This window comes from Ursus americanus, chromosome 33, assembly GCF_024610735.1.
Source record: "Ursus americanus isolate L20-20 chromosome 33, mUrsAme1.1.p, whole genome shotgun sequence".
NCBI lineage: Eukaryota > Metazoa > Chordata > Mammalia > Carnivora > Ursidae > Ursus > Ursus americanus.
In genome coordinates this window covers 13,365,299-13,503,719 of record NC_142159.1, presented here as the reverse complement: position 1 = coordinate 13,503,719, position 138,421 = coordinate 13,365,299, and the positions used below count along the sequence as shown (strand labels likewise).

General features: G+C 48.9%; 7 protein-coding genes and 1 pseudogene across 10 annotated transcripts; 6 read left to right on the top strand and 2 right to left on the bottom strand.

Annotated features, from left to right (window-relative positions):
- Positions 1–20,749: 20,749 nt before the first annotated feature.
- On the top strand, positions 20,750–31,761 carry LOC123782237 (elongation factor 1-alpha, somatic form-like). Its single transcript, XM_045782300.2, has 7 exons — positions 20,750–20,892; positions 23,881–24,060; positions 24,159–24,455; positions 28,398–28,548; positions 28,635–28,891; positions 29,792–30,026; positions 31,640–31,761. The coding sequence occupies exons 3-7, from the start codon at positions 24,297–24,299 to the stop codon at positions 31,759–31,761; spliced, it is 924 nt and encodes a 307-aa protein (XP_045638256.2). The 5' UTR covers positions 20,750–20,892; positions 23,881–24,060; positions 24,159–24,296.
- Positions 31,762–33,873: 2,112 nt separating this feature from the next.
- On the top strand, positions 33,874–38,411 carry RPL11 (ribosomal protein L11). Its single transcript, XM_045782438.2, has 6 exons — positions 33,874–33,944; positions 34,723–34,873; positions 36,094–36,200; positions 36,595–36,726; positions 37,785–37,895; positions 38,333–38,411. The coding sequence occupies exons 1-6, from the start codon at positions 33,939–33,941 to the stop codon at positions 38,360–38,362; spliced, it is 537 nt and encodes a 178-aa protein (XP_045638394.1). The 5' UTR covers positions 33,874–33,938; the 3' UTR covers positions 38,363–38,411.
- A 34,504-nt stretch (positions 38,412–72,915) lies between these two features.
- Positions 72,916–87,202, top strand: ELOA (elongin A). The gene is made up of 11 exons (XM_045782691.2): positions 72,916–73,083; positions 77,785–77,841; positions 78,682–78,788; positions 80,192–81,380; positions 81,747–81,861; positions 82,601–82,756; positions 82,862–82,959; positions 84,159–84,339; positions 84,655–84,766; positions 85,444–85,616; positions 86,804–87,202. The coding sequence occupies exons 1-11, from the start codon at positions 72,931–72,933 to the stop codon at positions 86,863–86,865; spliced, it is 2,403 nt and encodes an 800-aa protein (XP_045638647.1). The 5' UTR covers positions 72,916–72,930; the 3' UTR covers positions 86,866–87,202.
- LOC148107225 (U4 spliceosomal RNA) lies at positions 78,153–78,224 on the top strand (annotated as a pseudogene).
- An 11,675-nt stretch (positions 87,203–98,877) lies between the features above and the next one.
- Positions 98,878–105,499, top strand: PITHD1 (PITH domain containing 1). Of its 2 annotated transcripts, XM_045782697.2 has the most exons (6): positions 98,882–99,186; positions 99,889–99,932; positions 100,290–100,367; positions 103,115–103,219; positions 103,906–104,014; positions 104,561–105,499. In XM_045782697.2, exons 1-6 carry the CDS (start codon positions 98,989–98,991, stop codon positions 104,660–104,662), a joined length of 636 nt encoding a protein of 211 aa, XP_045638653.1. In that variant the 5' UTR covers positions 98,882–98,988; the 3' UTR covers positions 104,663–105,499. The 2 variants fall into 2 exon arrangements, with proteins under 2 accessions (XP_045638654.1, XP_045638653.1); XM_045782698.2 differs by lacking the exon at positions 100,290–100,367 and having other exon boundaries at positions 98,878–99,186.
- Positions 105,500–105,890: 391 nt separating this feature from the next.
- Positions 105,891–112,091, top strand: LYPLA2 (lysophospholipase 2). 3 transcript variants are annotated; one of them, XM_087858498.1, is made up of 10 exons: positions 105,891–107,725; positions 109,186–109,273; positions 109,552–109,583; positions 109,715–109,780; positions 110,253–110,300; positions 110,399–110,469; positions 110,598–110,671; positions 110,748–110,849; positions 110,953–111,126; positions 111,214–112,091. In XM_087858498.1, the coding sequence occupies exons 1-10, from the start codon at positions 107,568–107,570 to the stop codon at positions 111,262–111,264; spliced, it is 864 nt and encodes a 287-aa protein (XP_087714624.1). In that variant the 5' UTR covers positions 105,891–107,567; the 3' UTR covers positions 111,265–112,091. The 3 variants fall into 3 exon arrangements, with proteins under 3 accessions (XP_087714624.1, XP_045638651.1, XP_045638652.1); XM_045782695.2 differs by having other exon boundaries at positions 106,471–107,691; positions 109,171–109,273; positions 110,935–111,126; XM_045782696.2 differs by having other exon boundaries at positions 106,479–107,691; positions 109,171–109,273.
- Positions 112,092–112,142: 51 nt separating this feature from the next.
- Positions 112,143–117,405, bottom strand: GALE (UDP-galactose-4-epimerase). Its single transcript, XM_045782693.2, has 11 exons — positions 116,519–117,405; positions 114,766–114,891; positions 114,508–114,623; positions 114,314–114,427; positions 113,931–114,107; positions 113,520–113,633; positions 113,357–113,423; positions 113,185–113,270; positions 113,006–113,083; positions 112,676–112,790; positions 112,143–112,516 (listed from the first exon to the last, which is right to left on the bottom strand). Exons 1-11 carry the CDS (start codon positions 116,691–116,693, stop codon positions 112,458–112,460), a joined length of 1,227 nt encoding a protein of 408 aa, XP_045638649.2. The 5' UTR covers positions 116,694–117,405; the 3' UTR covers positions 112,143–112,457.
- An 87-nt stretch (positions 117,406–117,492) lies between these two features.
- On the bottom strand, positions 117,493–132,041 carry HMGCL (3-hydroxy-3-methylglutaryl-CoA lyase). The gene is made up of 9 exons (XM_045782694.2): positions 131,886–132,041; positions 128,281–128,364; positions 126,343–126,450; positions 125,562–125,657; positions 124,344–124,492; positions 122,081–122,144; positions 120,517–120,705; positions 119,048–119,173; positions 117,493–118,144 (listed from the first exon to the last, which is right to left on the bottom strand). The coding sequence occupies exons 1-9, from the start codon at positions 131,943–131,945 to the stop codon at positions 118,043–118,045; spliced, it is 978 nt and encodes a 325-aa protein (XP_045638650.1). The 5' UTR covers positions 131,946–132,041; the 3' UTR covers positions 117,493–118,042.
- Positions 132,042–138,421: the final 6,380 nt, after the last annotated feature.

Sequence of the window (138,421 nt, the reverse complement as noted above, 5' to 3'; positions counted from 1 at the left end):
GTCAGCACACAGTCACGCTGTCATCGTCCCGGTCTCAACACGCACGCGCACATGCACAGCTACCCTCTTACAGCGAAAGTTCTCCAAGAGTTTTCCGATTGACAGTCTTAATCGCTTTTTCCCCTTCCTTTCTTCAGCGCATTCTAGTTAGGCTTTCATCCCCTCTGGGCCACTGGAAGCGCTGTTGTCAAGGTCATTGATGACCTCACGCTGCCCAATGCACTGGTCAGTGCCTGGTCCTCATCCTCAGCATCTGACCAGGTGACTGAGCCCCCCTACTTGAACACGTCCTCCCGAATCTTCCTGCACCTTACTCTCTCAGTTCCCCTCGCACCTCATGGGACCCCTTTCCAGTCTCCTTCTCCTTCGTCTTCCCAATGTCCACAGGCTGGAGTTCCCTGGAAGTCGGCCCTTGGACCTCTCCACTTGCCCAGCTCACTCCGGGTGCTCCCCTCTCGTCCCTTTATATACACTCTGCACGCCGATACTGTGGATTTGTTTCTCCAGCCCAGACCTTCCCACTCAACTCTAGAATCATACATCCCTGCTCAGCTATTTAACAAAAACCCAAACTCAACACAGCCACAGCTGAAGTCTTACTTTTACCCCCAAACCTGATCCTGCCTTGGTCTTCCCATCTCAGCGAATGGCAACTCCATCCTCCCCATTGCTGGGGGAGGGTCATCTCTGACTCCTGTCTCTCACACTCACACCTGACCCAGCACAAATACGTCCAGCCCTACCTTTAAAAGATGTCCAGAATCTGACCCTCACCACACCGATGCTACTACTCGCACCGAGACACCATCTTCTCTTGCCCGGATCTGTGTAAAAGCCTCCTGGTGGGGCTCCCTTCTGCCCTTGCTCTTACCTTCACCTTCTATTCTCTATACAGTAGCCAGCAGGATCCTTTAAAAACATAAGCCAAATCACTTCCATCCTCTTTTCAAAAGCTCCAATGGCTCCGGTGTCACCTGAAGAACACCTTTCCATGACCTAGAAGGTCCTACCTGAGCTATGCATGCCCCTCCTCACCTACTCTCCACTTGCTCCCCCCCCCCTTCAGCTACTCTGCCATCCCTGCTGATCTTGGAGCAGCCAAGCACAGTCACACCTCAGGGCTTTTGCACTTGCTCTTCCCTCTGCCTGAAGAAAGCTACTCTGGATCCATCCACAGAGTTCCCTTCTGCTCATCAGTAAGGAGGCTTTCCCTGGCCACTCCACATACAGAAACACCCCACCCTCCCTCCCTCAGCCCTGCCACTTTCTAGCCCCTCTCCTGCTTTACTTTTCTTCCGGGCATTCATCACCATCAAAGGGACATTCTGAGCATTCTGTTTATTTGCTTATCGTATGTCTCCCCACTAGAATGTCAGCTCCACAAAAGAAGAGACTTGGTTTCATCCTCTGCTGTATTAAGCAGAACAGTTCCTGGGTCACAGGAGGTGCTGAGGAAATAGACACGAAATGCATGCAAGGGTTTGAATAACTGAGAAGTTGTTTGTTGGTATTCACGGTGGCATCTTCCCTAAAGGATTTTCAAGCATTGGCTAATTCAACAAACATTTTATGGGTTATTTTAGTTATGGGCCGACTTTAAAACCTACGTGCCCCGCTAAGATGCATTTCCACTGTATTCTCTCTGCCATGCCCCTCCCTAGGCTTAGCTGTGAGATGGAGCCCTCACACATGGAACATTCATTCGTTGAGCATCTATTATGTGCCAACTATTGTGCTGGGGTCTAAAATTCAAAAAGGAGCCATCAAAATAAGATCGTCTCTGGAGAGATGAAAATAAAGAACTTAAATACACAATTGCCCTAAGAGTAAAAGTATTGAGTGAGGATGTGGTAATTGGAGAGTCTCGTGCATTATCAGCAGAAGGGGTCAATGGGCACAACCTTTGTGGACGGCATGTCCTTTGCTCCTGAATCTCCAGTCTAGGAATTTACCTTCAGGAAATTACCACCCGAAGGCACAAAGACACAGGGATCCTCGTTGAATTTTCTTTCCCATGACAGTGAAAAATTAGAAACACCAATGCCCAACCATAGGAGCTGGGTTATGAAAAGTCTGAAAGGTTCATCCAGCTGATACGAAGGGACCATCAAACATGATTCTGTGCAGGAATATTTAGTGTAACTTGAAAAGATATTTGCAATATATTGTTATTACAAGTAAAAAACTTTTAAAAACCAGATCGCAGAACATGTAAGGCGTGATGTCATTCTTACATGTACACATTTATATCTGTTAGATCAGAAAGACGTTCAGAAATAAGGCCCCACATGTTTACAATGTGGTGGTTTCAATGGCTGAATCGGGGTGATGGGTGTACGGGGGTTTACTGTGCTTCTCTTTCAACCATTCTGTATGTTTGAAAAAAATCTTACAATATAAAGTTGAAAGAAAATGCGGTTATTTTTGAGTAGGGTAATTTGGGGAGGTTTTTTTTTCTTCTTTGTACTTTATGTATTTAACTTAATTTTCTATAATGAGCCTTTACCACTTTTTTTTTTTTTTTTGTAGGCTCCATGCCCAGCACGGAGCCCAGTGTGGGGTTTGAACCCACAACCCTGAGATCAAGACCTGAGCTGAGATCAAGAGTCAGATGCCTTAACTGACTGAGCCAGGCGCCCCAACTGCCGCTTTTACAAAAATAATTAAGTGGGGGCGCCTGGGTGGCACAGCGGTTAAGCGTCTGCCTTTGGCTCAGGGCGTGATCCCGGCGTTGTGGGATCGAGCCCCACGTCAGGCTCCTCTACTATGAGCCTGCTTCTTCCTCTCCCACTCCCCCTGCTTGTGTTCCCTCTCTCACTGGCTGTCTCTATCTCTGTTGAATAAATAAATAAAATCTTTAAAAAAAATAATAATTAAGTGATTTCAAAATAAAATAGAGCTCTTGTTACGCAAAATGTTTAAATCAGTTTTGTTTTGTTTTAGTAAGCTCGACCCTCAACTTGGGGCTTGAACTTACAACCGTGATGTCAAGAGTCACAGACTCTTCAGACTGAGCTAGCCAGGCACCCCTAAATAAGTTTCTTAAAAAAAAAAAAAGAATAGTTGTCCCCTTTAAAAAAGAGGGGGTGCCTGGGTGGCTCAGTCGGTTAAGCGTCTGCCTTTGGCTCAGGTCATGATCTAAGGTCCTGGGATCAAGCCTGACGTTGGGCTCCCTGTTCAGCTGGGAGTCTGCTTCTCCCTCTCCCCCCTGCTCCTGCTCCCTTGCTTTTGTGCTCTCTCAAATAAAATAAATTAAAAAAAAAAAAAAAAGGATAGTTGCCCTGATAGATTGGAAAAAAAAAAAAAAAAAGGCAGGGGGAGACAATGCAGACACCTGGGGATAGAGAATTGGGTAGATTAATTGTGGTAGTCATACAAATACTGTGTTACTGTTTAAAAAGGTGTTATAGAAAAGATATTTGTAGTGCTTTGATAGGTAAAAAAACAGCCCATAAAACAGTTTGTACAGTATTAACCCGTTTTGGAAAAAAAACAAAGCGTAACGCCCGCCCCTAGAAAAAACTGGAAACATCCATGCCAAAAGGTCAGGAGTGGTTTTCTTTGGGAAACGGCATTGCAGGTGGCTTCCCCCTTCCTTTTTGCTTATTTGTATGTCATAAATCAGTTTTGTCCCATAGAACATTCTGGGGCGATGGAAATGTTCCGTATCTGCTGTGTCCAGTAGGGCAGCCCCGGGCCACGTGTGGCTCCCGAGCACTTTCAATGGGGCTGGTGAGACTGAGGAGTGGAATTTTACATTTTACTTCATTGTATTTAATATAAAGTAGAATGGCCATGTGTGCAAAGTAACTACTTACTTCATTGAGCAGTGTGGTTCCGAATTGTTTACAGAGAACACACACTGGCTTTGCAAAGAGGGGAAAAAAGAGCTTTTCTTTCTTTTTTCTTGTTTGTTTATTTGTTCTGCTCCTTGCAGAGCTCCTTGGAGATCTCAGTAAGAGGCGCTGAGTGTCAGGGCTTTGCAAACTGTGAAGTGCTGTACTCAGGAGGGTTCTGCGGTCTGCGAGCTTCCTCCTCTTATCCAGGCTCTTTTCGCCCTTCCCTCCTGCGCTCTGAAAGAGAGGCCTGGCTAGAGACAACGTCTCCAGGTGGTCTCTGCAAGCGGGGAGGGTGTCCTGGGGTCTGGCCCCCCGCAGCTAAGGAAGAATTCATTCGCTCATTCATTCATCCAACGGTCATTGCGAGCCCTCCCCGTCCTGGCCAGGCACTGCACAAGCACAGGGGACCTCGGGACAATGACCTGTGTACCTTCCCCTCCGTGGAGACGGGGTGGGGACAGGCTGGGGAGTTCCGGAGTGGAAAGTCACAGCGCTGGGACATGGAGGCCTGACTGGGTTTGAGCCCCAGCTCAGCCTCCTCTGGGGACACCACTTAATCTCCCCAAACCTTCACTTTCTCTTCTGTAAAAGCCAGGAAAGAGTGACACTGCCCTGCGGAATCTCAGGGTTGACCGGACCTGGGAAAGTGCATTACAAAGACTTGCAGAGATGTTCTTGGTCAGAGAATGCGCCCCCTAGGGGAATAATTGGGTAGTGACAGCCGGTCCGATGACTACCGCAGGCATTATTCTTCATATTTTATCACGATGCCTCACGGATTCTTCAAGCATAGTTAAGATATCATCCTGAGGGGACGCCTGGGTGGCTCATTTGGTTAAGCGGCTGTCTTGGGCTCAAGTCGTGATCCCAGAGTCCTGGGATGGAGCCCCTCATGGGGTGGGGGGGCGTCCTGGCTCAGCAGGGAGCCTGCTTCTCCCTCTGCGTCCCACTCTCTGCTCGTGCTCTCTCTCTCTGACAAACAAATAAAATCTTAAACAAAACAAAACAAAACAAAACAAAACGACATCAACCTTAGGAAGACCAGAAGAAGATGTAGTCATCCACCCATGAGAGGTTTGTCGATCCCCTGTGATGTTCCAGGCCAAGGGGAAATAGGGGTTCTGTCTGGAAATACAGACCTGGATTACGGTCCTCCCCTCGGGGTCCTGACAAGGCAGCAGAGAGGACACATAAGGAAACAGGCAAACTCCATTCAGCTGTCCCATTGGTATACGCGGGGCCACTAGGGACACAATGGAACAAGACAGCCTCTGCTCTCAGGAAGCTTCCAAAGGAAGTGGGGAGGCAGGTGTTCATCAAATAGCCACTCAAATGTATAATTACGAACTGTGATAAGGGTTAAGAGGAGGAAGCAGAGTGCTCTGAAGACATGTCATGGGAGATCTTGATTGAATGGGAGTGGGAGGGTGAGAGAGGATTGATGTCTCTGAGGAGAGCAGGATCTGAAGGGGCTTAATCAGGGGTGATGGGGTGGGGACAGAGGGCCCAGGTGGGAGGGAGACAAGTGCTCCTGAGGCCAGTGTGGCTGGAACCAGGAGGCAGAAGGGATGGGGTCTGCTACGGGGCTGGGGAAGGGGCAGAGCCCCTTGGGTGAGCCGGACCATGCTCAGGAGCCAATGAACTGCGGCAGGGGAGGGGCAGTGAGAACTGCTGTTCATGCTGGGATGAACGCTGAGGGGCGGGATGGAAGTAGGGTGGGCACAGTGTGGGGGATGTAAGGGGGTGGCCGCGGGATGCAGAGATGGGGAGAGATTGGGGAGCTGTTTGGAGACTTGGCATTGGATTTGCCCTGGGAGAGGTGGCAGGAGGGGTCCTAGTGTGGTAAGGTCTGTGAAGGAGGAAGGTCTGATTGAAGCTGACTTGAGGGGCTTTGGGGCAGGTCTCCCAGACGGAGCCCATGTCCCCTCACCTGCGGAAGAGGTTGCAGCACCCCCGGTGGAGACAAAGTGGAAGGACAGTCTCCACAGTCAGTCTCCACAATGACAGTCTTCCCTATGCTTGGGGAGCTCGGGGAGAAATGCAACTAAGGTTTGTTGAGTCCTGGCCGTGTGCCAGGCCCTATTCCAAGTGCTTTACCTTCATCGCCTGATTTAGTCTCCAAAACTATCCTAGGACATTGGTGCTATTACAACTCCCATTTTACAGAGGAGGAAACTGAGGGTCAAGGAGGCATTGATGCTGGGATGTGAACTCCGCCTTTTCGCCATGGTGTCTTATTGCTCTTGTGGTTTGTGGTGACGAGAGCCTGGAGGAGTCGGAGAAGGGGGAGGGGCTAGATGGAGGGGGAAGCCTGGAGGGATGGGCTCCCCAAACACTGAAGGGTTGCGCGTGTCACGTTAGGGGGTCTGGACTTGGCTGTGGTGGAATGGGAGGCATGTTCTTAGGGTGGAGGTGATGAGGTCAGATGTGCTTTTTTGGAGAAGTCACTGTGGGACCAGATGGGGGAACAGACGCGGGGGGAGGATTCCAGAGGGGGGAGAGACTGAGGCAGGGGGCACCCAGGGAAGAGGCCACCACAACAGTTAGGGGCAGGCTGTGAGGCCGGAGCAGCAGGGCTCTAGGCAGCAGGGGTGGACTCCAGGCAGATAGTTCCAAGATAGAATCCACAGGGTGGCTGGCTGGTGCGACGTGAGGGGGGAGGATTTGAACTTGGGTCACCCGAGGATGCTGTTTATTTTATTCACACAGAGAGCAAACTTTTACCGAGCACCTACTAAGTGCCACGTTCTGAGCAAAGTGCTGAGAACACAGAGAAAAAAGATGAAATTGGTAGGAAGCCAAGAAGGGAGGTTGGAAATGCAGGAAGAGAAGAAGGGAGGGGGGAGACAATGATGAGTTTGGTTGGGGATGTATTGAGTTGAAGGGATGGGGGACAGCTATGTGACAATGTCCAAGGGGCATTGGATAAAGGGTCTGGGACTCAGGAGAGAGGCACATTTGAGATACAGGATTGAGAAAATCAAGTCTTGAGCACAACTTGGTAAATTTACTGAACATCAGTGAATTGTACACTTAAAAGGAGTTAATTTTTATGACATGAAATACATCTCAATAAAGTTCAAAAATGCAATTAGGAAAATAACCACAACGAGTCTCAAAAAGTCATGAAAACAGGGAGGGGGCAAACACTCCAGAGGAAAGGCAGAGGGCAGGAGTGAAGGCCTGGAGGCAGGACTGGAGGGGGTGGGGTGGGGGTGTAACATGGTGCGGCTGAATCTGGGCGGCTGAGAAGGAACAGAAGGATGGGCCTCGCTCGCAGGTTACTGAGCGCCAGCCCCCTGCAGGTGCTGCGGGAGCCTTTTCTTCCTAGACTGAATCAATCCTCCTGACAACCCCAGAGATGGGATGCCGTCCTCATTTTACAGTTGGGGAAACTGCGGTTCAGAGAGGTTAAACAAGTTACCCAAAGTCACATTGCCTTTAGTAAAGGAGTAGAATCAGTTCAGTCCGGGTCTGTTGGTTCCAAAGTCTGGGCTTTTAATGAACACTCTGGACCAAGTTTTGCCACATGTAACAAATGCCCCAGCGGAGACGAGGCAGGCAGTGGGGCTGGAACCCGGGGAGACCACAGCCCGACCTGGGGCCAAGACACTGGCGCTACAAGGGCGCCATCTGCTGGCCCAGATGTGGAGCTTAGCGGGCGATGGGCAGGCGCTCATTCCCCAACTTGACCCGGTTCTCTTTTTCTTCCCCTCTCCTAAACATTGCTTCCTCCCACACCAGCCCTAAGAAACAGTAGACAGGGATTACTGTCTGGCCTCAATTGACCAACGAGGAGACCAAGGTTTAGAGAGGAGAGGATGACTAGAGGAGTAGAGGAGGACCCAGTGTTCAAGTCCACATCCATGAGATGCTCTCCGCATCCTGTCTGCCTCCAGCGTGGATTTGATCCCCACAGTGTCCCCGAGGGCATCCAGGGGCATCTAGGTCAAGTCCCTCCCTTTCTGCTTTACTGATGGGAAAACAGTTTCAGGCAGTGGCCTGACCTACCAAGGTGTGTCTTAGTGGGGGGCGGGGTTGGCTTGCAGAGCTTACTTCAGGCTCAACAGGGGGTATGCTGGGTTCTCAGGCTGGCAGAAGCGCCATCCCCTCTCTCCACTAGGGAACCTAAGCCGGGCAGCATTGTTCTTTGGAGAAATGACTGCCCTTTCTCCTTCCCTAACCCCTCAGGTATTGTGAGTCTCGGGTTCAGGAAGGAGGGAGGGGAGAAAAAAAAAAAAAAAAGGAGACCTGGGTAGAAGGGAGGAACTGGGAGAGGGAGAGGCAGGACCTCTGCGGGGCGGGGTGGGGGGGGCGTGGGCAGAGCAAGGCCAAGATGGATGAGAAGCACAGCCAAGATCTTATCTGAGCGACCACTACGGAGGGATAGGCCCTGAGGCAGGTACTTTACGGGTATATGACCCTTAACCCTCTCAATGACCCCGACAGACAAGAAGGATTACTACTGGCGTTTACAGTTGAGGAGCAATACGAGGGAGTTTGAATAATGTGCAAGTAGATATGAAGCTGGCATCTAAACCCAGGAAGCAAGACTCCCAGGAGAGAGGGAACGATGGAAAGCAGAGAGGAAGGGGCAACAAATTATTGGAACAGAGATCAGGCTGGGTGTGGGGACGGAGAAAAGGGGTCCTGCTGCTGGCGGGGGTCTTGTCATCCAGGGTATGAATACATATGTGTCACAGGGATGGTGTCTGAGAGTCTTTTGTCATGTCTTGGTAACAGCCATGGCCCGAGTTGTTGGGCTGTGGCTGAGCAGGCCGGGGCTGGTGAGGGGTCTGACAGTTTCTTGTCCCCATGTTTCTGGGTTGACTCCTAGTCACCCTTCCCGCCTCCGCTGAGAAGTCACGTCCCCTGGGAAGCTGACCCTGGAGAGGCTGGTTAAGGCCTGCCTCTCCGTCCCCCTGCTGGTCTGGCTCAGCCAGGAATCAGGTCAGTTTGGCTCTCTGACCCCTTCTCCTGGTTGTCCTGGGAGGGGGGCACTGAGGCCAGACCCAGGGGACAGGAAGGAAGGAGGACAAGGCTGAAGAAGACAGGCAGCGTGTCCCCCACCCTCCCCAACCACTGTCCCAGCTGGCTGGGCTCCTCTTTTCCCACCCCCTCCTTCTCCAGGAACCCAGGGGGCTAAGGAAACCATCCCGGGACAGCCAGGCCAGAGCACCCCACCAGGCACCTGGCTAGGTACTGCCACTGGACACCCCCCTCCACACTGTCACCCTCAGCATCCCCGGGGACAGGGGTAACAGAAATAGGACACTCCCCCGCTGCCCCTCTACCCCCATTTGCAGGCCTCATCCAGAAGCACAGCTTGGAAATAGTGACGTGGGAGAGCCGTGGATGGACCCCGCTCCTTATCCGGCAGAGGCATGTGAGCCTCAGCCTCCTCTCACGGAAAGGGGGGAATACCAGCACCTACTCCAGGGTTTGCCACGAAGATTACGTAAGGTTCTGGAACATAGTTAGGCGTCCAGTAAATGGTAGCTGCCACCACTTCTGATATTAAATAGTGAAGAGTCCTCCTTCATATTTCATCCCTCACTAACGTGAATCCCTCACATTTACTGAGCACTTACTATATGCCAGATACCATCCTTCGCCCTTTTCCTGCACCAAGCCCTTCCGTCCCTACTGCGCCGCCATGGTGCCTGTTTTAGAACAAAGATCGGGGGTCTCAGGCATGGCAAGGTGCACAGCGGGTAAGGGGCGGAGCTGGGGTTTGAACCAGACAGGCTGGCTCCAGAGTGGGGATTCCTAGCCACTCCGCCGCGTACTTGCGCTGTCACGCTGTCAGCAGTTCTCATGTGACTCTGTCATTGGGAATGATTGTCACTTTTACCTCCCTGCTGTTTCTTCAGCTCAGCATTTTCGGATCACTCATTGGTGCCAGGCCCTGTGCTGGGACAGAAAAAGAGGCAACAGAGAGCTCCCTGTCTGGTTCTGGTTGGGGAGAGACACTTTAAGAAAACCCACACTGGCAAGTGACGGGTTCCACAGTAGGGCCTCTACGAGGCACAGAGGAGGGAGAGAGAAACCTTAGAACACATGACCAAAAAGCAGAATGATCTGCTGAAAGAGAATGAATGTTTGCAAGCTGAGCAGCGTCCTGAGAGATGAATAGGAGTTTGACAGGCAAAGAAGGAGGGAAGGACATTCCAGAGAGAGGGAATAGCAGGTGCAAAGGCGAGGGGGCATGAAACCCCACGGTAGGTTCAGGGAAACAGTCATTTGGTAAAACTGGAGGATAAGGGGCGCCTGGGTGGCACAGCGGTTAAGCGCCTGCCTTCAGCTTAGGGCGTGATCCCAGCGTAATGGGATCGAGCCCCACATCAGGCTCCTCTGCTATAAGCCTGCTTCTTCCTCTCCCACTCCCCCTGCTTGTGTTCCCTCTCTCGCTGGCTGTCTCTATCTCTGTCAAATAAATAAATAAAATCTTAAAAAAAAAAAAAAACCTGGAGGATAAAGAGGAGGAGGTGGGTGGATGTTTCCAGGTATTAGGGCTTTTTTTACCATGTGGCTAAAGGGGGCCCTACAAGGCAAAGGTTTTTTTGTTTTTGTTATTGTGATTATGATTGTTTCTCCGACTGGTGACTTTTATTTTCTTGTTTCACATTTCTGGATTTCCCCAAGTCTTGTCTTATTTCTTTAGTCATAAAAATATATATCGATGTGATTTTTACTTTTTAAAATTATGTTTTTGTTGAAGTATAGTCGACACACAATGTTATATTAGTTTCACGGGTACAGCACAATGACTCCACAAGTCGATGCCTGAGCCTGTGCTCGCCACCAGTGTGGCTCCCATGCGTCACCATCCGACATCATGACAACACCATTGACTGGATTCCCCGTGCTGTACCTCTCATCCCCGTGACTTACTCATTCTACAGGGCAGTGTTTTAAAAGCTGGCTGTGTGGACTTAGGTAAGTAAGTTCCTTACCCTCTCTGAGCCTCTACTTTCTTTTCTGTAAATTGGAATACAATACAAACTACCCCAAAGGACTCTAATGAGGGTTAAATGAAATAATATCTGTTAAGTGCCTGAAACAAAGTGCTTGCTAAATGCTAGCTGTGGTCACTGTTACTGTGACAAATTACTATGACTATGTAGTTACTTAAAAAATATGCAGTTACTTAAACAAACAAACAAAAAAAGCAACAAGCAAATTTCCTTTTTTCAGATGAATTCCCAGAAGTGGACAGGAATTTAAGAGATCAGACGGCACATGCGGAATTAATGAAGTTGAATTATTTACACAGAATCTCTCTCCCTCAAACTTAAAGGCAAATTCACAGTTTTACATTAACCCCCAGGAGCATCCAGAAGAAGGAAACATGGGAAGAAACGCAGTGTCTCCAATAACCCTGGGGTTTTGTTTCAAAGTGTTTCAAAGCACTTACTATAATGTACGGTTATATATCCATGCAGTTTATCTTTTTAACTTTTTCTTGAAATTCAACACACACACAAATCCTGTGTCCAGCTCAGTTCATTGTCACAAAGGGAACACGTGGGCGTAACCTGACCAAGAAATAAACATGACCAGTCCCCAGAAAGTCCCCTTCTCTGCCCCCCCCATCACCTCTTCTCCCAGAGATAGCTGCCATTTGAGAATTTCTTTATTATCGATGTAGACAGTGTCTGTATCCCCCCTATGTAGTATTTTCTCTGGGCTACTGTAACAAATTGTGACTAATTTGGTGCCTTAAGACAAGGGAAAGTTACATTCTCACAGTCCTGGAGGCCAGAAGTCCAAATCGAAATGCTGGCAGGCTTGGTTCCTTCTGAAGGCTCAGGGGAGAATCCAACCCATGCCTTTCTCCTAGCTTCTGGTGGCTCCCGGCAAACTCGTCGGCGTTCTTGGAATGTGACAGCCCTCCAGTCCCTGCTTCTGTCTCCACAAGGCCTTCCCCTCAGTGTCCCTCTGTGTCCTATCTGTCTCCCATAAGGACGTTCTCATTGGATTTAGGGTCCACTGTCATCCAGGATGATCTCATCTCCATCCTTAACTACATCTGCAGAGACTCAAATGAGGTCATATTCTGAGTTGATATGAATGTTAGGGGGATGCTCTTCAACCCACCACACCCTACAAGCCTGCAACCCCAGAGGGGCCAGTGGTGCCACTCATCTTTGGCTCCCCAGAACCTAGCCCCGGGGCCTGGCGTATGTGAGCTGCTCACGAAACGTTGGCTGAATAGATGAGTAGCCGTGCGCCTGGCACACAGTGGGTGACAGTGATCGACTGGTGAGTGAGCGAGATTCAGGCATGGGTTGAGGGTGAAGGCAGAGGGTAGGAATGATAATGGGTGCTGTCCCTTCAGCACCTGCCTTCTGTGTATGGTTCTATTTAATCCCGTGTTATGGATAAGTAGGGGGACCGTGTGTCCTGATTTACCTAGGCTGATGTTAGTTTGCACCCATTGTCCCAGGATGATGAGTATGTATTTTGTGCCCACTCTGCCCTTTCATTCTCAGAAGTGTCAATAAAGTGTGTGGTCACTCCACCGGTAAGGCAGCGAGGCCTTAAAAAGTCCTGAAGCAAATTCATTCAGCACCTGATTTGTACCCACCTGAGGTTCTAAAGCCCTTGTCCTCACCTGCTAGTAGGGTGGTGAATTAGGAGACAGGGATAAATAAGCTGGTGTCATCCAACTATCTCAAGAGAGAGGGTAGAGGGTGGGCCTTCTCCTCCTGGGACTGCCAGAGGCCAGCTCCCTCACTGCTCCGGTCCAGTGATTTGTGGAGGAGAAGAGGTGGCTCATGAGAAGGAAGGAACCCCCTGGAGGATCCCAGTTTGGAGGAGAACAACAAGACCTCAGAGATAGAGGATGAAAAGAGGGGCCCCCTCCTGGCTAGGCAACCCCTTAGGAGAAAGATCTCAAGGGAGAAAGCCCCCCCAGGGGACGTTGTCCCCTTTCCCTGCTGCCCAAGAAAAAGAGGCCTGCAGAAAATACTGGAAAGTTTCTGAACATTGACATGACAAGGGGCTCACTCTGAACTCTGCATCCTCCTCCTCAAACCTCCTCCTTTTTCAGATTCCCCATCTTGGTCCATGAACTCCCAACCATACCGATTAGTTACACAATCCACGGGGCCCAGTGCAAAATGAAAATGCAGGGCTCCCTTCTTAAAAAGTTATTCATAACTTCAGGACAGTGACAGCAGGGCATTAATGAGGCACTGAGCCCTTCTGAGTGTGGGATGGTGCAGGTCACATGCCCATGAAGCTGGCCCTACAACCACCCATTACCCACACTGGAAACCTGACCGCCATCTTTTGCCTCTCCCTCTCCCCACCCCATACATCTAGTCCTGTGGATTCAAGCTCATTAAATGGCTGCCCTTCCTCTGCCCCAAATGCCATGCCTCCGATCCAGGCAGCATTTCTCACCCCTGGACAACAACAATCATTCAAACAGCTTCCAGGCTTGCCTGCTGTGGCCCATCCTCCCCTCTGCAGCCAGAGAGAGCACTCCTTAGAGGCCAACCCGACCCTAGCACCTCCCAGCCACCTCCCAATGGCACCTGCGGGAGATCGAATTGTGTTCCCCCCAAATTCTCGTGGTAAAGTCCTAAGCTCCAATGTGACTGTATTTGGAAGTAGGGCCTTGAAGAGGTAATTGAGATTAAGTGAGGTCACAGGGTGGGGCCCTGATCTGATTGGACTGGTGTCCTTACAGGAAGAGACAGCAGCAAGCTGGCCCCCACCCTCTGCCCAGCACAAGCACAGAGGAAACAATGCCAGGAGAGGACCCAGGAAAAAGGTGGCCATCTACAAGCCAGGAAGAGACCATGACCAGAAACTCAATCGGTTGCCACCTTGATCGTGGACTTCTGGCCTCCAGTACTATAAGAAAATTAACTTCTGTTCTTTAAGCTATGGAGCCTGTGGTATTTTGTTACGGTAGCCTGAGCTGACTAATCCGGTTCCCCACTGCCTAAGCTCGGTTCCTGGTCCTTTTGGCCCTGAGTGGTTGGGCCCTACCTCTCCAGCTCTTGCCAGAACATCTTTCCTGTCTCTGGGGGCCCCACATGCTCTCTCTTCCCTGGCTCTTCCACATGCCCTTCCTCTGCCTGGGGACTGTCCTCTCCACAACCTCAGCTGGCCAACTCTTGTTCCATTTTCAGTCCCCAGCTTGGGAATGAAGCATCCCTGACACCCCTGCCCCCCACCCCTGCACAGTCAAGGTGGGGCTTCTCTTCCCTGCCCCTGCAGCCTCTCCAGGCTCCCTCTCTTGTCCGTTGCACTTGTTACCCATGTCACTGCGTATTTTGGGCTTCTCTTGCCTGTTGTTCAGGAGCTCCTTGAGGACAGGGACCGTAGTCCCCAGCATCTGCTGCTCCCATGGCTTCTTGTCCCTGGCAGCCCTTCTAGAAAGCTTGAGGCCAAAGAGCAGGGCCAAAGGAGCAGGGCTGAGGGTGCAAGGAGAGAGTTCAGTTAACTGTGCACTCACCCTTCTCCCAGGGAGAATTTCAACTATGTCTTTTTTGGAATGGGTCATTCATTTACTCGATCAACAAACATCCATTGCTCTCCCAGGTAGGGCAGGGCCCTGGGACCGGTGCTGGATGCTGTGGAGAAGGTGCCTGGGTCCCCCCCGGGAGACACACAGACACCAGACATCACACTGTAGTGAAAGAGGGCCTCCCTGGCAAATCGTGGGAAAGAGAGGACTCAGATCAGCAAGTCTGGATTTGCATCCGGGCTTCGCTCTTCCTTAGTTGGTGATCCTGGCCATCCACATGCCCCATCTTTTTTACCTTGAAAATGACCCTGACATCCACCTGTTTGGATTAGCAGTTCTCAAACTTTTTGAGAACCCTGTACACTCTTAAGCATGATTGAAGACCCTACAGATCTTTTGCTTATGTGGGTTATTTCTTTCAGTATTTACCATATTGGAAATTAAAACTAAGACATGCTAACAACCCGAGAACACACATACACTCCACTCCCATCAGAGTAATGACATAATCTTGCCCCAGGACCTGTACTCAACCGGCAGAGTGAGGAACAAAACCCCAGCTCCCAGCTCTAACTTTATGGAGAAGCAGAAACGACCTTTAAAAATTTTTTAGGGGGGTGCCTGGGTGGCTGTCATTTGAGTGTCCAACTCTTGATTTTGGCTTAGGTCATGGTGGGGTCCTGAGATGGAGCCCCGAGTCGGGCTCTGTGCTCAGCACGGAGTCTGCTTCTCCCTCTCCCTCGGCCTGCCGCTCCCCCTGCTTGTGCTCTCTCTCTCAAATAAATAAATAAAGAGAAAGAGACCCTGGGATCATGACCTGAGCCAAACGCAGACGCTTCATGACTGAGCCACCCAGGAGCCCCATAAATAAAATCTTTTAAGAAAATTGTTTTAGGGGTACCTGGCTGGTTCAGTCAGTAGAGCCTGTGTCTCTCTTTTTTTAAATTTTATTTTACTTAAATTAATTTTACTTACATGTAAATTTTATTTTACTTAAATTAATCAACATACAGTATATTATTAGTTTCAGAGGTAGAGTTCAGTGCATCATCATTTGTATATAACACCCAGTGCTTATTACCTCCCGTGCCCTCCTTAATGCACATCACCCAGCTACCTCATCCCCCCACCCCTCTCCCCTCCGGCAACCCTCGAGCCTGTGACTTTTGACCTTGGGGTTATGATTTGAGCCCCACGGTGGGCATAGCAGTTACTTTAAAAACTAATTTTTAGTTATTAAAACCAGCATTACAGGTAGGCGGTTTGGTGGCACAACTGATAAACTGTGGAAGTATTTCTCCTTCAGTTGGTAAAAAGCAGCTGCCGTAAACCCTGTGAGTGTCCCCAGCATCCTGGCAACCTCAGCCCACCCCAGAGACCCTCCCACTGTTATAAATAATTCTAGAAATAATACCCCCATAATTGTACCTCCTTTAGATAAATACCTAGACTCAAATTGAGTAAAAAGGATGCATGCTTAAGGATTTAGATTCAGATTTCCAAAATGCCCTGTAGAAAGTATACATGGACTGAAACTCCCACCAATGAAGTATGAAAGTGGGGGCGCCTGGGTGGCACAGCGGTTAGGCATCTGCCCTCGGCTCAGGGCGTGATCCCGGCGTTCCGGGATCGAGCCCCACATCAGGCTCCTCCGCTATGAGCCTGCTTCTTCCTCTCCCACTCCCGCTGCTTGTGTTCCCTCTCTCGCTGGCTGTCTCTATCTCTGTCAAATAAATAAATAAAATCTTTTTTAAAAAAAATGAAGTATGAAAGTGCCTATTTTTTCATATCTTCTCCAACAATGTTTTTTATAGTGTTTTTTTCTTGAAAACCTGAAAGGTAAAAAATTGTGCATTGCTTTCAATTTGCTTTTCTTTCATTCCTCAAAATGTTGAATATTCTTTCTTGGTTTATTGGCTATTTGCCTATTTGTGTGTTGGTAGGGCCTCTTTTCACTGTTTTCTAACAGCTCTTTGTTTATGAAGGTGATGGAACTGCAAAGTAAACATCTGGATTCCAGAACGGATTTGGGGACCACTTTTCCCTCCCTTATCCCCTCTAACGTTTTCCACAGAGTTAAGAGAGGAATAATTTTTACTTATTCTGGGGAGGCTTCTTACAAGAGAAATCTTAAGAAGATGGAAAACAGGAGATACCAAGATTACAAGTGCTTTTTATTTTAGAGGATTTTCCTTTTCAATCTACCCTTCCACACTTCGAACTGTAGAAAGGTTGCTGTGTTCTTTATAGCCAGAAAAACTGAGTCATACCTCATGTGATCTTTCTGGCTTGCTTTACCCTCTGGGCCAAGTGGGTCCCCACCCAGGAAACCTCCTCACTCACAAGCTGTGCTTATGCAAATATGACCCCACTTGTCATCTCACCAAGCCCTGATGCACCATGTCTCTGCCACTCACCAGCTGTGTGTCCTTGCAGGAGTCCCTTAACCTCTCTGTGCCTCATTTCCCTCTGAAATGGGGAAAGCATTACCCTGAAAGGGTTTTTGTGAAGATTAGATAAAGTCATCTATATAAGGCACTGGACACAGTGTAGGAGCTCAAGAAACGTCTGTCAAACTAATAACTGAGTATTGTTTTTCTTTCAGTTTGTTCTTGGTGTGTATGTGTGGGAGGTATGCTTGTTTAGCTTTCTCTTTCTTTCAGCTGAAAACTTGCTCAACTTTTCGTAACAACAATAAACCAAGCCCCTTTGCCTTAACTCACAGGGGTTAGGAGCCCTTGGTGACAAGCAATAGAAATTAACTGGAGCTTAATGGAAAAGAAGGAAGTGGGGAGAATTTATTACAAAGACTCAGTGGTGTCACAAAGATTCCAAGAGCTCGAAATGGGGATTCTTCTCCCTGTTTCTCCCTGAAGGTCTGCTGTGTTTCCCGCTCCCCGTCTCCCTGTCTCCCTCTAGACTGGCTTTTTCCACCATGTAGCCACCACCAACTGCTTCTCTCAGTAACAGTCTCTACCCCACGTAGAGACTCACTAACTGACCCTAAATCCCCAAACCGGGATCTGGTTAGAGAGATTTTGATTGGCCCAGATTTGGCCATGTCCAATGAGATGCCGTCTCTTAAGAAATACACAGTAAGTGACTGTCGGGGGGCCAAGGAGTTCACCAAATCTGCTCCTTGTAGCAGAGCCAGCTGAGAAGCTTGAGTTTTCAGAGGGATTAGGGGAGAGATGACCAGAAATTGAATCCAGAGCTCCCAGGATCGAAGGTCAGAGCTTAAAAGACCTTCATGCATTTCCTCGTTTAACCTCTGCCCACTTTTTATAGAGAAGGAATGAGGTCTAGAGGGATGTGTTTGTTGGAGGCAGGCCAGCCAACTGGTGACAGAGCTAGAACCAGAGCTCTGGGCACCATGGCTCAATCTCAAGGTTTCAGAAGACCAGACTTGATTTCTCCAAGAGCAGTGCTGTATGATAGAACTTTCTGTGATGGTGGGAATGTTTCACATCCGTGCTGTTCAACATGGTGGCTCTTGAGCACTTCATGTGTGGCCATCGTAGTTGAGGAACTGAATTTTAATTAATTTAAATTTAAGTCACCATGTGTGGGTAGTGACTACCACATTGGATAGGATGGTCCTACAGCTTGAAGCCTTCTGATCTCTCAGGAAAGACGTAGACATCAAATCCCCACTAGCTAAAGAATCAAAAGATAAAAACAGAGAATTCATGCAAGAAGATATATAGAGAAAACTATTACTTTGTAAGAGTATTTAATAATTATGCAAATGTAAAACAAAATTGCTTTAAGCTCTCTCCTTTTTGCCTACCAAACTGGTGAAAATAATTAACAGATGTAAATTATACCATTTAATCTCCCAACAACCTTGTGAAATTAACTTTGCGTGTTCTCAGAATGCCTGGGCCAATCATGCCTCCACCCTTTATGACCTGTGTGTTCTTGGATAAACAACTTTGCCTTCATTTCCTTATCTGTTATTAATATTACTCGTACCTCAGAGGGTGTTTTCTAGGGGCAAATGGAAAACTGCATGTAAAGGGCTCAGCACAGTACCTGGCATGTGATAGGTACTCAGTATACGCGAGCAGGGATTATCATCTCCATCTTACATGAGGCTCAGAGAGGGCAACCAACTTGCTCCAAATTGCCCACCTGTTAAGGGTTGAGGCCAGGATTCACACTCAGGTGTCTCTGGCTCCAAAGCCTTCTTCTGGGCTGTCTCCTTACATGGCTCAGGATCCCTTAGCACTCTCCCTTCTGCCCCCACTCACCCCTTCCTTATACCCCTGCTTCTAGAACCCTGGTGACTCTGTTGGGTCTCTAGACTCTGATTGTCCCTCAGACCTGGCTCCTGAGCACCCCTCCGCACATTGGGAACCTCCTGGATCAGATACACTGGTGGGGCTGTTGACTTGTTGGTGTCCCAGTACGTCTGCCTGCTGCCTGTCAGGAAAAGCTCCCCTCTGTCCTGCAAGAAGAGAGGGAGAACAAGGCTGGCCTGGGGAAAATGAAGAGGAGGTGGAGGAAGGGGGAGCAAGCCGTGAAGTGGCAGAGCTGAGACTTGCCTGGTCTTTGGATCCCAAAACCAGTTTCCTTCCCAACGTTCCACAGATACTTGGAAGCAGGAGCTGACAGTCCAGGGATGGGTGATAAACACAACGATCCCAAGAGCCTCACTTGGCCTCTTATGAACTTGTGGCACTTACAGCTAAGGAACTGTTAACATGCCAAGATGCCAAATAATTAGTAAAAAACAAAGCTTAGATGATGGTGAAATTAGCTAATGCTCCAACCACTTACAAAGCATTTCCCTACCACCACCTGTATCGGAGGAGGAAGGGCCGGAGTTGGTCAGTGTGGTCAGCACAGTGCTGTGGTAAGAGCCCTCCAGCTGTCCCCAGTTCCCAACTAATCGCCCAGGTTCTAAGACCATGTTAACCTGTGGTTTGTGGTTAGAGCGCCCCCGTGTGTTTCCACTTTGTCATAAATTCTTTAAAGGGCCAATTATCAGTACCATCAAGACTTAGAAGGGAGGGGGCTTATCTCCTTGAATCACCGCAACACCGAGAAGCTGGTGGACACCCAGGCCTGGAGCGGCTAAGGGACCACCAAGTGACAGCGGCGTAGCCAGGATTCCGATCCGATTAGGTCAGCCTTCTCAGAAACCTATTCTTTCCACCACCTTTCCCTGCATCTAACTGGGCTCCAGGCACAAAGCCTGGTCCTCAGGAACTGATGTGTGGATGGTTCCAGAACCTCTGGAGGCTGCCAGCACTGTACTGGCCTCAGACTACAGTCCAGTCGCTTGTTCTCAATTCTGGGGCCAGCCCTTCCACGTGGGAGACTGTCCCCCCCTGCTCATCTTCTTCCCAGGTCCTACCCTAAACATTCACTCAGCAAGCCAGGGCTGGAGCTGGCCACAGAAACGAGCAGGGTCGGACTCCTATCCCTTCCTTCGGGCATGAGTCCACTGAGAGGCAGCACTGGGCTCTGGCGGAGACTCTGGGGTCAGACAGCTTGAGTCCTGCTACCCTCTCCCCAGCGGTCCAGCTCCTAAGCCTCCATTCCCTCATCGCTCAGGGAGCATTAGGGGTAGCATAAAGGTGACGGTGCACACGGGAGTCTGGGCCTGAAGGCGGCAGCAGTCATTCTGCTTTCATTCACCAAACTCAGGGTTTGCCATGGGGCAGGCCAATGCAGGTGGCTGGAGACAGGGATAAATCCGTGTGGTCTGTGAGGCCCAGAAAGGACCAGGAGGCACTTATGTGAAACGCTAGCGCTCCCACCCCCTTGCTCCTTCTCTCTCCACCCTTTCCTGTACACCTCCCTCCCATAAACACATAGGCCTGAATACCCAGGGACAGCGAGTCCGGGGACCACCTGCCACTCCAGGCCTGTCTCTGACCCTTGGGCCACTTCCTAGTGCCCAGCCTGGCACTAGGGGTGGTGGGAAGGGGCTCTCAATCAGCAGCTCAAAGCCCAGAGGAGCCTCCTTTTGGTGGTCGGCAAGCTCATCCTCCTCCCAACCTGGAGAAGGCGAGCCCACCCCCTGTGAGATGGGTGCTGGGTTTTCCCCATGCATCCCAGGGCCAGCGGACCAATAGGAACAAGGGATTTGAGGGGTGGGCTGGAGATGTCGGCTGTAAAAGGGGTGGGGCCCAATGCCCCTTTGGTCTGTTCTAGGTGTGAGGAGGTACGGAGGGGCTTCTCCTGGCTCTGGAGGTAGGCACATCCTCCCTGCGGCTGGGGGAGAGCTCCGGAGCAGCCTCAGGTGTGAGGTGTTGGAAAGGCCCCCTCTCTGCTCTCCTGGCCCAGTGTTTTCCTCTCCTGCCTCACCCTCTGCCGGTTGAGCTGGCCCAGTCCCAAGGAAGAGAAGCTCAGGACAGGAGGTGGCCAATTCATGCCCTGAGCATACCTGTCCTCTCTCTGAGCAGCTCCCGGCATGGGCAAAGAGAAGACCCACATCAACATTGTGGTCATCGGCCATGTGGATTCGGGCAAGTCCACGACGACAGGACATCTCATCTACAAATGTGGGGGCTTGACAAGAGGACCATCGACAGGTTTGAGAAGGAGGCTTCAGAGGTGAGGTTGCTCTATCTGAGCCTCCCTGCCCCTCCTTCCTAGCCTTGGTTTCCCCGGGAGGGGTGCCTCGTTGTGGGGGAGGAGACTGCTCACCTCTGCTGAGCACCTGCTGGGCTGGTAGGTGCTTTCCCTCTCAGTCATGCCAGGCAGGTGGCGTGGCTGCCATTTTCGAGGTGAGACAAATGAGGCTCAGAAGGGTTAGACAGCTTGCCTGAGGATGGTGCCAAGGTTTAAATCCCAGTGTGACACAGATGTCATGCTGTATCTCAGGAGCTAAAGCTGCCATTTAAAGGGGAAAGGCTTTATTTGCCATGCATCTACCAAGAACCTTAGGGTAGCCCCCATGGATACAATTGTAGGTGCAAGCAAGCCTTGTCCCCTAGAAACTCCTGGTCATATACCCTTTGGTCTCACAATAAGCTCGGTAACAGCATGGGTGCTGTGGAGCCCAGGTCACAGACAATGAACGTGTCCTGAGAGACCTTGAAGGATTCCCGAAGGAAGGGACCTCCTCTGAGCCTTGAGGAAATGGAGCAGGTGTCCGTGAGCCACAGGAGATTGGAACAGCAGGTGTAAAGCACCTGCAATGGAAAGTCGTTGCCTGGCAGGACAGGGGACGTGGGCCTTGAGTGCCCTGCTAAAGAGCCTGGTCACTCTCCCTGCAGCAACTAAAGGATTTCAGGCATGGGAGTGATGGGAATCAGGCAAGATCTTTTTAGGAAGAGCATCCTGGCTGCAGCAAGGGGAGAGCAGGCGAAGGGCCCCATGCTAGGGGCTGGGAAGCCAGCTGGAAGGTTGTTGCTGTTGACCACGGGAGCAAGGACGGTGGCCTGGGCTCAGGCAGCAGCAGTGGGCATGGAGAGTGGAATCCATGGCTGGGAAGCCAGCTGGAAGGTTGTTGCTGTTGACCACGGTTGTTGCTGTTGACGGTGGCCTGGGCTCAGGCAGCAGCAGCGGGCATGGAGAGTAGAATCCAGGGACGTGGAGGTGGGGAATCCACAGAACTTAGGAGTGAGCTGTAGGGAAGGGGAAGCTGTAGGGAAGGAAGAGGAGTTGAGGGTGGCCCCCAAGTTGCCCACTTTGGAAACTGGAAAGTCAGCGAACACCAGGGACAGAGCTGATCTGGAGTCCAAACAGGTCTGCTCTAGATGTGTGAAATCTGAGGTGTCCACAGGGCTTTCTGTGCTCACATCCAGGGGGGCAGCTGAGTACTGACGTATGGAGCTCAAGACAGAAACCCAGGTTGGAGACTAAACCACGGGAGTGAGCTGGAATGGGTGAGGGACAGAGCCCTGGGGTGGGTGGAACAAGAGCCCGTGCAGGGGAATGAGAAGGGAGAGCCAGGGAGGTGAGTGAAAAACCCTAGAGTTGAAGAAGGCTCGGACAAGACAGGAATAGTCTGCAGAGCCAGCTGCTGCAGAGATAGAAACAGGACGGAGACGAAAAGGCAGCAGGTCATGCACCAGTGCCGTCAGCTAGTCTCCTAATCTTGGCTTCCTCAGGTATAGTCAGAATTGTTGCAGGAGCACTTACGTGGCAGGGGCTGCCAAGGAAAGCTTGAGAACTGTGAGAAAGAGACTGGTCCATAGCCAGTATGGTAGAAGCACAGCCAAGAACACTATGGAAAAACAAATGATCTCCTGTGGTGGTTCTCAAACTTCCTGGTCTCAGGAACCCTTTGCATTCTTAAAGGCACCCCTATGAGTTTATGTAAATTAGATCTATATATTTATGATATTGAAAACTAAAACTGAGGTTTAAAAATGCTTAATTCACTTAAAAATAATAGTAATAAACTCCTTATACATTAACCTAAGTATCACACTTTGTACATATGAAAATTAAGTCTTTTCCAAAACAGAGAATCTTGGGAGGGTGACGTTGTTTTACATTTTTGCTGGAATCTTTAATGTCTGGCTTAATAGAAGATAGCTGGATTCTCATCCGCTTCTACAATCAACCTGTTGCGATTTCACTGGCCATGTAGCCTCTCGAAAACACCACTGCACGATGATGAGAAAATGAGTGAGGGGAAAGGCAAATAAGGTCTTTGCATTATAGTGTTGACCACACAAACTCCAAAAGGTATCAGGGTCCCTGAACCACTCTTTGATAGCCGCTTATCTAATGAGTATTCTAAACTGTAACGGACTTCATAAAATAGAAGTTCCTACAGTAGCAAAAGTTAGGACCCCTGGGTTCTGTTTCTATCTTTTAATAAACTAATTAGTTTCCTTGAGGAAGCCCCCTGGTCTCTGGTCTTTCCTTTTCTCCACTCTGCCCTCTAATTAGAACTGAAATGAACAGATGCTCAGGACCCCTGAGCTGGCAAGTGGTAGAGTTTACCCTAGACCAGCATGTTAACTTGAATATGCTACCGACTTTTGGTAGCCTTTTTTTTTTTTTTATCAGTGCTGAAAGCAGCTCAACTTTCCCAGGCTGCCAAGGGTAATTATCAATCACAGATACCATTTAACATAGGGTAGCGGTTAAGAGTCTGAACTTGAGTCTGATGCTTTGCAGTTCAAATCCTGACTCTGCTGTTTATTAATCCTATGATCTTGGGCTAGTCAGTTAATTCCTCTGTTACCTCATCTGCAAGATGAGGATAATACTTTACTAAGTTGTTGTGAGATTGAGATAACCCGTGTGAAGTGCTTATAAAAGCACCAAGCTCAGGGTCAGCATTACTTACGTGTTTGCTATTACGGATTTGAGGGCTTGCTGACCCTGTGCCAGGTCCACATGCCCGCCTAGGCACTTTATCATTTGGCCCTGGGTCACTCTGACTCTCAAACCAGCTCTGAAAGAAAAACTTAATTATACAAGTAATACATTCTATTGTTTGAAAAATTCAACAGTCTCTCCATACACTACCCTGTTACCATCCCTCTGACTCCCAACTCATTTCGGAACTTCCTTCCTGGTTGATGGGCAGCTTTGGGTATAGGGGTGACCCTGGGGTTTTCCGTCCTGCTCCCGGCCCAGGTGGGCAAAGGCTCCTTCAAGTATGCCTGGGTGCTGGACAAGCTGAAAGCAGAGCGGGAACGTGGCATCACCATTGACATCTCCTTGTGGAAGTTTGAGACCAAAAAATACTACATTACCATCATCGACGCCCCAGGGCACCGTGACTTCATCAAGAACATGATCACAGGCACCTCACAGGTACCTCCAGGGTCGTCTTGGCTCTGCTTCGGGGGTGGGCAGTGGGCGTCCCAGGCCAAGTCTGAGCCGGGCCTTCTTCCCTCTGTCACTCGGGCCAGGCAGACTGTGCTGTGTTGATTGTGGCAAGCGGTGTGGGTGAGTTTGAGTCCAGCATCTCCAAGCACGGGCAGACCCGAGAGCATGTACTGCTCGCCTACACGCTGGGTGTGAAGTAGCTCGTCGTGGCGGTCAACAAGATGGACATCACAGAGCCTCCTTATAGCAGCGCACGCTTCGAGGAGATCAGCAAGGAGGTGAAGGCCTACATCAAGAAGATCGGTTACAACTCCGAGGCTGTCGCCTTTGTGCCCATCTCGGGCTGGCGTGGGGACAACATGATAGAACCCAGCACCAAGGTGAGAGCCGACTGGGACGGGGCTAATTAAGTGCAACATTTAAGCTTCTTCGAGAATGTGATACCCAGGACTTACAGCCTGCTTATGGGCCAACCACTGTGAATGACCCCCGTTTTACAGAATGAGCAGAGGTTACTGGAGACCACACAACTAGTAAGCAATCCGCTGCATCATGCAATGCAGTATTTAGTTACACGTGGTGATTAACTTCACTGTTTTTAAGATTTTATTTCTTTATTTGAGAGAGAGTGAGAGAGAAAACACAAGTGGGGAGGGGCAAAGGGAGAGGGAGAAGCAGACTCCCCACGGAGCAGGGGGCCCACGGCGGGGCTTGAGCTCAGGACTCCGGAATCACGACCTGAGCCGAAGGCAGATACTTAACCAACTGAGCCACCCAGGCTCCCTGGCTATTAACTTTAATAATTTAAGTCAAATGAAGTAATTTCAGTTCCTTAGTTGTATTAGCTATGTTTCAAGTGCCCCACAACCACATGTGGCTGTCATATTGGACAGTGAAGTTACAGAATATTCCCGTCATTGCAGACAGCTCTGTTGAGCAGTGCCAGCAGAGCCTGGAATTCTAGTCCATGCTCACAGCATCTAAGCTACCTCTCTAGGCAGGCTAGGAAGTGTGGGGGCGATGTAAATGTGTCTAAGGTATAGTCACCGTGCTCACGGATCCCAGAATGTAGCAGCATTGAAAATTCTTAAATGAGTGTCTCCCTACAAAGGAAGTCTAGCTCTGACATCACATCAGGGGTCAAGCCCCAGCTTTCTCCTTTTGCCCACAGTAAAGAGGTAAGAGAGGAATTAATACTCTGGGGGTTAGGACTCACTTCATGGGACTGTGAGAATTAAATGGGAGACTCCGGGGGCGCCTGGGTAGCTCAGTTGTTAAGCATCTGCCTTCGGCTCAGGGCGTGATCCCAGCGTTCTGGGATCGAGCCCCACATCAGGCTCCTCCGCTGGGAGCCTGCTTCTTCCTCTCCCATTCCCCCTGCCTGTGTTCCCTCTCTCACTGGCTGTGTCTTTCTCTGTCAAATAAATAAATAAAATCCTTAAAAAAATAAATGGGAGACTCCACATGGAAATCTGTTCATGCGTAGTTGGTATTCAAATGCTAACTGCTATCCCTTACTATTTTACTGCCTAAAGCCTACCTTTTCTGTAACTGACTTTAGGATTCTTAGCCTTTTCTTCCACATGTACGTAGCATAATCTTTTCCTGATTATATATATTTTTAAAGATTTTTTTATTTATTTGTCAGAGAGAGACAGAGAGAGAGCACAAGCAGGGGGAGTAGGCAGAGGGAGAAGTAGGCTCCCTGCTGAGCAAGGAGCCATATGTGGGGCTTGATCCCAGAACCCTGAGATCATGACCTGAGCTGAAGGCAGATGCTTAACTGACTGAGCCATCCAGGCCTCCCTCTTTTCCTGATTATAAAAGTAACCTCTGACATTTTTACAATGAGCCTTTCATGCAGATATAAAGCATAAGCTTCATGGGTTATAGATAACCTAGTTTTCATGCAGTCCTTTCTAGATATTCACAGCTGGACTCAAACTGTATGTAATTTTGCATAAAACTCTTTATTTTTAAATTTTTCTTTGCTATTTAAACATGTTGAATACTGGGGCACCTGGGTAGCTCAGCCAGTTAGGCATCTTCATTCAGCTCAGTTCATGATCCTGGGGTCCTGGGATCGAGCCCCGCATCCCTGCTCAGCAAGGAGTCTGCTTCTCCCTCTCCTTCTGCCCCTGCTTCCCTTTCATGCTGTCTCTTTGTCTCTCTCTCTCTCTCTGAAATAAATAAAATCTTAAAAAAAAGTACACATGTTGAATACTTAGTGGGTGTTTTACATTGAAGATCACAGAGGTACAGTAGACTGTGTAGCCATATCCATTATTAAGTGAAAATGGTATTGAGAAATTACTATGGGCCGGACACCAGACTAAACACTTTACATGCACAGAACCCCATGAAGAAGGCATTTTATTCCCATGTAAAATAAGAAAGCTCGGACACAGCGTAGGTCAGTAATAGCCCAAGGCCCCCAGCTTCCAAGAATATTATTTCTAGTTTTATAAAAAAACTGCCATAAGCACCTTGATAAATAAATCCTTGCATGTGTCCTTGATAATTTAATTAGAATAAGTTCCTAGTGAAACAAAGGGTAGGCATGATCTTGGGAGTCTTCTGACACATATTGCCCAATTGTCCTTGGGAAAGATTAGAGCTACCGCTGGGCAGTGTGTTCCTTTGAATGGTACTTCAATATTTGCATGCTGGGCACTGTCCTTGGTGCTGAGGGTGTGGTAGTTAATGAGATGCAACACTATGGTCTTCTGGGGGTGGTGGTAATGGATGATTACAAGTGCTAAGAAAAACGTAAGGGTGAGGGAGGCATGGTATGAGAGTGTTACTCTATATTGGGTGGTGAAGTAGGGGGGCTCTTCTAAAGCAACAGAACAGAAACCTGAAGCTTTGATGCCCATTTCCCAAGTATCACCACATAGTTCAGCTAGTGAGACAAGGGGATTTCATTCTCCTGTCCCTTTGGGTATTTATTAGGCATCTTGTATGTTCTAAAAGATTTTATGTATTCATTTGACAGAGAGAGAGAGAAGAGAGTGCACGTGTGCGCACACAAGCAGGGGGAGGAGCAGAGGGAGAGGGAGAAGCAGACTCCCCACTGAGCGGGGAGCCGGGTGTGGGGCTTGATCCCAGGACCCTGGGATCATGAGCTGAGCTGAAGGCAGATGCTTAACAACTGAGCCACCCAGGAGCCCCATATCTAGTATGTTCTAGATGCTAGAAGAACAAAGCATGCAGTCAGTGGACTAGATGATAGATTTAGGGTTTAACCTCTACTCTCAAATACCTGTGACATCAGAGACCTCAGTTTCCCCATTTTTAAGACGGGGATAATGCTGACCTCATAGGCTTATTCAGGCCTTTGAGCTGGCATAGGGTCAAGTGAGTTGCTAAGTTCATCAAACTAATAGAAGAGCTTATCTTCACCAATGAGGCGGGTGTTTGAGCGGGAAGTTGGCCCACAGAAGGAGGCCAAGGGCGGGTCATTCCAGTTAACTGGAATTCCAGTTAACTGATACATCTCTGAAGGCACAGATGATGTCTCTGGTGAGCTTTGGCCAAGGTTTTTAGAGAAGTACATATAGTATCTACTTAAAAGGCATGTATACAATGCACTGTCATCCTTAAGGTTATCTTCTGGAAGGCCTTATGTTCAATAATGCTGCCCTTGCTTAAGATGTTGGGGAACATCTAGTCTTTAGAAGATATAAGTGTTGGAGTATTTGAGTCTTGTTTTCATTCTCTTTCCTGATGCTTACTTAACTGTGCTGCGTGTTTTCTCTGCTCCTCCTGTGTAATGAGCAGATGGAATGAGACCTAAGAGCTAACCAGATTCAAGGAATCTCTGCTTCCTAAAACTATTGGCTCAAGTGAGGGGCAACACCTGCAAGACTTAGAGTAATGGCCATCATTTTGTGGGTGTGTAGTACATGTCAAACCTTGTGCTTGGTGGATTGTGTGTGGTCTTTTGTGTCTTTACTTGAGCCTGAAAGGTAGGTGGTGATATCTGTTTCACAAATGAGGAAGCTGAGGCTCAGAATGCATTAAAAATTTGCTTGAGGGGCGCCTGGGTGGCTCAGTCATTAAGCATCTGCCTTCAGCTCAGGGCGTGATCCCAGGTCCCTGGGATCGAGCCCTGCGTCGGGTTCCCTGCTCCACTGGGAACCTGCTTCTTCTTCTCCCACTCCCCCTGCCTGTGTTCCCTCTCTCGCTGGCTGTCTCTCTCTCTCTGTCAAAAAATAAATTTAAAAAAATTGCTTGAGGTCTCATGTTAAATACAGGTTGGTTGGCACCTGGGACAGTTTCCCTGGAGCCTAAACAAGCTGCACATCTGATGGCTTTTCCAGATGTCCTGGTTTAAAGGCTGGAAGATCACCAGGAAGGAAGGAAACGTGGTGGGCATGACATTGCTAGAAGCACTGGACTCCATCATGCCCCCTGCCCGCCCTACAGACAAGCCCCTGCGGCTGCCTCTGCAGGATGTATACAAGATTGGGGGTGAGTACATGCTATGTAGGGGTGCTTGGGGTTGGGGGCTCACTGAAGTCTGACTGCTGACAGCTGTGGTTGCTCTGTCCCCCCAGGCATCGGCACCGTGCCCGTGGGCCGGGTAGAAACAGGCTTCCTCAAGCCAGGCATGGTGGTGAACTTTGCCCCCTGCAACATCACCACAGAGGTCAAGTCTGTAGAGATGCACCACGAGGCCCTGGCTGAGGCCCTACCTGGAGACAACGTGGGCTTCAACGTGAAGAATGTGTCGGTGAAGGACATCAGGCGGGGCTACGTGGCAGGAGACAGCAAGAATGACCCGCCCTTGGAAGTGGCGAGCTTCGTCTTCCAGGTGAGGAGGCCCATTTAAGGGGAGTCTCCTGAGACAGCCATACTGTCCTATGAGCAGAAGGGTTCACTGGGTCCTTCAGGAAGTGGGCACTGAGCATAGGCTCCATGCTGGGCTCTTGACCAGCAGTGTAGGTAGAGTCAGACTATCTGGGTTAGAATCCTGACTGCAGCTTACTTGCTGCTTTGCCCTTGAACAAAACAATGCAATTCGATGGTCTTGTTAGTTTCCACAGTATGGTCTTGAAACCTTAAAGCAATCGTTTTCAAACCAGGTGGATTAGAGTCACCTGGGAAGTGTTGCAAAAATGCAGATTCCTAACATTCTTCCCAGGGGTTCTGGGGAGTGATTCAGTAGACATGGGTGGAACCTGGGAATCTGTATGTTAGAGCAGGTGTTTCCTCGGCCCAGAGTTGGAATGTGAAGGCTGTTCTGAATGCAATCTGGCACATTCTTACTTCTGCCGGTGGAGGCTGGCACTACCTCACAGTGAGCTTGGGAGCATTACACGAGGTGACGATATGTGAAACAGCTGACTTGGGGCCAACAGGTCACCTAACAAGTTAGTTAGCTGCTCTTGTAATGCATTTTTCTAAATGGCAGGGGAAAGTAGTTCATAAGTAACATGTATGTGTGTAGGTTTTAGTATCATTCATCCCCAGCTCTGCCCCTTCCCTGCTATTTCATCATGGGTAAATTATCCAGGCTCTCTGCTATGAGAATTAAATTGGAATGCATGAGATATGCTTGGCACAGAACTTGGTATACTCTATAAATGTTCAAATGCTCACTGTAATTTAAAGTGTGTCCAAGGTGCCTGACCCCTTAGCTGTTTAGGGCTACCTCCTCTGGAGGATGCTGGGCTAATGCCCTCCCCCACTCCCATCCCACCCTGGGCTCCAGGTGATCATTCTCAACCACCCTGGCAGCATCGCAGCTGGCTACTCGCCAGTTCTGGACTGCCATACGGCCCACATCGCCTGCAAGTTTGCAGACCTCAGGGAGAAGATTGACCGGCGCTCAGGCAAGAAGCTGGAAGACAATCCCAAAGCCCTGAAGTCTGGGGACTCAGCCATCGTTCAGATGATTCCACGAAAGCCCATGTGTGTGGAAAGCTTCTCAGAGTACCCGCCCCTTGGTAAGTCCCGACAGCACCTGGCTCCTGGAGCTTCCCCTTCCTCCTCCTGGCTCCCGTGAGCCAACATGTCACACCCAAGCCAGGCTGCAGAACCTGGTCAGAAGGACCAGAGTTCCAGGTAAGAAGGGCCCTAAAAAAGGAAAGTGGCTTGCCTAGTGTCACACAGCAAGGAGGGGCCACTTTAGAGCCTTGTTACTCAAAGTGTGGTCCATGGACCTCCCAGGGCATCCCCTGGAAGGTGGTTAGAAATGGAGAACCTCAGGGGCACCTGGGTGGCTCAGTCGTTAAGCGTCTGCCTTCAGCCCAGGGCGTGATTCCGGAGTCCTGGGATCGAGCCCCGAATCAGGCTCCCTGCTCTGCTGGGAGCCTGCTTCTTCCTCTCCCACTCCCCCTGCTTGCGTTCCCTCTCTCACTGGCTGTCTCTCTCTGTCAAATAAATAAAAATAAAATCAAGAAAGAAAGAAAGAAAGAAAGAAAGAAAGAAAGAAAGAAAGAAAGAAAAGAAAAGAAAAGAAAAGAAAAGAAAAGAAAAGAAAAGAAAAGAAAAGAAAAGAAAAGAAAAGAAAAGAAAAGGAGAACCTCAGGCTCCATCCAGACCTGCTAAACTCACATCTGCAGTTTAACAAGTTCCCCAGGTAATCGGAATGCACATCAATTTGAGAAACCTTGACTTAGAAGAGGTGAATAAAGCAGAGATTAGCAGGGATTTTCTTCTTCCTTCTTATTCTTCAGTGTGGTGGTTTTCAAACCTGGTGAATAATCAGGACCACTGATGGGGACCCTATTAAACCAGAGGCTCAGACCCTGGTAGATTCACCTGGTCAAGGCAGCAGCCTAGAAGTCTGTTTCTTAGATTTCCCCAAGTGTATTATGCACGGCTAGGTTTGAACAATTAACCTAGAATGTTCTGAACTCAAATACATAGGGAGTAGGCCCTTTTATATGGTGCCTGCTCTGTGCTAGATGATGGATATTTATAAACAAACAAGTCCTTACCATCAGGGCCTCCCAGTTAATGGGGAAGGGGGTGAATTTCAAAAGGCTAATTTTAGAGGCGGGCCACAGAGGCTGCCACATGAATCTTGTAAAGCTGGTTTAGTTCTTTCTACCGCTGCCAAAAATACTATGAGGTTGAAGCCAGATGCCAAAGCCTTGCCCTCTGTAACTTGAAGTCAAAGGAGCATTCAAGAACCCCCAGGAGAAGCATTTGCCAGATTCACAGTTGAATGTAAATGATATCCATCCTTGTCGTGATGGGCACAGAGAAGGTGCTAGTTGCTTGGGGGCTGGGAACATTAGTATGTATGATAGGGTAGCGGGTGCACCAAAAGCAAGTTTTCCCTTATGGAGGTAGGACAGTCCAGTGGCTAAGAATATAAAGTGCAGTGTGAGACTTTCTGGGTGTTCAACCATCACAGCAAAGTGATCTTCTACTTCTTTGCCCCAGTTTCCTCAACTGTAAAACAGATATAATGAGGTCTACTTTGAGTTGTTGAGATAATTAAACGCACTCATATGTATAATTCAGAGTATCATTTACTTGACCTCCCAGTGTCCTATAGCTTGTGCCCTGGTAGTGTTCTCCACCTGTTACTTCGTGTCCTGTGTCCTAGGTCGCTTTGCTGTGCGTGACATGAGGCAGACGGTGGCTGTTGGGGTCATCAAGGCTGTGGAGAAAAAAGCAGCGACTGGTGGCAAAGTCACCAAGTCTGCCATGAAAGCGGCCAGGAAGTGAGTGGTGACTGCTACTCTAGGACTTTCTGGGCAAGGGGCAGCCCAGGAGGAGCCACAGCTGGAAAAGAACGGCTCAAGGAGAAGCCTTAGACATCCTCTTCTCTTGCTGAACAGTCTTAAATCTGCCCCTGTTCATGCACTTTTCTTTTTGCTGACGAGTTTGAGGCATAGGAATAAAGCACAGCAAGTCTTTTTGCCTCTGTCTCTACTGACCTTGATATTGCAAACAAGGAGGAAGCAGGTGGGGTGCTCAGTCTAATTCCACCCCTCACCTTCCTTCTGGTGCCTGACTGGTGCAAGAACCAGAGAGCTAGCTAGGGTCCCAGGGAAGAAAAGGTATAAAGGGGAAAGTCTAGAGCAGCTTTTGTCCCTGGCCAAGTTCATCAGTTCCTAGAACAGGACTCTGGCGTTAAACTGCCTGACTTAAATAGTGTCTATAAAAGTTACTGAACCTTCTGTGTGCCTTGCTCATCTGTAAAATGGAAAGATGACAGTATCTGCCTCCACAGGGATATTGAAGTTTGAGTGAGCTGGTACCTGCTGGGCATGGTAATCAGCTACTCTCACTCACATGGTGTGGGCACTGGCGGCAAGTGAGCACTATTATGGGGAAGTTCTGTTGAAAAAAAGTTGAGGGGAGAGGAATGAGCCTGAGATTTTAGGATGAACTGTTTTATATTTCCTACGTACATATTTCCCTCAGGTTACTTTTTTAACTTCAGTTTGACAGTTTGAATCACAAAGTTGCAAGAGGCAATTTCACCCAGATTCCCCAAATCCTATTTTCCATTTTCCCCCTGAATTATTTAAGAGTAAGCTGCAGACATGATGGCCCTTTACAGTGAACACTGAAAATCCAAGAATATTCTGTGATATAACCAAAGTCAAGTAATCAGAATGAGGACATTAAATTAACACGGGTACACTTCTGAAATCTGCAGACCTGATTCAGATTTTGCCAATTATTCCAAAAATATGCTTTATAGCAAAAGAAAATCCGGGATCATGTGTTTTGGAGCACATTTATTCCAAGTTTTGGAGCAGCCCCTCCCTCGGCACTGTTCCTCCAAGAGGTTTGGTTGAGGCCTTGGCTCTAGGCTGGCTGGTGGCTGCCTGATGGCAGAAGCTCAAAGGTGTGGGTTGGGAAGAGGGGGGTGTCTCTTTGCTCTCCTCCATCAGCCCAGCTTTCCAGAAGTCCCTTGTATCACTACTGGATGAAACCAGGAGAGCCTGGGGGCTTTTACCTAGCAACAGGAGAAGGGAATGTGGCAGCAGAAGCGTGAGGCTTGTCTCCTTTTCCGCCAAAGCCCTTTGCCCATTTATTCCTGTTAAACTGGAGGATTCAAGACCAGGTTCTGCCTGGGATGTGCATCCTGGCAGCCCCTCAGGCCCTGCTGCTGAGGATTAGTGTAAACCAGGAAGCCCTATTATTGTTTGCGATTGGATCCTGTCAGAAACTAATCTGCAAGCCATTTTTGTGCGTGCAGGATGACTCTGTTGATTATACACCATATGTCTAACACTTTCTGGGGTAAAGGGTTGTTTGGATCTAGTGGGTTTATATTAAGAGTAACCCCTTATTCCGAGCTTAACTGTGTGCTCTACAACAATTTAATTTTCACAACAATCTCCCAGGATATAGTTACCCATTTTAAAGCTGAGGAAAACTGAGGCTGAAAGAGGTCTAATTAGTAACCTGCTCTGGGTCGCCTAACCATGAGCTAGCCAAGACAGGGGCATACTGTCTCTACAGCTCAGAACGCCTAAGCCATCACTGTTCTAACTGTATAAATTCCATTTGTTTACATTGTCACCGAGTAAATTATATACATTATAGTTTGCATAACTGACTTCACTTAGTCCTTTAAGTCTCATCACGCCAAGAACCACCAGGTCCGGAGACTGTGGGAGGGAAGGGCGCCCATAGTAACCGGACGTTCAAGGAAAAGCCGGTCAGGGAGCTTTAAAAATCGTTCTTGGAAAACCCGGGTCCCGGTGGTCGGCGGGCGTCGCCGGCAGTTGTGGGCGGTGCCCACCAGGCCGAGCCCCGCACTGCGCCGCGCCGCCCCCGCCCCTCTTCCTCCGCCGCCGCTCTCTGCGTATCCTGGGGAAAGAGCCCGCCTCCCGCCCCATAAGGCCCTGGGCCGGAAGCTTCACTTTCTCTTCCTGTTCTCCACCATGGCGGTGAGTAGCTGAGGCCTGGGTTTGCTTGCCTTCATCCGCCTTCATCCACGGCGGGCCGAGGCCTCGGGAGCTGCCTCGTCCGCGGCCCGAGAAGAAGGGAGCCCGCAAGGCTGGCCGTGCCGAAACTGGCAGAGCCATGCGGGCCGAGGGCGCCGAGCTGAACCCTGTCGCTTCCCCTCCCGCCCTCTTAGGAGCGGGCTCGGGGCAGCCGCCGGGCGGGCTCAGAAGTGCGGCCCGTAAGCTGCAGGGAGGGCGAATGGAGCGAGCGGAAGGGCTGGCCCACGGTATCCGGACCTGTTACCCGTCCCGGGGACTTGAGACTTGCCGGGGGCTGGGGAGCCTCCTCCTGTTTCTCCGCTTGGGGAAGGCGCTAGGTTTCTGCCGCGGCCAGCAGGCTGCTTCGGGATGGAATGGGGGACGTCTCTCAACCACGTGTTTCCTGTTTCCCTAGCGTTTAAATTGTTTTCTCCGCCGTTGGCTTTATAGTGCGGACGCGCTCTGACACCTTACACGCTGAACCCGTTGGGGTTCATCCTTTCCGTGTAACTTTAACTCCGGTACCTGTCCTAAGTTTCTGTTAGCCCATTCCGTGCTTGGAGGAGGAAACCAGATCCCGAGCTGTCTTCTGCCTCCCACACAAACACCGTGATACTTCTTAAACCCTTAGGGCTTTCGTTAGGAGACGGGATGAGCCGAAATAGGTATGCTGTGCACACAAATGCTGGACTCCCGGCTGTGGTGGGACTGGGTGTTGACTGTTGCGCTTCCCTTGTTGCAGCAGGATCAAGGTGAAAAGGAGAACCCCATGCGGGAACTTCGCATCCGCAAGCTCTGCCTCAATATTTGTGTCGGGGAGAGTGGAGACAGACTGACCCGGGCCGCCAAGGTGCTGGAGCAGCTCACAGGCCAGACCCCCGTGTTCTCCAAAGGTGAGTAGTGGCAGTCGGGGGAGAGGACCCGCGGCTGGTTATGCCTGAATGTTTCCTAATTTACCTGGCGTCTAGCCTGTTCAGTGCCCATCTTGAAAGTGACAGTTGGTGTCCCTTAAAAGCATTACTTTACTGATCTACCCAAGAAGTGTCTTCCCTTCAAGATCGGGTTTGGTGTTGGAATACCAGGTTTTTAAGGTAGAGATTAAGCTAGGACTAGTGCCAAGTAGAGACTTGCTAGGGAAAGTTGGGAAAGTTAGAAATGTTGGGAATGCAGTAAATGGTATTTGGCTTGATTCATATTTGGAATTTATAGGCTACATTAAGAACAGAGCTGTGCATCTACACCAACTGTGTTCAGATCCTGGCTCCATCATTTGCTGATCTGACTTTGGACTTTCTGGGTCTCCGCTTCCTTATTTACATAAAGGGGATGGTAATACTTAATAAGATTGTGAAGGATCAAATGGATTCTGTGAAGAGCCTGCCATATACCAAGCTCAGTGTAGACATTAGCATTGTTTTGTTGCTTTTGTTTTTGAAGTTCCATTGCTTTAAGGTAGTGGAATATGTTAATTCTTGTGTTCAGATCCTGCCTTTTATTACCAGCTGTGATTTGGGACAAGTTAACCTTCCAGAACTTCATCTGTAATATGAGCATAACATTACGATAACACTTTAGAAAATCTTAGCTATTTTCAATAACATTTTGTTTTCTTTAGAACTCGATGATCCTGTTTCTTTCTAGTGGCCTATTCTGGCTGTGAACTTGGCCCATCCTGAGACTTAGACATTATGACTTCAAGCTCTTTTTTTTTTTTTTAATAAGATTTTATTTATTTGACAGAGCGTAAGCAGGGGGAGCACAGGGAGAGGGAGAAGCAGGCTCCCCTGCTAAGCAGGAAGCCCGGTGCATGGCTCGATCCCAGGACCCCAGGATCATGACCTGAGCCAAAGACAGATGCTTAATTGACTGAGCCACCCAAGTGTCCCACCTCGAGCTCTTAATTGCCTAAGTGTGACTGAGGACTTGAAAGTTGAAAAATGAGTTTTCTGTGTTATAGATGAAACCAGATGTAGGTGACACTGGTTAGAACGCCACCACTTAGGATGTGGGTAGATACTTTATGTCTCTTAGGAGTTGTGGAGATGATGTTCTGGGAAAGAGGTGAGTGCAGTGGGAGTGTGATACCTGACTCCTTGTTTCCCCCTGCCCGCAGCTAGATACACTGTTAGATCCTTTGGTATCAGGAGAAATGAAAAGATTGCCGTCCACTGCACAGTCCGTGGGGCCAAGGCGGAAGAAATCCTGGAGAAAGGTCTAAAGGTGAGGCTGATCCCCTCATGGGATAATAGTAAAGAGTGCCGACATAACACAAGAAGATAATTACAGTGGTGATAGTTTACATTTTGTACTGTCTTGGGTGCCTTGGCTTTTTAATTTTGTTTTATATTTTAATCTCTAAAGGGAGTTTCCTGCACTCAGCAAGGTTTATAAACTGTTTTTAATGATTTCTCTGGGTTTTTCCATGCCTTTTAAATGTTGGGAAAGTTCTATGAAATCCATCATTGGAATGTGATTTGGTGTCGTGGAAAAATGATGAGTTTTTGTTCAGGATCAAATTGCATCTCTGGGGTGCTGAGTGTTGAGGACTAAGCTGGTAATCTGGGGGGGATTTGAGTTGACAAGGAATGTGATCGCTGCGTTTTTTTCTCCTTAGGTTCGAGAGTATGAGTTAAGAAAAAATAACTTCTCTGATACTGGAAACTTTGGCTTTGGGATCCAGGAGCACATCGATCTGGGGATCAAATATGACCCAAGCATTGGTATCTACGGCCTGGACTTCTATGTGGTATGAATATTTAATCTTTTCTACTCCTGGTCTGTGAGGAGAGTGGAGTCTGCTACTCCTTTATTTTGTGTGTGCTATCTTGATGTTCAAATGTTGGATTGAAGCTTTAAGTGTTGTCTGCCTTTGTGTTCTGCCCCTTGGGAAGATGTGCCTCGTTTGTGGCAGGTGTCGGGATACAGCGCTGAACTAGATAGACGAGATCCTGCTATTTCGAAGCTTATAGTCTAGGATCTAGCAAGCACCAGTATGGCTTAGAGGTGGAAGAAGGAACTATTCCACCCATTGGATTGAAAATTTGAGGCAGTTCTGGTGCTGTATTTGGTGTGTGGGTTGGCTGTACTGAGGCTGCTGTTTTCCCAGCTCCTTCCCTTAGACCTTGGGGATAGGGTGGCTTCCATCCAGAGGACATAGATGCGAGTTTGGTGATGTGGCTGTTTGCTCAGTCAGGATAGGGGTTTCAATGTAGAAATGACCATTTGTGTTACTGCAGTGTGTTTGTCCAACCATAAAACCACATAGCAAAAACCAGAAGTCCTGACTAGTGTGGAGCCTGAGTCATGGCAGCACCCTTACTAGATTTGAGTATCTAAACGCTAAGGAGAATTAGGTGCTCACAGGGGAGTTTGAGAACAGCAAGCCTTTAAGAAGCACTTTTGAACTGAAGCAGAAGAAAAGAATAACTATTTCTTTGTGCTTCTCAGAATCTTAAGTTTTCCATAATGCACATGTTATAGTAAAAAAAATTTTTTTTAACGTTATTTTAAAAATGTGCTTTGGAGACTGGGGAGCAGTGATGGAGAACCCTTAGCTACCATTGGAAGTTGGGCAGGGAAGGGGGGAGGTACCGCAAGTTCCAGCCTCCAAAGCAGACCTACAGTGTGGTATGTTGTCGAGGATGCTGCTAACGGATTTATCAGACCCTGAGATCACGGGTCTTTTGCTCTGAAAATCATTGGGCCACCAGGTGACTCTCGAAGATCGATATCCAGTGTGTGAGTCTTGTCCGTCTACTCTTGACTGTGAGCTGGCTAGGTGACTGTTGGTTATTCCTGGGACAGGTGCTGGGTAGGCCAGGTTTCAGCATCGCAGACAAGAAGCGCAGGACAGGCTGCATTGGGGCCAAACACAGAATCAGCAAAGAGGAGGCCATGCGCTGGTTCCAGCAGAAGGTAAAGCTGATTTATCTCCGGTGAACTGGTGGAATGTGGTGTTGGTGAATGGAGTTGGGATTTGGGGATGCAAAATCCAGCATCATTTGGTGGGTAGTTTCTTTGAAGATCGAGAATTTGGGCACCTTGACAAATGTGGGCTTCCAGGGTTGGTGGTTTGAACACCCAAAATCAGGCTTTCTCCCCACCCCCATACATGCAGGTAGCTGGAAGGGGAGGAATATGGCTTTAATAGGAGCCCCGTTTTCTCAAGGTATCGTGCAGTTCAGCACAGTATAGCAGTTGTTAAAACCGGCCAGTTTCCTGTTTAATTGAGAAGGGATGTGGGGTTCAGAGCTGAATTCACGTTATCAGATGTGAATTCTCAAACGTTAGCCATTGCTGCCATCTTTGCTGTTGCCTCCTGTTGTGAAAAAATAAAATCTCTTCTCTTTCAGTATGATGGGATCATCCTTCCTGGCAAATAAATTCCCGTTTCTATCCAAAAGGCCAATAAAAACTTTTCAGTGAAATGTATATTACTGTTGTGTGTTCTGTGAAAGGAGCCTGGCCATATTCAAGTCCCTGGACCTCAAGCCACTTAAAGCTTCGATGGGAATAGCTGGTAATGACCCTGTTGTCCTCTGGATGCCAGTGTTTCCTGGCAGATCGAAGTCCGAGCTTCGCATCATAGCCTGTGCTCCCCACATCCTTGGGGTTAGGCTGTGGTGGTGCAGTAGTCACATGGAAACTGGTTTTAGAGGGGAGGGTATGATTGGGGCTGGGGTTTGAATATAGAGCTTTGGTTGAAGGTCGGGTGCAGTGCTCCCATGTTCCAGGAGGCTCCCCTCTATTCGGTAACTCTGTTCTTCACTAGAGATACACCAGCACTCATGTCTGATGAAGGGGATCACAGGCTTTGGTGTGTCATGTCTGGGATTAAATTTTGGTTTAACCGTTCAGACTAAGTTTTCCTTTAAAATGAGAATGTATAGGGTTGTTGAGGCAATATAAGCCTAGAAGGGAATGGTCTTCGAGGCAAATTGCCTGGATTTGATTCCCTGTCCTGCTTTTTATCTGCTGTGTTACCTTAAGCAAGTTAACCTCTGCCTCAGTTTCTCATGTATCATGGAGGCAAGTGATAGCCCTCAGAAAGTTAAATAGTTTAATACTTAGACTTGTAACAGGCACATAGTGCTCAAAAGGGGTTACTTTTGTGTTTTGATATATGAGAAATGTCAGTTTGCTCTGCCTCTGGTGTGAGAATAGAACTTTCTTGCCTTTTCCTTGCCACTGAACCAGTGACATTCAGAAGCCACCATTTCTCTGGCCATTGGACACAGTACTTGGCCGATGGTTCATAGTTTTCAGTTTTGGGTTTACATTTTAAGCACATGTTAATTCAGTTCAATAAATTACTCACTTGTGACTAATGAGTTCAGTTTTTCTTGGGCCACCTTTTCAGTGCCATTAAGTGGTTCTCTTAATTTGTTAGTGCCTTTGTAGTTATTTTAAAACCCAGAAATCTCCTTGGTGTGCCTTCACTGTTACGGAGATACGACATTTTTGTCTTCCTGATAATAAAGCCTTACCCAGTGAGATCAGATACAGTTGGCTAAAGGGGAGAACCATGCAATGTATTACCTTATGCTTTTTGTTTCACTTAAAATATTAGCGTGCATTCACTTTCCGGTCTGACTCTGGGGCCGGGACTATCACATTATAAGCTGAGTGAAACTTGTGTAGGAGTGGTTCTTGTGATTCAGCTTCATGGCGGGGAGTGGGGGGCATAACTTGTCTTAACTTCTGTAATTACAGTAACAACTGCAACTGGAATACCCACGTGAGAACAAATGGTGAATATAACTTGCGCTGGTGCGTTCTAGCTGCTGTGGGGATTCAGTATATTGTACAGAGGAGACAGCACTATGTTTATTTTGTTTAAAGCATCTCAGAAATACAAAGTGTAGAATGTGGAAGGCCCTCTAATACTACCACTGTCCTTGTGTACTTTACTGTTAGCCATTTGCTGTTATCTGTATGATTTTATGTTTGTGTTCCTATTTAATTTTAATACAAACCTGCCTACTCTTCATTTGGTCTTGCCATGTCATGTATTCAGTCAAGTTGACTCCCAATTTAAAAATTAAACTGCCTGGGCTCTTGGCCTAATACAGAAAGGACTCTTGGGAGTTCGGTGATCTGACTGGATTTTAGTCCTACTTCTCAGTGGTAACCTGGGTGAGTCCTGAAACATGTTGGGGCCTGGAGCAAATGGGGAGACTTCCCTAACCAGTTTAGAGTGGTCAGGGCCCAGAAAGCTTGTCTCCTGTCCTGGTTAGAAGCATGGCTTCCAAATAGATGTCACACTGGTGTCTGAAGTGCATTTTGAGTTGGCATCCATTCACTTCCTACTAAGTGGATACAGTCCCCTGGGGGTTTGTTAAAACTCTTGGGCCTCACCTCAGATCTGCTGAATTAGAATCTGTCTTTTTAATGAGATCCGTAGGTGATCAGTGTGCACACACTAAAGCCTAGAAACTACCTACATAGTAAGGCCAAAACAGGGAGGGAAGACCTGATACCCAAGGAGATTTCTTTAATAAATTTAGTTTTGTGAAGTTCTTGCTGTGTGGTGGTTTTTCTCATTGCTTCAGCTGCTGTCCATGAAAACTTAGATCAATGTTAGGTCACCCTCCGCCCCCATGTCACCTTGTGGTTGTCTTTAGAATAAGGTAGTGTTCCAGCAGGCCCAGAAATACTAGATGCTACTTTGCTGAGTGAATGTTCGAGTTCCGCAACTGCCCCCTATGACAGTTCTCAGCCTGGGGCAATAATCTTTTCCCATCTTGGGGTATTTAAACATTTGTATGGGAAGCCCTTCAATAATCACTGTAACTAGGGCTGCTATTTGTATTAGTGCCTGTAGGTCAGGGGTGTCAAACAGTCTACCATTCAGGATAATGACACAAGTATAGGAGTTGCTATGTAGATGGGTACAGGTGGTCACTGATACTTGAGCAGGTAGTGTGGTGCGGCCAGCCAGCTGTGCAAAGACTTGGAGGGACTAGTCTGTGGTTGAGAAGCAGCAGGGAGACTATAACTAGAGAGCAAGGGTGGAAGTCTGGAGTAGGTCAGGCTAGTGAGAGGCCACATCACAACCTACCATTACTGCTACTGCTGTAAGACAGATTTTTAAAGGAAATTGGGGCAGAAATGGGGCAACTACTTAGATTGTACCAGAGTGCTTGGCATTTTCATCCACGTAGGATGGGCAAAGGGGAGAGAGAAAAATCCAGACAAGAATAGTCAAGGATTCTTTTTAAAGATGGGATCAGGGGTGCCTGGGTGGCGCAGTTGTTAAGCGTCTGCCTTCGGCTCAGGGCGTGATCCCAGCGTTCTGGGATCGAGCCCCCATCAGGCTCTTCCGCTGGGAGCCTGCTTCTTCCTCTGCCACTCCCCCTGCTTGTGTTCCCTCTCTCGCTGGCTGTCTCTCTCTGTCAAATAAATAAAATCTTAAAAAAAGATGGGATCAGTTATTTTCAGAGAAGTGTGTGTACATGGATATGTTACTACTTTTGAGCTGGTTGGTAGGAAATGTCAATCCACAAGACTGTGTTTATGCCAAATAACTTAAAAATACATGATGATTCCTGGACTGAGGACGGTAGCTGCGCTTCCTCTACTGGAAACACTAATTTAGCAAACAGGGCTGTTACCTTCTAGGCTTTTTTTTTTTTTTTAACATAATTAAGGAGAAACGATGTAATTTTAATTTGTGCTATTTTCCTCCTAAGTATATTCTCATGTCATTGTGGCAGCTTTATAATAGGCTATCTTTTAGATGTATAGGATATATTGCCTTATTTACTCAATAACAGGAGTGTTAATTCGGTAGGACTGCCCCATGCCCCAGTGCAGCTCTCTTGTTTTGGCCCTCTGTGTGGTAGTATCTGTGAGGTCCTTGCATAGTATCTTCAAGTTATCTGATGGTGTGGTGTAGTTGAAAGAACACTAAGCTGGAGAGACGTCATCTGTGTCCTGTTTTCTGCTCTTTAATTTGTTAGCTGCCTTTGTAGTTTCCCGTTAGCATCGTGACCCAAAGACAAGTAACAAGGCAAATCGTAAGCCCTTTGGCCCTCTGGAGCCGACTGACCTGTTAGTTTTGTCTATGACTTTTTATCTTATGATTTTGTGCTTTTTGCCTTTTTGTGCAGTTCAACCACCTTAAGCCCAGTCTGTTAAATTCCACATGTAGGTTGAGGTTCTCCAGCCAGCTGGTGGGTAAAGACCACAGTGAGTAGGCTGCCAGTGGCTGAGTGGTAAAGGGTTAAGGCCCAAGCTTTCTAGGTGAGTGGCTAGGTCAGGGCCCAGAAACCACCCACAAATAGTTTAAGCTGCCAGTCACTAGGGACCTAACTGGTGCCTGGGGGTACAGAACCACTTGCTGAGCAGCTTGTTATGGAAACTACAGTGTGTGGTTGTCAGGGGGGAATCCAGTGTAAGGCACCTGGGGGCACCACCAGGAGGACAGAACTCCACTCTGCTCAAGGTGCAGGAAGGCTTAGGAAACAGATGGAGAGGTTTGTGCTTTCACAAATCTGAACAAAAATGATGAGTTGTGATTGTATCAATTGAGGACCTTATACAATTCGGTTCAAGGTGTTATATAATGACATTTATCACTTGATTTAATTTGCTTTTAAATAACTGTCCATAGTTACCTGGGGTCTGAGAGTAACCTGGAAGGCAAAGGCATTCAACAACTTCAAGCAGAAATGCTGTTCTAGACTCCCCTCAGTTACCCTGTTGAATGTACTTTGATAGCAAGACTTTTAACTCTTTTAATACCATGGTAACTGCCTCTGAAAGTGTTTTCCTATAGTGTATTTCTATTTTTTGCTTTTATTTTTTTTTTAAGATTTTATTTATTTATTCGACAGAGATAGAGACAGCCAGCGAGAGAGGGAACACAAGCAGGGGGAGTGGGAGAGGAAGAAGCAGGCTCATAGCGGAGGAGCCTGATGTGGGGCTGGATCCCAGAACGCCAGGATCACGCCCTGAGCCGAAGGTAGACGCTTAACCACTGTGCCACCCAGGCGCCCCTGTTTTTTGCTTTTAAAGATTGGTTTGCTCAAACATGTATATCATGGTGTATAAGAGCACAGAATTTGGAATTTAAGCATCTCAACTATTTGGGTTTTTTTTAAGATTTTTATTTGAGAGAGAGAGTGAGCAGGTGGGTGGAAGGGCAGAGAGAGAAGCAGACTCCCGCCTGGGATCGTGACCTGAGCCGAAGGCAGACACTTAACTGACTGAGCCACCCAGGCACCCCTAAGCATCTCAGATACCATGCAGGTCCCTGACGGACAGCATTGGCTTTTTTCCCATGAAGAGCCCCACTAGCTGCCAACCACCCCTGTTCCAACTCTACTACTGATAGCAGATAGTTAAACAATGGTGTTTGCACCCAGAGTGGTCATCCAGGCAAACTCCAGGGGAGGGGTATGCTTTCTTGGATGTTGGTCAGGATTCTTTCTGACGGCCACCTGTTAACTCATTTCGTTTTCATTGGCTCTGTGAGGTGCTTCAATGATAAGGATGCAGAGAAAGGCATAGAGGAGGGAATGAATTGTCCAAAGTCACAGTAGTGGTGATGAAGCCATTCTTCAAAGGCAGTCAGATTCCAGCACCTCCAGACCTACCTTTTTGTACAGGTTTATAGCTTTGAAGTAATAAGGCTAAACCACACATCTGCCCCTTGAAATATATTTCCATCTGTTCTTCCCTGAAATTCAGTTGACCAACCTACAAAATGCTGTTTACCATTGTAGCTTATGTTCCCCAAGTCCCCAAAGATGGTTAGCGATCAGAATTGGAGTTGGTCTTGTCAGAAGTTGACTCTAAGGGGCCGGACACCCAAGTGGCCACTGAATCATAATTAAAGGAAGACACTTCCTCAAAATGGGAAGTGTGTGTATTTTGTAGCCGAAGTTTAATCTCTCAGAAGACTGCGTCTCACTGTTCCCAGCGTCTGACCTCTGAGAGCAACTGGTTGCTCAAATTGGGCACAGACAGCAGCACTGCCACCTACTACCCGGGTGAGACCTTCGACAAGTCAGCCAACCTCTGGGCATCAGGTCTTGTGTAAAATAGGTCAGTAGCTGCCTTGCAGGGTTATTTTCAAGAGTTAAAGGTAGTATGTGTAAATCATTTGGCACATATGAGCTATATTGATTATATATTCTATGTGTTCTCTGGTAGCCTTAACTATAAGAAGTTTTATTCTGTGGCTTGAGTGCTACTCTTTCCTGGAACAAAAAAGATGAGGATGGGGATTTTTCCCTATAATGTTACTGAGTAAGCTCGGATTCAGAGGTTGTTTACTGGACTCCCCTTCTTTCAAGAAGTCCCTAAAAATCTGTGAAGAATGGGGCTTTGGGAAGTGCTTGGCCAGCTCAGTTGGTAGAGTTCGTGACTCTTGATCTCAGGGCTGTGGGTTCAAGCCCTACGTTGGGCGTAGAGATGACTTGAGAAAAAAAAAAAAAAAACTGGGTTTGGGGAGTGACAGCAACTTGAAGGGGGACCACTTATGGCTTCCTGTCAGCTCAGTTCAGGATTTCTGTCTCTTGTCATTCATTCCACATGTGCTTGAGTGCTTACCTACATAAAGCACAGACAGCATTGAACCAAACAGATACCGTCTGCTGCTAAGTGGACAAAAAGTACTTGTCCCTTCTCCTTCCCCACTTTTCAGGTAGAAAAAAATCCACTGCCCTGTTATAAATAGCAATCTAGGATTCCTGCCCAATATAACAGTAGAGTGTTGGTAACTGCTTTTCCAAGCACCCCTTACTGCCACCACAAAAAGGAGGGGGTGGATTTGTTCCTCCTGAGGGCATCCCATACTGCAGCCTAGCTGCCAGTATTGAAAAGCACTGGGTGAGTTGGGTCCTGAGGACAGGTTTGAGTTCACAGAGCACAGTAGTCTACATGTGGTCTAGGGCCATCTGCATCATTACCTGTTAAAAATGCAGATTCCTGAACTCCACTTAGAGACTTGAACTTAGTGGGGCTCAGAAATTCACATTCTTACTACACAGAAAGTTAAGGTTCATTATTCTCTCAACAGCAGTGGCTTACAAAGATTTTTTAACCATAGTCCACATAAAAACTAGATGTATTTTGTGTTACCACTGTACATATACTCACCATTGAAAAAATGGTTCAGGAAACGATACCCTTACCGTAGGCCATGCATTGGCATTGTATAGTCTTACGTGTAATTCTTTCCTAATGCTGGTTCTAACCTATTAAATCTGCAGTCTGAAAAACGTTGCTCTACGGTTTAGTCAATCATGTCTCAACAAAGGCAGAACTTCTTAGAAGAGGCCTCAGAGGTCCTCTGATCTAGTAGTCCCTAAGACCTAATCCTTGCCCGTGGGGTACTGGACTATTACAGGAAAATCACTTGAGACATTAATTTAAAATATAGAGTCCGGGCCCCAACCCCAGAAACCTTAGAGAACACAGGGATCTATTTAAAGCAAGCTTCCTAGATGATTTGTATGCACGACCAGATTTGTAGATTCTGGGATACAACCCTTGTTCTCAAAGTCCCTGTAGGATGGCAAAGGATTTGAATTTGCCTGTCTCTGCTGTATAGAGGACAGAGTTTCTCAACTTGTATATTACCTTCAGGTTACTTAGGAAATACTATTATTTGGGGTGCCTGGGTGGCTCAGGGCTGGTTAAGGCTTAGGTCATGATCCCAGGACTGAGCCCCATGTCAGGCTCCGTGCTCGGCGGGGAGTCTGCTTCTCCCTCTGCCCCTCCCCGTCCCCCCTCCCCCACTTGTGTTCTCTGTCTTTAATAAAAAATAAAATCTTAAAGGAAATACTATTATCCACTAGATGTTTTCTTTAAAAAGTCCTAAAAGAACTTGTTGCTACTGAACTTACAGGCTTGCATGTTTATTACATTACCTTCCAGTGTGCTAAAATAAATCTGTCTAAAAAAATGTGTCCTGCTAAAGTCATTTATTCAATAATTTTTTGAGTGCCCACTCTGTGCTTGGCATTGTTAAAGGTTCTTAGGATAAATCAGTGAACAAGGCAAAGATCCCTGCCTTCATGGAGCTTACATTCTAATGGAGAGGTGGACAGTAAACAAGACAGGAGTAAATGGTAAAATACATCATCAAGATGGGATGTGCTGTGGAGAAAAGAAGGAGTAGAGTAAGGGGTAGGGGAGGGCTGGTCGTTGGAAGGCCTTGCTGAGAAAATGAGATTTCAGATGACCTGAGGGAGGTAAGAGCCAGATGGATTCGTGAGGATGAGCTTTCCAGAGAGGGATCAGCTAGTGCAAAGGCCCTCAGCCAGCTGGAGGAGCACGCAGCACAGAGACCAGCGTGGCTAAGCAGAGGGAGCGGGGATGAGGTCAGAGGGGTAGCGGGATGAGGAGCTGTTTGTGTAGGGCTTTGTAGGCCATTATAAAGACCCTGGCCTTTACTGTGAAATGAATCACTCTTCACAGTTTCAAGCAGAGGCATCACATGATCTGACTTCCATTTTAAACTAACCGGGGGCTCCTGGGTGGCTCAGTCGGCTGAGTGTCAGCCTTCAGCTGGGTCATGATCCCAGGGTCCTGGGATCGAGTCCTGCATTGGGCTTCTTGCTCAGTGGGGAGCCTGCCTCTCCCTCTGCCTGCTACTCCCCCTGCTTGTGTGCTCTCTCAAATGGATAGATAAAATCTTAAAAAAAAAAATACTATGTTGCAACTGAAATTTGGGAGGCATGGGTAGAAAGAGGAAACCCTCTTAGGAAGTATTGTAGTAATCCAGGCAGTCATGTTGGCTCTGACGGGGTGGCAGCATTGGACGTGGTGGGAAATGGTCAAGTAATGGGTATGTGTTAAAGGTAAACCATTAGAATGTCTTTGAATGGTTGAGGAATAGGAGAGAAAGGTCGGTCAAGAATCACTAAAATTTCTGGCCTAAGCATTAGGAAATATGAAGCTGCTGTTAATTCAGATAAGACAGTCTGTAAAGCAGATTTGACAGAAAACTAGGAATTCCATTTTGAACATGTTTAAGATGGCTGTTATCATCTAAGGGGAGATGCTGAGTAGGCAGCCTGGAGTCCGGAGTTCGGACTACAGATACGTGTTTGGGAGTCTTCACCATAGAGCTGCCCATATTTAAAATCTCGAGACTGGAATCATAAGAGTGAGCATGAAGATGAGGCCTGGGACTGACCCTCTGGGTATTACTGCATGAGGACAGCTGGGAAAAGAAAAGGAATTGGCAAAGGAAACCAAGGAGGAGGGACCGGGAAAGTAGGAGAAAAGATAAGCATTTGGTCTCCTGTGTGGCGGAGGGCATAATAAACCAGGGGGTGCTGCTGATGCCTCAGGTAAAACAAGGCCTGAGAATTGGCCATTGGGTTTCCCTAGTGACCCAGATGAGCGCTGCTGGAGGGTGACAGGCATGAAGGCCGGAGTAGAGTGAACTGGGGGGGGGGGGGGAGCAGAGGACAGTAACTAGAGACAGCTCATAGAAACAACTCTTAAGAGAAGTTCTGCCAAAGGGAACAAAGATGGGAGAAACAGCTGTTTCCAGTGACTGGGAAAATCCACTAGAGAGAAAAATGGCTGTGAGAGAGGGAAGACTTGTAGCAACATCCTTGAGTAAGTGGGAGGGCTTAGATTTGTAGGGCAGTGTGGCTGGGGTGTGGTAGTAAGCTGAGAGGCTGAATCTCTGGGTGCAGATGGTGGGTGGTGGGTGTGGGATGGAGATCTGTGAAAGTTCTCTTCTGATTTTCACAGTGAAGTGCGAGAGAAAGGATGGAGGAAGAGGTGTTAGGGATTAGAGAAGGAGGGAAGGCCGTGTGGGAGAGTCCACTGGGTAGGGGGACACTACCGAAGGGCAGGAGCCTCACAGTGGAGCACCCCCAGGCGAAGAAACAGGTCTGAGAGGTAAAGGGCGGTGGTCAAGACACACAGCTGGGTAATGGCAGAGCCCAGCTAACCCAAATCGCTTAGGCCCCTGGCCTGGTACCTGATAGATCCACATGGAACTGATCTTTTCCGAGATAGCTCTTCCTAGTAGCATCTCAACGTGTAGGACTGTTCTGATAATAGAGAGCCGTCCTGTGAGCAGCTTTCCCTCATCTCTGCTCTTGGTCTCTAGATTCCGTCTTCGTTGTCTTCTAGTCCTGCTCTGTATCTTTGTCCTCTGGATCAGTGATGATCAGTGCGTCAGCATTTCCCATAAGATTTGTAAAACCTAGACTGCTGGGACCTCACCCTGAATCTCTGATTGAATACATCTGGGGTGATGCCTGAGAATTTGCATTTCTAACAAATTCCCAGGTGATGCCGAAGCTCCTGATTCAAGAGCCATTCTTTGAGAACCACAAGCTAGATGGTACGCTTCTCCGTGGGGTTTAAGCTTGTGAGCTTGGAAGGTATCTGTCCTCTGTTGTGTCTTAGGAATACCTCCCACTGACTGTGTTCTAAGAATGTTTGCTGAGCTCATTCATTCTACAAATTTATATTGAAAACCCAGCGGCTGTCTGTTGGGATCTGGGGGACACAGCAATGGAAGACTGTTTCTGTCCCCAGGGAACTGGCATATTAGGGAGGCAAATGAATAAATCAAGAACACGCTTCAACTCCCCGCCCCTCAGCTTTACGAAGGTAAAATTGACAAATCAAATTGTCTATATTTAAAGTATGCAGTGTGATGATCTGATATATGTATGTATTCTGAAGTGGTTCCTACCATCAAGTTAACAGCCATGATGGTAATCGAATTCAGTAACAGCCATCACCTTACATAGTTACTTTTTTTTTTGTTGTTGTTGAGAATATTTGAGTGTGCTTCTCCACTTTCATTCATTCCAATACCGCTTTTAGTGTTTTTATGTTTGCCGTATCCAGGTATGACCTGTATTACCTAATGTTTATTTTAGGTAGACTCTTGCTTTTTTGTTGTTGTTGTTGTTTTTGGTTTATTTTTTTATTTAAATTCAACTAATTAACATATAGTGTAGTATTAGTTTCAGAGGTAGAGCTCAGTGATTCATTAGTTGTGTGTTACACCCAGTTCTCATTACATCACGTGCCCTCCTTAATGCCCGTCACCCAGTTACCCCATCCTTCCACCCATTTTTTTTTTTAATTTTAGAGAGAGAGAAAGTGTGGGGAGGAGGGGCAGAGAGAGAGTCTTAAGCAGACTGTGTGCTGAGTGCGGAGCCCAGCATGGGGCTGGATCTCATGACCCTGAGATCACGACCTGAGCCGAAACCAAGAGTTGGATGCTTAACTGACTGAGCCACCCAGGTGCCCCTAGGTGGACTCTTGTTTATGTCTCTTTATATTCACTATACGTGGAACATCAGCATCACTAGCTGGTTAGATTCTGCTGCTTGCTAGGGGCTCGGGGCCTGAGGCTTGCTCTGCTCAAGAGTAAGTAGCAGTGGCTGGAGAGGTGCTAGAAAGATCGGTGACGGCCCCTGCTCCAGAGCACTTACACGTGCAGGTGAGCTACCAGCAACGCTTTTGATCCTTCACATGACCCCGTTCATACTATTACTCTGCAGTACAGCTGAAGAAGCTGAGGCACAAAGTCAGTGGGCAGCTCCGTGGCACAGCAGGGGCTGAACCTCGGCAGTCTAGCTCCAGAGGCCGTGCTCTTAAGCACCAGCTAATCAGCAGCACACTGAAGCTTCCTCCTTGTCGTCAGAGATTGAAGGAGAATTGGAATGACATCCTAACCTTGTGATCGATTATTAATTAGTATTATGTCTGTGTGCCATCTGAAATCCTGTATGCCACCGCAGTACCCACCCCGCCATTCAGACACAGAAGATCAGAGGACTGGTATGTGGTAGGCCAGAGGTTTGCTTAGGCTGCTCTGTGAACACTGTGTGTGTGTGTGTGTGTGTGTGTGTGTGTGTGTGTGTGTGTGTGTGTGTGTTATGGGGGTGGGGAGCAGGGAGGAGTGATGACAAAAAAACTCGAAGTAAATCTCAGTGTCATGAGTGAACCAGGCAAAGAAAAGGGTTGAGGAAAGTCTTTTCAGGCAAGACAATAGTGATGACTAAGGATGTAAGACAAAGGCTGTTGTTATTTGGCCTGTCTGGAGCTAAGAGAGGTGTTGGGGGCATGACAAGAAAGCTTTGGGAAGACATTCAGTTGTAATGTGGAGGACATGGGCTCTGGGGCTACAGAGATCTGGCTCTTAATAATTTCCTAATCTTGTAAGTTTCTTAATTTCTCTGAATTCAGTCTCTTCTTTGTCTGGTAAATGGGGATAATTATTCCTATCTGACTTGGTTACTATGAGGAATAAAAATAATGTAAGAAGTTATTATGGCATGGGGCACCTGGGTGGCTCAGTCGGTTAAGCATCTGCCTTTGGCTCAGGTCGTGATCCCGGGGTCCTGGGATCCAGCCCTGCATCAGACTCCCTGCTCAACGGGGAGCCTGCTTCCCCCTCTCCCTCTGCTGCTCCCCCTGTTTGTGTCCTCTCTCTCTCTGTCACTCTGTCAAATAAATAAATAAAATCTTTTTAAAAAAGTTATTATGGCATGAATGGTCATTATTATATGTTACCTCTGTGTTTAGAAGCTCATGCTGGCAGCAGTGTATGGGGTGCATCAAAACTGGGCAGAAGCAGGGGCACCTGGGTGGCTCAGTCGGTTAAGTGTCTGATTTCGGCTCAGGTCATGACCTGGGGTCCTGAGATCAGTGGGGAGCCTGCTTCTCCCTCTCCCTCTGCCCCTCCCCCTGCTTGTGCTCTCTCTCACTCTGTCTCTGTCAAATAAACAAATAAAATCTTAAAAAAAAAAAAAAGACTGGGTAGAAGCAGAGTATTTTGTCATACTCCTGATGGACGATGATGAAGCCTGAATTGCAGTTGGAGAGGGGATGGCAAGTAGGGATAGCTGAGTGATATCTGGTGTCGGCAAATTTTAGTTGAAATTACTGCTGTTTGCAAGTAACCCTGAAAGTCCACAGCAAATTTTAATTTGTAATTTTGCTGCGATACCCTACAAGGTATTTTTCATGAAAGTCATTTGCTGGTGAGAGTGATGGAGGTGGACAGAAAATGCTGTGGTCGCAGGTACACGGTTTCTGAGACAGAAACCAATTGGGGATGAAGAGCGGAGGTCAGATTCAGCCGAGTTGGATTGCGATGGGGCAGCGCTGGGTACTCTGCAGCAAGAGGGAAAGCCGTTTGTTTTCAAGGTTTTGACCCAGTGTAAAAGTTACACATCCGAGGAGATGGAACAGGTCAGGCGAAAGTTGGAAAGACTTTCATAGCTTTACAAAGCCCCATAGCCCTGGATTTATATGATCAGCGGTTATCAGATGGTCCTTTTCCCCAGGACACTTTATTTCGTCTTTTGGAGGCAGTTATATGGAAGTATAAATTTGGAGAAGTCTCAAACGTCTTCTATCCCTCCAGAATATCAGGAGTTTTCTATAGAATCGATAGGCTGTTGCCTATAATTTTTAAGGCTGTATTTTTCTCATGTTTTCAAAGGTGGCGACAACGGGTGAGGTCATCGAGTGTAGGTCTGAAAAACCGTTACAGGCCAGGGAGCTTAGCTTAAGACACGCTAATCTAGTAGCCTGGTCCGGTCTTTCAAAGCGTTTGCCACTGATTAGAGAATATCTGGAGGACTGGTCAGTTTGAAGGTTTATATTTTAAGAGAGAAGTTGACATATTAGAGTGAGGTCCAAGGAGAGCCTCCAGGTATAAACTATAAAAGGTATGTGCACTGTTTGCAATCTTAAATATGCCTCATTCGTCTAAACTAGAAGCACATAATTGTACAGACCGGTGGGTTCGGCCTAGACTGACTGCTGCTGGGCTGTAGTAGCTGTTAGAGCTGAGCTACAGGGACCTTCAATTCAGACCTGCCATGTGCTGTTGGACTTGAGCTTGCCCGTTAACCTCTTTGAGCTTCAGGTTCCTTGTCTGGAAAATAGAGAAGACGCTGTTGTACAAGATCACTCGTGTACAGTGTCTGCCATATGGTGGGTCCACAACAAGCGTCAGCAACTTTTTTTTTAAGGTAAACTTTTCTTTTTTAAGATTTTATTTATTTATTAGAGAGAGAGAGAGAGCGTGCACACACATGCAGGGGGGAGGGGCAGAGGGGAGAGGGAGAAGCAGACTCCCTTCTGAGCAGGGAGCCTGATGCAGGGCTCCATCCCAGGACCCCCAGATCATGACCTGAGCCGAAGGCAGACATTTAACAGACTGAGCCACCCAGGCGCCCCGCATGAGCAACTTCTAAACAGTCTTTGTTTAGAATCAAATTCAGTTGAATAGAACACAACAGATAACATCTGTCTAACAAGTATTTAGCAAAGGCTGCCATATTTCAGGCAGTGTTTAAGCTCTGGGCACACCTACTCCGTGGAGTTCACATTCAGTCAACAAATGCATAGGGTCAAACATCGATGAAGTGGTATGAAAGGTGACAGGTAGAAGATGGTGGAAGGTGTTTGGAAGTTAGGGGAGTTACATTCCAGCGGAGGAGGGACGGAGGGAGGCAGCGTTGTGACTATCCAGGGGTGCGCTAATTCTCAAGGCAGAGACTTTGACATGAGAAAGGACTTGGCTGCTTTGAGAAACAGCAAGGAGGCCCATGTGCCCAGCACAGCAAGGAAGTGAGAGAATGGAAGGAAAAGAGGCTGTGGTTGAAAAGACTTCGGAGGGCGCCTGGGTGGCTCAGTCGGTTAAGTGTCTGCCTTTGGCTCAGGTTGTGATCCCAGGGTCCTGGGATTGAGTCTCTCGTCAGGCTCCCTGCTCAGCAGGGAACATGCTTCTCCCTCTCCCTCTGCTGCTGTTCCCCCTGCTTGTTCTCTCTCTGTGTCAAATAAATACTTAAAATCTGAAAGGGAAAGAGGAGACAAGACTTTGGATTTGCTGTGTGCTGAGAGGGTATTAGGGGACGGGTCTGGAAAGGGGATTGAAGAGGTCTGATGTGGGTGCCCCCACTGTGGCATTTCATCAACTACCTTTTTTCTTTAACTTTTTATTATTATTTTTTTTTTAGTTTGTTTATTTAGGGTGCCTGGGTGGCTCAGTCAGTTGGGCATCTGCCTTCTGCTCAGGTCATGATCCCGGAGTCCAGGGATCGAGTCCTGCATCGGGCTCCCTGCTCAGCGGGGAGTCTGCTTCTCCCTCTGCCCTTCATCCCGATTGAATAAATAAAATCTTTAAAAAAAAAAAAAGTTTGTTTATTTATTTATTTCAGCAATCTCTTCCCCCAACGTGGAGCTTGAACTCACAAATCCAAGACCAAGAGTTGCATGCTCCTCTGACTGAGCCAGCCAGACACCCCTTTAACTTTTATTTTGGATACACTTAAAGAGTTGCAAAAAGTAGAAGTCATACAAATGAATACAAGTGAAATGAGGAAGATGGGTAGATTGTATCAGTGTGAGTATCCTGATGTTACACTATAATTTTGCAAACCATTACCACTGGGGGAAGCTGGGCAGACCTACAAGAGATCTCTGTATTATTTTTTTACAACTGTGTGTGAATCTGCAATTATCTCAATAAAGTTTTCGATTAAAAAATAGAGAGGGACGCCTGCGTGGCTCAGTCGTTAAGCATCTGCCTTCTTGGTCAGGTCACGATCCTGGGGTCCTGGGATCAAACTCCGCGTTGGGCTTCCTGCTCAGCGGGGAGCCTGCTTCTCCCTCTCCCACTCTCCCTGCTTGTGTTCCCTCTCTCACTGCCTCTCTCTCTATCAAATAAATAAATAAAATATTTTTTAAAAATAGTAGAGAGCCAGGCACTTGGGTGGCTCAGTTGGTTATGCATCCGACTCTTGATTTTGGCTTAGGTCAGGATCTCAGGGTCTGGAGATTGAGCCGACATCATCATGCATGTTTTTACAAGATTAGCAGTGACGAGCGAAGGCTGTAGGGGCAGAGGATGGATTGGAGACCCTTTGGTGAGTGTGAACAACTTGGACTGGCTTGGTAGCGTGAAGCCATGGTGAGCCGGGAAGGATTCTGGATATTTCATTCTGCATCTCTTTGAAGATGATTGACAGGATTTGTTGACGAATTGGGTTGGATAAAGGGGCCCTGGAGAGAGAATGGCGTCAAGATTGGCACCTAGGTCCTTGGTTTAAACAGCTGGGTGACTGCCATGCTGGTTCCCAGTGGGGAAAGACTGCAAAAGGAGCAGGTGTAAAGAGAATCAAGAGTTTGGTTTTAGACACATTATATTTGAGATGTCTAAATGAAGATGTCAGGTAAGCAGTTAGAGAAATGGAAGAAATAGATATAAAGTTGGGAGTTACCAGGATACAAAATGAATTCATTTATGCATTGTGTATAGCAAAGTGCTTCTCATGCCATTAGCAGGCTTGCAAATTTCCTAGAGCTTATGAAAACATAGATCCCTGGGCTTCCCAAGGATTCTGATTTAGTAGATCTCTGATGGTGGTGAGAATTTGCATTTCACAGGTGCTGCTGGTGCTGCTGGTCTTCCAAACATATTTTGAGTAGAACTTGATGCTGGCCTTTCCCCCTGTGTATTCAGTTTTTCCTTCCTGTCTCTCAAAGAAGCAAAATACCATACTTTGGAGGACAAGTGACTGAAACTCATTTGCCTCCGTAATGATTATTTCTGAACTGAGTCTCATTTACTTTATCTTGCCTAAAATCACAGCATGAATGAATGGCAGAGTCAGAGTTTGAACCCAGATCTTTTTTTTTTTTTTAAGATTTTATTTATTTATTTGACAGAGAGAGAGGGAGAGCAAGCACAACCAGGGGGAGTGGCCGGCAGGAGAGAAGCAGGCTCCCCACCGAGCAAGGAGCCTGACGCGGGGCTCGATCCCAGAATCCTGTCATCATGACCTGAGCTGAAGGCAGACACTTCACTGAGCCCCCCAGGTGCCCCTGAACCCAGATCCTTTGAATGCTTTGCATTATACCCCACTGCCATATGCAGGCTGTGTAACCTGAGACAAATCCTCAAACTCTCCATCTGTTTCCTGCCAGGCTCAAAAGAGATAACCTATGTGAAAGTGCCCTGCAGACTCCAGCTTGCTACATCCTTGAGACGTGTTCTCGTCATCAGCATTTCAGATGTATTCAGTGTTTGTCAACATGTCTAACGTTTCTGACCTGAGAATAGTAAGGACTCTTTCGGCTCTAATTGTGGACTCAGCCTCCGTGGAGAAAATGTGCGGTGTATAATGAGCTCCTCTGTGCCCCAGAATACGTTCCTTTGGTCTCTGTTTTAGAAATTGCCCCATGGTGATCAAAACCATAAAGGCTTTCAAATAGGGCTTATCATGCCTGTCAGCTGAGCACACACGGTGTGTGCGCAGTAGCTTAGAAAAGGAGATAAGGGAGAACTAACATTACATCGACAGCACCCCCTTTGTTCCAGGCCGTTTACATATTTGAGATAATCTTTACAGTTGCACTATGAATTGTATAATATTCCCATTTTACAGATGATGAAAGACAGGCCCAGCATCACTACCGGGAAGTGGGGGAGCTTAAATTCTAACCTCGTTCCTCTGACTCAAAACAGCTTTCACATTGGGCCCTTTTGCCTCAAGAAGAAAAGAGAGACAAAGATACTTGGACTCCCTTTTATGATTCCTTCCAGAGGGAGGGTAAGCCCCACAAAAAGGCATGAAACTTAAAAAAAAAAAAAAAAAACTGGGGCAAACAAGACCCCCTTGTGGGTGCCCTCTGGGACAGAAAGCCTGTCAGGGACCGCTGCCCCTTTTCTTTTGTTTCCATCTGCTTCAGGCTTCCTCTTCCACCAAATCAGCTACGTTGCCTTTTGTTCATTCACTTAACAAACGTTGACTGAAGCACTGGCTCGTGCTGGTCCCAGAAGATAGATATGGTTCCCCCCTCGTGGGGCTAAATGCTGTGGTGGAGGAAGGGAGCAGGGAGAGTGTAAAAGAATGGATAAAAAGCAATCTATATTAATCATAGAATTACCATTTGATCCAGCAATTCCACTTCTGGGTATAGACACAAAAGAATTGAAAGCAAGGGAACAGACGTTTGTACCCCATGTTCATAGCAGCACTATCCACAGTCGTCAAAAGGTGGAAACAACCCATGTGTCCGTCAGTGGTGAGTCTATAAAATGTGGTACATCCGTAACGACAGAATGTTCTTCAGCCTTAAGAAGGAGTGAAAAATAATAAAATAAAATAAAATAAAATAAAATAAAATAAAATAAAATAAAATAAAATAAAATAAAATAAAATAAAATAAAATAAAATAAAATGGAACAAAGTTCTGACACATGTTACAAGTTGGAGGAACGTGGAAGGCATTACACCAAGTGAAATAAGCCAGTGACAAAAGGACAAGTATCGTATGATTCCATGTATATGCGGTCCCTGGAATAGTCAGATTCATAGAGGCAGAAAGTGGAAAAGTTCCCAGGAACCGAGGGGAGGAGAGAATGGGGAGTTACTGTTTAACGGGTGTTGAGTTTCAGTTTGGGATGATGGAAAAGTTCTGGAGATGGCTAGAGGTGCTGGTCCCTTGACAATGTACTTAATGCCACTGAACTGGACACTTAAAAATGGCTAAAATGGTTAATTTTATGTTGTGTCTGTTTTGCCACAATAAAAAAAAAAAAGTTATACGTTTGGGACTCTGTCTTGAAAAAAATGAAATGAAAAGTTACAAAAATAGATTCATCTTATATTTATTTTATTTATTTTTTTAATTATTTTTTTTTTAATTTTTATTTATTTGACAGAGGCAGCGAGAGAGGAAACACAAGCAGGGGGAGTGGGAGAGGGAGAAGCAGGCTTCCTGCTGAGCAGAGAGCCCGATGCGGGGCTCGATCCCAGAACGCTGGGATCATGACCTGAGCCGAAGGCAGACGCTCAACGACTGAGCCACCCAGGTGCCCGATTCATCTTATATTTAACCAAAAAATGTAACCCAGATGGTCATATGATAGCCATCATGGTAAGGGTCAGAGAGGGCTCTCCCTGGAGCTGGAAGAACAGATAGCAGGTAACCCTGCTCTGGTTAGTGGGATTGGGGAACCAAAAGGGCTTCCTCAAGAGAATGGCATTTAAACTAAGCCCTGAGTTAGCTTGGTGGAAGAGGGGTGGGTATGTGTGGAGGACACAACCTTGCAGACAGAAGGAACAGCAAGGGAAGGCTGGGAGCAGGAAAGTCCCTCGGTGCCGCTGGGGACTCTCAAGGTCCATGCAGTGGAGCACAGGAGGAGGTGGAGTGGGGAGGGCACACTGGATGTGCAAAGGATTTTAGGTTCCTCCCAGGAGCAGATGGAGTCCACCGAAAAGTTTGAGCAAGGGATTTTTATTTCTAATTTGCAAGCCCATTGACTCAGGTGACCAGGAAGGGAAGCGAATTCATGTTATCTAGGGATTACTCTGTATCAGCTAGCTGCTCTACCCACATTCAGCTGTCACTAAGCCTGACACCGGGCACAGAGGACGTACTCAGTAATGATCCGGATGTGTGGCTTTACAGATGAGGCTTGGGGAGGTAAGGCCATTTGGCCCATGACAGCGATATGTGTGGGATCCTGGGCTCCGTGCATTACAGGGGCCTTCCCCGGACCTCCTCTAGCAGCTGTGTGCTTCCCTACAGGGTGAGAAAGCCAAGGGGCCCAGAAATTGTACCAGCCCAGAGCCCATACCTCTTTCAGACTGTACTATAAGTGCTAAAACCCCACCTTTCCTTGCTCAGATAGCCTCAGCCCTCTTCCAGAGCCTCTTCCATGGGTCCCTCCTCCCAAGAACACTAGTATGTGTACCCCAGACCCAAGGGGTGGCCAAGGGACAGTTGTTTGGGGAAGTGTGACTTTGGATTTGTGGCTGAAACGGCCCCCCAGGTGAGCCTGAGGCCCTCGTGCAAGGCAGAGCCTAGGGCAGTTTACTGGTCCCCTGGTGCTACTGTAAGAACTTATCACAGACTTATCCTCTTCCATTTCTGGGGGTCAGAAGTCTGAGGTGGAGCTCAGTGGGCTATAATCCAGGTGCTGGCAGGCCTCTACTCCTTCCCGGAGGCTTTCCAGGAGAATCCATTAACTTGCTGTTTCCAGTGTCTAGAGGCCACCTGTGTCCTGTTTGGGGCTCCTTTCCTCAAAGTCAGTAATCTCATCGCTCCGGCCTCTCTGCCTGTGTGTCACATCTCCCTGACTCTGCTTCTCCTGCCTCCCTCTCTCCCTTGTTAGGATCCTTGTGATTGCACTGGGCCCACCGGGATAATCCAGGATCATCTCCCTATCTCAGGTCAGGGGATTAGCTACCTCAATCCCCCTTTGCTGTGTGAAATAACATAGTCATAGTCTTCAGGGATTTGGCTGTGGATATCTTGGGCAAAGGGGGCATTATTCCGCCTACCACGGGTGGGAAGAGAAGTGGCTGAGTCAGGGGCTAATTTTCCTTGTACCACCATAATCCCAGCAATGTTAAGAAGTCCAAATTCAAACCTTGAGTTCCAGGTCATTATGAAGGTGTATTTATTAAAGTAGGAGAATAGAATAGAAACTATATGTGATGGTTTGTTAGTTTATAATTTTTAGCTCTTTGGACATATGGTATATGAGCTCCTGCCACCAGCCCTGCTTGCAGTAGGGGGAGACCTAACCCAAAGTCACATGACAAGTAAGTGTACGAGTTAGAACACAGGCTTCACCATACAAAGGGAAGGAAGGCAACAGGTTGCTACCACTGTTTTACTCAGTTATTTTTTTTTAAAGATTTTATTTATTTATTTGAGAGAGACAGCACAAGCAAGGGGAGGGGCAGAGGGAGAGCAAGGAGCAGATTCCCAACTGAGCGGGGAGCCTGACCTGGGACTCGATCCCAGGACCCCAGGATCATGACCTGAGCCGAAGGCAGATGCCTAACAACTGAGCCACCCAGGAGCCCCTGTTTTACTCAGTTGTGATACTGTGTTTATCTCTGTGCCTCCCTGGTGGCTACGGGGCGGCCTGTTTTTGAATCTCCCATCCGGAATGTGGTTTCATGAAGCTTCTGAGGCTGCAGTTGTCCTCTGACTAGTTTCCAGTCTGCTCGTATCTTGCTCAGACCATTTATTGCCCCATGTGAATACCTCTTATACAGACCCAACAGTTGGCACCTCCGCTGGGATCGGGAGGTGGTTTAATCACTGTCCCTGCCCCCAAGGAGCTCACAGTCCAGTGAGGGCGCCGGACAGCGAAATGGACAGTGACAGCTGTAGCTACAGTGGCAGGTGTGATCAGGGCAGATCCATGGCGGGGGTTAGGGCAAGCCTTTTTAGAGAAAGTGGTTCTCAAGCTGAGTCTTAACTAGGCCAGGAGGCTGAGAGCTGGAATTTGGGTTGAGAGAGTGGCATGTTCATAGGCCGCAGAAGGGCAAGTTTCCGGTCATGATCATAGAACAGAGTGGGAGGTAAGAGGAGGCAGAAATAAGGCTTAAAATACTAAGAGCTGGATTGACCCTGATAGACTGTAGGCCTAAATGTTACTCCTCGCTTAGCTTCCGTGCCAGTAAGGTGTCTGGTATATAGCAGGTGCTTAATAAAATTTGCTGAGGGCGCCTGGGTGCCTCAGTCGGTTAAGCATCTGCCTTCAGCTCAGGTCATGATCCCAGAGTCCTGGGATCGAGTCCGACATGGGGCTCCCTTCTCAGTGGGGAGTCTGCTTCTCCCTCTGCCTGCTGCTCCCCCTGCTTGTGTGCGCGCTCTCTCTCTGACAAATAAATAAATAAAATCTTTTTAAAAAAATAAACATTTGCTGAAAGATTGAGTGACTTGGAGTTTCTGAAAACCATGCAGAGGAACCTGTGCTCTGTAGCCCGGAGCCCGGGGGTTCGCAACCCTGGCCACACGTTAGAATCACCTGGGGAAGTTTTAAAAACTAAAAATCTGGGCCCACGCCAAGCCAGTTTAGCCTGAATCTCAGCATATGGGGACTTGGTTCCCTGGGGTCATCTTAAAAACTGCCTAGGTGGTTCTAACGTGCACCCAGAGCTGAGAATTAGGGCTGCAGGCCACAGGAGGCCATGGAAAGGTTTTACCCAAAATCAGATGTGTGTGTTAGAAGTGCTCTGAATTGACAGCTCTACGGGAAATGAGTGGGGCTGGGTGCCGAGGCGGTGGGTGTTGAGAGGTCATTTTGGTGACCCAGGTGAGAGAGGATGAGAGCCTCGGCTCGAGATGGAGAAGCAAGTGGATGTGGAGAGAGTTTAGGAAGATAGTCAACAGGATCCGATGACTGGGGATGGATGGGTAAGAATCTAGGATGGCCCCCCCTGCCATCAGGCTTGGGCAATTTAGATGAATAAGATTAAGTGTGACTTAACATTAATTGAGTGACTGTTAAGCTCTAGGCTTTCCCTAATCTCCCCCTTGCCTCAAGCCCTGAGTATAGCTCCAGCTACTTCCTTTTCTTTCATCACCGTCTCTACCCATTCTATCCACTTGGGGTGAGGGGATGACACTTGTTCAACAAAATTCGGCTCACAGGTAACAGTCTCTAGCTCCTTTCCTCCATGCCGTCCCAAAGACACACTCTTGGCCTGTTTTCTTTAAAAAAAAATAAAAGGGGTACAGGAATAGAGGGGCAGCAGGGAGAAGTTTTCCCCTTTGTCATCTAAGCAACCCAGTATTTAGGAAAAACTGAGAAAAAGTTTAATCAGTTCAGGCCCATGTAAATCCAGTTGCTGCCACTGCCATCGTTCTGGTGCGTTTCCTGTGCCCCTCCCCCATTTCACTACACATAGATGATTTTGTTCCTTTTATAGTTCTTTTTTTTTTTTTTTTAAGATTTGATTTATTTATGTGACAGAGAGACAGCCGCGAGAGAGGGAACACAGCAGGGGAGTGGGAGAGGAAGAAGCAGGCTCCCAGAGGAGGAGCCCGATGTGGGACTCGATCCCGGAACGCCGGGATCACGCCCTGAGCCGAAGGCAGACGCTTAACGACTGCGCCACCCAGGCGCCCCATTGTTTCTTTTATAGTTCTTTTTTTTTTTTAAAGATTTTATTTATTCATTCGACAGAGATAGAGACAGCCAGTGAGAGAGGGAACACAAGCAGGGGGAGTGGGAGAGGAAGAAGCAGGCTCATAGCGGAGGAGCCTGATGTGGGGCTCGAACCCAGAACGCCGGGATCACGCCCTGAGCCGAAGGCAGACGCTTAACCGCTGTGCCACCCAGGCGCCCCTCCTTTTATAGTTCTGATCACACTGGTGAAACTGAACTGACTATAAAAATGACAAGGCAGCTTGAGTGTGGTGCAGAGAGAGCAATGGAGAACTATACCCGGTGGAGACAAGAGCGTGGAAAGCAGGCTCTCATATGTTGTTGGTGGTAACATTGGTAGAGCCTTTCTGGAGGGCCACTTGACAAAATCTACCAAAATCTTATATATGCATGACCTTTACCCCATAATTCTACTCAGAATCATCCTGCAGAAATAAATGTTCAAGTGCACACAAATTTAGGTGAACAGGGTGTTTAATACATCCATTTTTAATAAAACAAGAAGAAACTAGAGCCAACCTAAGTGCTTATAAGGAGCTAAGTTAAATAGATTACAGGATGTCCAGTGCTGACACGGGAAGTGGTATGTTGTTATGGCAGGCAGCCCGTTGCAGGATGGTGTATGGTGTCCCCCTTTGGTGTTAAAGGCAAACACAGAATGTTTATGTCCTGACAGGGAGGCACTGACCTGTGAATAGTGGTGATCATGAAGAGTGAACTGGTGCGATTCGGGAGCCAGGGACTTGATCCCCGGAAGCTCCAGAGGCCCAAGCGCGTCGCCCTGAGATTCGGGCTCTACCGTGAGGCCCTGTGGCTCCGTCCCAGTCCTTCTTACCAGCTACGTGACCTTTGACAAGCCATTGCCCTTCTGTGCCTTCATTTTCTCACAAGTCAAGTGAACATCACGGTTGTCTCTATCTCACAGGGTTGAAGTGAGAATTAAATGATGTAATTCGTGGGGCACCTGGGTGGCTCAGTCGTTAAGCGTCTGCCTTCGGCTCAGGTCATATCCCAGGGTCCTGGGATCGAGCCCCGCATCAGGCTCCCTGCTCAGCGGGAAGCCTGCTTCTCCCTCTCCCACTCCCCCTGCTTGTATTACCCTCTCGCTGCCTCTCTCTCTGTCAAATAAACAAATAAAATCTAAAAAAAAAAAAAAAAAGATTATTATCTAAAAAAAAAATGATGTAATCCGTGCACCACACATAACAGTGCTTAAAGCCTAGGAACGTGAGGAATCAGTATTAGCGACGTCAAATTCCTGAGTTTGCATTCCAGCTTTGCCATTCATTGAGCAAATTTCTTCACTTCTCTGAGCCTCGGTTTCCTGCAAGGTTGTAAAGATTTGGGCTAGTGGTGTGTAAAGATCTTGCTGAAGAAGTTGTCTCTGGCTGTGGTTCCTGGCCCCATTGCAGAGTTAGTAATCCCAGTCTCTGGATTCTGTCCCCGAGAGTGGATCCCATTAAATCTCCAGTTGAGGGGGAGCACACTTCAGTGCTCTCGGAGCTAGAAGTAATTGAAGTGGGCCCTGCGGCCCCAGTGCCAGAGGCGGGGGACTGGTGGGGATGCGGTGAGAGGCAGGCTTCTGCTGCTACTCAGCTCCGGCCCATGTTGTCCGGTGGAGACCGGGCCAAGAGCTGCCAGATTTTACCATTTTTTAAGAGAAGTTGTGAAATCCCCTGATTTTTCCTCTTGGCAAAGTTCAATTTTGTAAACACTGTGAGGGCAAACAAAACATGGCGGCCAGTTGTGCGTAGCCCTCGAGCTTCCCGTTCGCTAACTCCACTCTAGCTTTCCTTTGTTTGGTTTAGCAAAATATTGACTTAGTGCCTGCTCCACCCGTGCTCCTTCAGTGCCGGCTCCTGTTTACCGCCCCATCACCTCAGGTCCGACGGCCCAGCGTTCCCCTCAGGTACGAACTCCACTGGGTTCCAGATGGTGTCTCATTGTGGCTTTAATTTGCATTTCCCAGATTACTACTGAGATGATCATCTTTTTATTTATCTGTAGATGTTTTCTCTTCCTCGATAGAGTTTTTGTTTCGAGTCTTTGTATCATCCTCTTAGATTTAGAGCTTCCCTAATGGGACTTTTCTTTTGAATAACACCACACCCACTAGACTGGACCCCTTGTTTAGGTGTGGGGCCGTCTGCCCGTCTTAGGAGGCCCAGCACCGAACACAGGGCCTGCCGCAGAGTAGGGGCTCACTAAAGAGTTGAATGAATCAAGTGCTATTTCTTTTTTTTTTTTTAATTTGTTCTTAAGATTTTTTTTTTTAAAGATTTTATGTATTTATTTGACAGAGAGAGAGACAACCAGCGAGAGAGGGAACACAAGCAGGGGGAGTGGGAGAGGAGGAAGCAGGCTTCCCGCTGAGCAGGGAGCTCAATGTGGGGCTCAATCCCAGGACCCTGGGACTGAGCCACCCAGGCACCCCCGTTCTTAAGATTTTATTTATTTCTTTGTCCGAGAGAGAGTGAGAGAGAGCACAAGCAGAGGAGAGTGGCAGGCAGAGGGAGAAGCAGGCTCCCTGCTGAGTAAGTAGCCCGATGCGGGACTCGATCCTGCGACCCTGGGATCATGACCTGAGCCAAAGGCAGATGCTTAACCTACTGAGCCACCCAGGCGTCCCTCAAGTGCTATTTCAAGAGCATATTTCTTTATTTATTTTGCAGTTCTTCGCACAAGTATTATTGATTTAGCTATCAATTTATTCAACAAGCACGACCCCCCCCTCCCCCGATGAGAAAACAGACTGAGAGACTTATCTGTGTTTTGCCGCATTAAGACCAGAAAGTAAAAAGAGGAACTGGCTGGCGGTAAGGGAACTGTGATTCTTTTAGGTGATTAGGGAAGTATCTTTTGAGAGGAGTACTGGCGCTTGAGAGAGGGCAAGATTGGATCTCTGATAATCATCAGCATAGAAATTACCCTAACATGACCCTGAAGATAATAAGCCTGAGAGGTGAGTGCTCCCTTGGGAGTTGGTGTATCACATTAATACCTGGAACTGAATGTGCCCCTTTCCTCATGACATAGAGGGTCCGCCCGCCTGCATTGCTCAGGCACAGAGTGAAACCTCTTCCGTGGTGAAGTAGAAAGGGCATTGTTTCACAGCCAGAGACCTGGGTTCCATTGCCAGTGGTTTCTGTTAACTCGCCGAGCCTCAGTTTCTTTTTCTGTAAAATGGGGACAATAATAACCTGACTCATGAGGCTGTCCTTTGAATGAGAAAACACCAAAAACAACAACAACAACAACAAAAAAACAAAAAAAGTGAGAAAACATTTAAGTACTCACTTATATTAGTAATACTAAGTTTCCCATTTGGTTCTTGCTGTTGTTGTTACCATAATGAGCATTCACTCATACCAGGTCAGAGGGGCCTCTTATCTGGCGGGGAGGGGTCTAGCAGCATGGGTGACTCTGAATCAACCAGCTTGTCGGAGGCAACTCTGCTCCCATGAGTGGTCTTCCGGTGGATTTGCTGCTCAAGCCCGGTCTCTGTGTGTGGTGGCAGTTTCTCTGATTCTTGGTTATACAGCAACTTCTCTAGAGAGTAAGTTCCTTGAGGGCTGCAGGGCAGTCACGCTGGTTTGAGCACAGTGGTTCTGTATGGCTGGAGGTCATGCTGGTTTGAACACGGTGGTTCTGTGTGGCTGCTTTTGCATGTGTGCTCAGATGACCTGCTTTCTGTTTTCAAGGTAGTAGGGTAGGCCCGTCTCACAGCCCTTTTAACCAATACCCCCTGGAAATATTTGTGGATGTGTTTATCAATTTCAGGGTGTCTTGACCAAGACGGGGGCTGCTTTTTCCCTTGGCTGTCCTTCATTTACCCTCCACTCAAGCCGTGCTTCGGTTTCCTCCAATACCGCGGGTTCTGTCAGAACCCCAGTGTCCTTACACCTGCTGTTGTCTCTCCGGGAATGTTCTTCCACTCACTTCTCCCCAGCAAATTCCTTCCTGCTCATCCTTCAAGAGCTAGATCAGGTGATCCCTGTCCGAAGCCTCCGCTGGCCCTGTCTTCCTGGTGCACATTCATTCACTCACTCACTCAGCTCCAGCTTGACTGAGGGTCCACAGTGTACCAGGCAGAGGCTACTGGGACTCATTACCAAAAAAAAGTCCTTGCCTTAAAGAAGTTCACAGGCTAGCAGGAGAGTGGGACACAAACATGCAGACAGACACGCTGACTGTGTTAGGGAAGCACTGAGGAGGAGCACCACACCAGCCTTGGGGGGCAGATGGCAGGGAAGTTTCCTGAAGGTGGTGACCTGAGTCTTATGAGAGTGTGGGTGTACAGGTGGAGGGACTAGTGCAGGCAAAGACATAGAGGAAAGATAATGTGGTATGTGCAGAACAAAGGTAAGCAGTTGTTTTTGCTGGAACATAGGCAGGAGCCAGAAAATGTAGGAGACTTTCTAGCACCATATGAAATTGTCATTTCTGTAGGTCAAAACAGAAATAGTCAGGTATTATCAATTTCATATGGTTCAAATGAATATGTCACCCTAAGGGTCTTGAATCTTCGTGTTTCTCAAACTTATGTCATTCTTGAACCAACTTCATGATTTTATTTTTTTTTTATTTTTTATTTTTTTAAAGATTTTATTTTATTTATTTAACAGAGATAGAGACAGCCAGCGAGAGAGGGAACACAAGCAGGGGGAGTGCGAGAGGGAGAAGCAGGCTCATAGCAGAGGAGCCTGACGTGGGGCTCGATCCCACAACGCCGGGATCACGCCCTGAGCCGAAGGCAGTCGCTTAACTGCTGTGCCACCCAGGCGCCCCAACTTCATGATTTTAACCTTCCAGGATTCCTAGCTACTAAGTATCCTGTTAGTTTTGATATGAAGAGACACCCTTTTGTACTTAGATAAATTTATTTTAAAAGGAAACTTTATGTCGAAATGGAAAAAAATACATCCTTTGACATAAAAAGAAGCTCCGAAAACAAAACTCTTGCTAGATCTGTGTCCCGTCATGCTCTGCCTAAAAATTGCCCTCCAAAAAGAGGTCTAAACAATTGTTAGAGAAGTTTGCCGCTGAAAAGTTTCAGAGAGTGCACATCACTGAAGAACCCAAGAAAGTTCATGGCAGGGATTTCAAGAGATGGAATCAAGAAATATTTGAGAATGAAAATCACCATGTTTAATGAGATGCGATAGTAGAGAAAAGGGGAATCAAGAATGGCCTTCAAAGGTCTAGCCTGGACGGCTGAGGGTAGATGTTGGTGCCAGCTTTAGACGTGGTGAAACAATAATTTAGGAGGGGACGTGGGTGAGGTAAATTTTGCACATCTTGCGTTTGAGATACCCAACAAACAGCAGAGTGAGGTTTTGGAGCAGAGTTATTGGGTACAGACAGTCCTTGAAGCTGACAGTGTAAGCCCTCGGATAGAGGAGCTGGGGAGGCAGCCATTTTGGCCGCTGTGCTTTGCTGCACATCCTCCCAGCCTGAGAATAGGTCTTTGCCCTCCCCTATGGAGGAGTGTTGGAGTTTCCAGGGGGCAACACTCTTCTTAGTCATCTCTGCCTCAAGAGCTCCTAGGACGAAGAGGGGGGAGGAGAGGAGGTTTAAGGAGAAGATGGCAAGTTCCATCTCGAACCTGCTGAGTCATAGGGCCATGGGGGGGCGGGGGGATATCCAGGGGGAAATGCCCATCAAACAAATTCTGACCTCCGTCCAGGCACTCTAAAGTTTGAGACTAAACCTACAGATCTGAGAGTCACTTGCCTGTAGGGGGTGGTAGAAACCGTGAGAGTGCGTGAGAACACGCAGAGTGTAGTAGCAAAAAAGTAGCAGGCCCAGGATTAAAGCTAGAGGAACCACATCATTTAAGGGAGAGAGGTGGTGGACAAGGAGACCATTAAGGAGACAAAGAAGGAACAGAATCAGGAGGGTGAAGTGTCATGAGAGCCCATAGCCTGGAGTTTCCCAGAGAGGAGAAATCACTGATGTCAGATACAGCAGAGAGGTCTGCCCCTGAAAACAGCTTGCAATTGGGATTTTACTGGTGACCTTAGAAAAGTTGTTTTCAGTAGAGTGGTGAGAATAGAAACTAACATTACACAGCATTGAGGAGATGAACAAGCATAGGCATCAAATGTAGACTATATTTTTGGGGAGGTATAACATACCTTTCTTCCCTATTCACTCAATATTAACCAGCTACTATGTGCCGGGCACTATTCTAGGCGGTAATGAATACAACAGTGAACAAAAAGTCCCTGTTTTCATGGAGCTTACAATCTAAGGGTAGAGAACGAGAGACACTGTATAAAAATATACCAGGTAGATGTAAGTTTTTTAAAGAAAAATAGTGACAGATGTGTGTGTGCCCGCACGCATGCGCTATTTTATATAAGGTAATTAGATAAGGTCTCTGATCGAGTTACTTAAAAAAAAAAAGATTTATTTATTTGACAGAGAGAGCACAAGCAGGGGGAGCAGCAGGCAGAGGGAGAGGGAGAAGCAGCCTCCCCAGCCAAGCGGGGAGCCTGATGTGGGGCTGGATCCCAGGACCCTGGGATCATGACCTGAGCTGAAGGCAGACGCTTAACTGACGGAGCCACCCAGACACCCTGATTGAGTGACTTTTGTAAGGGGTTGCTGAGTTTGTTTTAAAGGACAGTATCAGATTAATTGTAGTCCTTAGCTCTTGGTACATTGTCTACAATGTTAAAATACTTAATTTATAGGTGTTATCACTCCCCTACCTAGAATCCATGAAAGATTACAATAAAATACAAATTCCTTGCCATGGCCTCTAAGACTCTTCCTACTGTGCCTTCCTCATCAAATTCATCTTCTCCTTACCATTCCACTCCAGCCATACTCAGCAAAGCTAAATTGATTGATTGAATGAATGATTGATTGATTGAATGAATGAAGTGTGTCAGTTGGATGGTGTTTTCCCAGATGGCTTCTCTGGAAATGGGCAGCAAGGTCAAAGAGCTTGAACCTTGGTGCCAGACAAACATGGCTTTGACGCCTGACAGTGCTGCTTACATATTGTGACCGTTAGGTGACCATTCGTAGGTCTATAATCCTTAGTTTTCCCTTTTTGGAAATGGAGATTGCATGAGATCTATAGTGTAGGAATAAGGATAAAGTTGATAGTTCATGCAAATTGTGTAGCATGATATCTGGCATGTTGCAAGTGCCAAGAATTGGATTATTATCATCATCATCGTTATTACTTTGATCAGGCCTCCTCAGTTAACAGATAAGGAACTGGGTCTGGCCAGAGGCAGGGAGTGAGTGAGTCAGGGATGGAGGAGAGGTGACCAGCACTAGGTATTCAGACACGTGGGCAGGCCAGTGTGGGCTTTGGAGCCAAGCAGAGCACATTTGGGGCTTGTCATTTACCACGTTTAACCCCGTTGCTCAACCTCTCCGGAGCCTTGGGTTCTCCCTCCTTAAGAAGCCTCACGAGATTGGTGGAGGGTGGAGACATGACACGTGTAAGTATGACACAGAGCCGTGTAAGTATGACACAGAGCCGGGCCCACCCACCAGGAAGGCAAGTAGCCGTTCTTCCCGCCCCGCCCTGCAGTGGTGCTGCCTTCTTAATCCCTATTTAACCCAGTGGGTTTTATTTATTTATAATTTAATCAATCCAGACTTAATCCAATCAGTGTATCTCCTTCTTCATCGCCTGCCCTCCTCCGCTTTCTCTCTTTACTGTCCAGGCCTGTCAGTTCCAGGCTCTCTGCCTTTGGAGTCCGTGTTTTTGAACAACTTCCTTGCAAGAGCATTCTCAGCAAAGACCACAGCCACATTCTAAGTTGCAGGGGCCGAGGGCACAGGCTCACTTACATTTCCTAAGCACCAATGTCCTCCTCTGTGAAACGTATAGTGAGGATTAAGTAAGATAACATGACTGGTTGATAGCCTTCTGCCAGGTGTGTTCATACACAATCTCATTTAATCTACAAGACAGTGGTGCTGGGAGGGAGATCTTTCATGCAGCTCTGTCAATATCGTGCCTACTATGTTCTAAGTACTGTTTTAGCCACAGCAGTGCCTCCTGGAGCTCACACAATGGGAAGAGATTATAAAAACATGAACCACTAAATGAGGTAATTTCAAATTGTGATAAAATCACAAAAATAAAGAGCTAAGAGGAGGCGTTTAGGTTACTACCTAGATACAATTTATATAATTCATATAATATACAAATATCAATGTTTATGGTAGCTTTAAAATGTTTATGGTAGCTTTAAAATGTTTATGGTAGCTTCTTTTCCTGGTAAATACAGATTCTCAGTGGACTGCTCTCCAGGGCCATTACAGAATGCTGTTCAGCCCTCTTTAGACAAAGGGCCTCCGGGAGTTTCTGGGCCTGATACTCTTAAATTGTGAGTGGAGGGTTTAATCTACCTTCAAGGCAGTCTGCGAGGTGTGGATTTCCAATCTCAGACCATTCCCTGGAGCTGGCAGTCTCCGCTAGCATGGCTGTGTTTGACGAAGGCAAATCCAGCCCGCGAAACCAAGAAAGATACCATCCCTAAGTAAATAACCAACTGAGCATGCTTGAAGGATGTGAAACAAAGATGAATGTAGTCAATTCAGAAAAAATGAGCCCATTGGGGAAGAAAACAGCGGCTACAGCTGTCCAGAACAAAACTGTGCGGATGGCGGGTTTGATATTCTCCTTTATGGCAGAACACAATATTCTCTTTACCAAAGCATTGAATTTTCCCCAATACTTGCTGCTTAAAAAAGGGGGAAAAATCCCTACTGTATACCAGTTGCTTAGCATAACATATTAATAAGCTTCACAAGAAATATATAAAGTAGGAGGAAACAATTTTAGCCAGTGTAGGTAACTCGACCGGGAGCCACCGTTAGCACTGGTGGAGCTGGGCCTGGGGCTCAGGTCGTCACTGAGCGCCAGCCCTGCATCCTTTATACCCACCATCCAACCAACCTCAGATGCTGCCTGCTTGATAAGATAGAGGAGGGGCACGGGCGCCCGGGTGGCATAGCGGTTAAGCGTCTGCCCTCGGCTCAGGGCGTGATCCCGGCGTTATGGGATCGAGCCCCACATCAGGCTCCTCCACTATGAGCCTGCTTCTTCCTCTCCCACTCCCCCTGCTTGTGTTCCCTCTCTCGCTGGCCGTCTCTCTCTCTGTCGAATAAATAAATAAAATCTTAAAAAAAAAAAAATAGAGGAGTGGCAGAGCCCAGACCAGGAGAGGTCCAAGAGAGAGGCCCTCCATCCACCAGCAGTCCTCCCTCAACACACGGTTCAGCCCATGGAATTCTCACTTAACCATTCCATGAAAGGCACGAACTCCTCTCTGCTATTAAGGACAAGATGGTTGGCTGTTTTTGTATTTGTTTTTCAATGTTTTAAATGACTCTAGTACCAGTCAGCCTGAGATTGCTCTTTTCCAAAATTAAAATACCTTTTAATTATTTTCATTATAGGGGTGCCTGGCTGGCTCAGTTGGTAGAGCGTATGAATTGTGGTCTTGGGGTTGTAAGTTCGAGCCCCACGTTAAGTGTAGAGACACTTAAAAATAATAAAAATAATAAAATCTTAAAAAAAGTTATTTTCATTATAAAAGTAGACTGTACTTGTTGCAAAAACTCAAAGTGTGCCTACCGGAAGATTCCCATCTTGGGGCGCCTGGGTGGCTCAGTCATTAAGTGTCTGCCTTCGGCTCAGGGCATGATCCCGGTGTTCTGGGATCAAGCCCCACATCAGGCTCCTCTGCTGGGAGCCTGCTTCTTCCTCTCCCACTCCCCCTGCTTGTGTTCCCTCTGTTGCTGGCTGTCTTTGTCAAATAAATAAATAAAATCTTAAAAAAAACAAAAAAAAGAAGAAGATTCCCATCTTTCTCCCACAGTATAGCCTTAAACTAACTTCTGAGCAGAATAAGATGAGTCTTTTAATTCCTCTGATAGGGGTCTCTATAGTGTAGGTAAGAGAGCTAGGGAGTCCCCCGCAAGTTTTCAGATGATAATCTGGGCTGGCTTTAGTTTAATAATAATTAGTTCAATTTTCAGGAAACCTTCATGGAATGTCACGTGTGTGTTAGGCGTTGCTGATCTAAGATGACAAAATAGCCTCTGACTTTAGGGAACTCATATTGGTGTTAAACACCCTTGTGTAAACTAAGGATTGCAGTGGTCATCCCTAGTGAACATATATGGAATACCATTTTTAGGACTGGTTAAAAACTTTCTTTTTAATTAAAATGGCACATAATTTACTAATCAGAGAAGTATTCAAGCGTAAGAGTGCTTTACTTTGCAGGTAAGCCTGACTCGGGCTGACACAGACGGGGCACAGGAGTGGGGTGCACCCTCTCCAGTAATCCCTAGCAGCACGCATTGTTTCTTTTCAGTCTGGTTGTTGAGATCTCCCTAGGTAACATGCGCAAAATGTTCCGTGTGGCCCGAGTATATGCCAGGTCGGTTAGTCAGCAATTCTGTTTCAAGAATCGGTCTGTTTTCCATTACACCAATGGTACATTTTCAAAATGGAAGGAATTTAAAATGTGAAAGCATTTGCTGTGGAGAAGAGGGAGACTCTGGGACCAGGAGCAGAATCCTGGTCTCCTCACACCCAATTTGATGCCTTTTCTGTTACACCCCACAGTTGAGTCTTAGGGCACCAAGTGGGTGGTCATTAATCTTGTGTGGACTTTTTGTCCAGTGTTGATTATATCATAGGTAATGTGCTCTGCTGCAAAGATTTAAAGCTGGACAGGTTGGTCACTGCACTTGATAAATAGCCCAGTGGCAGGACAGAAGAATCAGTTGACTGTCCACACCCTGAAAGGGGTCAGTTGCAGAGGGAGGGACACCAAGCTGAGTGGTGGGAACACAGTAGGGAGGGCTTCTCAGCATAGTGAGTGAATGAAAACTCATTTGAAGAAACTCTAAATATATATCTATTTCCCCCCTCTTTCCCCAAGAACTGGGATCTGGAAGAATCTCTGGGCTTTCCCACATTGGGTGAGAGGGTGAGAAGTCGGGCTAAGTACATTGCAAAATTGCTGCTGGAGAGGGATTAGGATCTAATCTGATCTAATCAACCGAGATGTAATCAATGCTGATATTTTTAGTTTTCAACCGTTCCTTGTTATTTTATTAGTAATTACAGTATTATTTAGTGCTTCTAAGATGGTGTATTGGGCTGGTGTGATTCAGGCCCTCCTGCTTCAGAGGAAACAGCCATTCATCCATTCACTCAAGATGTGTTTATTTGGTGCCTATGTACAAGACGCTGTTCTAGGGGAAAGTGAGACACCCGGGCTCACCTATTATATTATCTCGCTTAGCTAAGCTGTTTGACTTCTGGCAAATCCCTTTCTCCCTCTGGCCCTCAATTCCTCGACTTATTCAGAGATGTGCCCTCACAGTGGACCTAAACCATTAAGATTCAAATTCCAGCTTCCTCTCTTTCCTATTGGGTGACCACATGCAGGTTAATTTGGGCTCCCCGGGCCTGTTTCCTCATCTGTAAAATGGGGATACTAGAACTCGTCTCATCCGGTTGCGCTCAGGGTGAAATAAAGACAGCCCAGCCACTGGCGCTCCGTGCGCTCAGCCCAGGGTGGTCGCTGAGGTTCCCCTCGGCGGACTCCCCGTGCGCTGGCCCGCCCCAGACCCGCTGACAGGTGGGAATCAGGGCGTGGCTCCCAGACCCCGGCCCGGGGGCGTGGCGAGGGTAGGACGGATAAAGCCCGGGTCTGGTGCCGCGGCCGCGTTCCGTCCTGACCGGACAGCGGTGAGGACGGCTCGGCTTGGGCTCCGAGCGCCGAGGACCGAAGAGGAGCTGCCCGGCGGCGGCCAGTACGGAGCCGGCGTGCTCGGACCACGCGTCCCAGCTCCCTGCGCGCGGCCGCCGAGCGGGCGCTGGGAACCTGGCCCCCTACCGCCCCGACACCCCCTCCGGCCCAGGGGGCGGGGCCTGCAGCCCACCGCCCCCTCCCTCCCCCCCGCGCCCCCCCACCGCCGCCGAGGCCCGGAAGGGGCCAGTAGCTTCCGTCTCCGCCGGGGATGCACGGAGGGCGGAGCTGCGGCCCGAGGACGCGACGCGAGCCCAGTTCCGGCGAGGAGGCCGCGCCAGTGACAGCGATGGCGGCGGAGTCGGCGCTCCAAGTTGTGGAGAAGCTGCAGGCGCGCCTGGCCGCGAACCCGGACCCGAAGAAGGTGAGCTAGTGCGCAGCGCGGAGCGGGGCGGGCGTTGGGCGCGGCGCGGCCCCGTAACGGTCGCGGGCCCAGGCGCGGTCTCTTCCCGGCCGGCCGAGGCCGCGGGGGCTCGCACCCGGAGCCAGGCCCCGCCGGGCTGCGGCCTGGGTCGGCGAGTTCGCGGCCATGGGCCGCTGCCCGCGCGGGGCAGGGGGGCGGGGGGCGCACGATGGGCGCGGGGCCTCGGCGGGCCCGGGACGGGGGCGCCCGCGGGCTCCCGGCGGCCGGGGCGCGCTCCGTGTGGACGCGGCGGGCCGGCCGGGCCCCCGGAGCCGCTCCCTCGGCGTCCCGGGCCAGCTGTTTCCCGTGGGGCGAGCCCGCTGGAGCTCATTCTCTCCCTGAGAAACGCGCCTGCTTGTATAGTGTCTTCGGATGTTCGTTCCGGGGGGGGGAAGGAGCCGGTTCTGCCTGTGCTCTGATGGAGTCTAGGCTCCGCGTGCGGTCCTGCGTCTCTGAGAGACGTTTTTATGGCTTTCTGGCTTGATAGCAGAACGTGGACCTTTTCGCTTTCTCAGTAAATCCCTTTCAGAACAAAACAAAATAAACCTTACGTCCCCTAGCTGTACGTACGGCTAAAAACTTAGGTTGCAATCGAAACAAACCCCCTCCCCCCAAAAAAGGTTAGAAGTTGCAGTTCGATTTCCTTTTGGCCTTGATAGAAAGGTAAGAGCTACCTTTTCTCATTGCTGCGAGTGATGGGCAACCATTTTTAATTGTACTCAGCTAGCTGGGTTGTTGTTGTTTTTAACTGTTTTTGTTAAGTTGAATGCACTCCTCCCCCCTCCTGACTTCGTTTTATCCAGCTTCTCAGTGTCTGGAAGACTGGATGTTAGAATTTTTTTTTACTGAAACACACTGACGAAAACACTCAGGTGTTAGACATTCTCTGTGAGCACTCTGGCTCAGTGTGCAGTTCCGAAGAGTTGGATCTCTGAGCCCCAGCGTGCCTTTTGAAGAGGAAGTAATGGAGGGAGCCAGATGAGATAAAGTGGTGGTGAGATTTGAGTTCGAATCCATTTACCAGCCATGGACGTTGGGGACGTATTTTGCTGAGTCTGCTCACCTGCTTCTTCCTAGGACCCGAGTCAGAGGGGAAAGGCCAGGCTTATAGGAGGTGCTCAGTAGATATTAATCACCACTCTTTACAGGGTTTTCTTGTTTGTTTTGATTTTTTTTCCTGAAGAGCTCCTTTCACTCTTCACCTTGTTCCCAGCCTGTCACAGATGAGGTTTTTTTCCTCCACTTCTAAAGGCTGTGCAAAGCATCTCACCATCAGGCCACTTTTTAACTCTTCTCATGTACAACTAGAGCCACTTCTTCAGGAAGCCATTGTAGTTCTAAATCTGCAAAAACTTAAATGGTTTTCAGTGCTTATGTTAGATATTTCAGTACAGCTTCAGTACCTAGTGGCCAGACATATTTACATAAGTTTCTTTTTACAGTAACCCTTTGTGGGCATCTAATAAATGGTCATTATTTCTGAGCGCTAGTTGGTTTTCCTTAACACTGCAGGTTCGTGACTGATTTTTAAAACCTTAAAGCAGTATTATGTTCTAGCCCCTCACTCATCAGTTTAGTCTTTATTACTATAAGGTTTAAAAAAAAAAAAAGGACCATATAGTATCCACAATCATCTTCCCATTACAATTTAAATTTTGAAGTAGCTTTTCTAGTAATCGATGTGCACGAAATTTCGAATTGGGTAAAGATCTGTTGGCGTTTCATCCTACTTGAACTATTAGTGATTATTGTGAATATTTAGCCTTCACTTCCCAGATAGCAAATCACCCTAAACTTCTGGTTTTGCATTATGAAGGTGAGAAGATGTTGGGAGATCGTTTTTGCAAAGGGCACAATAGTCGGCATTCAGAACTGAGCTAACTGCAGAGGGAAAACTGCAAGCTGGCACGCTGGCCTTCTCACCTCCTGTTAACCCAACAAGCTCCCACAGGTGGTTCTTGAAATTGCAAGATGATTATATAGCAGTATTGAATTTGCAACTAACTTGAGATTTCAAACTATTATTAGTCAGAGGATTGATTCCAGATCTATGTTCATGGATTTCCTTGCATTAAATGTCGGTGTTTAAGTGTAACTTTGTTTTAGCTCTAAGTCCATCATTGATCTGGACCTACTTGGGGAAAAGGTATCAGACCAGGGTCACTTGGCTCCTACTATTTAATTGGAAACCAGTTCTCATGGGTGGTATAGTTTCTTGCTCTGTGTTACATTTTGAACGTGAAAACTAACAAGAGCACAGGTTGATAGCAAGTGGAGAACAAGGGGTCAACGTTATGAACATCTTTTGCTCTTTGGGTTGAAGGAGTGTGCAAAGGACAACTGAGATTCCTAAGCATGTACCATGCAAATGTTTGGCATTTCTCAACGAGCTGTTACCAGTTCTTGCAAACTCTGCAGTTGGTCCCTTGGTTTGATAACGGCAAGTTTCCACCTACCTGAGGGTGCCCAAAGTCCTTTTACCTTGTTATTGCTTTGTACTTTCTTGAACCTCTTTGAAAATAGAGGGGCTCTGAAGCCCTTTTCCTCTTATGTTGTGCTAAGTCACTTTGAAATCTCCAGGGTTTTCTTTTCTTTTTTTTTTTTTTTTTTTTTGTCTGCTTTCGAGTCACCCCTGCTAACCCAAAGCGAAGCAGAAAGGCGGCATTTACACTTCTAATTAGTGTTAGGCTTTGAGATGAACACTCCCTCCGTGGCTTCTAGCCCCATCCTTGTATGTTGGCTTTGTAGAGGTCCTGGGACTCTCCATGGTGACCTCCTTTACTCTGTGGACTCTAAACTATCTAACAGTGTAATACCGAGGAAGAGCTCTTCTGCTTTGTTTCCAGCCACTTGAGCTCCTGTTCTGTTTTCTTTTCCTATTTTCTAAGGACAGTGTTAATTGTGTTGCATGTTTCTCCTGTCTTTGTAGTTCACGGTATTGTAGACACACTTGACTTCCTAGCTCGTGAGGCAAGTTACCTAACCTTACTAGGCTGTTTCGGTATCTAAAGTGGGGAGAAAAATACCCACTTGATAGAGTTGGTTAATGAGGACGAAATAAGGTAACACACGTAAGAACTTAGCATAGTCACAGACACACAGTAGATGGTCTGTAAATGCCTTCCAGGGAGTGGCATTAGCGGAAACAGTTTTTACAATGATCCTAAATTTTCCTGTAAGAAAAGGAATTGGCATTAATTTTTGCCCCCATAGCTTGGGTGACAAGAAACACACATAGATGTTATCCTGAGTTGATGGTGGTGATCACATTTGAAGTGGAGGATAATTTTCATTCAGCTGTGAAGGCGAAACTCCCTGGATACACAACTTGGCTTCTCATTTGTTCCCAGCCAAACAAGATGATCACTTGTGATCCAATTGCTCTGCCCAGAGACGAAGTTCAGTAATTATTGAAGTAGAATGACCAGAAAAACATTTGCTACTCCACCTAATAGCACTATGGCGTACTAATTATAGCCCGGGCTACACATGGAAAAGGAACCGATCTTGTTATCTGGTGCTGAAATGTGAAGGTAGTCACAGTTATCTATTTTGAACTATTTGTACTTTGCACCACGCCTTGAATGGTAAGTATGTTTATATACATGTAAACATTTCCTGAAAAGTGGCATAGCCAGTCATGACTTTGGGTAGAAATGGAGTAAGTAGGAATTAGCTGGGGAATATCTGGTTGATGATCAAGGGTAGACATTTCGAGAGCTGTCAGTTGATGAATGAAATGATTAGTAATCATTTATTTAAAAAAAAAAAAGCCTTCAGTGAGCTTTTATAGTGTTCCAGGCACTATGGCATCCTCAGTGCACATGGTTTGTCTCTGTGAATCCTCACAACTTGTGAAGTTGTAAAGAGACAGGATCAGTTCCTGTTTTGCAGATGAAGTAACTAAGGTTCAAGGAGGTCGATGACTTGCACAAGATCACCTGGTGGGGAGATGACTGGACCAAACTGAAGCCCGTCTCTGACTCTAGAACTCTGTCTCAACAGCTCTGCTGTCCTGATTTTGACCTAGTTTTAGGACTATAGAAAGGAAATGTGACCAAACCCAGATTACTTTTCTAATCTTCCCAGACATTTTGTGTTCACAATTTGTACCAGCAAACCTCTGATTCTGGCAACTTGAAATTGGTCTTGAAGTTCCCACTTGTATCAAAAAAACCCCACAATTCTGTTAAACTCTGACTCTTCCTGGAAACATGATACCCTTTTCCTGGAGAAACCTCTTCTCCTTTTCACTTTCCTCTGTGCTGGGTCCATGGGTAATTTCCCTGAATTGGCACCTTTCTCAGAAATTCTCTCTCAAAACTGGGGCAGTGATAGTTGTTGATGACTTTTATTAGAGTTGATAGGTTTGGTTCTCTTATCTAAGTCTTACCTTACATAGTACATACATGGTGTTACAGAGTGGTTGAAAGCAGGGAATCTAAAGCTACAGACCTGAGTACATCTGGCCCTACTTGCATCCTGGGGCAAGTGACTTAACTTTTCTGAGCCTGTTTTCAAACTTGTAAAATAAAGATAATAACCATACTTATTACTGTACAACACATAGAACTCAGGAAGCACTAACCATCATATTATTATTTGTTCCAGTGAATGATTATGATTTTATAGAAATTAATGTTTATTTTATTCTCTCTGCAGCTTTTAAAATATTTGAAGAAACTCTCCACCTTGCCTATTACAGTAGACATTCTTGCGGTAAGAAGTGTTAGGTATTATATAACTATATTCCGTCCCCTTCCCACTGGAGAGATTGTACAATAAAATTAAAAGCATGGGCTTTGAAAGTGAAAGAAACCAGACACAAGGCCACATACTGTATGGTTCTGTTTATGTGAAATGTCCAGAATAGGCAGATCCATAGACAGAAGGTAGGGGTGGGAGGAATTGGGAGGAATGGGGTTTCTTTTTAGGGTTATAGAAATGTTCTGGAATTACTAGTGATGGTTGCACAGTATTATGAGTGTCCTGGAAACCAATAAACTATATACTTTAAAAAGGTTAAAATGAACTTTGTGCAGTGACAGTATTGTAGCCAGTGAGGTTTATCTGAGGTGTTATTGCTAATTGAAAATAAAATGGTTAAAATGGTGAATTTTGTCTTAAAATTTAAAAAAGTAAATAACTTAGCTTTGGCATCAACTAGTCCTGGATTCAAATCCAAGTTCTGTGAGTTTAGGCTATTCCTTCGATGTGAAACAGAACAGATTCCTGCCTTGCAGCGTTGTTGTCAGGACTCATTGAGATTTGTATGCAAAACCTCTCAGCTCAGTGCCTGACACCCGCTGTAATCACTCTTGTTATTTATTGTTCTAGTCCTAGAAGTGTTTTTAATACACTGTTTGGCTCTTCTGAGGTTGGTGTGCTCTGCTACTGTGTGTCATTAGAGATTGGAGGCATAGACACAAAGTAGTTTTGTACTGAGACTCGCAAAGTATGTTTTAGGAAGGAGTTTCTCAAAGCAAGAGGCCTTATTTCCTTAGAAAGTTGTGAGCCTGGTTCTACAACCCCCTAACAATTCTTTTGTCAAATCTGTAGGAGACCGGAGTTGGGAAAACAGTAAACAGCTTGCGAAAACACGAGCACGTTGGAAGTTTTGCCAGGGATCTGGTGGCCCAGTGGAAGAAACTGGTTCCTGTGGAACGGTAAGAACATTATTCTGTAGGTTTGTTCAATTTCTTGGTTAAATCTGGCACTTGGAATGTTTACAAATATGTTTTCTTTATCATTCTTTCTCTGCCTTCTTATTTAAAATATTTATTTTGGGGGTGCCTGGGTGGCTCAGTCCATTAAGTTTCGGCTCAGGTCGTGATCTTAGGGTCCTGGGATCGAGCCCCACGTTTGTCTGGCTCTGTGCTCAGCACAGGTCTGCTGGAGACTGTCTCCCTCTCCTCCCTCTGCTCCACCCCTGCTCTTGCTCCCTTATTCTCTCTAAAATAAATATTTATTTCGCCTTGATTATAAAAATCAGTGATCATTATAGGATTTTAGAAAATATTAAAAAATAGAAAGAAGTATCAGAATTTCTTGTAATTCTGCCATCCAAACATAAGCATTAACATTTTGATATGTTTCTTTCTAACCTCTTTTTATTTTTAATTAATTTATTTTTTAAAGATTTTTATTTATTTGAGAGAGACAGAGAGCAGGGAGCTAGATGTGGGGCTTGATCCCAGAACCCCAGGGATCATGACCTGAGCCGAAGACAGGCGCTTAACTGAGCCACTCAGGCACCCTACCCTCTTTATAAAAGACATTTTTAGGGGCGCCTGGGTGGCACAGCGGTTAAGCGTCTGCCTTCGGCTCAGGGCGTGATCCCGGCGTTCTGGGATCGAGCCCCACGTCAGGCTCCTCCACTGTGAGCCTGCTTCTTCCTCTCCCACTCCCCCCGCTTGTGTTCCCTCTCTCGCTGGCTGTCTCTATCAAATAAATAAATAAAATCTTAAAAAAAAAAAAAAAAAAAGACATTTTTATATAGTTGTGAACAAACTATATAAACAACCACCCCTTTGTTTTATATAACAAGTTAAATATGTCTCCATGTTGAATTTTTTTTTCAGTTTTTTAAAAAAGATTTTATTTATTTATTTATTTACTTACTTACTTACTTACTTATTTATTTTAACAGGGGGAGGGGCAGAGGGACAAGGAGACTCCCTGTTGAGCAGGGAAGCCCCATGCAGGGCTTGATCCCAGAATCCCGGGATCCTGGTCTGAGCCCAAGGCAGACGTTTAACCTACTGAGCCACCCGGGTGCCCCCATGTTGAAAAATTTTTAAGCACTTTTCATGTCCTCAAGATATCTGATCTTTGTATCCTGCAGTTAAATGCATCATTTTCTGTGTTTTGAATTATTTGAGCTTTCCTAATCTCAAACTTTAGTTGAGTATTTTTGAGCAGGACCCATTCATCCTCTTCCCAAGACCTTGTTTCTAACTCTGCATCCTTTGCATCTCTTCTTGTGAGTCCAGGTTCTGTGACTTTGTCCTCTGAACAAGGATTACACGGAGATTTATATCTGCTCTATGTACTTTTTCTTTTATTGTAGAAACACTGAGCCTGATGAACAGGACTTTGAGAGGAGCAATTCCCGAAAGCGCCCCAGGGATGCTGTTCAGAAGGAGGAGGAGATAGAGGGGGACTACCAGGAAAACTGGAAAGCCTCCAGTAGCCAATCCTATAGCCCTGATCACAGGCAGAAAAAACACAGAAAACTCTCGGAACCCGAGAGAACTCACAAAGCGTCTCACGTTCAAGAGAGGAGAGACGAGAGAAAGAGGTGCCATAGAGTTTCGCCAGTTTATTCTTCAGACCACGAATCTTCTGATTATGGCCATGTTCAGTCCCCTCCATCGTCTGCCAGTCCCCATCAGATGTCCATGGACCCTTACAGATCCTTGGAGGAGGACCATGAGCCCTTTGTTCCACATCAGAAGCCTGGAAAAGGCCATAGTAATGCCTTTCAGGACAGACTGGGGATTAGTCAGGACCGACACCTGGGGGACCCCCAGGGGAAAGGGGCTGTGAGTCAGAACAAGGAGCACAGATCTTATAAGGAAAAACGTCCGGTGGATGCCAGGGGAGATGGGAAGTCGTCTTTGAGCAGAGAGAAATCACACAAGGCCATCTCCAAAGAGGAAAACCGAAGGCCACTCTCAGGGGATAGCACAAAGGACAAACTGCCGTCTAGTGGTGTCAAGAAAGAGAAGGAGAAGGAGGGCAGCACCAAGAAGAAGTTTTTACCCCCCTTGGAAGTTGCTTCAGACAACCACCTTAAAAACAAGCCAAAGCACAAAGACGCAGAGAAAACCAAATCGGACAAAAGCAAGCAGAGTCTAGACAGCTTAGACGTAGGAAAGGGGGCGGGAGAGCCGCTGCCCAAGGTGAAAGACAGGGTTTCTAACAACCTAAAGACTTCAGAAGGGAAAGTAAAAACTTCTCATTCAGATAGAAAGTCAGTGGGCTCCCTCCCCAAGGCTGAGGACGCAGATATGGATGATGAATTTGAGCAGCCCACCATGTCTTTTGAGTCCTACCTCAGCTATGACCAGCCCCGGAAGAAAAAGAAAAAGATTGTGAAGACTTCAGCCACAACTCTTGGAGAAAAAGGACTAAAAAAAAATGATTCGAAAAGCACTAGTAAAAATTTGGACTCAGTTCAGAAATTACCTAAAGTGAACGAAAACAAGTCCGAGAAGCTTCAGCCAGCTGGCGCCGATTCAGCCAAGCTGAAAAAGGTAAGCCCTTCGCCGCTTGGTGGCTTCCCAGCTGGAGCATCTGGCTGCGCAGAGCTCCCAGGACCTGTCCCGCCTCTGTTCTGCTTGGCTGGCTTTTATGTGGCCTGTTGAATTTCAGTTTCCAGGCCTCTCTAGCTGGCAGGGCAGCTGGCACCCAAGATGCACGTTTCCCGCAGTGTCCCGTCATGCTGGGCCCATCTCTGTATTTCCTGCCTTCGGTCTTGTCAGACCTGGCTGATGGCCCCCCCTCCAGCCTGGGTCTGCTTGGGAAAGTGTCTGCCTCGTCAGCACTGCTGGGAACGGGCTGTAGGGCAGAGAGCTGTGCTCATACACGGGGCTGTCCACTCACTGGTCTTGTCTCTGCAGGTCCCCACGGATGCATTACCGGTGTTGCCAGACCTCCCATTACCCATGATACAGGCCAATTACCGGCCACTTCCTACCCTGGAATTGATGTCCTCCTTCCCACCAAAGCGAAAAGGTATTTTCTGCATGCTTTTTTAAATATTTAGATTTTAACAATTTATTCATGATGTCCTAAGATTTTGGTGCATTTCCTATCCTCCCAGGCTCTGGAGTTTGACAGCTTGGGTTTGAAACCCAGCTTTGGCTTCTACAAGTTCTATGAACTGGGATAATAATTTTCTTGGACTTCAGTTTCATGCTCTATAAGTGGGCACAATAATGGTATCTGCCTCACAAGTCTGTTAAGTGGATTAAAAGTGATAATGCTGGTTAAGCTCTTCACTAGTGTTCAGTAAATCTTAGCTGCTGCTGTTACTAGCTGTCCTTTATTCTATTTGTTCTGCCTGAGCTTTTTATCTGGGGAAAAAAAAGTTCTGGTCTTAATAGCAAAAGAATTAGAAGCCACATAAGTGTCCCTCAGCAAGACAGTCACTAAACCAGGGTTCATCCACACAGTGGCCTTCTATACAGCTGTAACCAATGTGGAAAGTCTGTCTGACATGGGATGATTTCTAAAATGCGGTAAATGAAAGAACAATGATAGTAGGTGTTACTGGTGAAATTGGTGAAAATGGAATAAAATACATACTTGCTTATTTTTGCATAGACTTGATGGAAGAATACACAAAACTGGTAGCATTGGTTGCCTTCGAGAAAGTGCACTGGGAGGCTGAGGAAGGGGGAGAGAAGGAGAGCTCTCCCTGTAGAGCTTAGTGTCCTTTGTAACGTACAGTCCTGTCCTCCTTGCCCTGTAGCGCTCTCTTCACCCCAGGAAGAGGAAGAAGCTGGATTCACTGGACGAAGAATGAATTCTAAGATGCAGGTGTATTCTGGCTCCAAATGTGCCTATCTCCCCAAGATGATGACCTTGCACCAGCAGTGCATCCGGGTACTTAAAAACAACATCGATTGTAAGTCACATGCTTTTCTCGTGCTCTAACACACATTGTGGCCCTGGGACCTCACCGTTAGGTGGCTTGGCCAGTATTCAGCACTTCACCTTTGATTCTCTGCAGCCATCTTTGAAGTGGGTGGTGTCCCGTATTCTGTTCTGGAGCCCGTCCTGGAGAGGTGTACGCCTGACCAGCTGTACCGCATAGAGGAGTACAATCACGTGAGTACCCGTGGGCGCAGAGAAGCCCGTCTTCTGGTTCGTGTCTCCAGAAGGAGCTTGGGCTCTGAAGCTTGAGTGGGTGAAGGGCAGGCGGCAGTGGTCGGTTCACTGTTGTGGGCATGTTGCTTCCCCTGCGGGCCTTGAACCGTGCATATTTTTAGCACCTGCTTCTGGCACCAAATCAAGATGGGCTTCAAAAGGAGCAGAAAAACACTGCCCATCCTTCTCTTGAGCTTGCCTAGTCGCAGAGGTCAGAGGAGAGTTTTGACAGCACGGCCTCTAGGATCCAGGGCGGTGGCAGAGCTTTGTGTTGACACTCAGGGGTCTGGTGACTATGAAAGGGCACGGGGGCACCTGGGGGCTCAGGCGGTTAACATCCGACTCTTGATTGCAGCTCAGGTCATGATCTCAGAGTCATGAGCTCAAGTCCCGTGTCAGGCTCCATGCTGGGTGTGGGAACCTGATTGAGATTCTCTCTTTTCCTCTGCCCCCTCCCCCCTCTTCAAAAAAAAAAAAAAAAAGAAGGAAAAAAGAGCACAGATTGGTTAGGTGTCTCCTAGAGACATCCCGGTGTGACCAAATGTCTTTCTTACAATGCTGGACACGTAGTCATTTGATTGCATTCGCTGGCTGTCTCTAATTCTGAGGGATCATCCTTAGGTAGGCCCCTTGCCTGGATGTGTCATCATCGCAGTTCTACCTGTCAGCAGTTTCCTAAAGGAAAAACCTGGTCTTCAGCTAGTTTGTGTTGTCTTCTCTCCTAACCCCACAACCCCCAAAAGCAGCTAGTACAGTGCCTCACACTTAACATTTTTTTTTATATATAGTGATTTTTTTTCTAGAACCGTGGTATTTTATTTTATTTTATTTTATTTTTTTTAAGATTTTATTTATTTATTTGACAGAGACAGAGACAGCCAGCGAGAGAGGGAACACAAGCAGGGAGAGTGGGAGAGGAAGAAGCAGGCTCCTAGCGGAGGAGCCTGATGTGGGGCTCGATCCCATAATGCCAGGATCACACCCTGAGCTGAAGGCAGACGCTTAACCGCTGTGCCACGCAGGCGCTCCTAGAACCGTGGTATTTTAATACAATACTACTATGAGGACCAAAAAACCACGAGGAAAGTGGTCACCCTGAGGTGATTAAGATGGAAAAGAGATATGCTTGCATATGAATGATGTCCTGGTTCTGATTTTAGGTATTAATTGAAGAAACAGATCAATTATGGAAAGTTCATTGTCACCGAGACTTTAAGGAAGAGAGGCCAGAAGAGTACGAGTCATGGCGGGAGATGTACCTGCGGCTTCAGGATGCCCGGGAGCAGCGGCTACGCGTGCTGACCAAGAATATCAGATCTGCACATGCCAATAAGCCCAAAGGTAACGGGGACCCGGGCAGGAGGGGGCCACCTGGCAAAACAGTGAGCCCTGTGCTCTGGTCAACCACAGGGCCTTAGCAGGCTGAGCTGATGTAGCCTCCAGCTTCTAAATCTGTCTTGCTTTTGCAGAAGCGGGGCAGGGGTGGGCTGTATCTTCTGCCACCACACATACTATCTATAGGGGTTTTCAGGGTTAATAACCCCCTGGCTTTGGGGGCACCTGGAAAGCCTTTACCTCTTAATAGTGTAAAGTATTAAAATCACAGTAGCATCTCTGCTCTAAAAAGCAGGTATTGATCTCCGTATTTCTCAACAGGCCGACAAGCAAAGATGGCCTTTGTCAACTCTGTGGCCAAACCGCCTCGTGATGTTCGACGGAGACAAGAGAAGTTTGGAACCGGAGGAGCAGCTGTGCCTGAGAAAATTAGGTGAGCCCCCTGGCAGCTTAGGGTTTCTGTGTGATCAGGGAGGAGAGCGCCAAGAGCTTGTCTTTCAGCCCTACAAGGCATCCCAGGGGCAGGAAGCAATTCATTTTTGGGGTGAGAGCACGGCCTTGCAGAGTGGATTTTGGAGGCTGACCTTGACCAGCTCAGCACTTGACCCCCCGGAGCCTCCACGTCCATGACTGCAGTGTAGGCCGATAATTATTCCTGCCTCTCAGGGGTTAAGATTAAATGGAGAACAGGGGAGACACTCCCTTGTGCTTTCCCTTTCTCCCTTTAAACAAACCATGCTCCTGGGGCGCCCGGCTGGCGCAGTCATTGGAGCATGCGACTCGTGATCTCGCGGTCACGAATTTGAGCCCCACGGTGGATGGTAGAGATTACTTAAAAAAAAAAAAATAAGAAAAAGAATAAAATAAACCATTGTTGCCGTGATGAGTACATAAGCTCAGTCATGTTAACATTTTCAGAATACAGAGTTAACGCCTAAAGGGTGAAGGGCTAACGCCATCAGCTCTGTGCCATCCCCAGAGTCCGGGGCCCTAGGGTCGGCTGGGCAAAGCCACAGAACTGGGTCTTCCTCAGGCAGGCCGGCCGTAGGCTGTCGGTGCCGAGGGCAGATTTCTCACACCCGGGACTAACCAGCTGGCTCTGTGTTGCAGGATTAAGCCAGCCCCGTACCCCACAGGAAACAGCCACGCTCCCTCCGGCGGTGGCAACAGCTACGGCGCCAGCCCCGAGGAGCCGGCCTACGATGGTCCAAGCACCAGCGGTGCCCACTTGGCTCCCGTGCTCAGCACTGTTTCCTACGATCCTAGGAAACCGACTGTGAAGAGTAAGTAACTTGGGGTTCATGCTCAGCTATCTCAGAACCGGTATTTGAAGCCTCGACTGTCCTGGCCGCTGCATCATGTTCCGCGTGCTAGGTGAGGCACGTGGCCGAGGCTCTGCCCGTGGCTGGTCCAGATGTTGGTGCCTCCTTCCCCGGCTTTGTGCGTGACGCACGAGCATCTTCCAAATAACGATCGTCGTTTTGGCACTCTGCCTTTTTTTGGGGTGGGGGGACCCTGAATGTAAACCTGCTTCTCCGGGCAATAACACGGGGTTCATAACTATTACTATTAACTGCTAAATGACAGTCCGTCTGGAGGGTTTGTAACCTATAACCCCCAGCTTCCAGGTATTTATTTTTTATATCTAGTTACGTGTATTTTGTATTTTATTACATGTATTACCATAGACTATCTCCAGTATTCTTTTTTTTTTTTTTTTTTTTTTTTAAGATTTTGTTTATTTATTTGACAGAGATAGAGTCAGCCAGCGAGAGAGGGAACACAAGCAGGGGGAGTGGGAGAGGAAGAAGCAGGCTCATAGCGGAGGAGCCTGATGTGGGGCTCGATCCCGTAACGCCGGGATCACGCCCTGAGCCGAAGGCAGACGCCCAACCGCTGTGCCACCCAGGCGCCCCCCTCTCCAGTATTGTAAGCGGGCATCCTCCCCTAAAAGCAGGCTTCTGTATTCACTCTTGGGCCCGTGGGCAGGTAGGAGTCCTGGCATGAGCCTTGGCTGTGCTCGGGTGAATTATTCAAGAGGGCGGGCTAGCCAGCCTGAGGTGGCGTTTATTTTGAGCTCGTCTCGGACGTGCTGCTGCCCTGCACAGACCCAAGTGAGAGGGCTGCCTTGTGCTGGTTCGGATACTGGTGACTCAGAACGGCCGTGAGATGGAGCTGGTGAATCCCAGTTCTGCCGCCTGCTGCCCAACCAGGGGGTGGGTCGGCCAGGGTCTCGGGGTTGGTGAGGTGGTCGCAGGTAGAGCCGGGGATGGTTACGGGCCGGCAGGCGCTGCGGAAGTGCCGGTACGTGCTGCTCCGCTGTCGTGCTGGGAGCGGACTCCTGCGTATCCCCATCTGTCTGCTGGTGCGGAGCCGAGAGCAGCAGGGCTTGGCCTTGGTGTCAGCCAGTCACGTGTGTTAGTCTAAACTGCCACAATCTGAAACAACTGCCTGATTGCTCTTCTCACAGAGATCGCCCCAATGATGGCCAAGACGATTAAAGCTTTCAAGAACAGGTTCTCCCGACGATAAACTGAGGACTCGCCTTGGAGACGAATTAGCGGGGAGGAGTGCCAGGACAGTGGGGTTGGGGAATGGAACTTCCAGAGGAGACCAGGATCCTTTGCTTGGAGGCACCTTTTGGTCTCCGAACCCTGCACGGCCCGCAGGTGTTGCCCCTGTGAGCCTGTGCACCGCGGCCACTGCCTCCCCGCCTGGAGAACACTTCAGAATTCTGAAGAAGATGTGAAGCCTCAGTCTTACCGAGGATTTTAAGGTCAATTATACTTTTGTTGTTAATTAGCTTCTTTGTAAACTATAAGACATAGTTTTAATTAATAAATATTGCCCCCAGATTGTATTTATATTACCCCAGTATTTTTTTTTCTTTCTTTTTTTTTTTTTAGGTCCTCTACTATACACTTAGCCTTTTATTTTCAGGGTCCCTAATTAAAGTTAGATAAAAACCTAGTGAAAGCCATTCCCCTGTCCCAGTTCAGCTCTTCTGAGTGGACTCCGGTCCAGAGGGAGGGCTGGGCATCCTCAGCGCCTGTGTGGTGCCTGCTGCACGGAGGGCCCGGAGTGGGTCCTGGGCTGCCCGTCCTAGCGGGGCGCCTCGACGTGGAGACCAGAAGTGTTCAGGGTGGACCCCTCGCCTCTGAGGCCCTTCTCGGTGTTGCTTTGAGATCCTATGCAGGCGCATCTCTTCTTCTTCGTTAAATAGTATTTATTAAAGGAGGTTATTTGTAAAGCTCTAGAGTCTTTTCCCCATCCTTTTCGCCAGTTCCCACTTTTTTGAGGCTCACTAGAGGACACAGAGCCTTGGGGGATCGATTTGCACAGAACCCCAACATTTTTACGATTTACAATTTCTGATTCAAAACTTTAGGGTCTTTTTTTCCTCCCCTATTTTTCCTTCTCCCCACTAGCGGGGGGGAACACACATGGCAGGGCTTTCTGTGCCCCCCCCCCATTCAACTTCGGAGTCTAAGAAGCCAGCACTTTAATCTCTTGTTCCCTGTGAACTGCTAACAGAAGCGAGTGATTTTAAAAGTTGTAACGCTGTGTTCGAAATTGGTTTTGTTTTGCCTTTCTTTAAAAGGTAAGATCATGTGATTGAAAGAGCACAAGAATTTGCTATGTTTTGTAGAGAACTTTGCAGCTGAAGCTGTCTCTACTTTTTGCGTGTTTAAGCCAGAATTTGGAGGGAACAGCCAACTTAGGGAAAGTGTCTGAGCTGTAGTGTCAGAATGGGGGAGAACCGCAAGGACACCCACCAGGTTTGGGAAGGGAGGATCTCACTTTCAAGCTGACATAGGAGCAAGATCAGCACTTAGGAGGGCAGCGTCAGTGCCCTTCTCGGCTGTTGACGAGCACTGATCTCGTAGGAACCCACTTGGTTGTGACCCAGGGGGAAGCAGATGCTATAAATTTGAGGTGCCTAGCCTTAAGATACTTACGCGGTAGACGGAGGGCATGGTTCGTAGGACAGCCTCAGGAGCTTGGCAGTGAGTCCCCTTGACAGGCTCCCTCAAAGCCTGGAATAGGGAGTCCACTGCTTTTAACCATCCTGGAGACCTCAGGCTGACTTTGAAGATTCCAGAGCGAGCAGAGATTGCGCCAAAAGCTGCAGCGTTCGGTGTGCGTTGCTGTGCAGGCTGCCTGTTGCAACAGGACACAAGTATTGCCGTGTTTTCATTTGCTGTGTTTTTGAATTGGGTAAAACACTGTTTCTCTTGGTCGTTTGTCTTACCATTCCACCCCTAGCCCTGGCCTGCTCCGCAGATCTGGTACTAGGAAGCGTCTTCCCTAAAGCCAAATGAACATCTGGGTCAGGGGACAGACGGCTGTCGCCTGGAATAGCTTCCTGTAGGTGTCCACCAGCTTGAATCTGTTTCTTAGCTCTGCGTTCAGGTCTTTGTCACTGAAACCGTTTTCATATTGCAGATCCCGTCGTGTAGGATTTCATTTCCTTACTTAGGAGTTTTTAGGCAGGGAGGGAAGGAAGGACGCACTCGTTCATGGCAACATCACCACCCATTTTTAGCACGTGCAGATGTTTGATCAGCCCTGTTTGCTTAGAGCCAGATCTTTCCCTCCTCCCCCTCCAAGAGTGTCTGCATCAGGGATGTGACTTGGTGAGAAGAGTAAGGAGGGAAGAGGAAAAGCCGAATTTCTAAACAACCTTCTCACCTGGTTATTGAAATGGCTGCAGAGCAGACACGCAGGATGATGTTGAACCTTTGGTCTCATTTGTGAAAACGTGTGCAATTTTTCTCCTGTGCTACACTACATACGAATCACCAAATTACAAATTAACCCTTTGTGATCCTTGGTGTACTGAGCAGTTTCTTTGGGGCTTTCTCTTCCCGGGAAGTGGGAGGAAAAGGAGCAAGGGGTCCTCTCCTGCTCTTCGTTTGTATTTTGGTCCCAAAATGTAAATACAATTTTCTATGTTACTTTTTTGTGGTAACTACCAAGATGAATATTTTAATTAGATAAGTTATATGAAAAGGAAGAAAAATTCCATGTCTAAATAAAAAAACAAAAAACCCCATATACTGTGGTGTTCTTTCCTTTCTCCCTTATTGTGTCCGAGAATGGCAGTTGGTCACCAAGTGTCTGGTTCCTGGGCAGTGAGGCAGAGAGCTTGATCCCTGGACCAGGCTTCGTAAAGGATGTTGGGTTTCTGGAGCAAAGCGGGACTGGGGGATGGGAATTCGGGGGGGGAAAGAACCCTTGAGCAAAGGGAGGAACCTCAGATGACAACGAGTACCTCCTGGGACTGAGACATTGACCCCTTATTACAAGCCAGAAGCCGGGGCTCCGGGGTGAAATAATGCAGCCAACCTGCTGTGCAGAAAAGGGTGTGAAACCCAGGTTCTCTGGCTGCAAAGTGGGTGCCACTCTACCTGTCAGTCCCTGGGGGGTGTGAAGGACCCAGGTGGGACTTGCTAATGAGAGCATAATGACAACTAACGCAGACGGGTCACATCAGCCAGAACTTGAAAGCCCCGCGGCGTGGGCCCTGGCTGAGTCACAGGAGCGTCACGCGCTAATGGAGCCCAGCGCTTGGTTGCGGCCTCTGCACACATTGGATTGTAGCTTTTTTTTTTTTTTTTTTTTAAGTGAGATCATGAGTTGGGGGCGGGGGAGCAGAGGGAGAGAGACGATCTTAAGCAGGCTCTGCTCTGAGTGGGGAGCCTGACACGGGGCTCGATTTCACGACCTTGAGATCAGGACTGAGCCAAAACCAAGAGTTGGACGCTCAACCGACTGAGCCACCCAGGCGCCCCTCCATTGGATTGGATCTTACGTCAAACCTACAACATCCTCCAGAAACACATTTTTATTATCCTTCTCTCCTCAAGAGGGCATTCTTGGTGTATGCACTTAACTTTCCCCCACCTTTACTGGATCGAATGCTCACTGTAAGGAGTTACAATGCATTGGAAGGAGATTATGGAACATCGTATCTGATGGATGATTTTACCCGAGTTTGTAAGTTAGCACCTGGTCCTTTACTCATTAATTCAACATTTGCTGAGCCAGAAGCTGGATTCGGCCCTGGGATACAGAGTAGCACACCCGTCTGGCAGGCAGTTAGGTAAGAGTACCTGGCCTCACTGGTTCTGCCCCCACCACTGGCAGGCACGGCTCTGACTCAACCACATTGTCTCAGTTATCACAGCGATCTTTCCAGGTAGGTGGTCATGGCCCCATTTTTAAAATGAGAAAACTGAAGCATAGTGAAATTAAGAATGCGCACAAGCTCCCACAATCGGTGAGCAGGGTGGTGTGTGCTGGCCTGACTCCCAAGCACGTGTCAGTCACATTTCACTATCCCTGCAATCACACACCCGAGTGAAGCCGAACTCCAATGCAAAAAAACGCCCTAATCGTTGAGAACAATGATTTCTTCTCTCTGCTGCATATAATTAATGCCCAGAAGAACACTCTGGCTGGCTTATCGCCTCGACACATGCCCCCTTCACAGACTCTCTCCACTAGGGTTCCACATCTACTTGAGTCTCTCTCTGATTATTTGCCCAAACGGTAAAACAGGCAGTTTGTCTTCACAGGCCCCCAGACTTCTCTTCCTGTGATGCCTACTGTCTCAACTCCATTCAAAAACCTCCTTGGAAAGGACAAGCCATTGAAATTTTATAAAGCTATACCTGTGTTTCTCAAATATAGAATCTCTGGGGCTGGGGCCCCAGCGTGCACAGTAAAAAAAATAAAAAAATAAAAACCAGTTCTTAAAATGTACATTAAAAAGTTTGAGAACTGCTCCGGCTGATTTGCCGCAATTAGTTTACAAGCTCTTTTCAGCTGACCCATGGGTCAGGGCTGGGAAGTTTTCACATTCGGTCGTGTGGCACACCCTTCGCCCCCAGCCTGTGTCACCGAATCAGACAGACATGGTCCCTGCCCTCCTGGAGCTTCTAACTAGTAGAGGAGACAGTAATCCGGTTACTGCACCGATCATTGTTTAAAATGCAGATATCTGGGGCGCCCAGGTGGCTCAGTAGTTAAGCGTCTGCCTTCGGCTCAGGGCATGATCCCGGGGTCCTGGGATCGAGCCCCACATTGGGCTTCTCCGCCAGGAGCCTGCTTCTTCCTCTCCCACTGCCCCTGCTTGTGTTCCCTCTCTTGCTGGCTGTCTCTCTCTCTGTGTCAAATAAATAAATAAAATCTTTTAAAAAAATAAAATAAAACAGGTATCTTCTGGGCCCCACTGCAGAAATCTGTTCAAATAGGTCAGAGGTCGGATCTGGAAGTAAGTACTTTTCAAAGGCCTTCCCCAGTGATGAGCAGCCTGGTTTGGAAATGCCTAGTGTAGTGGAGAAACTATCCATGAGCTTTGAAGAGAGGTCCAGGTTCAAATCCTGCCTCCACCACCCGTTAGCTGTGTGACACCTCTTTCACTTAGTTTCCTCGCCTGTAAAATGGGAAGAATGACACCCCACGGGAATTCTTGTAAGGATTCAACGAGAGAAAGGGAGCTCAGTACGTTTTATTGTCCTTCCTTCATTCCCTTGAAATATGGAATGAAAGGAAAAGCTTTATTTCCTATTGATGGGAATTGAAGCTTTCGGGTCACAAGCTGAGCACTATTTTGAGGCCAGCAAGTCCTTCCTGATAACTGAAATCCTAGTCTGTGCTGCCCCAGGTGGGGTCATTCAGCTTTTCTATTTTTGGACTCCTATCTATTCTTTCAGGTCCCTTACACTGCAGCCCCTAACAACCATGAAAACAGTAGGCTCTACCTAATTCCTTTTTTTTTTTTTTTTTACTATTTTATTTATTTATTCGACAGAGATAGAGACAGCCAGCGAGAGAGGGAACACAAGCAGGGGGAGTGGGAGAGGAAGAAGCAGGCTCCTAGCGGAGGAGCCTGATGTGGGGCTCGATCCCAGAACGCTGGGATCACGCCCTGAGCCGAAGGCAGACGCTCAACCGCTGTGCCACCCAGGCGCCCCTACCTAATTCCTTCTTATCTTAGCAATCACAAACTCATACGCCAGGAGTTTGGTATAAGGTAACAGCGGGGTGGGAGCGGGTGGAAACAGGAAATGAAAGCTATTTACCTAGATCCACGCGATTGTCTCAAGGTGGAAGGCAGGGCCCAGTGCTCCCACATCTTTGGAATTTTAAAGAAAGACAGAAATCTACAATTTTTTTAAAAGATTTTATTGAGACAGAGAGCATGAGCAGGGAGAGGGGGAGAGGCAGAGGGAGAAGCTGACTCCCCGCTGATCAGGGAGCCCAAGGTGGGACTCGATCCTTCTGGAATCATAACTTGAGGCAAAGGCAGACGCTAAGCTGACTGAGCCACCCAAGAGCCTCCAGAAATCTAGAGTCGACTTGACTTCTTTGTAAAATTTCCCAGCTTTTAAAACCTTGGGCCACAACTATATGAAACAGATCAGGAAACCAATATGAAGTAGATAATTCTCCAGAAAAAAAAAAAACAAAACTTACCAAAATTGACTCCTATAGGGATGTCGCCTTTTTTTTTTTTTTTAAGATCTTATTTATCTGACAGCACAAGCAGGCAGAGCAGCAGAGGGAGAGGGAGAAGCAGGCTCCCCGCTGGGCAGGGAGCCCGACATGGGGCTCAATCCCAGGAGCCTGAGATCATGACCAGGACCCTGAGATCATGACCTGAGCTGATGGCAGACGCTTAACCAACTGAGCCACCCAGGCGCCCCTAGAGATGTCAAGTCTAAACAGAACAGTTACCACAGAAGAAATAGGGAAAGTAGTTATAGAGCCCCTGTAGATGGTTTCATAGGGAAATTCTTTCCACCTTAAAGTCACAGAATACTAACGCTACTTAAACTATTCCAAGGCAAAGCAAAGTAAGGAAAATGCTATTGAAGTTAGTATAACACTGACCTGGAAACTGAATAAAGACCGAGCCAAAAAAATTACAGACCAATCTTATTTATGAATATTGACGTGACCATCCCAAATATTAGCAGAATCCAACAGCATATTAAAACAAATAGGGGCCCCTGGGTAGCTCATTCAGTTAAGCATCTGACTCTTAGTTTCAGCTCAGGTCATGATCTCCTGGTCATGGGATTGAGCCCCAGGTCGCGCTCTGCACTCAGCATGGAGTCTGCTTCGGATTCTCCCTTTCCCTCCCACTCATTCTCTCTCTCTCAAATAAATAGATAAAATCTTTAAAATAAATAAATAAAACAAAGAAATCATGCCTAAATGGGGTTTACTTAGGACTGGCAGGATACTCAGACTATTAGGATAGGCTGGGAAGTCATTCTCAACCAGAGGTGATTTTGCCCCTAACGAGACACTTGGCAGAAAATGTTAAACATCCCACAGCACAAGGGACATCCTCCCAAAGCAAAATATTATCGGCCCCCAAATGTCAATAGTGCTGAGGACGGGGAACCCTAGACTTGGTCATGTTGTAGCAACAACTCCCAGATCTCAGTGGCTTAAAACAACGAGGTCTATTTCTCACTTGTATTACATGTCCTTTGTGGGTCTGATGGGGTTCTGCTTTATGTCATCCTCACTCAGGGACCCAGGCAAAGGGAGGTACCACCTGTGCTGCTAAGATTTTTAGGACGAGTGAAGCATAGTGCACGGCTGCTAAGCTATGTCCAGAAGTGACCGCCATCATTTCCACCATGTTTCATTGATGGCACCTAAATTCAAGGGGATAAAGAAGTACAATCCCTCCATGTGCCTGGACACAGAGAACTGGAAATATTTGCTAACAGCATCAAAGACTCCCAAAGCAGTTACAACAGCCTGGACCCTCAGGTAACCCACAAGGCCACCCAGCTTCAAATCCTGCACTTCCTAGCTGTGGGCCCCTGAGCAAGTCACTTAACCTCTCTGTTTCTCCTCCCCAAAATGAGGAAAATATATCAACCCTGCAGAGTTATTATACAATGATGTAATGACTTAAAACATATAAAGTGCTTAAGACAGTGCTTGGCACATAGAAAGCGCTCAGGACATGTTAGCCAGGATGAATAATGTGAAGTACCCCACGTGGAATGGGCATTTAGTAAAGGATGGTTATTATGATTGAAGCTATGAGGGAAATGAATGTCCAAGCTAACGCAGCTGGTAAGGACAGCATGGTGGTTAAGAGCCTGGGCTCTAGGGGTGCCTGGGTGGCTCGGTCATTAAATGTCTGCCTTCGGCTCAGGTCATGATCCCAGGGTCTTGGGATCGAGGCCTGCATCGGGCTCCCTGCTCGGCGGGAAGCCTGCTTCTCCCTCTCCCTCTGCTTGTGTTCTCTTTATCGCTGTGTCTCTCTCTGTCAAATAAATAAAATCTTAAAAAAAAAAAAAAGAGCCTGAGCTCTGGGGTCTCACCTTGGCACTCAGAAATACTCAGTAATGTTAATTAATATTTGGAGAATGTTCAGTGTGGTTTAGAGTATGGACACTGCCTGGGTTTAAATCCTGGTTGCAATACTCATCAGCTGTGTGACCTTGGGCAAGTCACTAAGCCTCTCAGAGCTTCAGTTTTATCATCTATAAAATGAGGATAATAATAGGACACCTGCAATTATGAAGATTAAAACACAAAAAAGTAAAGCCCTAGGGACCTTTGTGGCCAAGTGTTTGGCGCATTATCAGTGCCATGTGGTTGTTAGCTATTATTTTACTATGCTCTCAGCTTGCCACACAGAGGCAACCAAAAGTAAAAGAAAGACAGTTCGTTTCTCCCAGCCTAATTAAAATGGGTGAGAAGATACAAATTTATCAGTCCTTGAACCACAGAAATGTGCACAATGAATCTGGGAATGAGAGAAAGAAAAAAATTGGAAACGTTTCCTACCTGCCCCAGGGAGTCCTAGAAGTCAGTGAGAATTTCCATTTGTTCTCAGTCATCCCTGCGGCATAGGAGTTCAAGAGAAGGGACAGGCAAAATAAGCCCAGTAAGCAGAGGCAAAAGGGCATTATTCCTAAATCAGAGCCAAGTTACTCTGTAACCGCTGGTTTCCGCCAAATCCGGCCCCCTTTTAAGCAATTGCAGTTTCCCATCCAACCACACGGGGGCGCTGAGTCAAAAGTCTTGCTCTTAGCAACAGTAAGTCACTATTTAACTTTTTTCCTACTGGACCAGACGTTGTTCCAAACATTTTCCATGCATGATCTCATATTGCCTTCATAGTAAAACCCTACAGAGTAGGTATTCTTATTATTCCCATTTTAGATATGACAAATCTGAGGGGAGTAACTAAGCCACTTGCCCAGCAGGCCATACCTAATATTTGCAGGACTGGACAAAAAGTACACCAGGAGGCATACTTAAAAAGTTGTAAATGAGGGGCTGCTTGGTGGCTCAGTCAGTTAAACGTCTGCCTTCGGCTCAGGTCATGATCCCAGGGTCCTGGGATTGAGCCCCACGTCAGGCTCCCAGCTCAGTGGGGAGTCTGCTTCTCCCTCTCCCTCTACCCCTCACCCTGCTCGTGTGCTACGTCTCTCTCTCTCTCTCAAATAAATAAATAAATAAATAAATTTTAAAAAAAAAGTTATAAATGGAGTTCATGAACTGTTACGTAAAATACAGTCTATTGGGCTACCTTGAAAAATAAATGACCTGGAAGGCCACATTCAAATCTCTGGGCTTCTCGGAGCTCTGCACTAGAAGGTGGTGGAAGGTGGAAGAGCGGGACGGTGGCCCCATGCCCCCTTCTCTTTGTACCCCTAAGCGCATTCCCCTGCAAGGGACCTTGTGCACATATGTGCAGATATCCTAACCTGTATGCTCACGTTCTGTTCTAAGGTTTCAGAACTGAATGGGTCCATTAGGTATCCAGCACAGTGAATCACGAAAGAGCCACAACAAAGCACGTTATCACCTTTCAGAGTACCAGGGACCAAGAGAAAAGCTAAAAAGCTTCTAGAAAGGGAGCAGGGGGAATACCAATGCAAAGAATGGCAGTGTACTTCTCAAAGCTAGAGGAAAACAGCAATATCTTCACCATTCTAAATGAATTTTATCTTCAGTTAAATTACCAATTAAGTAGAAGAGAAAAGTAAAGGCATTGTCAATGGTCACTTAGCCTGTATGGTAGTGTGGTAGCCAGCCTTTAATGAGTTCTCTCTCCTCCTATTTGTATCCTGACACAGTTCCTTCACACTTTGAATATGGCTGACCTGTGGAACCATGGTATATTCCAGAATTGACAGTATGTGATTTCTCAGGCTAGTGCATAAAACACATTGTGGTTTCTACCTTGCTCTCTCTGCTTTGGTGAAAGCCAGCTATTATATCCTAAGGACACTCAAGCAGTCCTATGGAGAGGTGTATATGACAAGGAAGTGAAGCCTCCAGTCAATAGCCTGCATCAACTTGCCAGCCATGTGAGTCCGCCATCTTGGAAGTGGATCCTCCAGCCCCAGTCAAGCCTTGAAAGACCCCACCTCCTGAGAGAACTGAGCCAGAATCACCTAGCTAAACCATTCCCAAATTCCTGGCTCAGAGAGACTGAGATACATACTAACTTGTTTGGCCGTTACGTTTGGGAGTAATTTATTCCACAAGAAAAGATAATTAATACAGATACATTGGGGAGGGAGGGAAAGGAGCCAGAGCATTTTGCAGTTCTCTCAATTAAAAGGTGCAGTCAATACCTCCACCCTTGAGTTTGGATTTGGCCATGAGACTTGTTTGGCTGATGGCACATTAGCAAAGATTACAGGGCAGAGGGTTGAAAAGTGCTCATGCAATTGGGTCTTCCTTCTCTTGTTCCTAGAACTGTAACTGCCACCACATTACTAAGCTCAGGTGGCCTGCTAGAGGCATACAGCCCCACCGCCTCAGCGGACAGCCAACGTCAACCAGACATGTAAGGGAGGCCATTCCAAATTATCCAGCCCAAGCCAAACTGGCCCAGAAAAGAACGGCCCAGGTAATCTACAGAATCACAAGCATAGTGCTCAATAAATCAGTAAAGAATGACAAGGATGAAAATGACAGGAAAGAAGCCAAAAATGAGTAATTGTCTTGAGTAAGGCCTGTGTTAGTCCTGCAGTGGCACATGGTCTTCCCAAAGAAAGGCTTCTAAGTGTATCATTCAATTAAACAAACATTTACCAAGTATTTACTATGTGCCAGGCTCCTGGCCTGAAACTGTCATTGCAAAGTAGAAATAATTCGTGACGTTGTGCTGTTCTGAACCAGAACCAAGCTTGCCTATTTCACAAAGAATTGAACTAGGACATCAAAATATTTTAAGTAGGCTCCACGCCCAGTGAGGGGCTTGAACTCGCAACCCTGAGATTAAGAATTGCACGCTCTACTGATGGAGCCAGCCAGCCACCCCAGACATCATAACTGGAACTTAACCAGATGGATATTTTGGGTTGTATCTCACCAGCCCCCAGTCTTGTTTGGACACTCCAGAGGCAGACATGAAGGGCAAGGGACAGCCAGAGTGTCCCATAACTCTCTCTATATCCTCTGTCTTTCCCCCTCCCCACCAGCAGTAAGAACGCATTCTACTCTGAATCCAAATTCATTTCAACTTTAAACATTGGCTTCCAATTCTTTTGACTTCAACCCACAATATGAAAAACACTTTACATTGCACCTGAGTACACAAACCCAAAACTGGAACAAAAGTTCTATAAATCAAGACTTAAAAGTGCGATATATTCTGAATTTTGAAATTATATACTATTTTTTTAATGCTAGTCACAATCCTCAAAATGGGTTTTAAGACCCATTAATGGGTCACAACCAGCCATTTGAAAAACCTACTCTGACATGTCACATGGCAAGGGGACTTAAAGGTCATCTAGTCCAATCCTTGCACTTTACAAGCAGTAAACTGAGACTCAGAGAGGTTAAGTCACTTGCCCAAGGCCACATAGCTAGGAAGTCCAAGGCACTTAGATTTGAACCAAGATGTGACTCAGCTATTGAACTATTACCATGTGTCAGCCACTGTGTTGAGTTCTTTAAGTTCATTATCTCATGTAATACTCACTGTGGTCCTATGAAACATGTTATCATTCCCACTTTACAGACGAGAAAACGAAATGTCGGGATGGGGAAAATGACTTATTCAGAGTGTCACAGTGTTAGTAGCAGACAGGACTTGTCTCCAGATCCGGTCGTCCGTGAAGCCTGGCCTCGATCGCTAAGCCCACTATGAAGAGAGTGGTTATGAAAGTGAGTTTGCGAGCTCTAAACGCCTGCAGGTGCACATGTGAAGGAGCGATAACGTTCTGCGCCCAACCCTTCAGGGCCTTATCACTGCTCACGCTTTCCTCGACCAACTCCCAAAAAACGTTGGTGGCAAAAGAGCACAGACTTTAGCCTAATGGGGAGGAGGATTCGAATCCCAGCCCCATCATTTACTCGGAACGCCAGCCGAATGTCTCTGCGCTTCAGTTTCCACACCCGAGTAGCGGGGAAGCCGATAGCATCCAACTCCACGTCTGCCTCTCTGGCACCTGCAAGCGCTTGTCAAACGTCAAACCCTCTCCGAGCCCCGCCCCCTTTCTCCCCGCGCGCATGCGCCGCACAGGCGCGCCTTTTACGACGCGGCGGCCGCGGCGCGCTTGGCGGCCGGAGCGGAGCTGGGCGAGCGCAGGGCGGGCGGCGGCGGCGGCGGCAGGGCCGAGGGGACGCGCGGGCGGCGGCGTCGCCATGTCGCACGGCCACAGCCACGGCGGGGGCGGCTGTCGCTGCGCCGCCGAGCGGGAGGAGCCGCCCGAACAGCGCGGCCTGGCCTACGGCCTCTACCTGCGCATCGACCTGGAGCGGCTGCAGTGCCTCAACGAGAGCCGCGAGGGCAGCGGCCGCGGCGTCTTCAAGCCGTGGGAGGAGCGGACCGACCGCTCCAAGGTGGGCCTTCCGGGGCCTGGGGCGGGCGGGCGAGGCGGGGACCCGCGCGGGGCCCCAGGCCTCCCGTCTGCTCTGTCGGCCTCAGTCCTGCTGTTAAAAATAACGACAGCCCGCTTGCCAAGCGCTTTCCCGTGCCCGTCACCTGCCCGCCCCCTGGGAAGAAAACAGGGTCGAGTCTCCCCATTTTGCAGATATGAGGAACTGAGGCCCAGAGAGGGAAAGGGGCGCTTTGGCTTTACACAGCCAGTATTCTCTTCAGAGCTTCAGGAGGTAGCGGAGGAAGGCTGTGAGGGCGTTTTCCCGACTGTTTGACTGCTAGACCCAATGGCTGCCTGATCGTATCACCTGATGAAGCCCAGACGGGCTGGGCAGATGAAGCGTGTTATCCTTTCTCGAGCATTTACCGCTGTGGGGTCACGGAGCCGCTTGAAAGCTGTGGACTCCATAGGCACGGATTTTTACAATTTCAGGAGGCTGGTTGGGTCTGGAAGTTCATTCACGGGGTCCCCATTTAAGAGCCCTCTGAGAGGATGGTCTATAGATAGTAACTTACTAGCGTCAAGTTAGTAAGCGCTGGAAAACCGAGGGAGGTTGACTCTTTGCCTTGCACTCCAGTCCTAGAACAGGGTGGAAGATGCCTGAAATTGTAGGCTCTCAGCAAATATTTGTTGCTTTCTCCTCCCCACTCCCCATCCCCTCTAGTTTGTTGAAAGTGATGCAGATGAAGAGCTTCTGTTTAATATTCCGTAAGTATCTCCTTGGTGTTTGCCTCAGGCTAGATAGGCTGTACCCAGTTGTCTTCTCAGGATTCATTCATTGGTTGTGTCAAGGGCACACATCTGTTTCTAGAAATGGGGGAAATTACAGTGTGGTGGGTTTGAGGAGGAAAGCATAAAGATGTATCTGTTGAAAGATAACTGAGGAGTCAAGGTGAATTTATAGAACTGCAGAATGCCAGAGGCAGACAGGATCTTAGAAATGCTGTGGTACAAGTCTGACCCATGAGTAACCTGAAGCCCAGAAAGGGGAAGGGTCTTGTCCAGGGTCACACAGCTATGCAAAAGTTCATACCCAGGTTGACAACTTCTTTTGCATTCTGGCAGATTTACAGGCAATGTCAAGCTCAAAGGCATCATTATAATGGGAGAGGACGATGACTCACACCCCTCTGAGATGAGACTGTAAGTGGTGAGGGCCGAAGCCCTCAGGAAGCTCCTAGTTCTCATTTCTCTGGTAGCACTTTATTCCAGAATGACACATATTTTTCTTTTTACTGGGTGAAATATTACCTCCCCCCTACTTAAAAATCTTGGTCTTGTTCTGCATCAGAATACACTTATCTCTTCCTGAATTAGCGACTTTTTTAAATTAAGCATCTTTAGGGCCAACAGCTTGTGTCTTTTCAAAGTACCTGCTGTGGCACCATTCATCCAGAGAGCATCCTGTAAATGCCAGTTGTTGATGACTTTGCAGTTTTCTTAGTAACCCAGCTGTAGATCTCAAATGATCTTTATGGTTTCTACTCAGGGTTAGTTTCCAAATTTACCCTTGTTATTTGACACAGTTAAAGTCTTTGTGTGTGTTTTGTTGACATGGAATGACTACTCCATATGAGTGTGGATGCCCTTTAGTTAGCAAAGTTCTGTATACCTATTACAACACTGGATCTGTTGCTACCAGGGTTAATACTCCATTTTTGACAGCTTGCCTTAGTCCAGCATAGCCTTCCTAAAAGAAGGGGGAAACTTTTTTGAGTGCTGGAGAAAGAAATACCAGAAGAACTTTACATTTAAAAAAATTTCTTCCTGAAAAATTGGTCAATTTAAGTGAGAGATTTAAGAAATTGATATTGTTTTTGAAAGTTAGAAACATGAATTTGAAAGCAAACCCACATATTTAATCATTTTAAGGAAACAGTACGTTTGAGTTGATGCTTTTGGAGACTCGTTTGCTGGGGAGATGGATTGGCTTGAGAAACTAGAAATCTGTGTTGCATTGTGGTTAAGAGTGGCCTCTGGAATAAACTGCTTGGGTTCAAATTCTGGCTTGTACCACGGGTTAGCTGCATGACTTTGGGCTATTACTTTATCTCAGTGCTCTTGTATGTAAAATGACAATAGTGATAGTATGAACCTCATAAGCTTGTGGAGAGAATTGAATGATACATAACATGTAAAGAGCTTAGAGTAAGTCTGGAACATAATAAATGCCCAGTTTTGGTATGGCAGGTACAAATACTTATATAGCCCTTGGTCCTAAGCAATTTACATATATTTTATCAGATCTAAGATGTCATTGATTGTAATTCTCTTATATGCCATAAATTTAAAAAATTTTGTTTATTCAACTGTGACATGCCACTGACACATCTAGAAAAGTTAAATTGGTACTTAATGAAATTTGAACACAGACTAGGTGTTAGATGATTTTAAGGAATTGTTAATTTCTGTAAAATGGTATCATTTTAAGAGTGGTATTTTAAGAAGTCTTTACTTTTTAGAAATACTAAAGTATGAGTGAAGTGAAATGTTTGGGATTGCTTTAAAATATCAAGCACAGGGGCGCCTGGGTGGCACAGCGGTTGAGCGTCTGCCTTCGGCTCAGCGTGATCCCGGCATTATGGGATCGAGCCCCACATCAGGCTCCGCCGCTATGAGCCTGCTTCTTCCTCTCCCACTCCCCCTGCTTGTGTTCCCTCTCTCGCTGGCTGTCTTAATCTCTGTCAAGTAAATAAATAAAAAAATCTTAAAAAAAAAAAATCAAGCACAAACAAAATGGGGGTGATAGGAAATAGGCATAATGTTGATTATTGAAGCTGAGTGATACATAAATGGAGATTCATTGTATTTTTCTCTCTCCTTCTGTATATGAAATTTTCCATAGTAAAATTTTTAAAGTGTATGTATCTTAAAATTGATTCAATTTAATCTCATCGTTGTATGGGATATGTACTATCACTATCCCCAGTTTATAAGTGAGGAAACAAATACAGAGAGGTTAAATCACTTGCCCAAAATTACACAGCTGGTAAGTGACAGAGCCACGCTTTAAACCTAGAAGTCTGGCTCCAGAGACACTGCTTTTAACTACAGTGCTACACTGCCTCTCATAATGCTACTCATAAATGTTCACTATTATTATTCTGTGCATCATTCTTAGAAACACTTTGAAGCAGACATTTGCTTTCTTAAATTACATGCATTTTGCTGCCCCTAATGTCTAGGCCCCTCTTATGTGGGTGTGTTAATAAAACACTCTAGAGATGGTAGGGGTGTGGCTTAGGTCTTTAGCATCTGTGAGTGATAGAGGAGACAGCTGATTCTTAGGTATTTCTTTGAAAACCTTTTTCTTCATTATCAGTTTTACTTGACTTTCCAAAGCTCGTTGTGAGTTGGCAGCCTTTTGTGCTCTTTTCAGAGTGGAAACCCCCAAATTGTATTTTTTTTTTAAAGAACTGTAAGAGGATTCAATATATAGGGTAATTTTGAACACAAAAATTGCTTGAGCGTTAAGTTACCTGCTCTTATCTCTTAACTCTGTTTAATAGGTTTCTGCCAAAAGTATGTTTTCTCCCTTGAGTAAGCTGTTTTATTTAACCTCCTCAGCTTGGTCTGAATGTGCTGAGTTGCTGATTCTCTCCATGTGTTTGCTGCACGTGACCTGGTTTGAACCTCCTCTTTGTATATTGCTTCTCATGTGATCTTAACCCACTCAAAGATGCCACTGGCTTATGTTGCAGTTCTCAGCTCTTTTCTTGTTGGTTTAAAGATATTTGTATATAAATGTCAGTAAAATGCCATTCCTAAAATTTGATCTCCTTTTGATAAAACTGAAGGCAGTTGAGTCGATAAGAAGTCTTGAAGAACTAAAAAATATGCACAATGTGATAAGGCACATTTCTTGATTTTTCTTCCCTTTCCTTTCTCAGGTACAAAAACATTCCACAGATGTCCTTTGATGATACAGACAGGGAGCCAGATCAGACCTTTAGTCTGAATCGGGATCTTACGGGAGAATTAGAGTATGCTACAAAGTAAGCACTTGGCCTGTCTCCACTTCTGGCTTCTCCTGAGGAACAGCAGGTGTTCATTTGTAGTGAACATATGTGCATTAGCACTCACTGAGCTTGCAGTTTAATTTTGGCCCATTTCCTGCTTTCTTAGCATGAGAAATGAGTTAAAACAGTGGAGGAAACTTGATCCTTGGCTTGGTCATTTTTGGCAGAGATGCAGTGGAAGCCATAGACTTGTTAAACTTGTGAGCTGTTGACAGATCTACTAGGGCGGTCTTAGGAAAGATGTTTTCAGAATTCCTCTTTGCATAGTGGGCTTACAATAGGCCATGTTACCCAAGACCACCTTGTGTCTTCACTGGTTCTTTTTCCTAACAGTAAGGTTGGTGAGATCAACACTGAACTTCTGTTAGAATCCCTGCTTGGTCATACAGCATTTCTCATTCCTGCTCCCTGAGGGCAGGGCAGTGTTGACTCATTTTTCTATTCCTACCGCCTGGAGCAGGACCTGGCAGATGCTCAGGCAGTAGCCACTGAATCAATTCTTGTCCAAAAGAGAAGAATGATACTAAGAGGCCAGAGTGTTCGCTGACATTTACCTGGGTTTTACCACAAGTTGGAGCTAGAATTGTTGTTTTTGTCCTGATGGCGAGATATTCATTGAACTCTAACCTGTGTCTTCTCTCCCCATTCCTTTCATTCTCTAGAATTTCTCGTTTTTCAAACGTCTATCATCTCTCAATTCATATTTCAAAAAACTTTGGAGCTGATACCACAAAGGTCTTGTATATTGGTCTGAGAGGAGAATGGACTGAGGTAAGAAGGGGCGGGAAGCATACCTGACCCCCCCACCCCAGTGTATCTGCATATGTGTGTATACATCTGTATACTGTGATCTGAGCACTATAAGGAAAGGAAAAAAGAGCAAGTGAGATACCACTTGCTCTCAGTCTGTGTATAATTTTTCTTGGTTTCATTACTGTAAACAGTCCATCTCTTTTGACAGGCCATAGGTATTTTTAAAGGAGTTGAAATAATACAGTTGATATCAATTCATTTTTTTCACTTTGAGATTCTTTTCTTCATTTGACATTTTTGATGACTTTTCTTGTTCCAGGCACCCAGAGATAAGATAATAAACAAGATAGATAAGGTCCTCTTCTCTCATGGTGGCACCATAGTAATGGGGGAATGAATCTTAAGTTGTGGGGTGATTCATTGATAATGATCTTTGCAGTCTTTCTAGGATAAAAATGTCAGAAGGGGGTAGAGATGACTTTCAGAAATGAACCTGAATAAGGACTATTCCAGTGTGTGGTCTGGGAAATGGCCAGCTGACCCAGCCTCTCACTTTTCTTGCAGCTTCGCCGACATGAGGTGACCATCTGCAATTATGAAGCATCAGCCAACCCAGCAGACCACAGGGTCCATCAGGTTACCCCACAGACACACTTCATTTCCTAAGACTGGCCAGGGCTCCCACAGAGGTGCTGTGTCGGTGAAGATGTACAGCGTCCTGTTGGGGAGGACAAAGAGATAGGGTTCCAGAGAGAGTTGGTGCCACAGCCTCTGCCAAGCTTTGTCTTTGGGGCTTGCTGCAGAAACCTGGCCTGTGGAAGATGCCACACCACTGGGGAGGGTAGTGTGGGTGCTGAGGGACAATCGTGGTTCTCTAGGGCCTAGAAATTGAGTCTTGGGCTGGTCAGCATCTGGCAGTCATTGGATAATGTCTGCCTTTCCAGTCAATGTGGCCATGGGATCCCAAGTGTCTTGTTGCTTTGTGGCAGGATTTTTGTGTGACTTTTTTTTTTTTTTTTTAATGGAAACTTTTTCCTGGGCTGCAGTAAACTTTCTGAAGCCTCAGCATTGTGTTTCTATTAGCCATCAGGAGGGTCTCCACCTAGAAATACTTGTCCCTGCTTGCTCCTTCATCTTGTCAGCGTTCAGCATCCTTGTCAAGTTGCCCAGCTTGGAGTTGTTTGTCATGTACTAGTGTCCCATGGTTATAGCTAGGAGAGCAGGAGTCTCCTGATGATGCTCAGTAGCTTGAGGGGGTCTTTTTTCTTACTGCCTAGCTAAGCAGTCTGGGGAGAGCATGGCATCATTTCTGTGTTTGTGAGTTATCCTGGTTGGATAAGATTGGGACTTAGGTAAGATTCCCCTTGGGACGTCCTTAATGTTTATTAGCTTCTAACTAGTGTGTAAGCGCAGTGCCAGAAATTGGAGATCTCAGTTCTTCTGTTCATGGCTTTTTATTCACCGTAACTAATAAGCTTCCTAATAAATCTTTGCCAGACTTAATGTTTGTATATTCTTTTGATTTCTTGGTAGTACCGATGAAACGTTTACTGGGAACTGTATGGAACTTTGAAATTTTTTGTTGTTGTTTTGTACTAGGTAGGTCATAGTGCTACAGTGATATTTAATTAAGACTAGATAATTTTTCCAGGAAAGGTACAGTGGACTAAAAAACACTCCTACACCCACCCACCCACACTTTGTAAAGAGGAAGGTGAGGTTACAAACCGATGTTCCGTTTCTCATGAGAGGAAGTAACTTGTGGAGTGACATTTACAAAAACAAGGGAGAACAGATTCCGGAGCTCACCAGAAGAAATGAGAACAAGGAAAATAAGTGAGCAGCACATGTGGACCCAAGACTGGACTTAAATTTTGTAAGTCAAGATAGCAACTGGAGACAATTTAAGTATCTATAATGAGGGGATTTGAGATAGTATTCTCTCCTTTGCAGAAATAGAGACAGTGAATAATGGGAATTAGTGTTGAATCTCATCCTCTTGAGAGAGTTTTTCTGAAGTGTTGGCTCACGCTGTTTCTCCAGCCTGTCCAAGGGAAAGCCTGCCACCACCAAGCTTTGTCAAGCCTCAAGATTTCTAAAACGTAACCTGAAATCAACCAGAGTGCAAATGCAATTCTTGGTGCACTAAGGGTCCTACTCCTCAGCCCCAGCCTCTTTATTTCAGTTAGATCATTTTGGAGATAAAAAAAATAAAGGCTATGTTTTAAAATTTGGAGTAGGAGGAAAAATAAAGTTAGAAATCGTAGAGCAGACTGTCCCTTCATTAGTTCCACTAATTAAAGCCTAATCACAGGCAGGCCCTGGGACTGGGCTTCTGAATTTGAAGCGTCACTCTGAAGAATTTGTTCAAGAACTTGAAGAAGTGCCCCAGGGTCCTAGGCGATTGGGGGTGCAGGAGGAATTGTTTAGTCTTCTATAAGCAGACCTAGCAGGGATCCTGGGGTGGGGTGGGGGGACAGTGGCTGGCAATTTTGTGGTCTGGGCACACTCCTCCCTTCCTGACATCCAGTCCGGTTCTTCAGCTTGTTGCAGTCCTCAGGGCTCAAAAGATTTCCTGTTCAGAATCCTGGTATTTTAGGCTGTCTTTGTGACCTGTTGAGCACTTAAGACAAACTGCCTCTCAGCCTGGAAAAGTGCTTGAAGTTCCCAAGCTTACTGTTTTCTTTCAGTTCAAAGAAAACTGTAGGTTATACTGGGAGACTTAGTCCTAAGCTGCTGAGGTAGCAGCATCACTCATTTCCTGTTTGTAGATGCCCACATGTTCTCTTAGGAACATAGTCCTTCAACTCAGTTTGCTTCCCCTTCCAGCCTTTCTGTGGACCGGGAGCCCATTTCCACTTTATCAGTGCAGCAAGGAGCAAAATGGGGACGAGATGAAGCCCTTTTTGTTCTTAACAACTGGGGCTCATTGATGGTATTCTGCGCACCATCCACGTGGCCTTGCTTGTTGAGGGCAGAACTAAGACAACACTGCCTGTCCAGCTCTCCTGCTGTGACCTGTGTTGTTTTCCCAGGGTCCTTTTTCGTCATTAAGTCCTCACGCTGTAATTTTACAGTGTATGAAGCATTTCCACACGACCTCATTTGCGCCTAACCGCAAAGCTGTGAAGTAGGCAGGGTGCTGTTCATCCCTGTGTTCTGGCTCAGGAAGCAGGTGCAGAGAGGCAGCAGTACAGTGTCATCCTGAGATTGCCGCTTCCTTCCCCTCCCTGAGCGTCTGTTTCCTCATCTTTATAATAAGACTCGAGAGCTAGATGGCCTCTAAGGATGTCTTAAGTGTATGATGCCATCCATCCGGTGTATGATCCATCCGAAACTATGCTAGTGTGAGGGGTGCGTCTCCTTCCGGATAGCTTGCCTTTAGGAGGCGCACGGGTTAGGTGGTAGCAGGGGGGAATTACCGACGCGCTGTCTAGATTCTGCAGGTGCCTCCGTGGCTTCATTACGGGGAGTGGCCCCATCGTATCCAACATGGCAGCTCCTATCTGGCGGATCGCCGACGCCCACTTCCGGGTTCCGTACCGCTGGCCAGGCTACTTCCGGCAGCGCGATGGCTGGGTTCCCGGGACTCGAACGGAAGTTCCGGCGGGGGCGGCCGAGGGGGAAGAGTGTGTGTCTGTGCAGGAGAAAGGGGAGAATCGCCCGAGAGGTCTCGAAACCCCCAGGGAGTGGAGGTACCCTCGTCCGGGGCCAGCCGGAGGAGGGAGGGTACCGGGGGGGGGAGACCGGGCCTCCGCGGGAGTCCCGGCGAGTGGGGAGGGGACCGCAGTTGTGAGGGATGGGGGTGGGGAGTGAGGTGCGAAGAGGCGCTGGGCGGTCTTGGTTACTTTGGGGGTAGAGAGGGGCAAGAAGCTGTCCGGCTATGATGGGAGGGACTTAGGGTCGGAAGAGGAAGATCCCATTGTGGGGCTGGGGCTCCCCAGGGTCAAAAGTAGAACGCCCCTTTGTGGGCAGGAGAGAGGGTCCTGGCTCAGGGTAGAAAATGTCACTGTAGCGAGGGAGCGACCCTTGGTCAGAACAGACGTTACTAGAGTAGAGAGTGGGAGACCCTGGGTTAGGGTGGAAGTTGTTACTGTGGGGAGCTCTCTTCCCTGGTCAGGGGGGAAGGCATCACTTTGAGAGGGGAGACCCTGGGTGAGAGGTGGAAGTCTCCCAGCGAGGGAAGAAGGAAATCCCTGCTTTGGGCAAAAGGTACATCCCCGTGTGGGAAGAGGGACCCCGGGGTCAGAGGTGAGAGATCCCACGTGGAGATGTGCACTCGGGTCAGAGATGGAAGGTTGAAGCTGGTAGGGAGGGTGGGGGGCGGTGGGTGGGCACCTCAGGGAAAGGTAGGTGCTTAGAGGCAGGTAGCTTCTGAGGACTTTGGAGGGTGCTAAGAATGGGGAGGAGCCAACCAGCCTCACATTCTTTTGTGTGTTTGGGGGTCCCAGAGCATCGTCAAGCTGGGGGACCTGGTTGGATTCAGTGGGCACTAGCAGCAGCAGGCAGCACCATGCAGTGGGGCGTGGGGCACCAGTTATGGGGTGGGTAGTGGACCGGGGTCTGTGTGCCTTCTGGGAACATGGGCAGCTCCCAGGGGCTCTGGGAAGGGCTGAGCCAGAAACTGCTTGTGAAGGCCGGGTGGGGGCTGGATGTTGGGGAGGAGGTTGGAGAAAATGTGTGTGGGGGGGTTGGGGGTAGGGGCTAAAACTATATTTTCCTGGCATTGCTCTCCCCTTGGTTTCCCAGTAGGTCTGGGAGTTGGGGAGGAGGGACCCTGGGACTCTGTTAGAGGCTTGATGATTGGAGAGCAGGGAGGAGGCAGTTAGTGGGGGGACAACAGCAGGAGATGCCCTGGCTCCCCTCCCCCACAGTCCCTAAGCCCTACCTCTGCCCCTCTGGGTCTCCAGCAAGCTCAGGCTGTGTGATGTGGGTTAGAACCAGGGACACTAGGGTGGCTTCCTCTGCTTTTCAGCCCTGGAATGGAGGCAAACTTCCTACCTGCTCTGGCCTCAGACTTCTTGCCTGCCTTTTCTTGGTGCCCAGGACAGAAACCCAGGGTGTTATGGGGCACTGATGGTCTGAGTGGGCCCGCGGTTTGGGGCTCTTCTCCTGTGTCAGGAGTCTCTCCCCTGCCGGGTCTTGCTCTTGACCACTCCCCCGGATTTGCACAGGCCCCAGCCGTGGAGCCTGCAGTGTATGTGTGGTAACACCATGTCTGTGCCCCTGCTCACCGATGCTGCCACTGTGTCTGGAGCTGAGCGGGAAACGGCTGCGGTAAGGGTCCTCCCCTGCCCTTGGCAGCCCCTAGGCCAGCCCCCAGCCCAGCCGGGGAAACTGGCTGGAAGGAATGTGGGGAAAAATGGAGGTGTGTTGAGAAGGGAGCAACCCGAAGCCAGGTGGCAACGGGTTAATAGCCTGTTTGGCTGCTATCACAGTTACCCCCAGGTCCTTGGGGGCGCAGGGGGGTGGCCCGAAGTTAGAGGACCGAGGGGGAATGAGAGCAGGGTGGCGACTGCCCTCTTCCCACCTCCCCACGTCTCACCCTTTTTCAGGTTATTTTTTTACATGGACTTGGAGACACAGGGTGAGTGAGCTGGAGAGGGAGGGGACTTCCTTGGGAAGGTGGGGAAGGGCCCCGTGGGCAGGATTGGAGGGGCCTGTGCCCTCCCTCTCTCCCTCCCCACATCGGTGCCATTTTTCCCTTCCTTCCTACAGGCACAGCTGGGCTGACGCCCTCTCCACCATCCGGCTCCCTCACGTCAAGTACATCTGTCCCCATGCGTGAGTGTCACCCCAGCAAGGGAGGGGCTCTGGATGGGGATCAGCCGGGGGGGGGGGGTGGTCCTGTGGTCTCAGGCCTGTTCTTTCCTGCCAGCTGCAGCCTGCAGCCTGGGCCCAGGGCAATTAGAGGTGCCATTTTCAGCTTCACTCCCGTGGAGCTCGCAGCCCCAGCCCCCTGCCCTAGGCCCTCCTAGACCAGGGCTCTCCTAGAACCAGGAGATCCTGTGCCCCTTCCCCAAGTACTCACCCACGGAGCTGGAACCCCGTCACACCGAGTGCCAGGCTCTGCTTCTCTGCTAGTGCCCCAACCACAGCCTCCAGCCCCACGTGGCAGGTTGCCTGGCAACACCTTAAACACAGGCCTTGCCTGCTGGGAGGGGCCCCCAGGGGCTACTCTGCCCCCTCCCGGCTCTCTGCCGTGGCTTCCTCATCCCTTCTGCGCATGATGGCCCTTCTCGCTGCCCCTCCCCAGACCCCGGATCCCTGTGACGCTCAACATGAAGATGGTGATGCCCTCCTGGTGAGTTGGCAGGGGTGTCGAGGGGGCAGGATGGGAGCTGAGAGAGGTGCAGGGGACGGGCCAGGCTCTTCCAGGAGCCAACACCTCTCCTCCCCTAGGTTTGACCTGATGGGGCTGAGTCCAGATGCCCCAGAGGACGAGGCTGGCATCAAGAAGGCCGCAGAGAACAGTAAGGCCCCAGCCCCTCAGTATCCGCCCTCCGTCCCCGCCCCCCAAGAAAGCACTGGGCAGTATCTGGCTCCCTTCCCTGGGCCCTCCAGCAGCTTTTCCCCTACCCAGTCGTGTCCCTCCCCCCAGTCAAGGCCTTGATTGAGCACGAGATGAAGAATGGGATCCCTGCCAATCGAATCGTCCTGGGAGGCTTTTCACAGGTGAGTGGAGAGAGAGGGGGTGGGGGGTGATAGGTGAGCTGTGCCCTCATGACCTCTCATTTTCTCCTCCCTCCAGGGTGGGGCCCTGTCCCTCTACACGGCCCTTACCTGTCCCCACCCTCTGGCTGGCATTGTGGCATTGAGCTGTTGGCTGCCTCTGCATCGGGCCTTCCCCCAGGTAAGCATCTCCATGACCCCACTCCTGCCCTTTGAATCTCCTTGTAGCTTGGGGGTTGTGCAGAAGCACTGGCTTTGCCCTGGAGGTCCTGTCCGGCCCACAGGCAGCCAATGGCAGTGCCAAGGACCTGGCCATCCTTCAGTGCCATGGGGAGCTGGACCCCATGGTTCCAGTACGGTTTGGGGCCCTGACGGCAGAGAAGCTCCGGTCCGTTGTTACACCCGCCAGGGTCCAGTTCAAGACTTATCCAGGTGTCATGCACAGCTCCTGTCCTCAGGTCAGTGATAAGGTGCCCCTTCCTCCTCCCAGCCCTCTCCCTCCTCCCTGCAGCTGGGAGCCGCTCACAGTCCCTCCTCACCCCCAGGAGATGGCAGCTGTGAAGGAGTTTCTTGAAAAGCTGCTGCCTCCTGTCTAACCAGAGTCGCTGGCCTCCAGCGCAGTCCCCCAGCTCCTGGGGGACCCAGCACGCGCGGCACCATCTTGGATCTGAGCCGGTCGAGCCCCTGTCCTCACCTGTCTGACCATCCCTGACCTGTTCTCTTCCCATAGGCCTCTGGGGCAGGCAGGCAGGCCGAGGCCTGGCCAGGCCTTTGTTCCTGGTCTCAGCCACCTGGCTGTCTGCAGCAGGGGGTGGGCCGCCCTCTTCTCCCGTGTCCCCAGAGGCGGGGCCCCCGGCAGCAGTATCGGAGGGGCTGTAGGCAGCGGGAGGAAGGGGCCCAGCCGCTGACCCACTCACTCAGGACCTCACTCACTAGCCCCGCTTTGGGCCCCCTCCTGTGACCTCAGGGTTTGGCCCATGGGGCCCTCCCAGGCCCCACCTACCACTCCACTCCCAAGTGATTCTGCCCAGATAATCGTGTGTCTCTCCTCCTTCCCTCCAGCTGCTTCTCAATCATGAATGTGTTCATGGCCCTGGGCCCCCGTGCTGCTGTGGGCTACCTGCCCCTGGGCAGGGGTGTTGGTGAGGGGGCAGAGTCCTTCGAAGGGGGCTTCCCTTAGCCTCCCCAACATGGGGGTTGGGCCCTGCCTCCCCCTTACCCTGCTCCCCCGCAGGCCTGGAGCCTGCAGGGCTGGACTGAGGCTCGAGGTCTCCCCCAGCTGTCTCACCCCACGTTGTCCCCACTCTAGGGCCAGGGGGGAGGTGGGGGAGGAGTTGTGTCTCGTCTTCTGTCTCCATGTGGTTTTGGGTGTTTTTCTTGTTGTGTCCTGGATTCCGATAAAATTAAATTGCTTCAACTCTCAGGCTGGATTATTCTATCCAAAGGGTAGAGCGTGATCACGGGCAAGAATCTGTCCCAGTGTTAGAAAACTTTTATTTTAAATACTTCGGAAAGCTCTTTCGGAGCAGTATAAATTAGTGCCTGTCTCGGGACCCTTGCTCCCCCGTTCACTTCTGGTGGTCCTGATGGGTTCCTGGACCCTGCTGCAGAGAAGAGTTAGGGACCCCCCCCCCCAACTCCTGGTCAGTGGAGCCCTTGGCCTCATGCCTGGTGGGCTGAGAAGGCCCGGCTGGGGTTTGAGGTAGGGGAGGCTGAGGCCCCTGGGTTCCCACCAGAGGCTGGAGAGCAGGCAGTTCTCTTTCCTTTCCTGGTGCACGGAAGGGGAGGGTCAGGCCTGCGCGCCGAAGCCTGAAGGATTCTGCTTCTGCCAGCGCCACAGGTCTTCACCTGTGGTGGGGGAGGTGTGGAGTGAGGGTCCACATTGGAACGCAGGACCCCCACCGTCTCAGGCGGCCCAGGGTGAGCGTGCTCAGACCCAGGCAGCCCCTGCCCCCCTCTCACGGGTCAAGCCAGCACCCAGGGTCCGGGGTTGGGGTGAAAACTCACACATCCTGTCCAGCCCTAAGACGGCTGTCCAACCCAGCTCCTTGAGGGCCAGGCTGGGGTTGGCGTAACAGGCAGCCACATCGCCTTCCCGCCGTGCCACCACCTTGTATGGGATCTGCAAGCGAGGAAGCAGCTGTGGCTTAGCTGAGCCGGCCTGGCCTCGCCCACCCGGCTGCCCACCGGCTGCCCACCCGGCTGAGAAGCGCAGGGGCAGGCACCCAGCACTGAGGCAGGCGGAGGAGCGGGGCTGGGAGCGAGGCTAGTGGGAGGGGCCCAGGGCGCTGTGGAAGTCGGGCGCTGGGGGGCGGCGCTGGGGTGCAGCTGGCCTACCTTCTGCCCCGAAGCCTTCTCCATGGCCTGGACCATCTGTAGCACCGAGTAGCCCGTGCCTGTGCCCAGGTTGTAGATCTGCCCGGGGCAGGAGAATGGGTGGTGGAGCGGGTTGGACAAACTACCCCCTCTGGACCCCCATCTCCCTCGCCAGCCTCGCTTCTCCCTCCTCTCCCTACCCGACAGCCACACCGCTCCTTCAGCTTCCTCAAGGCCGCGATGTGGCCCTTGGCCAGATCCACGACGTGGATGTAGTCCCGGACGCCTACGGTGGTTGGGTGGGGCGTTGTTCAGCACCGTGTCCGTCGGACCTCATTCTCCCCCTGGCTCCCACCCTGGTCCTGGGCTCACCTGTGCCATCCTCCGTGTCATAGTCGTCGCCAAAGACATTCAGTACCTCCCGTCGCCCGATCGCCACCTGGGGTGGAGGTCAGGTCAGCTCTTCCCAGGTCCTCAGTGCCAGCTGTACCCTTCCATCCTAGGGCCGCCCCCAGACCTCCCCCTTCTCCCTTACCTGGGAGACATAGGGCATGAGGTTGTTGGGGACGCCCTGGGGATCCTCGCCAATGCAGCCCGACGCGTGGGCGCCTGTGGGGTTGAAGTAGCGCAGCAGCACCGCGTTCCAGGCCTGCAAGACAGTCAGGTGATCATGGGGGGGGGGGAGGGCGCAGGCCGTGCCCAGGCGGACGCCAGAGCTCTTCACCTGCACCCCGCCCCCCATCCAGGATGATCTTCATCCCTGGAAAGCAGCAGGGGTCAGGTCCACCCCCGCCAGTGCTGTGCCGTGGGCAAAGTCACTGCTGCTTCCAGAGTCCTTGCTTCCTCCCGGGTGGGTGGCGGGTGGCACTCGGGATCCCACCCTCAGGTGCACGGGAGGCCCTGGGTCCGTGCGTGGGACTGGAGCTGGGTCAGTGGGGGCCCTCACCTTGTCTGCCTGGCACAGGTCCCGGATCATTTCCTCGATGAAGAACTTGGACTTGCCGTAGGGGTTGGTACAGCCGCCTGTGGGGTGGGCCTCATCCAGGGGCAGGTACTGGGGGTTCCCGTACACGGTGGCCGAGCTGCTGAACACCAGGTTCTTCACCCCGTGGGCCCTCATGATCTGGCCACGGAGGAGAGGGGTCAGTGGCCTCCGCACGTTATTCCCACCCCCTTCCTCCTCCACAGGTGAGAGGGGCTGAGGTTTGGGCAGTCCTGTTTACAGATGGGGAGACTGAGGCGGAGAGGTAGGGAGAGGTAGAGGGACGTGTGTCTAAAATGGTACAGCTTGGGGCCCGCCAGTGTCTGGGAGCTTGTGGCTCGTCTCACCTCCAGCAGCTGGATGCTTCCGGTCAGGTTAACTCTGTAATAATCCAGAGGCTTCTGCATGGACTCTCCCACGGCCTTGAGGCCCGCAAAGTGGATGACTGCCGTAAAGCTGTGCTGCAGGGGTGAAGCCAGGGTCAGAGGTCGCTTTACAGGCCCTCGCCCTCCGCAGTGCCCCCTGCCTGCCAAGCACCTACCTTCTTAAAGAGACGCTGTAGGGCTGCCTGGTCCAAGATGTCCATCTCCTCAAACTCCACCGAGCGGCCCGTCAGCTCCTGAACCCGCTGCAGGCTCTCAGGCATGGAGCCCCTTCCTGGTTGAGCACGTGGAGACCATCAAAGGAGGACGTGCGTCCTGGGCTCCCAAGGGACGAGGCGGACACACACCCGTAGGAGGTGGTGGTGGAACCCCCCCCCCGCCCCCTGTTTTCCTTCCATCCCCGCCCCCGTGCTCACCACGGATGGCATTGTGGAAGTTGTCGATGACCACGGGCAAATAGCCGGCCTCCAGCAGCTCCAGCACTGTGTGACTGCCGATGTAGCCAGCCCCGCCGGTCACCAGCACCTTCTCTGCCATGGTACCTGGCCCAGAACCCAGAGCGTCAGAGGGGCTGAGACTGCCCGCGCAGCGCCGCCGGCCAACATCGGAGGGAGGCAGTAGCACGTCCCAGTGAGCAGGGCGGCTCTGGAATCAGCCCCCGGCCTAGTCTGGGTACCATCTCTTCCTGGCCGTGGGCCTTGGAGATCACTTACCCTCTCCTGGCCTCACTTTCCATCTCTAGAGGTTGGAGCTTGTCATTGTACAAACACCGTGTGGTTGTGGGAGGGTTAAATGAGGTGACTAGAAAGGCCTGCCGCACCACACGGTTGGGGAGATGGAGGTGCAGGCACCGCTATTTCTAGTCCCAATTTACCTGGGATTGAGAAGGGGAAACCTAAAGCCTCCAAGGTGTCTGGGGACTAGGCAGTCCCGGCCAGAAGGAAACATGGCAGCGTCGCCGGGACTCCCAGAGCCCAGGAAGAGGCTCTGTCTGCTCAAATTCAGGCCTTCCCAGTCCCTCTGCCATCACTAGGTGTAAACTGACCCAGCGATTATTACCTCCTGCTCTAGGCAGCTCCCCGGACTCCCTCTCCCTCAAGAGTCAGCTGGGAGGAAGCAGGAAATATACCAAATGGCCACAGGGTTGGGTCCTGCAGTGGGCCCCACCGCACCCCAGGTCAGTCAACCTGGCTCAGCCTCTACCAATGCATGCCAGGGCCAGCTGGGTCACTGCCCGCTGGAAGCTAAGGATCCCACCCAACTTTAGGCGGCACGGAGCCGGGCGGTGTGGACGTGGGCCTGGTCCCGACTCCACTGCCAGGTGTGCACCTCCGCCCTGAACAAACTCTGCGGGCAGAGTGGGGGAGAGGGGAGGAGGCTCCAGACACTCAGGTCTTTCATTCGGTGCGGCCTGGCCCGCAGCCGCCTTCCTCCTGGCTGCCTCAATCCCCGCTCTGGGCTTATGCACTCCACCCACTTGACTGAGCGCTTGCTGCATACTAGGCTCTGTACCGGGCACTTCTGCATTATTTTCCTGGATTCCCCAACATCCTGATGAGCCAAGTGTTATGGCTGGCACTTTACCGGGAAGGATACTAAGGTCAGAGAGGTTAAGTAATTTGCCTTAGGACACACAGCTGTGATAGCCAGGCTAGAATCCGGATCTCCAGGCTCACAGCCCGCTATCAACGCGCCAAGCAGTTCACCCTTCCCCCTCACCACTGCTTCCAGCTGGACTTTGCTCCGGACGCCGAGGCCGCCCCCACCCCCACCCCGCCGAATGGAAGCCCGAAAAGTGGTCGCGGATGGGCCCCAGGAGGCAGGAAGGCTGGTGAGGGCAGCCTCGCCCCGGACCGACGGGGTGACCTCGGTCGGCTGTCGCCGCCTCGGTTTTCCCGTCTGCAAAATGGAGGGCAGGAGGCGGTGAGCGTCGGGCTGGGATTTGGGCCGTGGCTCCGAGGGGGCCGAGCTCGGAGTCCCCAGATCGGGAATGAATGAATCCGGGCCGCCCCAGCCAAGGCGGCGGGAGCAGAGAGAGCTGCATGGGGCCCGCCCCAGTGGGACTCTGCCCAGCACGCGGCCCGGACCCCTGAAGCCCTCCATCGCTCTCCGCAGACCGCCCAGCCCCTCGCGAGCCCGCCAGGCCCCCCACCCATTTGCCTCGCGAACCTGCTCCGGACCGCGCGCCCTGCGCTGCTCCAGCGGCGCCGCCTCCTGCGCTCCGCGTCCGGGTCCCTTTAAGAGCCGACGGGCCACCTGGTCCCGCCCCCTCCACGCCCCCAAGGAAACGTGTCACCCGGGCACGCGCTACGGGGCGCCGGAAGGACCAAAAGCGCTGTGGCATCAAGGCGCCTGCGCGGCGCGGCTCGCTGCCGGCGGTGGGACCGAGGGGAGGCGCGGCCTGGACCCGGGAGCCGGGCGGCCAGCGGCGGACTGCGCCGGGTCGCCACGTACGGCGCGGCACCCGAGAGTTCTACCCCGGCGGGAGCCGCAGGCCGAGGGCTCCACGAGCCCGGCTCCGCGCTCTCTCCAGCCTTCCTGTACCCGCCGAGCTGTTCTTTCGAGCCGGCCCCGCAGGAAATGAGCGACGGCGCGCAGCAGAGGCGGTCGGGGCGGCGCTGACCGAAGGAAGCTGGCTCTGGGACGTCTGGTTTGCAGCGCCCCCGCCGCGAGCTGGGGAAGCTCTGAGGCCCAGGAGAGATGGCGCCGCTGACTGCGCCGAGCCTCCCCGCGAACCGCCGGGGATGGTCCGTCCGCACCCTGCCTACCAGAGCCGGCTAGAAAATGATGCGGTGCTTCTGTGTAAAGGAAAGCTGGGCCAAGTCATGGCATCCGGAGTGCTGAGCCGAAGTGCGTGCCAGCCCGGAATGCCCTGGGCCGGGAGTCCAGCAGGGACGACACCCACGAGCCGCAGCCACCGCTTCTCCAGGGTGTTCGGGCCAGGCCCGAGCGGGCCCAAGGCCATGGGTTTCCAGTCATTATGAATTCGGGCATCAGGTGGGGAAACGGAGGAGATCCAGAGATGAGTAGACTAGTTCCAAGTCTACGTGTTCCTCTCAGAATGCCACGCGGGTAACGATGTTCCACTCCCCACCAGTGTCCCCCATTCATCACACACAGCTGCACAACACGATACTGGGCCATGCTTTTATGTCATTAAAACTTTAATTACATAAGCTGTGTTCAAAAATCACGTTCAGAGTAGACATTTTCCAAAAATGCTGGAGTTGGCAGGTGGTCGCCAAAGCATCTCAGCCCTCACCCCTTCCGCCAATGCCCCCTGCCAGCTTGGGGAAAATCTCCTCCAGGCCCCTTTGCCCCACGGAGTCAGCGATGGCCCCAGAGACACAGCAGGGTCAGGCTGTGTAGCTAGCTGATGGATTTCACCCAGGCGTGGGGCCTGAGCACCAGGGAGCTGGGTTCCAGGGGTCCCCAGGCATTTAACTCCTGAGCCAGTGGGTCCATGGGGCAGGGAGACCTGCAGCCCCCCAGGCTTCTCACTCAGACTAGGGTCTGGCAGGGAAGGGCTGAGGCCAAGCAGCTCCTGTCTCTTGCCTCCCTTTTGCAGGAGAGACCTACGTGTGGACCTGCCTGGGAGATGCCCGCTCCTGTTAATTTTATTCCCATTTCCACGTGCCCGTTCCTGAATCATTCACGTGAGCCCCTATTCCCACAGAGTCCCCCAAACGGGGCTTACAGTTTACAGGTAGCCTGAGCCACTTTGGAGCTGGTTTTTCTGTTCAGGGCTTGGCAGATAAAGGTCCCAGCTTCCAGGAGCTTCTGGAGGTTCACACCCTTTGAGAAACAAGTTAAAGGATGCACAAGGTCATGACGTGCCTGCAACACCCAGGGAGACGTCGGACTGGACGGAAAACCGATACTGAGAGAGTAAAGGGGAAGACAGGTTCTCGTTCCTCTTGTGCCGGGACAGCACCTGCCTGCAAGGCTGCAGCCTTCTGCCGTCTGGGGTCCGGGACTCCCCTCGTATAAGATGCCTCCATCTGTGGAATGGTTTCTACTGCTGCCACCAGGGCAGGGACCTCGTCAGTCTTGTTCAGTCCCCATCTCCAGTGCCCAGCACAGGGCCTGGCCTGCGGCGGTCAAAAAGCGGGTACTGGAGTAATAACAACTCCCAGGCAGAGCGAGCCGGGAGGGAAACACCAACTGAAAGGGCCACTCCGAAAACCTGTCCACGGCAGGAGCTCACGTGTACTGATGCATACTGTGTGCTCAGCTCTGGCGGGCACTCTCCATTTTCCTACCTAGTCCTCATCACAGCCCCACGAGGGAGGTGCTGTCAGCATTCCTGTTTCTTAGGCCCAGGGAAGTGAAGTCATTTGTCAGGTCACAGCCTGTGGGTGGCAGGACTACGTTTCAAACCAAGTTCCATCTGGTCCCAAAGCTCAGACATGGTACTGCCTCCAACCCACCACTGAGGGTCCTGACCCCGACAGAGCCCTGGCGAGGGCCGTCTCCTACTCGGGCCCTCATTTTACAGGGGACGAAACAGAGGTCCAGAGGGAATGGACTCAGGTGATGGGTGTGGCCCTTTCCCTACAGCCTGGTGCCTCCTCTGCTACCTCTTCACTGTCCCGTCACCACAAACCCCTGAACAAAACCATCAGCTTCTGTCCTCCGGCTTCAGGGAGAGGTGCAGTCAGTTCAGGGCCGTCACCACCAGGGGGCAGGCGCGCTTACCGTGTGAATGCCCAGGCCAGACAGCATGTAGACGAGGTCTTCAGTGGCCAAGTTTCCGGATGCCCCCTGTGCATAGGGACAGCCTCCCAGTCCTGCCACAGAAGAGTCCACGACACTCACTCCCATCTGGAAACACAAGGATGGTGAAACACGGGTGTCATTGTGGGGACCAGAGCCTACAAAGCCAGGAGGTCCTTGCAAACCTCCCCATCAACTGCTGCCCGAAATTCCAATGAAAGTTATTCTTTCCTTTGGCGAAGGATTCTGTTAATGTTTCTCTTTTTGGTTCCTGGAACAGTGTGGACACTGTTTCCTTTCGCGCTCCTCACCCTGAAAGGTCTCCCCAGGCCCTTTGTGATCACACCTAAAGGAAGCGCCTCCCACAGCTGAGATTTCAGAGCCCCGTGGTTGTTTACTGCGATTCATTTACCCTCGCCCAGCACCCCGCCTAAGGCTCTCACTTCCCGTTGGGCCTCTAACCCCAGGGGGCCTATCCCATTTCCCTGGGTCAGCACCACCCACTCTCCTAATGATTGTTTCCCGTTCTCCTCTCCCCACAAACCTCCCACAGACCGTAACCTGGACAGCGACAACAGAGAAAACAGACCCAGAAAGTTACGGAATCATGTGGCTTAGAGACCTCAGCCTCTAGGAAGTAACTTAAGACCAAAAAAAGAAGAAAGAAAAGAAAAGAAAGAGAAGAAACAAACAAACAAAAAACCCCCCGCAAGAACAAAGATGGCCCAGGACTGCTTTAGGAAACTTAAAGACAACAGGCCAGACTTCAACCAACAGGCCAGCAAGGTCAGACACAAGATGCAGACACAGCCTATGGTCAGACACTCAGAACTTTCCTTCTGAGGGGTGGCCAGTCCACAGACTCCCCCTTCAGGGTCAGCCCAAGGAGCAAACCTCAAGGGAAACCCAATCTGAAGCCTCAGTTCAATCTCTGGGGAACAGCAGGAAAGGCTCCCCTGGAGTGACCTCTGCCTGCCTCTCTGCCTCCCCCTCCCCCACCATCTCCTTGCCCGCTCCCACGCATGCGCACAGTCACAGCACCAAACCCCACCGCAGCCTTATGGCGCAGGGCTGCCTAGTCAGCTTCCCGCTTCCCTTTTCCAACTGCTTAACTTCCTCACATCCTCTAGGCCTCATTCAGGTCTCTCCCAGCAAATCCTCTCTGACCTCCCCGGCCCCCCGGCCGGGATGGAGGCCTTCCTCAGCCGCACGCTTCCTCCCTGCACGCGATCTGTCCTAACGTACGAGGACTACCACAAAACTCCCTTGACTATCTCCTTCCCACACCGTTACAGGCCAGGGTCACGTGTCCGTGTCCTCTGTGGCCGCCCAGGGCCTGGCACACAGGTATCGTGAATGCTCGTGGAAAGAACACGGGAACCTAGCTGTCCTGCCACTGTGTCCTTTCGGAGAATAGACACGCGCCTTTCTCTTCAGACCCACCCTGATACCTGCAGGGCCATCAAGGTGTTGGCCAGGGCCTGGCCGTAGGTGTCATGGCAGTGGACCGCCAGCGCAGCCACGGGCACCTCGTGCATGACAGCAGACAGCATGTCCTTCATGATCCCCGGGGTGCCCACGCCGATGGTGTCCCCCAGGGAGATCTCGTAGCAGCCCATCGAGTACATCTTCTTGGTGACCTGGGGAAGCAAGCGGGCAAGCACTTGGAGGACAACAGATTCCTTAAGCCAGGGGCCAAGACCTCAGAAGCAGGGGTCCTGGGCCTGTGCAGAACATCTTGTCTGAAACACTAAATTCCTATCCGATCTTGGCTCCTTACAACTTTCTGAGTGGGAACGATAATCCCCACTCTACCCACTGGGAAGCGGAGACGTAAGGGAACAGCGGCCCCTGGGGCAACCGTGGGCTGCAACGCTGAACTTCCTCCCACCCTGTCCCGCCTGCCCGTGCCTCCGACTCCAGCCTTCACAGACCACCTCCAGCCGCGTCAGAGCCATGACTGCCATCAGTAAAACGGCTCCTCTCTCGTGACTTCACCCTCAGCAAGAGCCAGATCTCACGGGTCTGCGGGCTAGTTCTGGATTTCTAATAGAGTACCTAACTTTCCACTTGCCGAAGCTCGTCTGCAAAGCTCTGAAGCCCGCAAAGCTCTGAAGTCCCTGAGAAACCAGCGCAGCGCGCGCCCCGCCCGAGGAGCTGCCGCCCCCACCGCACTGCCAGACGGGTGGACGGTGTGACAGGGCCGGGGCGCAGGTGACACTCAGCCCACTGCCCGGGCGGCAGGCCGAGGCTGCAGCGAAGGCGCCGGCTCTGGAGCGACACGCGCCGGGTCACCGGCAGTCTGCCTGCTCCCTGGCTGGGCGGCCCTGCAAACGGCTGATCTGTTTGGAGCTTCCATTCTCCTTGCGAGAAGCAGTGGTGCAGCTTTGCAGGCCGGCAGTGAGGACCGGCGGGGACGCAAGCGCCGCCAGTCTCAGTAAGCGCCCGTCCTGGCGGCTCCCGGTGTGCGGGAAGAGCGGGGCGTTGGAGGGAAACCAAGTGCGGGCTGAGACCTAGCGTCCCCGTTTGCAACCTGTGTGGCAAATCACTTTGTCTGTTTCCTCGCTGGAGAAACGAACACCACCACCACATTTGCAGGGTGACTTTGACAACGAAGCGGCATGAGCTCCTGCGTCGCTCAGACTCGTTCCCACACTGCCCTCTCCCCAGTGCTGGCCTGGCTCCCGCTCGGAGGGCGTGGCCTCTCCAACCACGGCGAGAAACTGCAGGGACCCTGGGTGGGGAGCCCCTCCACAGGTCGCCTCCACTATCACCTGTCCGCTGACCAGACTGCAAACTGTCAGAGGCTTCCAGGCTGGGGCAGAGGGCAGGGCTGCGAGCGCGCCAGGAGGTGGGCCTCCAGGAGCAAGGGCTGGGCTGCGTTCCCAGAGGGGCTCCATGAAGGAGTTGCGGGAACGAAGGACATGAGTGACCCATCAGGAAAGGGTAGTGAGGGAACCTCAGTGGCAGGCAAGGCGGACAACCCTCAGAAAACCCCCGGCCGGATACACACACCTCAGCTACTTTAGCCGGGGAGATCTTCCCTTCATAGGGGCATCCAAGCACACAGGAGACATACCTGTTGGAGGACAGGGGAGGGATGGTGTCAGTGCCCCCGAGCTCCCGGGCCGCAGGACTGATGCAGGGGAGCTGTTTGACAGCCATCCCTGAAGTGGGGCAAGGTCCAATGCCTGGGGGAAAGGCAAACTCAATACTGCGGAGCCCGAACAAAGGGAGTGCTGCGTGGTGCCAGGAGGGGGCAGTGGAAAGCCAGGGCAGGGAGGGGCCTCCGGGCTGCACGCTCGGGAAGCCGGGGTTGCTGCACAGGCCTGAGGACAGAAGCAAGCCCGAGAGGGCAAAGTGAGCAGGCACCTGGGCTATAGGGCAGTGAGATAAAGCAGGACAGGTGCCACAGGGCAGCTGGGGCCCCTACTCCCAGGAGGGGACCAAGGACAGATGAAACCCAAGCAGGAACTAAAGGGCTGGCCTGGCCTTGAGGGCCAAGGATCAGCCGCTCCAGGGAACTGCCCCAGGATTCACACACTCGTTTATTCTACGGACACTGACGGAGCCGCCCACTCCGTGCCAGGCACGCGGTGAACAGCACGGACGGACAAGGTCCTACCCTCACGGAGGTTATTTCCAGTTAGGAAGAGAGCTGATAAAAGGGCAACCGAAGGAGTGGGTGAGATAATCTGAGTGATGTGCTGTGATGGGAAGAACAGGGGATGAGGCAGGAGCCACGAGACGAGGCTGCCATAGCCAGGGTGGCCCAGGAAGACCTCCAGGCCGTGACGCGGGAGCTGAGGGGGGCGGAGGTGGCAGGAGAGCCACTGGGAAAGCATCCCAGGCAGAGAGCAGAGCAGCGCAGAGTCCCTGAGACGGGAGAGAGGGCGCGCTCGCACCACAGAAGCACGGGAGAGCAGGCACAGAGCCAGCAGCACGGCGGCACAGCACGTGGCCAGACAGGTGGCTGCGGGCCGATCACGGTGACCTGCCAGCCAAGGGAAGGAGTCTGGATCTTTGGATCTTGGTGGCCTTCTGTTCCCACCTGCCCTGTTGGGGCTAAGGCCCCACTAAGCCTCTTGAGTCTGGCAAGCGGCTCTGCGTGTGAGAGGTATCACAAAGGTTGCCTGGATACATCATTTCAGGCTCGAAGATCTCAGGGCGTTTTCCCAACTTCCTTCTTCCCCTTGTTCTCCAGTCACTGCTGAGCAAGGAGAAGGGAGATGCTGAGGAATGAGCCCCGTGGGCCCCTGATTCCCCATGCACGCCCCCAGCCAGCCACCCCTTACTTCCCGAGCACCCCGGCGTGCTGGCCCTGCGCTGCGGGAGGGAGCCCACCATGAACTGCGGCACTGCGCAGGGCCCAGTGGGGTGGGAGGCAGGGGAGAAGCTAACACGCAGCGAAGTACTCTGTCAGAGGATATCCGGGGGCCACGAGAGCCCGACGAGGGGCGCTAACACCAGCGGAGGGACAGAGAACGCTCCCTGGAGAAGCTGCAGGACGAGCAGGAGTTAGCCCGGACAAGCGGCATGTGCGACAAGAGAGTTCTGAAGCTACGGAAAGTGCGAGCAAGGGCGGAGAGGCGAGAGAGAGAGAGAGAGAGAGGGAGCATGGGCACACGGAAGGAAGCCCCCGTCGGGCTGGACACGGAGTGGCAGTGAACGATGAGGCTGCAGAGAAAGGCAGTGTCTCGGAAGCCAGGTGACAAGTCCAGAGTTGGGGCATCACTGACAGGTTTTAACCAGGCAGGGAGGTGATCACACGGGCACTTTCTGAAGGAGCCCGCCAGACAGCGGCGCGACCTCACAGCCGACTCCTCGGCCTTCCTGAGCCGGTTCTGTCCCCTGGAAGCAGGAACAGCCCTGCTTGCTGGGTGACCGTGAGGTCCCAGTCAGGTAACACAGGGACAATGCCTGGCACTCCTGCCATGAAAGATGTGGTGCTGGAGACCTGGAGGCTGAGGGGGTTCCCCAGACACATGCGAAGAGGGGCTGCTGGAGGTGGGATTCATCCGACCGCCACACACCCCGGAGAGTGTCCTGTCCTGCTGGATTCCTCTAGGGAACCGACCCCAAAACCAGGTGTGGAGAAAGCACTGGCCAGGATTTCTTCTGACCACAGCTACTTGAGGAAGGACGTCAAGGTGTGGAGCATGGGCGGCCTGCGCCCAGGATAAGGAGTTTGCAGGGGGGGGTGGTTTGAGTCTCAACCTGGCCCCCTTCCGGAATGGTACTGAGGAAATGCAGGCAGCACCGACGTGGCGTGACTCACCCGCGCACGGGAATCGCGGCGGCCCGAGCTGCCCTCAAGATTTCGTCGGACCGCTGTAAACTCGCATCAATGGAGCAGTTGACGTTCCTCTTGGTGAAGAGCTCTGAGGCAGCGGCAAAGACGGACACCTCCTTGGCTCCAGCAGCCACCTGCCAGTAGGGGGAATTCCTATCAGCCTTTGTCTCTTCAAGGAACACCAGCGTGGCAAACTCGGCTCTTACAGCAACTTTCATAACACACGAACATCATGGGTTGAACTGCGTCCCCCCCAAAAAAAGATCTGTAGAAGTCCTAATCCCCAGGACCCCAGAATGTGGCCTTATCTGGAAATACGGTGGGTGCAGAAGTAGTTAGCTGAAATGAAGCCATAGTGGTCATGACTCCAATAAGATGGAGGCCATGTGAAGACACACACAGGGGAAGGCGGTGAAGACGGAGGCAGGGTGGGAGTGAGGCGTCGACGACCCAAGGAATGCCAAGGACTGCCAGTCTTCGCTAGAAGCTAGGAGAGCCATGTCCTCCCAGCCCTCAGGAGGCTCCCACCCTACTACCGCCTGGATTTCAGACTTCTCGCCTTCAGAGCTGAGCGAGAAGCCATTTCTGTTGTTTTAAGCCACCTGGCTTTTGGTATTTTCTCCTGGCAGCCCTAGCAAATGAACACGGGGAACCCTATCGCCATTAAAGCAGCAGCCTCACCCTTGGCACTGCCGCTGCCATCACCGCCCAGGCTGTCACTCCTAAGGACAGCTTTCTGCCTAAATTCAGACTCCGCATCCCCATGACGTTCCTGTCCAACACTCTAAGAAAGACGGCAGATCCTAGCAACCACTGCGGGGAGTGTGATCACCTTTCTCGAAAAGAGGAAATGGATAATAACAACAGAGCTAATATTTATAAAGCGTTTACCTCTCCCAAGCTCTTGCTAAGTAAGGTGGGTGCATTCTATCCTCTGAAATCCACCCACCGTGAGGCACCACGATCAGCCCTCATTTATAGGCAGAATCTGAGGTTCGGCGAGGTTAATTAGCTGGTCAAGGTCAGAGAGCCGGGGGTGGCAGGGTCAGGACTGCCCTGGGTCTGTCTGTCAGTGCTCATCACTACTGGAGACAAGCCCTTCAGACAGACAGCCCAGGGCAGGAACTAGGGTCCGGCGACAAGACAGGAACTGATGTCATCAGTTTCATGTCAGGGGCCCCTGCCGTCAAGCGAGTCTCTTACCGCTGCCTGGAAGCCTTTGATATTCGGGGTCAGGACTGGGTAGTTGATGCCAGGAAATTTCTGGATGCCCTTCAAGACTTCAGCATTGTCAGCCATCTGGGACCCAAAGGAGACATTGCCAGGTCACTGCCAAGGCAGGCAGGGAGCTCAGGTAGAGAAAAGGTTTTTATCACAAAATCTGTTGTCCAGAACCCTTGAAGAATGAGCCCTTTTGCAGAGCTGTGTCTTCCCAGTGCTTTCACTCTTTTTTTGACCGCTAATGGGCCCAAAGGCCCCTTGGGGCAGGTAAGTCCCCCAGTTTCTCTCTATGGCTAATACCGCCAGCCTCACACAAGCAGTGACAACACTACCAGCCATTTACCGAGAACGGACTCTGTGTTACTTAACACTCAGCTGAAACAGGACCTTTCTTCCCACTTGATGGTTTTCTGTGAAATAGGAGTCATCCGTCTTTCCCTTTTACAGACACAGACACCACATCTCTAGACGGGGCTAGAGATTCTAGACTTCCAGAGCCAAAAGAGACCTGAGAGCTCACCCTCAGCCTGGAGAGGGGAAGACCTCACTAAGGTCCCCAAGCAAGTTAGGGGCAAAGCCAAGACGGAATCCAAGCCTGCTGCCACCAGGTGATGGTCTTCTGCTGCTCCACGCTCCTCCAAGTGACGAGAGCGCCAGAGATCCGGAGACCCACGTTCCCAGCTTCTACTTACTTCCAGGGCAAATGCAAAACTTCACATCTCTCTCATCTGAGAAACGCTTATTACTGAGGGCTGGGGCTCACCTGGGGAACCCACTTGGGGGACACGAAGCTGGTGGCTTCTATAACGGGGAGTCCTGCTTCAGAAAGCATGTCTATCAGCTTGATTTTCGTAGAAGTAGATACAAAATTCTGTAATGCAGAAAGAAACACCAGAAAAGACAGGTTAGCGACAGTGGGAATAAAATGGTGTCGGACACAGGGCCTGTTAGTTCAGAGCTTTGCCACGGCGTGCACTTCACTATCTCCACTTCCAGACACAAGCACGGATTCGCATGTGATTCGTGCCGACAGGTGGGGGACATCTTCAAGTTCTACAGATAGCATTTTGCAGTGGAGGCAGCTTCTCGTCTGAAAAGGAGCTAATATTTACATGGAAACAATATTTTTCTATCATAAAGGCTTTTTCTTAACTGTTTGTTAATTTATGACCCCATCATAAAACTGAGAGCAATGTGCCATGACCTGAAAGGGCAGAGATGACTAGCCCTCTGTCTGCAACCTATGAGATGGGGCCCCCAAAATATCACACCGTCCCCTTTTCCACCTCCCACCTGGCACCGGGCCTCACCCTCACATGGTCGGCCTACTGCTGCTTTCTCTCCCTCCCCCACAAGGCGTACTTGCTTACCACATTCTATGGCTCCCTCTTCCCGAATCTACTATCATTCTCTCCTGATTATGGCATGGTCTCACTCCACCAATTCATCCCACACAGGAATCTTTCTAAAACAGCCTCCATTGTTTTACTCCCTGCTCAAAAGCCTTCCGTGGCTCCCTAGTCCTTACAGGATTAGGTAAAAAAAATTCCAAGAACTCCTTCTCACCAGGCCCTTTCATGCCGACCCCCTCAATTTCTCTCTCATTGCTTTACCTTAATCCATCTCCTAAGTATTTTTTGAGAGTCCTCCATGATCCAGGCGTGGTGTTAGGTGTTAGGGATAGAGCGGTGAGCAGAACAGACACGAGGCTGCCCTCACAGAGCTTATAGTTTATCGTTAGCAATAAGCTCTCACTATTAAAGCTATGCTTTCCAAAAAAGAGAAAAAGGTTTTCCAATTGAAAAAATAATGCACAATTATTTCAGAAAACATGGCCAAAACAAAAGAAAACCATCCTTAAAATCTCCCAGAGATAACACTAGTAACATCCTGATAACGGGACTTTCTAGATCTGTAGTCCAATACATTAGACACTAGCCGTATGTGGTCATTTAAATTCACATTCATTTAAATTCTATAAAAACAAGATTTCAGTTCCCCAGCTACACCAGCCACATTTCAAGCGCTCAACAGCCTCGTGTCCAAGACAGCTCACATCCAGCATGTTTCCATCCTCACAGAAAGTGCTACCAGACAGCACTGTTCTAGATCCTTTTCCAGGTAGAGGTTCCCACAGATAGATGAAACCATTTTTTGTTTTTTGTAAAACATGAAAGTGTAAGATTAAAGAACATGTCTATTCTTTTATAATCTGCTTCCGTCACTTAACATGCTCCTCTGTTAGAACAGTGTCCTAATCCATCTAACGAAGTCCTTGAAGTAGTGGAGCTTTCTCCGCACCGAGCACCGAGGTGGTTTCCAACTGTTTTATCACAACGAGGTTGTGCGGAACATCTCTACGGCTAAATCTTTGCATGCGGCCTTTGTGACATCCTTTGGGTAAGTCCCCTTACGTGGAATTGGAACTGCCAGATGAAAGGCATGCCCTTACCCTCCCTCGCTCTCCTGCAGCCCTTCCCATCCGCCCTGCCGCCTGGGGCCTTGAGACGGACCCTGGAGACGCCACATCTGATGCTTGCTTAACTGTCACCTGCACCTGCCAGGCCTCCTCAACTTTGCTCTGCACTGGGGCGGGGGGGGGGGTGATCATATCTTGCCTAGCTCTGTCCATCCCCGCTGCGCCCGCCACAGGCAACTCATACTGCTCGAGAAACCTCTTTTGGCTGATTTCCATCTTTACCTTTTCATTTTGTAGTCCGTCTCGGGCACCCACTTCCACAATTTTCACTCGCTTTGGGAAAGTACCCACAGAAGAGGTGCTGACCTGTGGTTTAAAAGAGGAAACAAAAAGGGACAGGAAGAGATTGTCACAATTCTCCAAGGAGACAAATCTGAAAGAACGCATCCATCCTGAGACAGGAAGCGATATTTCTCACTGTAAACACTACATATCTCTCACATTCGGTTTGTTTTAGAAGGAAGAACAAAAAGAACAGAAGCCTTTCACGGAGGAATGGGCAAGAGATTCATGCCCCCAGTACCAGCCCATTTCCAACTGCCTGTCTGCCAGCTGAGCATTTAGGATGTTTCCTACACAAACCTATTTGCACCTCCTACACTTAGAAGGCCCCAAACAGAACTGCTTAAATTCTAAAGCCCCGCCTGGCGTCATGCTTTCTCAGTGAACAGTAACACATGTATTCTATTGCTTAAGCCAGAAACCTGACTCATCCCCTTACCCCACTCACCATGGGCTAGAAGGTTATCATTCGGTTCCTGCTGAGCTCAGTGAACTCATGACTTGTTTCTACTGTCCCACATCCCCCAGGGAACTCATTCCTTGTCTCAACTCCCCCACTCCCCCCAGTGAGGTCCCTATACTGCAGCTCCAATGGCCTTCCTCCCACAGCAGGGCCTCGAGGTTTACTGTTCCCTCTGCCCAGAATGCTCTTCACCTGCTCTTCCACCTCTGGCTCCTTCTCACCTTTCAGCCAGATGGGCCTCTTCTGAAAGCCCTTTGTAAAGCTGCCAATCCTGTGACCCTCATCATTTTCTATTTCAAAACTCTAATTCCTGGGGTGCCTGGGTGGCTCAGTCGGTTAAGCGTCCAACTCTTGACTTCGGCTCAGGTCATGGTCTCAGGGTTGTGAGACTGAGCCCCACACTGGCCTCCCACTGGGCATAGAGCTTACTTGAGATTCCCTCTCCCTCTGCCCCCACCCTTTTAAAACAAACAAACAAACGAACGAACAAACTCTAATTCCTTCCAAGCCCTGACAATAATGCCTACTCAGCTTCCTTCAGGAGAATATAAGCTCTACCAGACCTTGTCTCGACCTCTGCTCCACCCCTCATGTGTGGCCCTGCGCTTGGCACAAAGCAGGCACGCACTAAAAAGCCACTGAAACAACAAATAAATGCACGAAGGGCATAGCCACCCCAGGGGGAGGGCAATTCCTGGGTATGGGGAGGAGCAGTTAGTCTTGGACTTTGTGGGCTTTGGGGGATGGAGGACGACTTGTTCTGTTACAGTCGCAGGCTGGGTGATGACAAGGATTGGGTCTGGGGAGAGAGGACACCAACAGCTGAAGACAGTAAAAAAAAAGGCTTTGAATCTCCTCCATTTAAAGTCTGCCCCAAATCTTCCCCTCCTTACCACCAAGCAGTATGAGGCTTCTTTTCCCTCTTTCCTCTGTTTTTAATACTGTAACTTCAAATTAACTTCATTTGACCAGATTTAACCTGGGTAAACACACTGCAATGGGGCAAGGGGAGAAGTGCACTGGGTAATCTGCTAAGGGTCCCAAACTCCCCAAGCCCTTAAGGAAGGAAACATCCCTGCTATGAATCAGCTTGAAAGTGAACAACTCACCTGAAATGGCCTTGCTTTCTGTCAGCAAAACCTCCTAGAGACTAAGGTGATGAGCCACTGAATTTCATGAAGTCAACAGGCTAGGCTAGAAGGTCCCTGCAAGTCGAATGTCACTACAACAGGGATGTTCAGCCAATGCCGGTACATTGCCCTGAGTTGATCCCACTGGACTGTAAGCTGCATGCATGAGGCAGGAACTTTTATCCGTTGCTGTAATTCCAAGGCCTGGGACATAACAGGGCCTTGTTGAAAGTATGCAAGACCTGCTTCCAAGTTCCTCTTACTAGAACAGAACTTAATTCCACATCCTTGCCCATAATAACTCTTCACATAATGAAACAATAATTCACATTTATTAAGAATTTAATATTTGCCAGGCACTCATAAGAGCCTTTTACATATTAACCCATCTCATCCTCTCAACCTTATTACGTAGGAACTATTACAATCTCCATTTTACTATGAAAAGTATGAAGCCCAGAGATTAAGTAACTTTCCCAAGGTCACGTGGTTAGCTGGTCACGAGTCATTATCTGAACCTGGCAGTGTTGATTTACAGTGCTGCTCTTATCCCCTGGGCCACATTGCCTCTTTGCCACCTTTCTGTCCCCCCCAGTCTTCTCTTGTCTTGGTTAAACACCCAGTTCATTCCCTCTGTACAGCTCTGCTCAGAGATGATCTCCTCTAACCACAGAAGTCCTGGGCCACGCCTCCTGAGCTATGGCGTTATCTATACCAAAACAGCTAATACCAAGGAAAGCCCAGGGCTAACTTCAGGATCAGTACCTCATTTAGTACCTACATGGCAGGGACTATCATTATCTCAACTTCATACAGGAAGGAACAGCCTCAGAAAGATTCTCCAAGATCACACAGCTAGCAAGTGAAGAAGTCTGGCCTTGAACCGTCTGGTATCAAGCCTCTGCTAGTAGCCCCACAGAGCGCCTACGACCACTACCTCATTACACCAGGAATTTTTTCGAAGCACATTAATACCCACCATCTCATGTAATTTTCTTAGTTTTCCAAGTACCATCTTTATTTTACACATTAATAATTGGTAGGGGTGGACAGCCTAGTAGACATTAAAGTGGTTTTCTGAGGGGCCCACTTGCCAACATAGTGTAATTTCCCCACTACACACTTATAACTCCTTCTAAACTTCAAGCAAAAATAACGCACCTGATTTACCACTTACTATGAGCTAAAACAATGTCAAATGCTTTACCTACATTTCCCTTAACCTCCAAAGAACTCTAAGGTAATGTTCACCCGTGTTGCAGATGAGAAAACTGAGGTTTAGAGAGCAAATAATTGTCATTCGACCCAGAAAGTGTCAGAACCACTGGGACACTACAGCTTCAGCTTTAGCCAAAACAATTTCTTCAACCCCTCATTCAGCTAGGTCTCCTAGACTTTACCGCCACTCACTGAGCAGGGGAGGGGGAAACATAAGGATCGATCATGCCCGAAATACAATTCCAAGGGAATCGCACGTGGTCCTACGCGACCCTGGTCCTACTTGGCACGCTAGGATAGCTCTCCAAGCGTCCCCAAACTCAACAAGAGCTGGAAATGTAGGCGGTGGGAGGGGGAGGACCTTGCTTTTTTCCACTCGGAACTGGAAGGTTATTCGTGATTTTCACTACTGAGGAGCTTGGAGAGCTCGCAAGCTCAGAGGAAGAAGGTACCAGGGTCGCCGGGAAGAGCCCTGGACGGAATCGGGACACCTGGGGTGGCGCCCCAGGTCTCCACGACCCAGGAAAGCCGTTCCCCATCTCTGGGCCTCAGTTTCCCCGTGCCCCTCAAGGGATTTGGGCGGGACAAAGACCCGAGACTCCAAGGCCCTCCCGACAGTGGCCTGAGCAGCTGTCCGGCTTCGCCTCTCAGAGAGCTGCCGCCACGGGCCAGGGCTCCGACCCCGACTGTCATGGTGCCTGCAGGGCCACCCCTCGGCGGGCCGGGGCACTTACAGCCCGGAGAGACGCCAAGCCCACCAATCTCCGCGGCAGAAGCTTCCTCGTAGTCGCCATCTTGGCCCAGCTTCCCCCGCAGCCCCCAGCTGAGTCCCACGTGACCGCCGACTGCCTGGTGGGCGTGCCCCCGCCTTTGGGGCGGGGCTTCTGGAGCGACGTGATGACGCCCTATAGGGGCTCTGTTTCCAGCTTCTAGGTTTTCATTCTTTCTGATCAGTTCTTTCTTATGCGTTATGTTTTTTCTGAGTGCTTTCTGCTTGCCATGGCAAAGTGAGGCTAGGACTATGAAAATGAACAAATAATCAAGGGGTTTAGAGTTTGGAAGCTCTGGGAAGGCATATGAAAAATCACACAAATAGTTGTATAATTACTACCTTTCGTAATAAAAGACGAAGCATTACTATTTGCCATGAGCTGTTCTGAGTTCTTTGCGCGTGTTAACTCTTCCACCACGATCTCCAGGATTCAAATGCAGGCAGTCGACGGGAGGGAGAGAAAGGGTGCTCGCGAGAGTGAGCGAGAAGCATCCTTTGATTTCATACCTTGAGAATGGGTAAGATTTATCCAGGTAAAGAGGACACAAGAAAAGCTTTCCAGAGAGCATAAGATATGCGAAGACCCTGAGGCCAAGAAATGGAATGCTTAGAGCAGTGTTTTTCAAAATGCGTGTTGTACCTCATTAATTGGTCATAACATTAATCTAGTGAGTGCCAACTTCTTAAAAAAATAAAAAGCATTGGAGCGTATTGCATAAGTAATAAAGCTGAGTATTGCTTTGCAAATCTTGTTTGTTGGTATATATGTCAACCAGGTTGCAATGTAAAATAATTTCTTACTGTAGACTGCAATTAGAAATGTTTGGGGGAAATTTTTTGTTTTAGAAAGATGGAAAGAAGGCCAAAATGACCGCAGAGCTGCGAGGAGTAGGGACAGACTTCCTACTAAGATGGGAGAGGTTGACAGGGACCATACCACCTACTTTGGAGAACACATAGCAATGCATTTGATGGGTTTTAAGCAGAGAGAGATGATCAAATTTGCATTTTGTGAATAGTCACTGTGGCTACTGGGTGGGTGGATATCCAAATGGTAAGTGTACTGATTGGCATTCTCAGGGGAGGCAGAGAGGGCACTGTCCCTGCCTTCAGGGAGCTCAGCTGTTAGCTAAGGAGAGAATGAGACCCGGTAAATGTTCTGTTAATTCTTCTGCAGCACCGGGGCGCCTGGGTGGCTCAGCGATCAGGTGTCTGCCTTCAGCTCAGGTCATGATCCCAAGGTCCTGGGATTAAGCCCTGCATCAGGCTCCCAGCTCAGTGGGAAGCCTGCTTCTCCCTCTCCCACGCCCCTTGCTTGTGTCGCCTCTCTCTCACCCTCTCATTCTGTCAAATAAAGAAAAATAAATAATAAATCTCAAAAAAAAAATGCTTCTGCAATACCAAAAATTTCCTCCATCATAGCAGAGCAGTACTCACAGAATTCTCAAACCTGCAGATAGAGGACTGAGCATGACCCCAAAACTACCAGCATGACATTTAACTATTTAAAAATATTTATGTATGATTTTCATGACTGTGATGACATATTTATTTTTTACTTTCAAGAATTGTGCACTGAAAACTACGAACAATTCCTGAAATTAAAGAAGACAGGAATTGGGGCGCCTGGGGGGCTGACCTGGTTAAGTGTCTGCTTTTGGCTCAGGTCATGATCTTGGGGTCCTGGGATGGAGCTCCGCATCGGGCTCCCTGCTCAGCAGGGATTCTGCTTCTCCCTCTCCCTGTGTTCCTCACCCCTGCTCATGCTCTCTCTCTCTCAAATAAATAAATAAATAAATCTTTAAAAAAATAAAGAAGAGAAATAGATGGAAAGATATTCTATGTACATGAATTGGGAGACAATATTGTTAAGATGTCAATACTATCCAAAGTGATCTACAAATTCAGTGCAATCCCTATTAAAATCCAAAGATGTTTTTTGAAGAAATAGAAAAATCCATCCTAAAATTCATGCAGAACCTCAAGGGACCCTGAATAGCCAAGGCAATCTTGAAAAAGAAGAACAGGGGTGCCTGGGTGGCTCAGTTGGTTAAGTGTCTGCCTTTGGCTCTGGTCATGGTTCCAGGGTTCTGGGATTGAATCCCAAGTCAGGTTCCCTGCTCGGCAGGGAGTCTGCTTCTCCTTCTCCCTCCACCCCTTCCCCTCTGTTTGTGTGTGCCCTCACTCTCTCAAAAAAATAAATAAAATCTTTATTTAAAAAATTTTTTTTAAATTTTATTTATTTATTTATTTGACAGAGACAGCGAGCACAAACAGGGGGAGCAGCAGAGGGAGAGGGAGAAGCAGACCCCCTCCCCACCGCCGCTGAGCAGGGAGCACGATGCATGGTCGATCCCAGGACCCTTGGATCATGACCTGAGCTGAAGGCAGATGCCTAACCGACTGAGCTACCCAGGTGTCCCTATAAATAAAATCTTGAAAAAAAAGAAAAAGAACAAATTTGGAGGACTAACAATTTCTGATTTCAAAACATATTAATAATATAATATTAGTATTATAATTAATATATAATCAACAATAATATATTATAAACAATAATAAATAATATATCATATTAACAATATTAATATAATAATAATAATAACAGTGTGGTACTGGCATAAAGGAAAACATATAGATCAATAGAATAGAATAGAGAACCCAGAAATAAACCACTGATATATGGTCAAATAATTTTCAACAAGGATGCCAAGACCATCCAATGGCAAAAGGACAGTCTTTTCAACAAATGATGCTGGGAAAATTGGAGATCCACATATGAAAGGATGAAATTGGACCCTTATCTGACACCATATACAAATGGATCAAAGACCTAAACGTAAGAGATAACACTATAAAACTCTTTGAAAAAAAGCATAAGGGAAGGGGCGCCTGGGTGGTTCAGTCATTAAGCATCTGCCTTCGGCTCAGGTCATGATCCCAGAGTCCTGGGATTGAGCCCCACATCGGGCTCTCTGCTCAGCGGGGAGTCTGCTTCTCCCTCTCCCTCGGCTCCTCCCCCTGCTTGTGCTCTCCCTCTGTCTCTCAAATAAATAAATAAATAAATAATCTAAAAAAAAACGTACACTTGAAAATGGTTGAGGGGCACCCGGGTGGTGCAGACAGTTAAGCATCTGACTCTTGGTTTGGGCTCAGGTTGTGATCTTAGGGTGGTGAGATGGGGCCCAGCATTGGGCTCCACACTTAGCACAGAGTTGGCTTGAGATTCTCTGTCCCTCTCCCTCTGCCCCCACCCTCACCCTGTGCACTTGCTCCCTCTCTCTCTCTCAAATAAATAAATTAATTAAATCTTTTAAAAAAATGGTTAAGGGATTCCTGGGTGGCCAGTTGGTTAAATGTCTGACCGACTCTTGATTTCAGCTCAGGTCATGATCTCAGGGTCATGAGATTAAGCCCTGTTCCAGGCTCCACGCTGGGCATGAAACCTGCTTAAGATTCTCTCTCTCCCGCTGCCCCTCCCCTCCTGCTTGCTCTCTCTCTCTCTCTCTCCAAAATAAATAAATAAATAAACAAACAAACAAATAAATAAATAAAATGGTTGAAATGATGAATTTTATGTTATATATATTTTTTATCATACTAAAAAAATTAAAGAGTTACCATATGAACCAGTAATTCCATTCTAGGTATATACACGAGAGAAATAAAAACATGTGTCCATAGAAAACTTACACATAACTGTTCATAGCAGCCTTATTCATAATCAGCCACAAAGTGAAAGCAACCCAGAGCCCATCAAGTGATGAACAGATAAGTTGAGTGTGGTGGTGACAGGCATACAACAGAATATTCTTATTCAGGCATAGAAAGAAAGTTCTGATACCTGGTACAACATAGATCAACCTTGAAAAAACTATGATAGGTGAGAGAAACCAGACACAAAAGACCACATGTTGTCTGATTTCATTTATATGAGGTACCTAGAATAAGTAAATTCATAGAGACAGAAAGTAGATTAGTGGTTACCTAGGGCTGTTGAGGGGAGTGCTGGCTTTTAAAAGGTATGGAGTTTCTTTTGAGGGTGATAAAAATGTTCTGAAATGGATTGTAGCGATGATTGGACAACTCTGAAAATATACTAAAGACCCTTGAATTGTACATTTTAAACACGTGAGTTGTATAATGTGAATTATAGCTTGATAAAGCAGTTTTTAAAATGGCAAAAATATAATAAAATAAAGGGAGGGAAAGTCCCTGAGATAATGGACAATGGAGTCTTTTAGGCCCGGTCCCACCTTTCCATCTGCTCAAGGTTGGCCAACTGGGTCTATGGCCCAAGGCAGCCCCCGTGACTACAGTGTCTTGTGCCTGGTCAAGGTCACTCAGCTGCAACCCATGTCCCTAGGTGGCCACTGAGGCAGGATCGTCCACCTTCAGAAAACTTGCAGCCCATTAACAGACCATGAGAGTCACTTTGTCAGTTTCCTAAGATAAGCACAGCGACCAAATAATTTGTCAGCTTAGGACTCGATGACAGATGAGAGGAAATGGCCTGCCAAAGTCCCCAGCTGAAAATTCCAGAAACTTGGGGTTTAATTTTGTAAGGGGTTCGAGCCACTCTTCATTGCAAACCATCCTGCCCTGGTCTGGTAATTCCCACGTGGGATGACTTGAGACATTTGAGTTGAGGGCAAATCTTGTAAGGTGTTCAACTGACTTGTGTCCCCCGAGAAAGATCCTCACAGTGAATGTACTCAGTGCAGATTTTCTAGAGACATCTGATACAGTCGTGAAAGGTTGAAGAGTTGGGGCCACACCTTGAGCTAACATTTTGTAAGAAGCTGGATCTACTTATTTCCATCATAACCATCATCTGAAATCAAGTCCAACGGCCCAGATGTACTTCAGACATGTGATGCAATATCTAAGACTTACGGGTTAGGGACAACTCGATTTTGTAAGGAGTTGAATCTGCTGGTTTTTGAAGCAGCCACGCTCTAACGACCAACAGCCCAGATTTACTCCAGACACTGGATGAAGTCTTAGAGTTGGGATCACACTTTGGGATTAAAACGTGTAAGGAGCTGAATCTACTCTTCTCCATGAGAACCATCCTGGAATCAGTCCAGTTGGTATCTTCTGGAAGACTGAAGAGCTGAAGACACATTGGGGCCACGATTTTGCCAGGAGCTGGGTCTGTACACGGACTCAAGCAGCAGGATCGCCTGGGGACCTGTCACACAATCAGGAAGGCTCAGGTGCGAAAGCCGCAGAGTGGCTCTGCATCTCCTTCCGTGAGACACGGCGGCTAGGGCCTTGGGAGCTGCGATGCCTGAGTCTCCGGCACGACTTCTTCTCATTTTGTTTTAGGCACCTTATATCTTTTGTTGTTGTAGAAGATGGAAGTTTTTCATTGTTTTCTAATTTCTGGACTGTAGAAATGAAATGGATTTTTATCTACTGATCCAACAACCTGCTAAAGGATCTTATTCATTCTAATAATTCATTTGTATCTTCTTCGAGGTTTTGTATGTGGACAATCACATCATCCCAGGACAGTGACAGTGCGGTTTCATCCTTGCGAATTCTGATGCCCCTTATTTCTTTGACCTGCTTTACTGCGTCCGTTACGACTTCCCAAATAGCACGTAGCGCAGTGCTCCTGGGCAGCCCCGCTCACTCCTGGCTGGGAAGGCTTGCTTCTCGACCTGCTGCCTTTGTTACAATGTTTGCTGTAAGTTGTTACTGTATACCCACTTCCGGTCCTGCTTTGCAGAGGGTTTGTTGTTGTTGTCTTAAATCAAAAGGTATTTCTGAAAATACTGAGAATCATCTAACTTTTCTCCTTTAATGTGTTGAATTCATTGGCCTTTTTTCTGATGTTAAAGGCAACCTTAAGTTCCTGCCATATAACCAATTTCAACATGTGTTATACTTTTATGACTGTTGCCTGAATTCAGTTTGTGATATTTTTGCTTAGGGTTTTTTGCATCTGTGTTCATGAGTGGATAGAGCTATCCTACTCTTTTACTTTTGTCCTCTAATTATGGTGTCAAGGTTATGGTAGTATTACGCACGAGGTGAGGTGTGTTCCCTTTCCCCGTTGCCTGAAAAATGGTGACTTTCAGCCTCTTTGGAAGTTCTGTGGAGCTCACCTGTAAAAACCACTCGGGGCTGGTGTTTCCTTTAGGGGAAGATTGTGCACTACTGATTCAGTGCCTTTAAATGTTGGAGGACTTTCAAGTGTTCTGTTTCTTCTTAAGCCTTTTGGCTGAGTGCTATTTTCTAAGAATGTTTTCATTTAATTTAAAATTTTATTGTTATAAAATCACCCATGTTATTCTTTTTAATCTATGTATAGTGTGTCATTTTTCATTCCTAAAATTATTTGCGTCTTGGGGCACCTGGGTGGCACAGCGGTTAAGCGTCTGCCTTCGGCTCAGGGCGTGATCCCGGCGTTCTGGGATTGAGCCCCACATCAGGCTCCTCTGCCATGAGCCTGCTTCTTCCTCTCCCACGCCCTCTGCCTGTGTTCCC

What these genes read in the sequence shown, in the direction of transcription:
- ELOA (XM_045782691.2), top strand. Translation starts at nt 72,931, where the DNA reads ATGCACGGAGGGCGGAGCTGCGGCCCGAGGACGCGACGCGAGCCCAGT. An exon ending in TTACAGTAGACATTCTTGCG is followed by an intron (nt 77,842 to 78,681) that starts GTAAGAAGTGTT and finishes TCAAATCTGTAG; the next exon opens with GAGACCGGAGTTGGGAAAAC. An exon ending in ATTCAGCCAAGCTGAAAAAG is followed by an intron (nt 81,381 to 81,746) that starts GTAAGCCCTTCG and finishes TTGTCTCTGCAG; the next exon opens with GTCCCCACGGATGCATTACC.
- PITHD1 (XM_045782697.2), top strand. Translation starts at nt 98,989, where the DNA reads ATGTCGCACGGCCACAGCCACGGCGGGGGCGGCTGTCGCTGCGCCGCC. An exon ending in CACCCCTCTGAGATGAGACT is followed by an intron (nt 100,368 to 103,114) that starts GTAAGTGGTGAG and finishes TTCCTTTCTCAG; the next exon opens with GTACAAAAACATTCCACAGA. An exon ending in GAATTAGAGTATGCTACAAA is followed by an intron (nt 103,220 to 103,905) that starts GTAAGCACTTGG and finishes TTCATTCTCTAG; the next exon opens with AATTTCTCGTTTTTCAAACG.
- LOC123782237 (XM_045782300.2), top strand. Translation starts at nt 24,297, where the DNA reads ATGGACATCACAGAGCCTCCTTATAGCAGCGCACGCTTCGAGGAGATC. An exon ending in GGATGTATACAAGATTGGGG is followed by an intron (nt 28,549 to 28,634) that starts GTGAGTACATGC and finishes CTGTCCCCCCAG; the next exon opens with GCATCGGCACCGTGCCCGTG. An exon ending in TGGCGAGCTTCGTCTTCCAG is followed by an intron (nt 28,892 to 29,791) that starts GTGAGGAGGCCC and finishes CCTGGGCTCCAG; the next exon opens with GTGATCATTCTCAACCACCC.
- GALE (XM_045782693.2), bottom strand. Translation starts at nt 116,693, where the DNA reads ATGCCACAGCGCTTTTGGTCCTTCCGGCGCCCCGTAGCGCGTGCCCGG. An exon ending in GAAGCATCCAGCTGCTGGAG is followed by an intron (nt 114,108 to 114,313) that starts GTGAGACGAGCC and finishes CTCCGTGGCCAG; the next exon opens with ATCATGAGGGCCCACGGGGT. An exon ending in AGAAGGCTTCGGGGCAGAAG is followed by an intron (nt 112,791 to 113,005) that starts GTAGGCCAGCTG and finishes CCTCGCTTGCAG; the next exon opens with ATCCCATACAAGGTGGTGGC.
- HMGCL (XM_045782694.2), bottom strand. Translation starts at nt 131,945, where the DNA reads ATGGCGACTACGAGGAAGCTTCTGCCGCGGAGATTGGTGGGCTTGGCG. An exon ending in GCTTGGCGTCTCTCCGGGCT is followed by an intron (nt 128,365 to 131,885) that starts GTAAGTGCCCCG and finishes TTTAAACCACAG; the next exon opens with GTCAGCACCTCTTCTGTGGG. An exon ending in ACACCTTGATGGCCCTGCAG is followed by an intron (nt 119,174 to 120,516) that starts GTATCAGGGTGG and finishes TTGTGTTTCCAG; the next exon opens with ATGGGAGTGAGTGTCGTGGA.
- LYPLA2 (XM_045782695.2), top strand. Translation starts at nt 107,489, where the DNA reads ATGGCAGCTCCTATCTGGCGGATCGCCGACGCCCACTTCCGGGTTCCG. An exon ending in CATGGACTTGGAGACACAGG is followed by an intron (nt 109,584 to 109,714) that starts GTGAGTGAGCTG and finishes TCCTTCCTACAG; the next exon opens with GCACAGCTGGGCTGACGCCC. An exon ending in TCCTGGGAGGCTTTTCACAG is followed by an intron (nt 110,672 to 110,747) that starts GTGAGTGGAGAG and finishes TCCTCCCTCCAG; the next exon opens with GGTGGGGCCCTGTCCCTCTA.
- RPL11 (XM_045782438.2), top strand. An exon ending in ACGGCCTGGACTTCTATGTG is followed by an intron (nt 36,727 to 37,784) that starts GTATGAATATTT and finishes TTCCTGGGACAG; the next exon opens with GTGCTGGGTAGGCCAGGTTT. An exon ending in TGCGCTGGTTCCAGCAGAAG is followed by an intron (nt 37,896 to 38,332) that starts GTAAAGCTGATT and finishes CTTCTCTTTCAG; the next exon opens with TATGATGGGATCATCCTTCC.